Source organism: Mesocricetus auratus, unplaced genomic scaffold (assembly GCF_017639785.1).
Source record: "Mesocricetus auratus isolate SY011 unplaced genomic scaffold, BCM_Maur_2.0 Super-Scaffold_15014, whole genome shotgun sequence".
Classification (NCBI taxonomy): Eukaryota; Metazoa; Chordata; class Mammalia; order Rodentia; family Cricetidae; genus Mesocricetus; species Mesocricetus auratus.
In genome coordinates, this window is record NW_024429186.1 from 765,729 (window position 1) to 887,194 (window position 121,466).

General features: G+C 41.7%; 1 protein-coding gene and 1 long non-coding RNA gene across 2 annotated transcripts; one reads left to right on the plus strand and one right to left on the minus strand.

Annotated features, from left to right (window-relative positions):
* Positions 1-8,739: 8,739 nt before the first annotated feature.
* On the minus strand, positions 8,740-20,941 carry LOC110343614. The gene is made up of 3 exons (XR_002385910.1): positions 20,773-20,941; positions 20,367-20,471; positions 8,740-9,095 (listed from the first exon to the last, which is right to left on the minus strand). It is a non-coding gene; the product is annotated as an uncharacterized LOC110343614 (long non-coding RNA).
* A 1,371-nt stretch (positions 20,942-22,312) lies between these two features.
* Abcb5 (ATP binding cassette subfamily B member 5) lies at positions 22,313-115,497 on the plus strand (the record flags this gene model as incomplete). Its single annotated transcript, XM_040743387.1, has 27 exons — positions 22,313-22,440; positions 23,077-23,134; positions 33,570-33,720; positions 43,298-43,352; positions 54,247-54,438; positions 54,515-54,686; positions 57,676-57,800; positions 57,878-58,055; positions 58,636-58,749; positions 59,057-59,167; positions 61,956-62,081; positions 64,793-64,996; positions 68,997-69,167; positions 70,294-70,455; positions 77,814-77,954; positions 81,120-81,263; positions 82,432-82,536; positions 82,676-82,753; positions 87,209-87,292; positions 92,624-92,824; positions 96,170-96,270; positions 96,823-96,963; positions 104,628-104,784; positions 106,841-107,038; positions 108,460-108,666; positions 113,562-113,708; positions 114,937-115,497. Coding segments are annotated over 27 exons (3,849 nt in total), but the record flags the coding sequence as incomplete, so codon positions are not given.
* Positions 115,498-121,466: the final 5,969 nt, after the last annotated feature.

Sequence of the window (121,466 nt, forward strand, 5' to 3'; positions counted from 1 at the left end):
CAGTAGATCTATATTCCAAAGTCTCCTGTCCACTAAGAACCTGGAGAAGTCTTCACCAACTCCCTACCCCAAATATGTAGTGCAGTTCTCAAGGTGGAACAATTCAGGTAGACAAGCCCCCTCTGATATCCTCCACCTTTCACTCATGATTAGTGTCCTGAGAAAGAAAATCAGTTCCTCTTTGTCCACATGTAGAACTGTAAACTAGATAGACCTAGATGATAAATGTTGCTATGGTTTGTTTCTCTAAATTTAAAATGTCATCAAAATACACAGCATACTAAGAACATAAAACTATTTGTTGGAATCCCTTTAACTCTTAGATGATAAAACATTAACACACCGCATCAGAAGAGACGTCGTGTTTAAGAAACCCTTACACACCCAGTACATATGCCATAGGTATGAATTCAAACATCTCTCCTGTTTTGTAGCAATGGCATAAAAAAAAAACCTCCCCTTGTACTAACCAATCATGTTTCCAGTGTCCTGTTTTCTGATGCCTGGAGATACCAAGAATTTACTAACTCTAAGAGAACTGCCTAGTTCTTAACAACAGACAAACAGCTAGACCACACCCCCCGAACACAGGCTCAAAGCCACCCTACCCTTGTCCTCATTCTTCACCAGGTTCTCACATTATCCCCTGACCTTGCCACCATAGGGCAAGGTACCTGGCAACTAGAGTTATCTCCTATGTTCCAGAGCACACTGGATTTTTCAGATTAATCAATCATGAGCAGGCTTGCCTAACCTTTCCTAAGGAGACAGCAATGAAGGTGATTGCCTGCTTTTCATATTTCCTCACCATCCTGACTAAGCGCAATGCTATACCACAAGCCCCTACTCGGCAGCCCTGCTAGGCTTCCTTCATGACAGTCATTTCTGGGTCTGTGTGTCTAACCATACTCAGGTCATTTGGAAGGGTCTGACACTGTACTGACTGAGTTATTTGGGCTGCTTCTGAGTTTATTTTAAAGCAACCCAGATATAACTATTTAGTTTAAAAGATTTTATTAGTAAACATACTACTATTCAAGATTTATTACTAATTTACAGTATACACAAGATTATATATTTTTCAAGACAGAATGATAACAATTCTTTGGAAATATTTTGAAATAAATTACCAAATTTCCTGAATGGCTAAATATTACAACTTATCTAAACAACAATCAATTTTCTCTCTTTAGATTAGAAATGATCTCAGAAAGCTTTATAAACTCAAATGGGAAAGCACTTCTTTTAAAGCTTAATTGTTCATTTATATCCAGTGTCTCAAGCCTAACATTTACTTGTAGAAGATGCTACTAACACTCGTGATCCTTCATGTAACTGGTTGTTGTTTCCTTGTCCCAAGCAATTAATTTTGTGCCTTTTCTTTTCCTTTTTTATTACATGTAGCTAAGGCTGGATTCTAAATCCTGACTTAGTAAAATTAGCATCATATGCACACGTGAATGTGTTTACTCATTCATAGGCCCATGTACATATATCTATATCTATCTATCTGAATTAAGGTTTCTTTCTTCAGACTCAGATATGATTAGGTCAGGCAATGACAAATGGAAAATTTAGAATCTTATCTCCTCATCTTTAAGATGAAGTGATAGTGACATTTTTATGGAATCTTGATGAGAAGCTAATAAGCAAATTGTCTACATCTACTTAGCTTAGCACCTAGCAAAGACTGAAGGAACAGAGAGGGGTCAGGGCACAGAGACTCAATGATCTGGGGCTGTTTTGGGAGTTTGGGTTTTTGTTTGTTGTTTGTTTTTTGTTGATGCTGTAGTTTTAATTGCTCTCTGGTTTCCAGAACTTTTTCACACATAACTTCATCATGCCTTCACAGATGCCTTTGAGGTCAGTCCACTTGACCTAAAGTTCAGCCTCAGCCTGCTGCCTTGAACAGAGTCATAGAATAGGGATTATCCAGACAGTCAACAGAATAAAACTGAGAGTAATTACTGACCTGGGAGAGTGTGGGGGGAATTTTTCTGCTTTGAGATGAGCAAGGCATGTTCCTACAAACTATGGCACTATTGGTGAGTGTTAGATGCATAGAAAGACAGTTGAACACAGTTCAGAATATAGATTTTGGAGTAGGCAATTTAGTTATTCCCCTTGAACAGCTGCATTATCTAGGCAATCACACACCTTCTAAACCTCAACAGACTCTTGAATAGACTCTTATAAAAACATGGCTAATAACTCAGTGGTTAATGATATTACTTGCATAATAATAATATCTAATATTCATTGAAATTCCATATATTATTGTCATATTGCATAGAATAAGTGCTTATCATGGAAGTTGTTTCTACCATTGCAGACTTAGAGAATAAAACAATGAATTTTTTCCCTAATATAAGCAGATGTAGGGTTAGCCAGCATTATACTCACTCACTTCACAAGGAAATAGAAAGCATGAAGAGGCTAGGCCCATTTATCAAAGAACTCAATGGAGATGTGGGATTTCTTCCCTAAGACCCAACCCTTCTCTGGAGAAATTTCTGTGGTTCTTTCATTTAACTTAAAAGGGAAAAAGAAAAATCTTCCATTTGAGGAATTCCCTTGTAGAATTTCATGGTTTTGTCCCACACTCTCTTGGGTCTAGAAAATGACTTTGTGTTCCTATGTTTAATATTCTAAGCCTCTGATAAAGATGGATTTTTGTTGAATTTAAGGCCCACACAGGTTCCAAATTAGAACCAACCCTAAATCTTTTGCGGCTTTCAGTTAGTCTTGGCAGAACACTTTCAGGGTGGGAGGATTCTTAATGAGTTTCTTTAAAGAGACTCTTTAAAGAGTTCATTTAGGCTCAAACCAAAGTAAACTAAGCATTCTATTCCCATGGATTTTAGAGACAAGGGTTAGAATTCAGGAGAAATGTGGTAAGCAGAGAACAGAGCTGATACTGGAGGCCATGAGACTGTAGCAAGTCTATGGAGTCGTTAAAGAGATTTTTTTTCACAAAAACTTCTTTAAAGCAACTTTTACTCCTTTCTGGTTCCCACATCTTACAGATGTCAGAATGCACCCATACATTAACCCGCCTGCATCTGTAAAATGCCAAAAGGTCACTGTGATCAAAATCAATCCTGGGAACATGAAATCCTAAGATGAACTTCTACTATGAAGGATCAGCTGTACATTTTTCTTAAAATGGCAGTGCAAATTAAAACTGTAACATAAACTAAAGAACTATACTTTCCAAACATTGTTTACTACTAGGCCCTCTGGGACTAGCTAGGATCATTACCTTATTAAACAAACATCTACCTGAGGTTTGGGGAAGACAACAATGTTTTTCTCTGATACTTTCTCCTCCTCTTCACAGTTTTGATGTTATTTATTGTGCTTGGAAAATGTAGACAGTTTGGCAGTTTTTCATCGCCTGAATTATAAGAAACTAATATTCTGCCCTTAATTCCTTCTCATAAATAGTTAAAAGAAATAATCCTAATGTGACTTTTTATTGAATGAACTCATGTTTCAAATATAGTTTAAAAGTTAAAAATAAAATGCTTACATTGATAAGATTTGTTGACATTATTAATATTACAAACAGTAATTCTATTAAAATTGAGCAAATTTTGTGTTTAACTTATCATTCTAATCAAACTGTAATTAATTTTAATGTTATTTTAATGTTTTCTTAAAGTAGCACTTTTATATTAAGACCAAGCCAAATTTATTTTAACTATTTTAAATTGTTTAACAGTCACTTTGTCTTCAGAATTACTGACTTTCACCATCAAATATTTTAGCTTTTCCTATTATAATGATAGACAGACAGACAGACAGATATATACAGAGAGATAGATCAACTGAAATTAAAATGAAATTAAAATGATAGCTACATCAGAAAACAGTTTGGTAGTCCTTCGAGGTTTTTATCTGAAAGAAATGAGATCACGCTGGGTGTTGGTGGCGCACGCCTTTAATCCCAGCACTTGGGAGGCAGACACAGGCGGATCTCTGTGAGTTCGAGACCAGCCTGGTCTACAGAGTGAGTTCCAGGACAGTCTCCAAAACAATGCAGAGAAACCCTGTCTCGAAAAACCAAAAAAAAAAAAAAAAAAAAAAGAAAAGAAATGAGATCGCACTTCCATATCTCCTGGAACATCGCTCACAAAAGTTGAGATATGGAATCAACTTAATTGTCTCTCAATGTCCAAATAGATAAAGATATGAATATATAAACAGGTGATAGACAGATAGATGATAGGTAGATAGATGATAGAGATGTGAATATATATATATGCCATAGAATGCTATCCTGCCATAAAAACAATAAAATATTATCGATTACAACATGGAAATATGTTAAGTGAACTTGAAAAATATATTATCTGAAGTAAGTCAAAGACAGAAAGGCAGACACTAACATGATCTCCTTCATATGTAGCAGATAAAATATCACATAGAATTTGAAAACAGAACAGCAGCTAACAGAGACAAGAGAAGTATGGATACGATTAACCAGTGGGCATAAGGGATATTTAATTGGAAGAATAAGTTCTGAGGTTTTATGGCACAGCAGAGTGAATATAATTAACAATAATTCATTCTGCTATCTCCAAATAGTTACTAGAGAAGATTTAAAGTATACTTATCATAAAGAAATAGTAAAGTCTGTTGGGCAATGGTAGCACATGCCTTTAATTCCAGTACTCGGGAGGCAGAGGCAGGAGGATATCTGTGAGTTCGAGCCCAGCCTGGTCTACAGAGTGAGTTCCAGGACAGCCAGAGATGTTACACAGAGAAACCCTGTCTCAAAAAATCAAACAAATAAAAAAATAAATGGTCAAAATTTTAGGAGACAGATATGCTAATTAACACATGTTAATTATAACAGAATATATATGTGAATCAAAATGTCACATTACACCAAAAAATACCTACAAACATTTATCAGCTAAGGGCCAAAAAAGAAAACAACATTTAGCTACTGAACAGCTAAACAAAAACATATGGAGCAACATTTTCTTAAAGATTTTTATTGGCATATCTTAATATATAATAATGGGTTTTATTGCAACATTTTCATATATGTATAGAATGCATTTTGATCATGTTCACCCCATTACTTTCTCTTAGTCTACATACACTCCCACTAAAAAACCCTTCCTCTTCTCAAATAGCCCCCTTCTACTTTCATGTCTTTCTTATTTGTTTGTTTGTTAGTTTATTATGGCCCACTGAGTTTCATGGGGGTTGTTCACAGGAATATGAGTGAAAGACTATTTTCAGGAGAATGGGCAACTTACCAGTGGCTACATCGATGAAGGAAATATCTCTCCCTGAATCAACAACCTATAGATATTCAGCGATGTGTAGGCTTCATAAGACCTGCCCCCAAAGCACCAAGTTCCTCATGATGAAATGTTGACAGGTCCAGTCTTACACAGGTCTACAGCTTATACAACCTACAGCTGCTAAGAGCTCAAACAGGCAATGGCTAGGCTATGCCCAGGAGAAAGAATTCCACAGAACTCCACCCCTTTCTCCAGATCTTACATTGTTTCAGCCTATCCTTCTTGATGTTCCCTGAGCCTTAATAGCATCACTGTTTCCTTTACAGCTGAGCAATCAACAATCACTGCTGTCAGAAGTTTGATCATCCATGAGCCTCTACAGTAACTGCCATTTACTACAAAAAGACTCTTCCATAACAAAAACTGTCAGCAGCCTTAACCTACAAGCATAAACATAAAGATTGAGCCGAGCGGTGGTGGCGCACACCTTTAATCCCAGCACTCTGGAGGCAGAGGCAGGTGGATCTCTGTGAGTTCCAGGCCAGGCTGGACCGACAGCCTCCAAAACAATACAGAGAAACCCTGTCTTGTAAATACCAAAAAATAAAAAAATAAAAACCATAAAGATTGAGAAAGCAAATTTGACAAGAACATTGTATCCATGTAGCAATATAATAGTTGCAGTAGCTTCTCCACTAGGATCTATATCCTAATCAACCACTAGCTTTTGACTAGGTTTACAATACCAGACATGAATTCTCTCCTATGGAGTGGATCTCAAATCCAAGCAATAAAGTAATTGGTTACCCCCAAATAGTGACACCACTATTGTACAAAAATAACTAGAGAAAAAAACATAAATCTCCTTCATTCATACAGGTGCAAAATATTAAGAAAAATAATTATAAATCAAACTCATCAGATACAAAAAGAACAACATAAAGAATAAAGGGATAAATTAGCCTTCAAATCAGTAGCTCAAGATTTTTCTTTCCATTAATATTCTGAAAGCAACATCCTTCCTTGTATTATGCCTCTAGCAACCACCTCTCAGAGAACATAATGAAAGACAATAGGAAGATAGCTAACTCTGGGAACTCACAAATCAAGAGTTACAAAAGGCTAATCTGACTCTAAAGACATGAGACAGGAGGCAGGTCATCATACCACCAACCCATTAAAGCTCAGACTATATTGAAAAACAGGGGTACTTATTGGACACATGGCTTCCCCACCAGAATAGATCTCCAGGGTGAAATGCAGAAACTGTGGGGCCTTTGATCACACTGAAAGCAGAAGGGGTTGTCCTGTCAAGTGGTGGCAGGGGTACACAGTTCTATATTTTCTGAGCCCAAAGAAGGAAACCCAGGACTCACAAAAGATCCAGAATCCTCACAGCTCAGGTAGTGAGACAGACAGATCAAAGATAAGGGCAAGAAAAACAGCAGACAGCTTTTCTAATATCAAAAGAAGGAATAGCAAAGCCATATGAATGTGGCTAAACTCTGACTATCTGGATCATCCAGACAAGCTCATTCACATAAACAGGAAGCAATTGTTATAGACTGTATTCAAACTAGTCTGCTATCCATCAGGAAATCTGGCAGCAGACCTGTGTCCCCTGCAGCACCTCATATTCAGATCCCTGAACCCACTACTCATCTCCATGGCCATATAAAGTTCAGGATATGACTGCCATGGGTGTCCTCAAGCCACTATGAGGAGGAACTATGACCAAATCCCTGCTGTTGAGAACCTGATGTGTCAACATCTAGATGGTCACTCTCATCAAGTTCTCAAAGCTGCCTCCAGAACACTTAGTGTGAAGTGTTCGACCCTCAATTATCAGCTCAGTATCCCAATGACAGCAAAACAGCCTGACTATGTCTTGCCCTTCCTACAGATGGAAAGTCCATAAACTCAGCTTCCAGGTATTAGGCAAGACACATTTCCAGGTTCCCCACGTGGTGCTGATGACAGAACTCGTCAAGGAAACAGAAATTGAGCTCACTTGAAGGCACTCTAGACTGTAAAGACTCCTTGCAGTACCAGTAGGCTTTGACCAAAAAGGTCATCCCAAATGACCAGGAAAATCCTTGCCCAGGCTCTGAGCATTGAGCAATAGCCACCATACAACATAGCTCATCTGAACACTGCCCAGCTGTGCATTGACTCCCTTCACATATCCAGTCATGTTCCAGGCCAGCCATTCACAATGGTCTTTACTAACTGGACAATGACTCCTAAAACTCCTGATTCCTGCCTGAACCATCTTCCTGAGAAACAAACACCTTCTTCTGGGAGCTCTTCATTTCCAAAGAAGTCTGAGGGGACCACACTCCCAGTTCACCACAAGTGACCTCTGTCAGGACCTTGAAGTCTCCTCCTTTTCAAAGAATAAGTGGGAGTGAGGAATCACATGGAAGGGTGACTCAGTCTCCAGGCTCCAGCAAGCAACTTTCAAGACAAGAGCAGAAGGAGGAGGTTGGGCATGTTGGTGGGAAGACTGTTTTGCTGAGGAGGGAAGAGCATGAGGAGGCTAGTATGTTGTTGATGAGGATCCTCCCCAGCTGTGGAGTATTTGCAATGGTGGATCACCATGGTGACAACAGACACTGATTATTTGAATCCTTGAATCTTAAATTTCACTTGAAAGGGAAACTATATGATGTCCACATGAGAGAATTTGCGTAAGTTATTCATTTGAACCAACAATTGTGTAAACCTGAATTGAATTTTGCATAAACAGCTACTGTAAAGCGTGAGTCTGTGTCTGTTATTCAAATGACTGCACTAATGGACATGCCTATTACCTACAGGACTCATAACCTCAAAGTCTGGCCATACAAGGGAGCCTCGGTGGCTGAAAAGTGCCAGTTGAAGCTACTTTACAGAAAACTCCCTCAAATTTATCCACTGTCACTAATCAATGACCTGTAAATGTATATTTAAAATGTTTCATTTTTCCTGAATTTCTATCAAATGAAAAAATCAAATTGTTTTACTATAAGATGTTGATAATAGGAGAGTGGAGAAAGGGAACAGTTGAGCAGCTGTTAGGAATATAAATTAGAATAGCAATAACAAAATAATGCAGATATTCTTCAAAATGCTGTAAGAATAAATTCCATATGACCCAAAATCTCACTTCTTGGAATATGTATCTTAAGGGTTACACATGAGTGTGTCAAAAATATCACAGTCCCATGTTCACTGAAGTATTACTTGTCAGTCTAACCCGAACCCTAACCTTTGGATCAACCAAAGTGTCTATTAATGGGTAAGTGAATTAAAATGATGTACAGGAGTCATAGTATATCTGTACATGACTCATCATTCCAAAAGAAAAGAACTCTATCATTTTCAGCAACATGACTGAACCTGAAGAACTTTGTGCTGAATAAAATAAGCAAGGCAAAGAAAGACAAAACTCAGCAATGCCATATATATATATATATATACATATATATATTCACAGAAACAGAAAGCAATTAATGTGATTAGCAAGACTGGGGGAGGTAAGTAATGGGCTCAAAGTTGTAGTTAGGTAAAGTTTTCTATGATAATCTGCTGTATATTTGTTAAACTGGATCAAAGGGATTTGAATGTTTTCATCAGAAAGAAATAATGTTTTAGAAGATAAATATGTTTACACTGGTCTGAACATTATACAACGGACACATGTATCAAAACATCTCATGGAGCCAGATATGATGGCACACACCCACAATTCCAGTCCTTAGGATACAGAAGCAGGAAGATTCCTGAAATCAAAGGAGTGTGGAAGTGAGAGGACCACTTTCAGAAGTTGTTTCTTTTCTTCCACTGTGGAATCTGGGGATCAAATTCACATTGTTAGATTTTTTTAACTGCAGAGCCATCTTGTTGGCACTTTACAGTTCTTATGCAGCAGTTAATAAAACAGATCTCCAATGTTCTCACCACACACACACAGACACACAAAAGTGACAGATGAGTTAGTTAACATGATTGCAGTCACTTCACAATGTATATGTTCATTCAATCATCATGTTAAGTACATGTAATTGCATTTGTCAATTATATCTCTAAAAAGGGATTGCAAAGAAATTCATTAAAGTGTTGAAAATTAGGAATTCACAGACAAAAACTGAACATTCTGGCTGAGGTGGAAATAGAAAAATTGGATGCCCTACAGGTAAAGTAGACTAATAGCCACTATATGCTGGAGAGCCCAGGCCTAGGTGAGGAACAAAGAGTCTGAGTGAAAGACAACAAATACAGAAAAGACTAAGTTCGAGTACTTCAGGCTCAAAGAAAGGCGGATATAGCTTATAACAATGTATTTTATGTCTCCAAACAACTACAAGTCAGAAGGTTCCCAACACAAAGAAATGTTAAGTGCCCTAATTTTATCATGTGCATCAATATGTCTATGCAATAAGCATATGTGAAATGATTACACTGCACCCTCTAAATCAGTGGTATTCAACCTTCCTAAAGTTGTGACCTTTTAATACAGGTTTCATTGTTATAAACTGAACATAATTTCAGCCATTGTGATTAATCACAAAAAACAATATGTGATTATATATTATGAACTATTTATTTCTAATTACAAATAAATGAAATTTTGTCTTGAAGCATGGTATAGCATGGGTAACAGCCATAATATAACAACAGTAAGCTACATTGGTACATTTTGTGACAGCAGGTGTAAAGAGCCAATGTCATTGGAAGGTTGAGATTGCTTCTTTCTCATCACATCAGAGATTCTTCGGGTAGTGCTTACAAGAGCGCAACGAAGATCCTCCTCCACATAGATTTGATAAACCAGCAATCTGGAAAACCCTATTTCACAAAGATATGCTGTTGGAAATGGGAGAAGAAGGCACAACACAGCCTCGGACAGAACAGGATAAGACTGCAAACACTTGATCCAGAATTTCGTAAATGACCTTGTAAAGAAATCAGTTCTTGCTGCATCCTTGTTAATGAGTTCAATGAACTCATCTTGTGCTGTCTCAGAGACATCTTCAATTTTGACTGTGAATGGGCTTATGGAAAGTGCAAATGGGGTGTCTGATAGATTTGGAAAATGCAATGGAATTTCATCTGCAAGCATATATAAGAGTTCTTTCACGGAAATTATCATCATAATCCTTTTGTCTGGTTCAAAAAAAAGCAGGTAAGATAGGCAACATGTGAATTCTATTATACAATCTGTTTTTGTTTTTTAAGTTGAAGTTTCATTTGGAATGATGGGATCTTTCAGACAAATCGAGGAATGTTTTATTTTGTCCTCACAGTGATAAATTTAATTCATTCAACATGGCAAAGATGTAATCCAAGTAAGCTGTTTTCTGCAAATCACTTTCATCAATGAAAAGTGCTCTGAACTGCAGTCTTGCTTTCTGATGAAACATTTTGAGTTCATCACGAACCTCAAAAACATGTCTTAAAACTTTTCCTCTCAACAACCATCTCTCTTCAATGTGAAATAGCAGAGCTTTGTTTGTGTGTTCAACTCATAGCACACTTGAGAAAACAGTCGACTGTTTAAAGCGCTAACCTTTATAAAATTGATAGAATTCATGCTTTTCATGACTTCTTGTAACTCTTGTGGCACTGTCCTCATTGCTAATATTTGCCGATGAATCATACAGTAAGTTCCAATGACTTTTGGTGACTCATTCAGTACCCAAAGTTGAAATCCACATCAACATCCTAGCATAGCCACAGCACCATCTGTGTAAACACCACAAACTTTTCCCAAGAGAGCTTATGCTCTTTTAGAAACGGACCAACTGTGTCAAATACATCATGTGCAGTAGTCAGTGTTTCAAGAAGTTTGCAAAAAAGAAACCCATCATTAAAGTTGCCATTATTAATATACCTCACATAAGCTAGTAGCTGTGAACAGCTTGCAATGTCTAGAAATTTCATCCGGCTGGATACTAAATATTGAAATGGAACAGATTTAATTTCCTGGATTTCCTGATCAAGAATATTCTTCTGCAAACAGTGTCGTTAGTTAAGGAAATTGCACTCAAGTGTCTAACAAATCTGTCCCTGATTGTAACTTGAACAATATCTTTGGCTGCTGGCAACAGAAAATCTTCAGCAATGGTGTGAGGTTTCAGAGCCCAGTGACTCTGAGTTTCCTCCAAACATGAGGCTTTAATACATGCTACATCTTGTTTATGTTATTATCTACCAGTGTCAAGTCTGGCTTTCTTGAGTCCTTCAGCTTTGCTTCTAAAACAGTTGGTATCTTTGCCAGCAAAGCTTGTATCTTTGCCAGCAAATCTCAGATGTTGTTATCAAAATGCTGTTTTAGTTTGTTTGGCTTCGCCGATTCGGCTGATAGAAAAAAAAATCCTCACTATACTTTCTTAACATTCTTCTCTACACGATCCACTGTCATGGGATGGTTTTCCAATTAAAATAGTTTATAACAATACTTTTAACAACACAAAAGATGATACATGAGCCAGGTATTGCTGGTGCACACCTTTAATTCCAGCACTTGGGAGACAGAGGCAGGAGGATCTCAGTGAGTTCGAGGTCAGCCTGGTCTACAAAGTGAGTTCCAGGACAGCCAGGACTATTACACAGAGAAACCCTGTCTCAAAAAACAAAACAAAAAGAAAGATAATACATGGAATAGTTCAGTCAATACAATCATTAAAATTCCTTATGATTTTTGTTGTTTTTTTGTTTTTGTTTTTTGATTTTTTTAATACATATTGGAGCCCACAGTATTGACTCTGTTCTGTCCTGACTTAAGGTCAGAGAGTTCAAACCTAGTCTTGCTCCTCAAGACTAAACAACAGGATGCTTGGTCAAAATGTGGCTACTGTATGTTTTGCTCCTAGAGAACTAATAATAGGATATTTGACTTAGGGCATGGTTACTAGATGTTTTGAATATTGAGGAAGTAATTAATCTGCTGGCTTGTTCCTTGTATCATGGTAAACAAGTCTTTTGCCCTCTCCTTTTGGTTGGGGTATATAAGGGCTATGAGAAATAAACTTAGGGTAGTTCCAGTATTCAGTGAAACCCCTCCCGAATCTATCTCTTGTCTTTTGTCTCTTTTCTCAATCCTCACTCCTCTTTTCAGGCACGTTGGAACAGGTTGGCTGATCCCAATACCTGTGTGTGTGTGTGTGTGTGTGTGTGTGTGTGTGTGTGTGTGTACGCATCGCATAATTTTACAATTACCCAATAATTATAATTCATGAAGTGTCATTTTTGTCTCCAATATTGCTACTTTCAACACAGTGGCTGCTCTCTACACATGTGTGACTGTCCACATAAGTACATTATGGTGCCAACTGTGTCACATACACCTGCGTTTGTTTGGGGTGTGTGTGATAGAGTTGGTGTAATGATGTCACCACACCAGGTACTCATTTGAGAGCACATCTGCATATGGGTAGACCCTCCTGGAGATGGATAGAGGAGCAGTGTCTCAGTTCCTAAGACTAAGGAAGTACGTGTTTTCCCATTGTCTTGGAAGACCCCTGTGAAACAGTCACAGGTCACAGATTGAGAATCACTGCTCTAAATACACTGCTCTAAATAAATGGATCATATAGAAACTAAACACTTGCTCCTCCACAGCACTCTTTGCACACGGTTAATAGGTTACACACACCCAGGAGCTATGTACTGGAGGAGGCATCAGAATAACATCAAAAGAATGACCCATGATGGACAATGCCTTGGGGAACCATGAGAGAGGGCCTTTTACCTCAGGTGCATTTTGTCCCCTGAACTGTTCTCTGTCATGATTTCATGCCTCCGGTGACAAACATTTACACTCAATTTATTAGACATTGAATGTTCACTCTTGCTGGATGTCAGAACATAGCTATGGAACCCAATCTTCAATGTACCCTGAATCTGGCTATGGCCTTCTGCCTTGATTTCATGCCTTCCCAGATATAATCTATAGTACAGGCCAGGTATTGTATTTAAATTGGTCTGTCCTGAGAAAGATCTGGGAAAGGATTGTTAATATTTAGTATGTACTTACTAACATTTATTTACACATTTTATCAATGGTTTTCTAAACTCAAATAGCCTTTCTTAGATCACTGCTCTCTGTTTCATTCCTGTATAAAAGTACACTAAAACTGAAGTCTGTCTGCAACACTAGGCTATAGTCTGCCACATTCTTTCAGGTCCTCAGACCCTGGTTCAGCAGAGAAGATCTGCACAGGTCTGGAAAAGTCTGCAAACTGCCTCCATGGTTGCAGAAAATCCCGTTGCACAGATAGATGACTCTAGGAGTGACACATTTAACCATATTATACCTCTACTCCTTAAGCTTATATAACAGAATCAGAATATAAAAGTAAATCCAATCATTCCTTCCACACACATGACTGCTGAGAGTGTATCTCTAGACTGGTACTTTTCAATGGCCACATCTCAATCTGTAAACCAAAGAGCTTCATGCTGACACACATGCTAAGCCAACTTGTACAGTTAACCTGAAAGTCACCTTCCATGATCACAAACCATCCTTCTCTCCAGACTCTCATTGATACCTTTATGCTACCTTCTGACAGTTTAATTATTGAATTTTTACTTTTTAATATTTTCCTTATCCTATGAATCTATAACCTTTTATTTGTCTTGCTCCAAAATATCTATCTTGCTACCACAAAATCAACCATACTGAGTCTGCCTGGCTCTGTCTTGCCCAAGTCCAGGTCTATCATAACATTAGGTTAATTCTATTACGTACAGAAGACTGGTTCCCTCTTGTTCTCAGAAAATTATAATACTTGCCATAAAGATTTGGTTCAATGGCTAGAACAATCTTATCTACCTAACGACTAAACTCATCTCTCAGTTGAAAGACAGTTCACCTTGCATTCCCAAAACTGCCTGTTCTTCCTCCAGGCATCTTCTCTTGGCAAAATCATAGCCAACCTCACAGAATTTACCTCAGATCATCCTAATCTGCAAGCAAAAGAAAGCATTTGAAGCCATGATGTTCTTTCTCAGAGTTCTCAGATGCTAGATTAGTTACTCTTTATACTATTTACATGTAACTTCCTCTCTTACCAGATACACTATTCAGGATTCTATAGACAAAGAGAAAAAGTGGGGATTGGGGGCTGGGGATTGGGGATGATATGTATGTAAAAGAAAGTCAGGTACTTGGTTGTCTTGGATAGGAGTTGAAACTGGGTCACACTCTGCAGTTCAAGCTGGCCTAGAACTTTGTAGAGTAGACTAGGGTAGGCTTGAATTGAACCAGGGGACTTCTGGTAAATCCCAATCATTTACAGAATAACAGCACTTTTCTTTAAACTCTTCCTAAAAGCTGTTACACTTCCTAATCTGTCATCTAACAGCAAAACTACTGATACCCTAAGAAAACAAAATGAGCCAACGCTCCTTATGAATATATCCCACAGCTTGTATCTGAAGTTCCCCCAGAGGTCATGTGTCAAAGACCTGCTGACCACCAAAGTGGGGATAAAGGGCCATCAGGTGTTGGTTGTTATTGGAAGTAAATAAGATCAAATAGTTTATACCCTTGAAGGGATCACTGGGACTCCAGCCTCTTGATCCTTCACCTTTTGATGCCCCTCCTCCCTCTCCTTTCTCCATTTCTTCTCTCAGCCCCCTTGATGACTCTTCTCTCCCCCATCCCCAAAACCAGGAGAAGCAACTTTGCTACGTCATACATCCCCGACATTCTGCCTTTCCACAGGTCTAAAATCAACAGAGCCAATTGATCATGAACTGATGTTTCTGAAATTTTAAGATATACATATCTTTTGACCTTATTTATGTCACATCTATTGGAAGCTAATGCAGTACTTATGCAAAAAATCCTCCAAAACAGTAGCAAAATGTAATAACATATGAAAATGGCTAAATTCCATGAGTGAAATTTAATGCCTACATTATAATCATACTTCAACACAGAAATCAATCAGTGTGATACACAGCATTAATGACCAAGAAACACATAATTATGTCAATTGACACAAAAATAGTGCTTAAAAAAGTTGAACACCATTTTGTAATTCTAAAAAGAGTCAACTATGTCGGAGTAAAAGCATTTCTCAAAAAAAAAAAGATATTCAATGGCCAATAAGTGTTTGACAGTTCCTCAGAACCACTATTTAGGAGGGAAATGAAAAACACAATGAGACCCCACTCACACCTTTTAAGATTACCTTTGCCAGTACCAAAGCATGCCAGATATTGATGAGGATATAAAGAAATGGGAACATCTGCATGTTGCTTCTGCAAACGTAAAATGGTTGGCAAGTCTTCAAAAACACAAACATAGAATATGATCCAACTATTTTACTTCCACATTCATGGAGCAAATGAAAGACCACTCAAATAGAAACTCAAATGAAAGTTTCCACATCAGTATTATTCATAAGAGCCCAGAGGTAGAATATTCACACAGCCGCAGAGGGAATTCAATTCTGATAAACAGCTGAATCGTGAAACATGCTAAGTGAAAAAGAATCAGGCATTGTCAGATCCCATTTCTTTGAGATGACTTAAAGAAGAAAATTCATACAAGTGGAATATATAGTAGAGCTTATCAAATATTGGACAGAGGAAGAGTTAGTACTTGATGGATACACAATTCACTTTGGGAGGATAAACCTGGTTTGCAGATGACTATGCTGGTTACACAACACCACATAGGAACCTGATGTCACTGACCTCGAACTCTGCACTTAAAATGTGAAGGTTATATTATGCGTATTTTGACACAACCAAAAGATTTTAAACTTCTGCATTTCCATTAATGTCTCACATAAAACCTAGCCAGATGATTCGGGGACACACTGAATTATAAGACTATGGTGTGGTTGGAGAAGATGATGTTGTAAGCTCCTGGGGAGAAAACACAGCTTTTGGACACTTGCAACTAATAACTGGTAATTTATAAAGGAATAAGTAAGGCATATAATATATCAAGGCAATACATTTGTAAAGCTAGATTAAATGTTATTGACCATAAGACAAATATGAATAAACAGCAAATACAGAATGACCTCCCAGGGAGCAGTATTGAGGTAATATAATCAGTACCTCACATGGACTGTTACTAAGTTCTATGCTGTTGATGTACTAAAGAAATTACTTTATTCTGCAATTTTAAAAGGTATCCTGGAACTAAGCAACAGAAGTTAGGTGTGCAGTTACTTAAGATTGTTTTCAAAGAGTACTTATTTTACTCAGTGAATTCTCTTTGCTCATGTTGATTCCAATTGCAACACCATGTGAAGAACACCATGTGCTTTGCATAGAAATTTATCACTGATTATATCAGATATTACAGCTGTCTGACCAGAACGCAAGATTGGCTAAGCACAATCATTAAAGTGAAGTTGTTTGTTGAAGAGAAAAACCACACATGAGTTTTGTGTAAATGGAAAACAGATCATGCTCTTACCAAGGTGAGATTTAATATAACTTCTTGTTATGAATGTATAATTTTATTATATAATAGTTTTATGGTGTGTAAATGATATTTACCAACTATTTTATGACTTTTATTTCATTGCTTTTCTTGGGTATATATTAAATTAGAAATGCTACAAAATCACTATGGCAAGTGTCAGTATCTATTATACTCACTTATTGTGAATGACTTTGCATATGTCCTATTTCTTGGTGCTGCATTTCTCTCTGACTCATTGGGAAACAATAATTCATTAAGATTCCTGCTATCTGAAAGCATATTAGCCCAATCATATGCTTTGGTATTGTTTGATTAATTAGTAATTCCACTCTACAGGTTACATCCATATTTCTAGCATCATGTCAATATAAGGTGAAATGCTATATGCACTAACAAATGAGGTTGACCATGAGCATTTTTCATCAATAGTGAAACAACAATTTATGCATACAATGGTGATCTTAGGACAAGCACCACCCAAAGGAAGAATTATGCTGTGCTTAATGCAGGTCTAATGATGAGTAGGTTTTCAAAATATTCTACTTTTCATTACTGTAAATCTACCTACTTGGTAGTTGGCGAAAGAGAAAACTACTCCCTTAGACTGCTAGATATCAAAAAATTTTACAGAGAACCCTGAATATCGGGTAGCTTCAAGTTTTCCCCAGCTAAAATCAAATCAATGGCAGAGTGAGAATGAAATCCAATATTTGGACAACAGTACACTTTTCCATTTTTACTTTATTTCATTCCAGTTCTAAAATTTCCATTAACTCCAACTCTCAGCTAAGAAGGAGGTGAAGGATTCACAAACTCAATGACAAAATGTAACAAGATCAACTGTCTAAGCAGTTCATACAGGAGGGAAGGTTGGGCAATATGAATTTTGGAAGCTTGCTTTAGCAGACTGTTAAAGATGTAAAATGCTGTTGTACGCCAATCAGGTGAAAAAGTTCACCTACTCATGCTGTTATTAAAATCATTACTATTTTATTTCAGAAGACAAAATTATAAATAATATGGCACATTCTGAAAGAGCCGAAAGGATGCAAGAAAGTAATCAGAGACGTGGGTAAGCTTCCACTAAATTCTACAATTTTTCCTGAAATTTCAAACATACATTATCTCTTTCACATTTCACACACACACACACACACACACACACACACACACACACACACACAAATGTTTTATTTTAAATTAACACTCTTGAATTCTGGTGTACTTTAATTTTTTAAATTTTTTTATTTTATATATATTTTTTGGGTTTTTTTTTGAGACAGGGTTTCTCTGTATTGCTTTGGAGGCTGTCCTGGAACTCACTCTGTAGACCAGGCTGGCCTCAAACTCACAGAGATCCACCTGCCTCTGGCTCCAAGTGCTGGGATTAAAGGTGTGCACCACCAACGCCCAGCTTGGTGTACTTTAATATGATTGTTGCACGACTGTTGTCGTGGTTATTACAACTGCTTCCACATTGGTTTCAAGACAGGAACTGTTGATTTAGGACTTCAGATAGCACCTCTTTTGAATTCTTTGTGGCAGAGTATGCAGCAAAGAAAAGATGGCTGTATAATTTCATCTCAGCATTGATGGACCCTTGATACCATGTGGTACATTCATTTTCACTAAACAGATATCTTTGTGCCTATATACAGCATACTGTTTTCTATACCCAGAATGCATTTGTGTAGAGATTCAAAATCGAAAGTTTAAGTCCTATATTCACTTTTGCCTTAACTACAGGCTATATTTGGATACACGCTCTGTATAACTGGAGAGCAACTCCCTAGGTCACACAGTTTGTTAACATAAAATATCCAGAGAAGGATCTCCCACCATTTTGGCAATTTCAAGCATTGAGCACTCCGTCACCACCTACCCTATCCAGCCTACTCAATCACAATGAGTGTAACTTTTATCTCACAAAAAAAAAAAAATGAGACCATGCAGTATTTGTCTTTCTGTGCTTTTTTACCTGGTATAGTGCCCTCTAGAGTCACACCAGTTTTCATATGATATAATTCTTTTCTTTTAAATACTGAGAGGGATGGGATTTGTCTGTACTCTTAATACTAGGAAGCCTGAGGTAGGAGGATCTGGAGGTCAGCCTGGGCTATAAAGTGAACCTCTATCTCAGAGAGCAAGAGTGTGTGTGTGTGTGTGTGTGTGTGAGAGAGAGAGAGAGAGAGAGAGAGAGAGAGAGAGAGAGAGAGAGAGAGAGATGATTTAGTGATTTAGTGTGTGCTACTCTTTCAGAGGACCCAAGTTGGGTTTCCAGCATCCATAACTGCCTGTACTCTGTAACACACTCACACACATTTAAAAACTAAAAATTTAATTAAAAAAAATAAAGAAATAAAGGATGGAATGCTGGTTTAGCAGTTAAGGACATTTCTGTTCTTGCAAAGGAGCCACATTTGGTTTTTAGTACCCACCTGATGATTCACAGCCATATGTAACTCCAGTACCAGAGATTCTGATGTTCTTTTCTGACCTGTGTGGACCCAGGCACCACACATGATACACACACAAATATGCAGACAAGACACGCATACACATTAAATGAGTCTTTAAAGTATGAATAAGTAAACATAGGAGAATAAAGGCTGGCTATTACTGTGCTGTGTATCTACGCCACACATTTGTTATCCATCCATGTACTGGTGGGCATTTCGGTTTTCACGACTATGAATACTCAAGCACTAAACATGGATGTGCAGCAGACAATTCTTCAACACACTGATAATAATTCCTTTCAAGGCATACTTGCAGTGGGATCACTGAGTCACTTGGTTATTCTATTTTTAGTGTGGGGGGCCTTATGTTTATTTTTATTATTTTCAGTTATGTGTATGAGTGTGTGTGTGTGTGTCTGTGTGTGGTGTGTGCAGGTGCCCTGTGGAGGCAAGGGAGATCAGATCCCTCGGAGCTGGAGCCATAACTGGCTCTAAGTCACCCAACGTGGGTACTGGAAACAGGACTCCGGTCCTCTGGAAGAATAGTGCATGCTCCCAACCACTGATCAATCCCTCCAGCCCAGCTATTTGTACTTTTATTATTGTTTTGTTTTGATTTTTGAGATAGGGTATCTCTATGTAGCCATGGGCTGTCCTGAAACTCACAATGTAGACCAGGTTGGCCTGAAACTCAGGGAGATCTGCCTGCCTCTGCCTCCTGAATGCTGGGATTAAAGACATGAGCCACCATGATGGGGCCTTATTTGCAGTTTTTTTAAGACATCCCCATATTATTTTTCACAATGGCTGAATTAATGACTATTATTTAAAATGTAAAACATAAGTATTGGGAACACTTTGGAAGCCAAGAAAAAGTTGCATCACACAGCCATATGCCTTTAATCTCTTGTTGTGGTTGTTATTTCCCTCATCTCGTTGAGCTGCTTTCTTATGCATTGAATGTTCCTTCTTTAATTTCCATGCCATCGATGATGGCAAAAGGGAGTGATGAGGAGACAATTTTGTTTTAGATTTCATTTGAGCACTGCAGCATCACCTGTGGACCAAATAAATGTGACCTTCTGGTCACATTCCATCAGCACCATGATTTTGTAGATGGAAAAATTCAAGTTTTGGATTCTCAACCAAGGTCAATCCCTAGCTGTGTCAACTATAGTCGTTTACTTTGTGGTTCAATTCACTTACCCCTAAAATGGTCACAGCAGTACCGACCTTGTGGGATGTTCATATACAGCCGTAGACCGCAGAAGCGAGAAGGTCAGTAGGGACGTAACAGCAAACATTCGCCACCTCAGAAAGAAAAATAGAGAGGGATGGCAATTTTGCTGGTTATCAGGTGTAACTGAAACTACACAGCTGACTTCACCTCAAGGAGACAAGACAAGGGGATGCAAGGATTTAGCCCGTGGCAAGGATTAAAGGATGGGTTGGATGGTTTTGAAAAGCTGGATTCCTGGAATAAGGGGGTGGGATCTGGCTGCAAAAAATCCGGGCAAGATTCTGACGAGGTAGGCATGGGTCAGTTGACGCTAGAAACAGAAATGTAGGTGCTTTGGGCCAAATAAAATTAACTGCTGAATCACTAACTTACCTCAGCTTGCAGCCAAGCAGAAACCACACGGGCCTGAGAGCAGACGACCTCGCTGCACAACCTGCACATTGGCAGCCCGGTTGTTGAGTTGGAGCCAGCCTGTGACTCCTCTCACTTCTGGTAGAGAGGAAACTGTCGTAAACTGGCGTAAACCCCAGTGAAGGTCAGGGAGTAGGAAATAGTCTCCCTCAAATGGAATTAATCAAGTGACAACAGCTGAGGTCAGTCGAGCAAAAGGGGCTTTCCAGATTCAAAGCACCGGGGTTTTGTGTTTGTTTGTTTGTTTGTTTGTTTGTTTGTTTCATCTATCCTCCTCCGAACACCAGCCAGCAAGTAAAGTAACCATTAACCTGAGGCAGGAGAAGGGACACACAAATTCATCAGTGACAAAAACTGCACAGCTTGTCATCCGTGAAGACTGACAGAGCAGGACATTTCAAAGCCGGAGGGAAGACGTGGGAGGGCGCCTTTGCGGAGACTCGCACTGATCGCGTCTTTAAATGTGTCTTGTGTTTCAGAGTTGTGCGTGTTTGATATGAAGTCAGTGTGCAAAAGTCACCCGTTGCACTCGCTCGGGTGTCCCACAAATGTGAGCTAAGATATTTTCAAAGGGATGACGGAATTCAGAGTGTCCCACGCAACGTACCTAACAGAATTCAGTTGTTGTGCATTGCATTAGAGAAGGCTGGATCTTTTTTTTATTTGTTTTTTGCCATTTCTTGCTTAGTAGGATGCTACTGTAGTGACAGAAACAAGGACAAGTATTAGTGAGGGTGGGAGAAGCAGCAGACTCCTCCTGTGCTGTGGGTGGGAAACCACACGGACTTCCTCAGAACTTAAAAAACAGGGCTAGCAAGACTGGTGCCCTCAGTTCAATCTCTGGATCCAACAGTGGAAGGAAAGAACTCCCAAAAGTTATACACATACACACACACACACACACACACACACACACACACACACACACACACACACTCTCTCTCTCTCTCTCTCTCTCTCTAAATAAATAAATAAATAAATAAAATATCTTTTAATTAAAAACATAAATAGGTGTATGATTTAACAACTCTTTCTGAGCAGGCAAAAATACTGAAATAATATTGAAATTTTCAGATATATTGAATTCATGGTCATAGAAGCATTGGCAGCAATGACCGAAGAATAGAAGAAACCCTAGTGTGTGCTGACTTTTGTTCATTTGCGGCAGCGGCATGCAATGAAACACGAATCACGAGTCAACAAACCCACGTGGAGTTTATTGAAGGGAAAGGGAAAGAGAGAAGGGAGGGTGTTGGCCAACTGGGAGCAGAGAGAAGGAGAGAAGCCGAGAAGAGGGACGGAGAAGGGAGAGCTGGAGAACAGAGAGAGAGAGAGGAGGGGGCAAAAGGAGAGAGAGGAGAGACAGGAGGAAGATGAAGGGAGAGCGCAAGAGGAGAGAGGGAGGGAGATGAAGGGAGAGCGAGAGAACACGTGGAGGTGCTCGCTTAAAAGGGGAAGCTTGCACCTGTGTTCTTACACAGCCCCTTAATGAGAGCCATGATGTGGCCACGCCACACAGGGCCCTTTGAGCTGCCTAAGTATCTGCCTGAATGCTTATGCATGCCCCACCCATTGTCAGCGGGCAAGGTCAGCACAATGCCCGGTTCCAACACCCACTGATTCGAAAAGGTAACAGGACATGGAACATAGCAAGGATGGCAATCTGCCTTAAGATGGGGATGGGAAGTTCTGACGGGCTGCAGCAGGGAGGAAACTCAAAGGTACCCTGCTTAAGTGGCTAATTCCAAAGTGAGCCTTGGAGACATTGTGCCAATCACAAAAAGGGAACGTCTTGTATGATTTCACTTGGATGAGACGTCTAGGGTTGTCAGGTTCACAGCGACACAAGGAGCAGAATGGTGGCTGAGGGAATAGATAAGGGAAGGAGTTCAAGAGGCGCAGGGAATCAGTAGAGCAGGATGAAAAAGAGTTCCGTCTGTAGTGTGAAGGATGAGTTTGGTGCCCTCATTGTCGTTTAAAACGGTTACAACAATGGCATCTGCTGTGTATATTTTAACACAGTTTAAACATTTTTCACTCCAGGCGCATGGATTCATTTCTATACAGAGAGCCACTGCCAACTTCCAATGACTTTCCCTTAAAAAATTTGTAACACCCCGTCATTAACTCGGCTTTTGAAATTTAATAAAGTTATGTAAATTTGCTGCCAAAGGCAATGTTTCACACTTTGGAAAAATGTTCTTTGGAGAATTTTAACAAATTATATTCATACTGTACCTTTTCTGTCTCACACTTGTTTTTCAGACCTCTGCAAGACCAACTGCCAAAAACAGGAAATGGAGCTGTTGGACCTATTGAGATAGTAAGCAAAACCAGGACGCAAGTGTGTGCATTAGAAATTGTGGGAATTGACAGTAGCATATTGGGATGCTTCTATTTGTTTGGTAGTTTACAGCCTCTGTGTGGAAAAAAAAATGGGGAACTAGAAAGAGATGCATCATAGTGACTGTCGTAGTCAGTATCCCGTTGCTGTGAAGAGACACCATAAGCAAGGCAACTCTTAAAAAATAAAGCATTTAATTGGGGGCTTGCTTGCAGTTTCAAACGGTTAGTTCATTTTCTTCATGGCAGGGAGTAAAGCAACAGGAAGCATATCGGCAGGCTGGAGAAGTGGCTGAGAGTTACATCCTGATCCACAAGCAGAGAGAGAGAGAGAGAGAGAGAGAGAGAGAGAGAGAGAGAGAGAGAGAGAGAGGGAGGGAGGGAGGGAGGGAGGGAGGGAGGGAGGGAGGGAGGGAGGGAGGGAGGGAGGGAGGGAGGGAGGGAGGGAGGGAGAGAGGGAGGGAGAGAGGGAGAGAGAGAGAGAGAGAGAGAGAGAGAGATGATCTTCCAAAATGACAACATTAAAACCACCTCAAACTCCGCAGTAAGAGATAAGAAAAACATGCAGTATCTGCACAGCTTTCCAGCAGGCATAAAGTTCTGGATGTGGTGAGTGTAGATGCTACCAGAGATTGCTCAACAGCAGGAACTCATGACATTTGCTATGCTTGCATTGGGGAAAGTTCCAATATATATGCACTAATGTATGATGCTAGTATACAAATCCTTTTTCAAATAACCCCTTTTTTATTTTTTATTTTCTGGGAATATCATATATGCATATAAGGAATTTTGTTGAAATCAACCTCCAATTCCTCTCCTTTAATTTTTCCCATATCCCATATCACCATTGCTCCCTCCCACCCCCATGTACCCTTTTATAACAATCCACTGGTTCCCCTTGGTGTTACCAGTATGTGTATGGATATAGGGCCATCTATTGGAGTGTTGATAACCTCTTAGGGGCATCATCCCTAAAGACAACTAACTCTCCCACTCCCAGAAGCCATCAATTGCCAATGGCCCCTGTTAGGAGTGGGCTTCATGGATCTCTCCTGAATCCATGCTGGGATTCTTGTCTGGCTTGATCCTGTGCAGGTTTTAAGCATGCTGACCCAAACACTGTGAGTTCATGGGTTCTGTAGCCTTTGTCATATCTGTAAAATACTGCCCTCTGGATGTTTCATACTATATCCTTTTAGAGTTTTTCTGATTCCTCTTCTACAATGATTGCTGAGCCTTGGAAGGAGGGAGTACAATAGAGGCATCCTACTTAGAACTAAGCACTCCACAGTCTCTTATTCCTCCATATTGACCAGTGGTAGGTTACTTTATTACCATACACTTTATTTTTTATTACTTTAATTTTAAATAGCTTGTTGTACATGTCAATCCCAGTTTCCTCTCCCTCCCCTCCTCCCACACCTCCCTACCATCCCCCCCCCAGTCTCCCACCCTATCCCCACTTCCTTCCACATAGGGGATATCTAGAGTCTGTCATTTCACTCAGGGAAGGGTCCAGGCACTCCCCTAAGAGTCCAGGATGAGAGAGCATCCCTCTTTGTTTTATGGACACACGGACACACAAAGTCCATTTGTATACCAGGGATAAACACTGATCTACTGCCCAGGGCCCCATAGGTTGCCCAGGCCTTCTCACTGACTCTCACACTCAAGGGGTCTGTATCAGTCCCATGCTGGCCTCCCAGCTGTCGGTCTGGGGTCCAAGAGCTCCCCCTTGTTCAGATCAACTGTCTCTGCTGATTTTGCCAGCCCATTCTTTGCCAATTTGCTCATCGCTCCTCTCTCTCTGTCACTGGGTTCTATGGGTTCAGTTCAGTGTTTAACTGTGGGTGTTTGCCTCTGTTTCCATCAGTCACTGGATGAAGGTTCTAGGATGGCTATAGACATCAAGTTCATTATCAGGAATGGGCATGTGAGGTGGTCTCTGCACTATTGTTTAGCTTGCCAGTTGGTGTCATCCCTTTAGATCACTTGAGGTCTCACTGTAGCCTGATCTGTCTTCTAACCTATGATTCCCTCTTCCCTCTATTCTACCCCCCACTCAACCTTCCTGTTCCCCCATGATCTACTCTCTCTCCCTCTTCTCCCCCTCTCTTCTTCCCAGCTCCCACTCCCCTCCCACTCCTCACCATGTTCCCAATCTGTTCAGAAGATCTTGCCTCATTCCTCTTCTTTGGGGTACCATGAATATCTCTCTTAGGTTCTTTCCTGTTTCCCAGACTCTCTGTCCATGGAAGTGCAGACTGGCACTATCCTGATCCATGTCTAAAATCCATATATGAGTGAGTACATACCATGTTTGTCTTTTTGTGACTGGATTACCTCACTCAGGATGGTTCCTTCTAGTGCCATCCATTTACCTGTGAATTTCAAAATTGCATTGCTTTTTTCTGCTGAGTAATACTCCATTGTGTAAATGTACCACAATTTCTCTATCCACTCTTCAGTTGAGGGACATCTAGGTTGTTCCCAAGTTCTGGCTATTATAAATAATGCTGGTATGAACATAGTGGAGCAGATGTCCTTGTTGTATGAATGTGCATCTTTTGGATATATGCCTAAGAGTGGAATTGCTGGATCTGCAGTAGATTGATTCCCATTTTCCTGAGGAATCTCCATATTGATTAACATAGTGGCTGTACAAGTTGGCACTCCCCCTCTCTCCACATCCTCTCCAGCATAAATTGTCTTCGGTGTTTTTGATTTTAGCCATTCTGACAGGAGTAAGATGGTATTTCAGAGTTGTTTTGATTTGCATTTCCCTGATGGCTAAGGATGTTGAGCGCTTAAGTGTCTCTTGGTCATTTTAGCCTCCTCTATTGAGAATTCTCTATTTAGATCTGTACCCCACATTTTAATTGGATCCTTTGGTGTTTTGGAGACTTGCTTCTTGAGTTCTTTGTAAATTTTGGAGATCAGCCCTCTGTCAGATGTGGGGTTAGTGAATATTTTTTCCCATTCTGTGGACTGCCTTTTTGTCTTGTTGACTGTGTCCTTTGCCTTACAGAAGCTTCTTAGTTTCAGGAGGTCCCATTTGTTAATTGTCGATCTCAGTGCCTGTGCCACTGGTGTTATGTTCAGGAAGCAGTCTACTGTACCAACTCGTTGAAGAGTATCTCCCACTTTCTCTTCTAAGAGTTTCAGTGTGGTTGGATTTATGTTGAGGTCTTTGATCCATTTGGACTTAAAGTTTTGTGCAAGGCAATAGACATGGATCTATCTGCAGTCTTCTGCATGCCAATACCCAGTTATACCAGCACCATTTGTTGAAGATGCTTTCTTTTTTCCATTGTATAGTTTTAGCTTCTTTGTCAAAAACCAAGTGTTCATAGGTGTGTGGGTTAAAAATCAGGGTTTTCAATTCGGTTCCATTGGTCTACCCATCTATTTGTGTGCCAATACCAAGCTGTTTTCAGGACTATAGCTATATAATAGAGCTTGAAGTCAGGTATGGTGATGCCTCCTGAAGTTTCTTTATTTTATAGGGTTGTTTTGGCTATCCTGGGCCTTTTGTTCTTCCATATAAAGTTGATTATTGTTCTTTCAAGGTCTATGAAGAATTGTGCCAGAATTTTGATAGGGATTGCATTGAACCTGTAGACTGCTTTTGGCAAGATTGCCATGTTTACTATGTTGATCCTACTAATCCAAAATCATGGGAGATCTTTCCATTTTCTAGTATCCTCTTTGATTTCTTTCCTTAGAGACTCAAAGTTCTTGATACACAGGTCTTTCACTTCTTTGGTTAACATTAACCCCAGATATTTGATGTTGTTTATGGTTATTGTAAAGGGTGATGTTTCTCTGATTTCTTTCTCAGCCACTTTATCATCTGTATATAATAGGGCCACTGACTTTATTGAGTTAACCTTGTATCCTGACACTTTGCTGAAGGTGTTTATCAGCTCTAGGAGTTCCCTTGCGGAGTTTTTCGGGTCACTTATGTAAACTATCATATCATCTGCAAATAGTGAAAGCTTGAGTTCTTCTTTCCCTATTTGTATCCCCTTGATCTCCTTTTGTTGTCTCATTGCTCTAGCTAGAACTTCAAGTAAAATATTGAAGAGATATGGAGAGAATCGACAGCCTTGTCTTGTTCCTGATTTTAGAGGAAATGCATTGAGTTTCTCTCCATTTAGTTTGATGTTAGCTGTTGTTTTACTGTATATTGCTTTTATTATGTTCAGGTATGTTCCTGTTATCCCTGATCTCTCTAGGACCTTTATCATGAAGGGGTGCTGGATTTTGTCAAAGGCTTTTTCAGCATCTAGTGAGATGATCATGTAGTTTTTCTTTCACAGTTTGTTTATATGGTGGATTACATTGATAGATTTTCTAAGTTGAACCATCCCTGCATTCCTGGAATGAAGCCTACTTGATCATGGTGGATGATTTTTCTGATGTGTTATTGAATCCGATTTGCTAGTATTTTATTGAGTATTTTTGCATTGATGTTCATGAGGGAAATTGGTCTATAGTTCTCTTTCTTAGTTGTGTCTTTGTGTGGTTTGGGTACCAAGGTAATTGTAGCCTCGTAAAAAGAGTTTGGCAGTGAGCCTCCCATTTCTATTGTGTGGAACACTTTGAGGAGTATTGGAATTAGCTCCTCTTTGAATTTCTGGTAGAATTCTGCACTGAAGCCATCTGGGCCTGGGCTTTTTTTTTGGTTGGGAGACTTTTGATGACTGCTTCTATTTCATTAAGGGTTATAGATCTGTTTAGATTGTTTATCTGTTCCTGATTTAGTTTTGGCAAGTGATATCTATTCAAGAAATTGTCCATTTCCTTTACATTTTCAAATTTTGTGAAGTACAGATTTCAAAGTATGCCCTGATGATTCTTTGGATTTCCTCAGTGTCTATTGTTATGTCCTCCTTTTCATTTCTGATTTTGTTAATTAGCATGCTCTCTCTCTGTCTTTTGGTTGTTTATTTTGTTGATTTTCTCAAAGAACCAGCTCTTTGTTTCATTGAGTCTTCTCAATGTTTTCCTGGTTTCTACTTGATTGATTTCAGCTCTCAGTTTGATTATTTCCTGGTGTCTGCTCCTCCTGGGTGAGTTTGCTTCTTTTTGTTCTAGAGCATTCAACTGTGCTATTAATTCTCTAGTGTGACTGTTCTCTATTTTCTTCATGTGGGCACTTAGTGCTATGAACTTTCCTCTCAGCACTGCTTTCAGAGTGTCCCATAAGTTTGGGTATGTTGTGTCTTCTTTCTCATTGAATTCCAGGAAGTCTTTAATTTCTTTTTTTATTTCTTCCTTTACCCAGGGATGGTGCAATTGTGCATTGTTCAATTTCCATGAGTTTGTAGGGTTTCTGCGATTTGTGTTATTGTTGAATTCAAATTTTAATGCATGATGATCTAATAAGATACAGGGGGTTATTCCAATTTTTGTATCTATGAAGGTTTGCTATTATGTGATCAATTTTAGAGAAGGTTCCATGTGGCGCCAAGAAGAAGGTATATCCGTTTGTGTTTGGGTGGAATGTTCTATAGATGTCTGTTAAACCCAGTTGGGTCATAACGTCTATTATTTCTTTTGTTTCTTTGTTAAGTTTCTGTCTGGAGGTCCTCTCTAGCAGTGAGAGCAGAGTGTTGAAGTCTCCTACTACTAGTGTGTGAGATTTTATGTGCAATTTGAGCTTTTGTAATGTTTTTTTCATGAATGCGGGTGCCTTTGTATTTGGGGCATAGATGTTCAAAATTGAGACTTCATCTTGATGGACTTTTCCTTTGATGAATATGAAATGTCCTTCTTCATCTCTTTTGATTGATTTTAATTTGAAGTCTAGTTTGTTAGATATTAGGATTGCTACACCCGCTTGTTTCTTGGGTCCGTTTGATTGGAAAATCTTTTCCCAACCCTTTACTCTGAGGTAATGTCTGTCTTTGACTTTGAGATATGTTTCTTGTATACAACAGAGGATGGGTTCTGTCTTCGTACCCATTCTGCTAGTCTGTGTCTTTTTATAGGCAAGTTGAGGCCATTGACATTGAGGGATATTAATGACCATTGAATGATGATTCTTGTTTGTGCTTGATTTATTGGTAGTGGAGTTATTGTGTGTAGGTTCTCCTCCCTTTTTCTTTTGGTGTTTGGTAAAGTGGGATTATCTATTGCCTGTGTCTTTGTGAGTGTACTTATCTTCTTTGGGTCTAGGTTTTCCTTCCAGCACTTTCTGTAGAGCTGGATTCATGGATACGTATTGTTTAAATCTGGCTTTGTCATGGAATATTTTGTTTTCTCCATCTATGGTAATTGAAAGCTTTGCTGGATATAGTAGTCTGTGCTGGCATCCTTGTTCCCTTATCATTTGTAGGACATCTGTCCAGGATCTTCTGGCTTTCATAGTTTCCATTGAGAAGTCAGGTGTAATTCAGATAGGTCTGCCTTTATATGTTATTTGGCCTTTTTCTTTAGCTGCTCTTAATATTTTCTCTTTATTCCTTGGTTTGATGTTTTGATTAGTATATGGTGAGGTGACTTCTTTTTCTGGTCCAGCCTATTTAGTGTTCTGTAAGATTCTTGTATTTTCATAGGCATATCCTTCTTTAGGTTAGGGAAGTTTTCTTCTATGATTTTGTTGAATATGTTTTCTGTACCTTTGAGCTGTATTTCTTCGCCTTCTTCTATACCTATTATTCTCAGGTTTGGCTTCTTCATGGTGTCCCATATTTCCTGGATATTTTGTGTTAGGGATTTGTTTGTTTTGAGGTTTTCTTTGGTTGACAACTGTATATCCTCTAACGAATCTTCAACACCTGAGATTCTCTCTTCTATCTCTTGTATTCTATTGGTGATACTTGCATCTGTAGTTCCTGATTGTTTACCCAGCTTTTCTATTTCCAGAATCCCCTCGTTCTGTGTTTTCTTTATTGTTTCTATTTCAGCTTTCAATCCTTCAATTGTTTGAGTTGTTTCCTTCATTTGTTTAGTTGTTTTTTCTTGGTACTCTTGAGATTCTTTAAGAGATTTGTTTATTTCTTTAATTTTTTGGCTCACCTTTTCCCCTATTTCATGGATTTTTGTTTGTTTGCTTTTTCTTCTGTTTAAGGGATTTCCTCTTTTCCTCTTTGAGGGTCTCTATCATCTTCATAAAATAATTTTTAAGGTTTCTCTCTTCTGCTTCGTCTATATAGTGCTTTTCAGGTCTTTCTGGCATTGGGTCTCTAGATTCTGGTGGAGTCATGTTGGTCTTTCTATTGCTGAGTGAGCTCTTATTCTGTCTTCTTCCCATCTCTTCTTCCAGTGGGTGCAGGTGGGATCTTTCTGTCTCCACTGGTTTCCTTCTTTCCTGAAGCTGAAGCTGGGGACTTTGAAGCTGAAGCTGGGGTTGCCAGAGGTTGGGTTCTGGAAGGACTGATGTCTTTCCTGTGTGGGCAGGTCCTCTAGATGCCAGGAGCTGAAGCTGGTGTCGCTGGAGGTTGAGATCTGGAAGGACTGATGTCTTTCCTGAAGCTGGAGTCACCCTTACCATACACTTTAAAAGAAGGTTCTCTGATGACAGTTGAGAAATTCACTAATCTGTGGTTATAAATATAGAGCTTGGGGACAATTTAATGCTATGTCCATTTATCAGAATTACACTATTAGGTTCTCCCCTGGAGTCTGAAACCTATCAAGCTATTGGATTTTGCTCAGTCGACAATGCCAGGCATGAGTTACACTCTGTGTAATAGGCCTTAGATCCAATAAGAAAGGGACTGGTTACACCCATGATGTTTGTACCATTAATGCACCATCAGACATATCATGCCAAGCCAGTTGTTTTTCTAGTTCACAGGGTTTACATTTGGGTAAGACTGTTGAACACCAGTAGCTAGAAAAGCACCTTCTAGCACTATGAAAGCTAGTCCAAAGTGATGCAGCTTTCACTGGAACAAAAAGCACTATATATATATATATATATATATATATATATATATATATGTATATATACATATATATGTATGTATGTATGTATATATATACATATATATATATATATATATAGATAGAGAGAGAGAGAGAGAGAGAGAGAGAGCTACCCTACAATAGACTAGTGCCTGGAATTTGGTACTCTTTTCATGCTGTTGGTCATTGACGTCCCATAAACCTCCCCCAAACATTACAGGATATTGGCATTGCTCTTGGTTTCCCTCCAGAAAGTGATACTAAAATCCTATTGCTAAATTCCACATACTTGTAAGTTATAGAGCACAGATTCATGGACTTGAATGCTTGGCCCATTAGGAGGTGTAGCCTTGTTGGAGTAGATGTGGCTTTGTTGGAGGAAGTGTGTCACTATGGGCGTGGGCTTTGCGGTCTCATATATGCTCAAGCCACAACCAGTATGACAATCTCCTACTGCTTTCGGATCAAGGTGTAGAACTCTCAGCTCCTTCTCCAACACCATGTCTCCCTGGATGCCACCCACGCTTCCTTCCATGATGATAATGGACTAAACCCCTGAAACTGTAAGCCTGCTCCACTTAAATGCTTTCCTTTATAACAATTGCCACAGTAATGGTGTCCCTTCACAGCAATACAACCCAAATTAAGACAGCTGCCATGTATAGCCTCTTAGAAATCTATACCCCAACATTAATCTCTTTGCTTAGTGGTCAGTGATAATATCGACTGTTGTAGCTTGGTTTCTGACCATGTGATAAACATCATGACCAGAAACAGCTTGGAAAGAAAAGGGTTTATTTCAATCTACATGTATAGTCTGCCATCAAGAGAACCCAGGGGAGAAGTTCAAGGAAGAAGCTTGAAATAGAAACCAGGAAGGAATGTTGCTTGCTGATTTGTTCTTGGACTCATATTCAGATAACTTATTTAATAGGCTAGGGCCATCTGCCTAGGGATGGTAACACCCACAGTTGACAGGGCCCACCTACATTAATTGGAAATCGAAAAAACACCCCCACAGGCATGCCTGCAGGACATTCTGATGGAGGCGACTCTTCAGTCGAGGTTTCCTCTTCACGGCTGTGTCAAGTTGACAACTAAAGTTATATGCCACAGAAACACACATGAAACAACTTCTGACTATTCAAAAGTTAAAAACCCAGGAAGTATCAACATGTGCATGGCTTTATTAAGAAGACAACACACCCCCCAAACACACGCACACATAGACATTAATGGGTTTAATAGCATGTGAGGGGGGGTGTTTATGCATATGAGTGTGCATGTGTGGGTGTCTGTGTATATGTGTGATGATAATAATTATAGAAGAGATTATGAATTCAAGAGGAACTTGGGGTGACATGGAACAACTTAGAGAGGGGAAGAGAGGGGGCTGGAGAGATGGCTCAGAGGTTAAGAGCACTGAACGCTCTTCCAGAGGTCCTGAGTTCAATTCCCAGCAGCCACATGGTGGCTCACAACCATCTACAATTCAATCTGGTGCCCTCTTCTGACAGAACACTGTATGTGTAATAAATAAATTTTAAAAAATTTTTAAAAAGAGGGGAAGAGAATTGTATAAATGAAATGTGTTCATATATGAAATTCTCAAAACTTTTAATCTAAAAAATAAGATGACACACTTTGCTGGTGAAAGACAGGGAAGCAAACACCTATTTATCATATGTAGTGCTGAAAAGAATGCTATGGTGGTATCTGGTGTCTTCATAATTACTGCTGAGCTATTGCAGTGATTGAACAAACAATACAGTTTGCATACACATGAGAGGCACTCAGCCTGCCTGGGGCTATCCAGATCTAATGCATTTCAGCATACTTTACATTCTAATCTTCCTCTCTCAGCATGAAAAAAACCCCAGGACACAAGTGTCATTTATGGTTTGGTTTTAGATTGGCATTGTGGGGACTTGTTTCAAGACAGAGCATTCAACTTTTGTCTTTTAGGCATTCCTTCTACTACAAACATCCCTGTATATCACCATTGATCCTTGTTTACAAGATAGACATTGTTTGGGGGCAAATTTAATATTTAAAAAACTTTTTAAAAAATCACAAATATAATTCATCACACTTTTACCAATGGGTGTTTAGTTAGTGATGACAATGCAACAATGCTGATGACTGAAATTTTGCTGATTGACTTTTCATCGAGTCCTTCATAATAATTCACTCCAGATAGAAGCTTCAGAACCATGCCCACATGGGATCTCGCATATGTTTTCATGCAGTTTGTATTGTTTGGGCTGATTTGTTTTTCAACCCCTTCTCAAAGCTTGCTGTGATTCTTTAAGAGCTAAGACTGGGTGACATCTTTGCTCTTTACTGTATAGATACAGACATGCCCTTGGTTTTATGGTTGATTTAATCTCATAATCAGTTGGTTAGGTAACATTTGCTTCGTGCAAAGAGCTATATGGTGGCAGTTTTGCTTGAGTTTTTACAACAGTAATATTTCCATGCTCTTGTTTTCTCAGTTCCGCTTTGCTGACAGTCTGGACATTGCCCTCATGATCCTGGGAATACTAGCATCTGTGGTAAATGGAGCCACTGTTCCTTTAATGTCTCTGGTTTTAGGAGAAATAACTGATCACTTTATTAATGAATGCCTACTCCAAACTAATACAAGTAAGTGCAAAACCTTTCCGTATTACTGGGGAATCAAATGCGTTAAATAAAGCTAATCAGACATGGATACTACAGATCATTATAAAACAGTATTCGTATAATGTGTGCTTACATCTGTGTTACTTGGCACTAATTAACCAGAGTGAGACGGACCTCTTTAGAAAAATCCCACAATAAGGTGTGTGTCTGCAAAGACAGATGAGGGTGGTAGGAAGAGAGAGGAGGTCCAGAGGAAATGGGGGCAGAAGAGGACAAAAGGGAAAGAAAGAGGGGGGACAAGAAGAGATGGAGGAGAAAAGGGGGAGAGGAGGAAGAAGGAACTGGTTTACAGGCCTATGGACACATTCACCTACAGACACATGTGTGAGCACACACACACACTCACACACATACACACACACTCACACACACACACACACACTCACACACCCAATGTGTATGCAAAAATGAGGGGGAGCCTGCAGGTGTTCAGGCAGTGACATGAACCTGCTAAGTGACCAGAATGAAAACTCAGTTCAGATTGATTTCATCAGCCTGGATCGGACTTTGGAGAGTCTAATTGCAGGCTGTTCACTGTCAGCATATTTAAAACACGGTACAATTTGGGGGGAAAGTTTCCAGGCAACAATAAGTCCCATTCCAGGTTTCCAGTCAACCGTCACTACAATTCCAGGTGTGCGATAAAGTTTAGGTGTGACCAATTAGAAACCCCTTTACAAAGCATATGTGCCCAGTGCCTGCAGATCGCCTGGGAACTGCACAGACATCCCAATCCCGACGGGAGCCAAGCACCCCAGACTCCAGATCTTCTCTCCCACCAACGAGACCAGGAAACGAGAGGAGGCTGGGAGTCCAGGGAAGCAGCTGTTCCTCCGGCAGCATCAGGTAAACAGGCCGGCTTCCCGGCCTGTGTTCCAGTGCCTGCAGATCGCCTGGGAACTGCACAGAGCTCCCAATCCCGGCGGGAGCCAAGCACCCCAGACTCCAGATCTTCTCTCCCACCAACGAGACCAGGAAACGAGAGGAGGCTGGGAGACCAGGAGAGTAGCTGTTCTGGATCAGGTACAACAGGACCCAGCATAGGGTCCAGGGGACCAGGGAGGAGGCTAAGCGCCCCAGATTCCTGTTCTTCTTCTCCACCCACGGGACCAGCATTTGGACAAGGAATAGAAGAACCACCCGATTATTGGACTTGCTAGCACCCACCAAAAGGGAACTCTGGTCCCCAGACCAGTAAGGGGCTCTTTCTGTACCCACTAGAAGAAGAGATGGGAAAGAGACAATACAAAAACACAGTCAGCAACAGAAAAACAAATATGACACCGCCAGATTCTAGAGACTCCACACCAGCAAGACCCCAACATTCCAATGCGAACGAAGCAGAAGAGAACGACCTTAAAAGCACTTTCATGAAAATGATAGAGGCCCTAAAAGAGGATATAGGAAAATCCCTCAAAGAAATGGAAGAAAAAACAAACCAAAAAATGCAAGAAATGGAAGAAAAAACAAACCAAAAAAGGCAGGAAATGGAAGAAGAAATGAAGCAAAAAATGCAAGAAATGGAAGAAAAAACAAAGCAAAAAATGCAAGAATTGGAAGAAGAAACATACCAAAAAAGGCAGGAAATGGAAGAAGAAACAAAGCAAAAGATGCAAGAAATGGTAGAAAAAATAAAGCGCAAAATGAAAAAAATGGAAGAAGAAAACCAAAAAAGGCAGGAAATGGAAGAAGAAACAAAGCACAAAATGCGAGAAATGGAACAAAAATCAAACCAAAAAATGCAAGAAATGGAAGAAAGAACAAACCAAAAAATTCATAAAAGGCAACAAATGGATGAAAAGATAAACAGAAAATTGCAAGAAGCAATGCAAACCCTGCGAGGGTTGAAAACTGAAATAGAGACATTAAAAAAACACAATCTGAAGAAAGGCAGAAAATAGAAAAGCTGGACAAACAGTCAGGCACTACCAATACAAGCATTACCAACAGAATAGAAGAGATGGAAGAGAGAATCTCAAGTGTTGAAGATACACTAGGAGAAATGGATTTATCAACCAAAGAAAACCTTAAATCCAACAAATCCTTAACACAAAACATCCAGGAAATATGGGAAACCATGAAAAGACCAAACCTAAGAATAATAGGTATAGAAGAAGGAGAAGAAATCCACCTCAAAGGGGCAGAAGGCATATTCAACAAAATCATAGAAGAAAACTTTCCCAACCTTAAGAAAGACATGCCAATGAAGGTACAAGAAGCCTACAGAACACCAAATAGGGTGGACCACAAAAAAAAAAAATCCCCTCGTCACATAATAATCAAGACCCCAAACATACAGAATAAAGAAAGAATATTAAGAGCAGCTAAGGAAAAAGGTCAAGTAACATATAAAGGCAGACCTATCAGAATTACACCTGATTTCTCCATGGAAACTCTGAAACCAGAAGGTCCTGGATAGATATTCTACCTACACTAAGAGACCATGGATGCCAGCCCAGACTACTATACCCGGCAAAGCTCTCAATCACTATAGACGGAGAAAACAAGATATTCCATGACAAAACTAGATTCAAGCAATATGTGTCCACTAACCCAGCCCTACAGAAAATTTTGGAAGGAAAACTCCAACCCAAGGAAGCTAACTACAACCAGAAAAACATAAGCATTAGAGAATCCCTCTCTACCAACAGCCAAAAGAACAAAGGGGTGAAATTCCACACATAATTCCACCAACAACAACCATCGCAAATCGAAGAAGGATGAGCAATCAATGGTCATTAATATCCCTCAATATTAATGGCCTTAACTCACCCATAAAAAGACACAGACTAGCAGAATGGATTCGAAGACAGAACCCTTCCTTCTGCTGCATACAAGAAACACACCTCACCCTCAAAGACAGACATTACCTGAGAGTTAAAGGTTGGGAAAAAATTTTTCAATCAAATGGACCCAAGAAACAAGCAGGGGTAGCAATCCTAATATCTAACAAACTAGACTTTAAAATAAAATCACTCAAAAGAGATGAAGGAGGTCATTACATACTCATCACAGGTGAAACCCACCAAGATGAAGTGTCTATCCTGAACATCTATGCCCCCAATACAAAGGCATCCACATTCGTTAAAGAAACATTATTAGAACTTAAATCTCATCTAAAGCCCCACACAGTTATAGTGGGAGATTTCAACACACCACTCTCACCACTAGACAGGAATACCAGACAGAAACTCAACAAAGAAGCAAAGGGTCTAATAGAAGTAATGACCCAACTGGGATTAACAGATATCTATAGAACATTTCATCCACATAAAAAAGAATATACCTTCTTCTCACCACCACATGGAACCTTCTCAAAAATCGACCACATACTTGGCAGCATATCAAACCTCAGCAGCTACAAAAAAATTGGAATAACTCCATGCATCTTATCAGACCACCATTAGAATTTAAAATTAGAATTCAACAACAACACAAATTGCAGAAAACCTACAAACTCATGGAAATTGAATAATGCTCAACTGCACCATCCCTGGGTCAAAGAGGAAATAAAAAAAAAGAAATTAAAGACTTCCTCGAATTCAATGAGAATGAAGACACAACATACCCAAACCTATGGGACACTTTGAAAGCAGTGCTACGGGGGAAGTACATAGCACTAAGTGCTCACATGAAGAAACAGGAGAACAGTTATACCAGAGAATTAACATCACAGCTGAAAGCTCTAGAACACAAAGAAGCAAACTCCCCCAGGAGGAGTAGATGCCAGGAAATAATCAAATTGAGGGCTGAAATCAATAAAGTAGAAACCAGGAAAACAATACAAAGAATCAATGCAACGAAGAGTTGGTTCTTTGAGAAAATCAACAAGATAGACAAACCTTTGTCCAAACTTACCAAACAGGAGAGAGTGAACACGCAAATTAACAAAATCAGAAATGAAAAGGGGGACATAACAACAGACTCTGATGAAATGCAGAGAATCATTAGGTCATACTTTGAAAACCTGTACTCCACAAAATTCGAAAATTTAAAGGAAATGGATGACTTCCTGGACAGCTATCATTTGCCAAAACTAAATCAAGAACAGATAAGCAATTTAAATAGACCTATAACCCCTATGGAAATAGAAGCTGTCATCAAAATTCTCCCAACCAAAAAAAGTCCAGGTCCAGATGGCCTCAGTGCAGAATTCTACCAGAAATTCAAAGAACAGCTTATACCAATTCTTCTCAAAGTGTTCCACACAATAGAAGCAGAAGGGTCTTTGCCAAACTCTTTCTATGAGGCTTCAATAACCTTGATCCCCAAGCCACACAAAGATACAACTAAGAAAGAGAACTTCAGACCAATATCCCTCATGAACATTGAATCAAAAATACTCAATAAAATACTGGCAAATCGGATCCAAGAACACATCAAAACAATCATTCACCACGATCAAGTAGGTTTCATCCCAGGGATGCAGGGATGGTTCAACATACGAAAATCCATCAACGTAATCCACCATATAAACAAGCTGAAAAACAAAAATCACATGATCATCTCACTAGATGCTGAAAAAGCCTTTGACAAAATCCAACACCCCTTCATGATAAAGGTCTTGGAGAGATCTGGGATAACAGGGACATACTTAAACATAATAAAAGCTATATACAGTAAACCAACAGCCAATATCAAACTAAATGGACAGAAACTCAATGCAATTCCTCTAAAATCAGGAACAAAACAAGGCTGTCCACTCTCTCCATACCTTTTCAACATGGTACTTGAAGTTCTAGCTATTGCCATACGACAACAAAGGGGGATCAAGGGGATACAAATTGGGAAGGAAGAGGTCAAACTTTCACTGTTTGCAGACGATATGATAGTTTACATCAATGACCCAAAGAACTCTACCAGGGAACTCTTACAGCTGATTAACACCTTCAGCAAAGTGGCAGGCTACAAGATCAACTCAAGAAAATCAGTAGCCCTACTATATACAGATGATAAAAGGGCTGAAAGAGAAATCAGAGAAACATCACCCTTTACAATTGCCACAAACAACATAAAATACCTTGGGGTAACGCTAACCAAACAAGTGAAAGACCTGTATCATAAGAACTTTGAATCTTTAAAGAAAGAAATTAAAGAAGCCCTCAGAAAATGGAAAGATCTCCCATGCTCTTGGATAGGTAGGATCAATGTAGTAAAAATGGCAATCCTGCCAAAAGCAATCTACAGACTCAATGCAATCCCCATCAAAATCCCAGCACTATTCTTCACAGACCTTGGAAGGAAAATTTTCAACTTTATATGGAAAAACAAAAGACCCAGGATAGCCAAAACAACCCTGTTCAACAAAGCAACGTCCGGAGGCATCACCATCCCTGACCTCAAGCTCTATTACAGAGCTATAGTCCTGAAAATAGCTTGGTATTGGCACAAAAATAGACAGGTAGACCAATGGAATCGAATTGAAAACCTGGGTATTAACCCACACACGTACGAACATCTGATCTTTGACAAAGAAGCTAAAAATATACAATGGAATAAAGAAAGCATCTTCAACAAATGGTGCTGGCATAATTGGAGACTGTCATGTAGAAGAATGTGGATCGATCCATGTTTATCGCCATGCACAAAACTTAAGTCCAAATGGATCAAAGACCTCAACATAAATCCAGCCACACTGAACCTCTTAGAAGAGAAAGTGGGTGGTACCCTTGAACGAATTGGTACAGGAGACAGCTTCCTGAACATAACACCAGTAGCACAGACAGTGAGATCAACAATTAATAAATGGGACCTACTGAAACTGAGAAGCTTCTGTAAGGCAAAGGACACAGTCAGCAAGACAAAAAGGCAGCCCCCAGAATGGGAAAAAATATTCACTAATCCCACATCTGACAGAGGGTTGATCTCCAAAATTTACAAAGAACTCAAGAAGCAAGTCTCCAAAACACCAAAGGACCCTATTAAAACGTGGGCTGCAGAACTAAATAGAGAGTTTTCAATAGAGGAGTCTAAAATGGCTGAGAGGCACTTGAGAAAGTGCTCAACATCCTTAGCCATCCGGGAAATGCAAATCAAAACAACTCTGAGATACCATCTCACTCCTGTCAGAATGGCTAAAATCAAAAACACCAATGACAATTTATGCTGGAGAGGATGTGGCGAAAGGGGGACACTCCTCCATTGCTGGTGGGAGTGCCAACTGGTTCAGCCACTTTGGAAATCAGTATGGAGATTCCTCAGAAAAATGGGAATAAACCTACCACAAGACCCAGCAACTCCACTCTTAGGCATATATCCAAAAGATGCCCATTCATACAACAAAGATGTCTGTTCCACTATGTTCATAGCAGCTCTATTTGTAATAGCCAGAACTTGGAAGCAACCTAGATGTCCCTCACCCGAAGAGTGGATAGAGAAAATGTGGTACATCTACACAATGGAGTACTATTCAGCAGAAAAAAATAATGGAATCATGAGATTCGCAGGCAAATGGATGACACTAGAAGAAACCATCCTGAGTGAGGTAACCCAGTCACAAAAAGAGAAACATGGCATGTACTCTCTCATATATGGATTTTAGACATAGATCTGGGGAGTGCCAGCCTACAGTCCTATAGCCAGAGAGTCTGGGAAACAGAAACTTCATTTAGTGGCTGATCGAAAAAGAGGCAGACTCCCTTGGTTAAGTACTGAGCTGAACTCAAGAAAGCCAGTAACAGAGAGGGAGGACTGATGATCAAAGGGATTAAGACTGGGCTGGTTTAACCCCCAGAAACAGCTGACCAGATGAAGGTTAACTCTTGAATCCCAGGCATCAGCCTGGGAATCCAGCATGGGACTGATCAAGACCCCCTGAATCTGGGTGTCAGTGAGGAGGCCTAGGGAATCTATTGAGCCTTGGGCAGCAGATCAGTACCCATCCCAAGTATACACACGGACTTTGGACTCCCATAGAACAATGTGAGGTGCACTCTCACCCTGAACTCTTGGGGAAGGGTCTAGGCCCTGCCCTATATGAAATGACAGACTATGGACACCCCCATGGAGGGCCTCACCCTCCCTGGGGGAATGAGGGGATAACAGGGGGGGGGGGGTTGGGGGGAGGGCACGGGAGGAGGGGAGGGAATGGGAGAGGGACCTGGAACTGACTTGTGAAGCAACCTCGTTTCTTATCTAAATTTAAACTGGAAAATAAAATATAAAAAAAAACAAAGTGTATGTGAATCAAGAATCTATAGGTAAAGAGAAGGAAGAGAGTCTGGGATAAACTTTCTGGGGGGTTTAAGTGAGGTCTGCCTCTATAGCACAAGGTAGATGGGGGTGGGGTGAGGTCTGCTGCCACAGGTAGCAGAAAGGTCACAAGGTCATTAACAATATCCACTCCGAGCAGGAAAGTGTTTTATCTCCTCCCTTGAGAAGAGGCCCCTGTGTGTTTAACAACCCTGGTTTCCCTAGTGATCTGTGGGCAAAAAGACCTTTGTGCCCCCAATACAAAGACAGTTGTATTTAAGTGATGGAAGCTAAATTGCTTTTGTTGTACATGTTGACTCATTGATTCACTGAGTAGATATTTACTGACGGTCAACTCTCAGTGACAAACCCAGCATCCTAAGGCAGTCTTGTTCGTGGTGTTCATTTCGTTTGAGGTGTCCTGTAATTGCCTTTCTTGCTGTGGAGGCTTGAATGAGAATGGCCCCCGTAGACTTATGCATTTGCATTCCTTGATTCCCTGTTGGTGGAACTGTCAGAGAAGGATCATCGGGAGGTATGGTCTTGTTGGAGGAGTGTGTCATTGCAGGCAGGCTTTGAGGTTTCAAGAGTCCCTGTCATTCCCAACTAGCTTTCTCTCTCTCTCTCTCTCTCTCTCTCTCTCTCTCTCTCTCTCTCTCTCTCTCTCTCTCTCTCTCTCTCTCTCTCTCTCAATCTCTCTCTTCCTCTCCCTCTCCCCCCTCTCCATTCCCTTTCCCCACTCCCTTCCCTTTCCCCCAATAAAACTTCCCACTTAAACTCTGTCTGCCTGGCATGCCTGTGCCTCACCCACCATGGGATCTGCCATGGTTCCACCCTGCACCATATTTATAACAGCGCTTGCTGCTGAATCTGATGGCCTAGGTTCGATCTCCAAGACCCACATAGTAGAAGGAAAGAATTAATTGCTGCAATCTGTATTCTGACCTAAATGCACACTAAATGAGCAAGCAAGCAAGCAAACAGTATAAACAGTTTATAAAAAGGAAGAAAATTTTGTTTTGACCATGGTTTGAAAGGTTTGGGCCATGGTGGTATGCTTTCTTGCTGTGAGCCTGTGGTAAAGGTGAACATCATAGGGAATGGGTGTGGTGGTGTGCACAGCAAAGCAAAAATGCTTACCTCATGGTGGGTAAGAGGCAGCGAGAGCAGAGAGCAAGCTTGTGGCCACCTCTTCCTTCTGCTTCTGTCACACCCTGGCCCCTGTTGGATAGTACTGCTGCCTGCATTCAGGGCTAGGCTACCCCTTCAGTTGTCCCATAACAATTGTCCTATAAAATGTCCTCACAGACTCACACAGTGTATTTTTCTAGTTTCCCCAGCATTTCTCAGTCTAATCAAGGCGACAGTTGTGACTAACCATCACCACGATGAGCGTAAGAGCAGTTTGGATTTAGATAAGTTCTTCGGATATGTATATGATTATATTACACATTACTAAAGGGATGTTTGGGGGCTGGAGATGTAGTTCAGTGGTTAAGAGCACTTGCTGCTTTTGCAGAGGACATGGGTTCAGTTCCCAGCACAACACAGTTTCAGGGCAATCTGATGCCTTCTTCCAACTTCCATGGGTACCTGACTTGCAAGCGCTACACATACATGTTGGTAATGCACTCATACACATGAAATAAAAATACACACAAAAAATTGCATTGATTGAAATGTTTGGGGTTTTTCTGGGGGTGGTTATTTGGTGTTTTTGTTTTGTTTTGATTTTGGTTTGGTTTTTGACTTTTTGAAGAGAGAGTTTCTCTGCATGGCCCTGGCTGTCCTAGAACTCACTCTATAGACCACAATGACCTCAAACTCACAGAGATCTGCCTGCCTCTGCCTCCTGAGTGCTGAGAGTAAAGGTGTGTTCCACCACCTCCAGACTGTTTCAAACAGTTTTATTATGTGGTTCTCTTAGATTTGTGTCCATTTTTTGCCAAGACAACTTTTAGAACTTCCACACATGAACTGGCATTTCTTGAACTTTCTAAATCTTTTTCTGGGACATGCTGAATTTAAATCTAAAAGGCATAGTCTTGGGATGCTGCTGCTGTAACTCTCCTGGCTGTCAGGTAGCTCTTAAAGGTGCCCTAGAGAACTCTTTTTTCGAACTACAAGGTCAGTGTTACTTCTTGTGTCTCACTTTGGGAAAATATTTCTTGAGAGAAGAAATAGTTCTCACAGCAAAGGATCATGAAACTATGATTCCATTTTCTATTAAAGCAAGCAAGCAAACAAAAAATTATGTATTTGGTTTGGAGGGACACTTACAGAACACTACGGCTAATTATTAATTAATTTCCTTTATAATTAAAAGAGGGCAACTATTTTTTTACAGCGAACTCTCAGAACTGTTCTCAGTCTCAAGAGAAGCTCAATGAAGATATCATTAGGTAAGTCCAAATGAAGAATTAAGTTCCTGACTCTTGTATAAGAAAAAAAACTGGAAACCTTAATTATTCATGTTATATTGAAAGACCCCAATAGGGATACTTTCACGGAAGGGAGACCCGTACCCAAGGAACAGCGAGACCACGAACTTGGATGCAACAGCAAGAGGCTTTATTGGTGACACACGGGTACCCGGGCGTCTCAGTCTCGGGGAACTGAGCGCGCCGAGCTGGGGACTCAGGGGTTCTTTTATAGCAAAAAGCGCAGTACAGAAGCGAGAAGCCTAGTAACAGGACCCTGATTGGGCAATTGAGGTTTTTCTTTGGAACTCAAGTCTTGGCCTTGGCCCTATCTGAGGAACAATTGGTCTCTGTGCTTGCTCAACCCTGCTGAGCTGGCCATCCGGCCACCTGCAGATACCCGGCAGCCTGTGTCCTTGGGACTGAGCTCCCTTCTGATAGGCAATGACTATGCAGCTGTGGGGGAACGGAATTCTCCATAAGCCTCAGCTGCCTGTTTAAACTGGGCCAGGGTCTTTCATTCCCCCATTGCTCTTGTAACTGAATGGAATCTTTCATTCAGGAGTTTCTGCCATCTCGAGATCCCTTTGTTTTAGCTGCTGGTACTGTTGGGTTAAGACCAGGGATTGTACAACCGATAACCTTTCTTTTATGAACTGGGTCAGTCTGTTTAAGATGCATGGCCCAAACATCAGAACCAAAAGTATAATGATCAGGGGTCCCAATCCTCCCCCACCAGATCACATAGATCAAAATACAGGGTGGGGAAGGTGTCTGTCAGAGCCCCAAGTTGGGAACTCAGGTTTGCAGTATGTCCCGTCCCCAGATTGGTTATCAGCCAAGTAATATTGAATACTCGGTGAGGACTTCCCTCAATAAGGGGAAAGGTAAGCATGAAGCATAAGAAGGCAATCAAACAACTCGGGAGAGTCTTATCTTTAGAGGATTTTGAGTGCGCTGAGCCTTCCATCCTGGGTCCGGATCCTCAGGGGAGGCAGCTTTTACATGCGAGGCGTGTATCCAAGCAGCAATCCCGTCCACCTTGAGAGCAGTAGGGGTGGTCAACAGGACCGTGTATGGTCCCTTCCAGCTGGGTTCAAGGTTCTTAGCCTGGTGGCGTCGGACCCAAACGCTGTCTCCCACGCGATAGGAGTGGGGGACGATAGGGTGTCTCCTCTGGTCTTGGTAGGCTTGGGCCAGGGGCTTCCAGACTTCCTGCTGGACCAGCTGGAGTGCCTGCAGGTGAGCTTGAAGAGAGGGGGAATTGGCATAGTCAGAAATATCTTGGTCAAAGAACTGAACAAAGGGAATGGTGGTTCCATATAAAATTTCAAAAGGGGTGAGGCCATGGGGGCCCGGTGTATTCCGGGCATGATAGAGGGCAAGGGGGAGCAAGAGACCCAGTCTTTAGTGCCAGTTGCAAGCGATAATTTAGTTAGAGTCTCCTTAATGGTTCTATTCATTCGCTCTACCTGTCCTGAGCTTTGGGGTCGGTAAGCACAATGTAACTTCCAATCAATCCCCAATAAGGTGGCCACAGACTGACTTACCTGAGAAACAAAGGCAGGCCCGTTGTCTGTCCCCAATACCTGTGGCATTCCGTAACGGGGGAAGGTTTCTTTAAGAAGTTTCTTGGTGACCACCTTTGCCGTCTCATGCTTGGTAGGGTAAGCTTCAGTCCATCCCGAAAAGGTGTCAACAAAAACCAGGAGGTACTTGTATCCATATTTTCCTGGTTTGATTTCTGTGAAATCTATTTCCCAATGCACCCCAGGCCGGTGCCCCCGAGCTCGAGTCCCCATGGGTAGCTTTAGCCTGGTCGCATTTACGCGGGTGCAGGCGTCACATCGCTCAGTCACTTGTTTTAGTAATTCTTCTATTCCCAACAGGTGGCGGGTATTTTCTTCCCGGGCTAATAGTTCTCGCATTTTCCTGGGGCTCAAATGAGTGAGTTAGTGTAGGCGGTTAATCAGATATCTAGTCATTAGGCGGGGAAGGACAGTTTTTCCTTGATAGGTCCAGAGACCATCATGTACTCGGGTCGCCCCCAGTCTTTTCATGGCCTTGATGTCTTCTATCTCATAGTCCCATGACGGAGAGGTCTTCTCGGAAGCCTCATTTGTTACAGGGACTACAGCTGCCTGAAGGAAGTGACTGCTGTTTTCCATGGCCAGGGCAGCCTCCCGGGCGGCCAGGTCTGCCCTCCGATTTCCCCGGGCGACTGGGCTGTCGCCTTTCTGGTGCCCTGGGCAATGTATGATACTGAGGGCGGTTGGCAGGTGCAGAGCTCCCAAGAGGGCCAGGATTTCCTTTTTGTTTTTAATGTCTCTGCCCTCGGAGGTTAGTAGCCCCCTTCGTCTATAGATTTTACCATGGATGTGGGCCGTGGCAAAGGCGTAGCGGCTGTCTGTGTAGACAGTGAGTCTCTTACCTTCTGCCAGCCTCAGGGCCTGGGTCAGAGCGATCAGCTCTGCTCGTTGGGCCGATGTTCCCGGCGGCAGGGCCTCGGCCCAGATGGTTTCCAGTTCAGTTGTTACCGCAGCGCCGGCTTTCCGCTCGGCTCCCGGCCTCGGGCCGCGCGGCGCCCGCTGCTCCTTCCGCCCTCCGCGCTCAGCATCGGCGCGCTTCCGCCCCGCCCGGGAGAAGCCACCCGCAACCCCGCTCCATCCCCCCACAGCACGCGCCCGCGCGACCGCCGCGCGGCTGTTCCCGCAGCCTTGCCTCCTTCCCTCCCCTTGATGTACAAAGCTGCTTCCGTCCGTGAACCAGACATGGTCGGGGTTGGGAAGGGGTTGATCCGTGAGGTCAGCTCTCGTCCCATGGACCTCGGCCAGGACCTGCAAGCAGTCATGAGTCTCTGCTTCCCCAAGAAAGGGAAGTAGCGAGGCGGGGTTTAGGGTCACCGGAGCCCCGAAGTGAATTCGGTCCTTGTCCAGCAACAGAGTCTGGTAATGGGTCATCCTGGCATTGGTGAGCCAGCGGCCCGGTGGCTGCCTGATGACCGCCTCCATAGCAGGGGGGGCATAGATAGTCAAAGGCTGCCCCAAAGTCAATTTGTGAGAGTCCTTTGTGAGGACTGCAGCGGAAAAAGGAGTGCGTCACCTTACCGGTCGCTAGGTGGAACTGGCGGTCTGTGGTCCATCGATACTGCTTCCCGCCGATGGCATCCAGGCGGTTCAGCGGCTGGGGGGGCTCCTGGCCCTGACCTCCCTAACCTTCGAGGCTCAGGAGGTCGGAGGTTTGAGAACGGGTTTTGGGTCTTTGAAATGTCCTTCTTTGTTTCTTGGGGCACTCCCTGGCCCAATGTCCTTTTTCCTTGCAGTATGCACATTGGTCTCTTTCTAGGCGAGGCCCCCTTGGTCCCTCTCTCTGCCTATCCTGTCTCTGCTCTGCGACTACTGTGGCCAACAGTTTAGTCATTTCTCTGTTACGCTTCTTGTCCCTCGCTATCTCCCTCTCTTCAATTTCCCGTCTCTGACGTTCTGCCCTTTCTTGATCCTCTTTTCTCCATCTCTCTTCCCTCTCTTCCTGGGTTTCTCTCTTGTTAAAGATGCGCTCCGCCTCTCTTAATACATCTGGTAGAGTACAACCCTGTAAATTCTCCAGCCGCTGTAATTTGTTTCTGATGTCTGCGGCCGACTGCCAGATGAAAGACATGGTCAGGCCAGTGGCTTGCCCGGGGTCCTCAGGGTCATATGGGGTATACATTCTGTAAGCTTCCTTAAGTCTTTCTAAAAATGTGGCTGGCGATTCCTCTGCCTTCCGAACTATCTGTCTTACCTGGGCCAAATTTGTAGGGCTCCTACCTGCCCCTCGGAGACCCGCTACAAGCAACTGGCGATAAAGACGTAGATGGGTCCTACCTGCCTCAGTGGTGAAGTCCCAGTCTGGGCGGTCAAGGGGGAAAGCAGCATCAATTTCATTTGGAAGCTGTGTAGGTTGTCCATTTGCCCCAGGAACATTCTTCCGGGCTTCAAGAAGGACCCGCTGTTTTTCCTCCGAAGTTAGGAGGACCTGCAAAAGCTGTTGGGTAGTGAGAACCGATTCTAATAGATCAGTCAGTCTCACGGGGTCTGCTGAAAAGGAAGGGTTATTATTTTTCCAGTTATAAAGATCTGAGGCAGAGAACGGCCAGTATTGTAATTGGCCATCGTGGCCCGTCCGGAGGGGCAGGGCGGTTGAATCCGGAGCGGGCTGAGGCTGCGGCGCCGCCCGGAAGGGCCGGAGCGGCCGCCGGGGAGCGGGGCGAGGGGCGCGGTGGCCGCTCTCTGTCCGTACCCGGTCCACCGCGCGGGCCGCAGGGAGGCAGACGAAGCTCCCCTCGCACCGCCGCCGGTCGCGCCGTCACACTCAGGGCGCCCTTCGCGCAGCGGCCGGGACGCTGAACGCGAACCGGGATGAGCCGCAGCCCGAGCGGTGCCTGCAGCTGCGGCGGTGGCGGGGCCGAGGGGCCCAGGATCCATGACTTTCTCTTTCACCTGGAAGATAATTTGAGGGTTAAAGGTGCCATCTCGTGGCCAGCCAACATCAAAGGTTGGCCATTCAGAAGAGCAAAAGGTGATCCATTTCTTCTTGCGCACATCAACAGACTGGTTGTGAGCGTACTCCTGAACCTGTTGCCAATGTGAAAGGGTCAGACTGAGCGGAGTGGTAACTGTCTGGCCCATTTCCTCGAGGGCGATGACAAACGACACTAAGACAGACGAACAGACAAGAAACACAAACAAACAGATTTTCGCTGCACGGCTTTGACGCAAAGTCGAAAGCAAAAAAATTCAGATGGGCTCGGGGACGGGGGCCTCGTGCTCCCGTCCTCGTCCCCTACAAGGATGGAAAATCCCTCGGCCAGCGGGACTTCCCCAAACAGACGGGGCAGATTCCTAGACATCTACCCCTAACCCAGATGAGTCCTTAAGGACTCCAGACGCTACCAGGACGTCTCCTGGAGCTGCGGTCGGGAGTACGAACTCGTCAGTTCCTCCTCGGTGCCGCCAGATACAGATGCATACAGCTGTATACTACAGACGCAGGCACGAGAAAATAACAGGCAAAGACAGACAGCAGACAACAGAAATTGAGTCCAGACAATTCTTACCTCCCAGAAGTGGGTCGGTGGTCCCTGGGCGGGGGTCTCAAACTTTCCCGGCCAATGCACCAAATGAAAGACCCCAATAGGGATACTTTCACGGAAGGGAGACCCGTACCCAAGGAACAGTGAGACCACGAACTTGGATGCAACAGCAAGAGGCTTTATTGGTGACATACGGGTACCCGGGCGTCTCAGTCTCGGGGAACTGAGCGCGCCGAGCTGGGGACTCAGGGGTTCTTTTATAGCAAAAAGCGCAGTACAGAAGCGAGAAGCCTAGTAACAGGACCCTGATTGGGCAATTGAGGTTTTTCTTTGGAACTCAAGTCTTGGCCTTGGCCCTATCTGAGGAACAATTGGTCTCTGTGCTTGCTCAACCCTGCTGAGCTGGCCATCCGGCCACCTGCAGATACCCGGCAGCCTGTGTCCTTGGGACTGAGCTCCATTCTGATAGGCAATGACTATGCAGCTGTGGGGGAACGGAATTCTCCATAAGCCTCAGCTGCCTGTTTAAACTGGGCCAGGGTCTTTCAATATATAATTGGTTAAAGTAAATGTGCTTTTCTTTCATTCTATATAATTCCCCCATCTACTTAAAGGACATGAGTCTGGGGAGATGGCTCCTTCAGTAAGGTGTTTGCCGTGCAAGTGTGAGGAACTGAGTTCAGATCCCCACCACCCTTGCTAAAGCAGGCACTGGGGAGCGGGAGACAGACAGATCCCTGGGACTCACTAGGAAGACACTTTAGTCAAATCAGCAATCTCCTAGTTCAGTGAAAGACCCTGTCTCAAAAAATAAGTTGGAGTGCAATGGATGAAAACAACTAATGTTGACCTTTGGCCTTGGTATGTGAAGGCACATGTGTATGTGAACATATATATATATATATATATATATATAAATTTACACATACAAAAGAACAGAAAAATGAAAAGTATGTAGTCATATTCTCTGAGTTTTATTTGGCAACATTGTCACCAACAGAAAAACTGTGAGGATCTGTGTTTTTTTTTATGCCAGTTTTGACCCTAGGAACCAAAGTACATCTCTCAGAGGGTAAAGGGTTTGTTTTCCTTCATCTAAAATTATTTTCTTCTCAACCATTATAGAAAAATTCAATTTAAATTTTCAAATTTAAAAGATGAGCTAACAAGAGAATTTACTGGAAGAACTTAGTACATGTAAGGCGTTGGGTTTGATGCTCAACATTCCCAAAAGAAAAAAACAAAGCAAGGAGTGAATAAGGAAGTGATGAAGAAGATGACTTGAATGAATACAGTGAAGCAAGTAATTCTTAAAATGAAATTTTAACAAAAATAAAGTTTGAGACTGAGTTGTATTCAGATTAACAATCACAAAGCTTGAATAATAAAAAAATCATAAAGGCGTTGTTTTGTAAATTATGAGATAAATAGTAGGCTTGACTTTATTAACCACTACATGCTGAGTTAAAATGTTTCTTCTTTAATGGGCTTTTTCACTAGATTTCGATACTTTCACACTGAAATTTTCAAAGTCTTCCAAGAGACCAGAGTGACACCTAGTATTTTCTTCTGGGCCTTGACTGTTCATTTACTTGTTGTTTAAAACAGTCTGTACGACTGGGGCTTAGAACTCTCCACATAGGGCAGCTTTGAACTCACCATCTTCCTACTGTAACCTCCATCCAAGGGAAAAGTTCCAAGAACGTGCCACCATGCACTGTTGATATGTTAGGCACAGCCACATGTGTCTACATAGACACAAACTAATTGAAGTTAAATAAAATTCCAAATTCATGTCCTCAGTGCACCCCTTGACAGATGTTCTGTGACATACATGTTTTTTTTAAACTGTGACACTCTCATATGGTTGAGCTGAAAGAGCTCTTTATAAATTCTGGGTGCATGTTCTTTCTCAGATTTGATAGACAACATTTTCTCTCACCGTGTTTTCATTTTCTCAAAGGCTTCTTTTGAAACACAGAAGGTTTATTACATTTTGAGGAATTTCAATTTATTGAGTTGTTTTGTTTTGTTTTTTACGGATTGTGCTTTTGGATTTAAGAACCCTTTGAGCACCCCAGAGTTACTGATGGTTTCTTTTTTTTATTCCTAGAAGTTTTCATGGTTTAGACCTTACTTGTATGCCTGTGGTCCATTTTGAGTTTACTAGTGACTAAGGAAGAGTCTAAGCTCATCTTTCTCACATGTTGTCCCAGAATTTTTTTAAAGACAAGGCTGTACTTTGTCAACCACACAGCTTGCTACTTTTGCTCAAAGCCAACTATCTGTCACTGTAAGGATTAATTTCTAGCCCCTGAAATTTTGTTATTATCGATACATCTGTCTTCACATGAGCACCATACTGTTTTCTTCTCTACTATGGTATTTTTTTTTTTAGTTAACAAATAAACAAAATCAGAAATTAAGTTCTAGAACAACTTCCTTTTCTAAACTATCCTGGCTATTTTGAGCCCTATATACTCCTACATACATTTTAGGATGTCTTTGTCAATTTTTTTAAAGGAAGCTATTAGTATTTGTTTGTTTGTTTTTTGACACAGGGTCTGACTATGTATCCCTGACCAACACGGAAATTTCTGCGTACACTAGGTTAGCCTGAACTCACAGCAGTCCTCCTGCCCTATGCCTTCTGATGGAATTAAAGGCATGTACCACCATGCCACTGGATACCACTTCAGCTTGATGCTTGGGACTGGTCATAAACAGCAAAGACATAAACAGAAACACAAAAAATAAGACCATCAGGATGACGAGGTTTTGTGCAGAGAGCTGAACTAAGATGGCAGAGCAGGCTTTCTAAATCTCAGCACCAGACAACAATTATCTCACTTTGGAGATAAAAACAAAGTTTAGTGCTAGACAAATCTGCATTTAAATCTTCAATGAGTACCAGTCTTATTTTATCCCTTAGTTTTACCAAATGCTTAATTCCCTTGACTTCTAACCACTTCCCTACTTTCTTTACAGGCTTTCTCTCCAGGCCAAATACCACCTGCCTGTAGAATTCCTGAGTTCAGTCCTTGTCATTTTCTGGACCTACATTTTAGTATTTTGTCTCTCAGAATGGTTTCACTCAGCCTGCTTGTTGGAATTCTGCCTGGAAGCTCTTTGGCTTTCCAAATTTCATCTCCATCCTAATGCCTTCTCTAGCCCTTTAGTCTTCAGACACCCGTTTTAGTACATTTAATATCTCCAAACCAGAACTCTTGATAATGTCTGAAAATCTATAATATTCCTAGTCCCCCATGTCCGAGAATGGCACGCAGCTGACCACACCACTCAACTAAAAGCCAGGAAATCATCTTTGGTGTCTCCCCTCTTTCATTTCTTGTACCCGGTCCTATTGTCCACTCTGTTTGGAAGGGTATATTTTAAAAAAAAGAACTGCTTTATTATTATAAGCACAAAATACAAAGCACTGAGAAGTCAAAGCACCTGTGTCATAGTAAAGGGGTCGCCAGGGTCGATCTGTTGCTTCTAGGAGAGGAGGGCTGCAGATGAGACTCCCATGTAAAGAGGGCATTGCCATAGATACAGAAGGCCCCAGGTAAAGCTCTTCAGATTCCCCCTCCCTGTTAGGAATTTTGAGGGTCACTGAGCTCAAGGATGGGTGCGCAGGCTGACAATCAAGAAGCAGGACATATTTCCCAAGGAATATGGAATTTAAAGGGGTTAGAAATAGTACGGGGCAGGGGGGGTGCTGCTTTTCTTTACAGTCTTCCGGTTGTCTTCATGTGTGGCAAAGAAGGTTGTCTGTCTGTCTGAAGGTCCCATTAGTCTGAAAATTTTGTTTCCAAAATATACCTAGGCGATACAGATTGTGTGTGTGTGTGTGTGTGTGTGTGTGTGTGTGTACATGTCACTATGAGCATGTGTAAGTCAAAGGATGTCTTGTGAGAATCAGTTCTCTCCTTCTATAATGTGATTTCTAGGGATCAAACTCAGGTCATCAGGCTTAGTAGCAAACACCTTTAGCATTTTTTCTACATTTTTTTAATACCTTGGGTGCCACGGTTCTCGTCTAAGCCCTGGCTCATTGCAGAACCTCCCTGATTTCATTATTATCAACTTCTACACATTCTCTGCAAAGAGGCCAGAGTGGTCTTTTACAAAGGCCAGAAATTTAGGGCAACCCTGTGCCTGGCTGTCCTGATGGTTTTTCACTTCCCTTGGAACAAAGTGGAAAGAGTACACGATCTCTAAAAGTGTTGTGCCCTGTTCTCCTTCCTAGTCATCTATCTAAACATGTTCTTAGATCATGTCAAACAATTGTCCATTTTGTCCATCCCAGGAAAAATCTCTTCTCTCTCCCTAGAATACTTACACACACACACACACACACACACACACACACACACACACACACACACACAGCAGGAAGTGAAGAGAGATAACTCACTTGTCATGCTATGTGTGTGGAGGTCACAGGTCAGTTCCTGGGAATCTGTTCTCCCCTTTTTACCACATTGGCTGCAGGGATCAAACTCTGGTTGTCAGCTGAGTGACAAGCACCTTTACCCACTGGGTTATCTGGCCGGCTCCTCTTAATGGTTTTTAATGATCAGCTCTGCTTCACATTTTAGATCCCAGCTCTAATATTAATTCCTCAAATAAACTTTTCTTAAGCACTTTATTATCTATGTTAGCTCTTCCAACCCATGCTTGTATGCCAGTTATTCTGTGGCCTAGCCCCTGTTTACTTGCTTCAAGTACACCTGAAATTATTTCTTCTCTTTGTGTCCTGCCTGTCTTCCCATCAGAATGGCAGTGCCTGTATTGCACATGACTATAGCCTAGACTCTCACATAGTACATTCCCTATATGTGGTTTATTAAATGGCCCTATTTCTTACCTATCGTCCTACTTAGGTGTTGGCTTAGTTAGGGTTTCTATTGCTGTGAAGAGACACCATGACCATGGCAACTCTAATAAAGGAAAAACATTGAATTGGGACTGGCTTACGTTTTCAGAGGTTCGGTCCATTATCATAATGGTGGTACCTGGTGGCATGCAGTCAAACCTAGTGCTGGAGAAGGATCTGAGAGCCCTACCTCTTAACCCATAGTCAACAGGAAGTGGGCTGAGACACTGGGCCTGGCTTAAGCATACATGAGACCTCAAAGCCTGCCTCCACAGTGACACATTTCCTCCAACTAAGCCATACTTGCTCCAACAAAACCACACCTCCTAATAGTGCCACTCCCTCTGAGTTTATGGGGGTCAATTACATTCATTCCTTTCAACTCTTCTATATCATTATGATCACTAAAATGACCACCAGCAAAGTTTAACCTTTGTATATATTACCTTAATGTAAGCTCCTTACAGAGAATTTTAGAATGAGTGATATATATGTATACACACATGTACACACACACATACACACACACACACCCTCTGTCAGTTGTTTGTGAATAGTAACATTTTCTCTCCACTCCTATTCCCCTTATACCTACCTTACTTACCTCAGTGTATCTTCTCCACCTGAAAGCATTATCAATACTGAAAGGAGACAGGACAGACATGCTTTAAAGTACTGATTTCTACTAAGAATGTCAAACATATGCTCTAGATGTTGTAAAGAGAAACTTAGAATACTATTCAGTATTTGTTCACTCTGTTATTATTGGTGTTTTTAGTTACTTTCTAGGTTCCAGAATAAATTTTGCCATGTATTAGATTTCTTTTCCTATTTTTGGTAGTTGCTGATGGTTTTTGTCTTGTTTGTCTTATCACAGGGGAAGTCTGTGCTTCCGCCTAATATTGCAATCATTCTGCCCTCAGGTTAACTCTGTATTATGTTGGGATAGGAGCCTCTGCCCTCATTTTTGGCTATATACAGATTTCCTTCTGGGTCATAACCGCAGCCCGGCAAACCACGAGAATTCGAAAACAGTTTTTTCATTCAATTTTGGCACAAGACATCAGTTGGTTTGATGGCAGTGACATCTGTGAACTTAACACTCGCATGGCTGGGTAAGGAAAGTAGTAGGTAGTATGTGGACTTGGTGTGTGTGTGTGTAACTGAATCACTGGAACGTCTTTGTTTCAGTGACATCAACAAAATCTGTGATGGTATTGGAGATAAGATCGCTCTGCTGTTTCAGAACATGTCTGGGTTTTCCATTGGCCTGGTGATGAGCTTGATAAAGAGCTGGAAACTCTCCCTGGTGATTCTGTCCACATCTCCTCTCATAATAGCCTCATCAGCAATGTGCTCCAAGGTAAGCAAGCTAGACTGGGTCCTGGCAGCAGCAGAATGAGCACAATGTCTAACCAATCTTCAGTAGAGAGATGGGTGTTTCTGTTTATTCTGCATGTGTCCCAAAGCACAAGAGAGATTATCAACCTCCGACCTTTTAACCAGTAATCACCTCTACATCTTCAAATCAAATGGCTAAGATGTGATTTTCATCAATATCTTACTAACAGGAAAAATAGCCTAGTGCTGCTTCAAAGGGTAGGTAGCATAGATAGAGAATGATGACAGCACATTGGACATTTGGTTGTTGCTGACAGAGTTCTGTGTATTCGAAAACCCTCCAGTGGATGCATAGTAGTTGAAAGCACTGGGTAGAACTTTTAAATGGAGCTGTGGGCAAAATAAACCCTTTCCTCCCCAAGTTGCTTTTGGTCCTGGTTTTTCATCAAGCAATAGTAACCCCAATTAAGACATCAGTATTCAATTTATGCCTTCCATGACTTTACCAGCCACTCAAGCTTACCAAATCCACTCCAGCTGCAATACTTTGGTGTTTTGGAAACAGGTACCTTGCTACATGAGTAGACAATATCAATGTCCAGCTTGAAGTGGCATTGCTGCTGGTTCCTCTCACTGAACTGTTTTGCTAATTAGAACTACAAAAGGAATGGCAAATGGTTCATAATAGAGGAAGGGCTGCTTGTTATTTCATATTTTTGAGAAAGCAGATAATCCCACCATCTCCTTTTTCACTGTCAATCTCACCTCCTAGTGTTGAGACATAAAGCATTTACTGAGCATCCTTCAGCATGTATGAACAGTAACAGTTATAAGACCATTTCCCATACATGTGAGAGACCAAGCTCCTCTTCCTGCCATAGTCGTGTGACCTATAGCCCCTGGAATTTTTTCTTTGTGCATAGGGGAAAAAATCAATTCAAATCAGGCTCATTGATTCCCAGTGACCATAAAGCAAATGTTTCTAATGTCCTTTTCCAAGTCAGATACCCCTCGTCATACCAGTAGAACTTTCCACAGCTAAAAGAAGCCTTTTTAAAATACACAGAGAAAACAGTGGAGCATCACTGGTAGAAGAAAAAGTCAGATAAGGATTTAGATAGTGGGTAATGAAAAGCCACTCAGGATTCAAATTGTATGTGGGTTAAGTGCCCTATAAATTGTCATTGCCTCTATTCTCTATTGACTAATGCCCTGCTTCCTTTCCTGTTACTGTGAAAAGCTACTCTGACAAAGGCAGCTTTGGAGAAGAGGGTTTGTTTTAGCTCACAGTTCCAGACTGCTGTCCAACACAGCAGGGACGTCAAAGCTGCAGTCGAGGGGAGAGAGAGAAAAATGTGTGCATGCTTGTGGTCGGCCTTCTCCTTTTCTGCCCCGGCCCACAGGGTCAGTCAATGGGGACCCTAGGAGAGGGAGTGAGAATGGAGGGACAAGAGACACGAGAGACGGAAACAAGACAGTATTCTGATCATGTCTCATTTATTTAAAGTACCAACAGGGCTTAAGTAAGGCAGGTAGCAGAAGGACAGGGGAGCAGAAGTTCTCCTTGGCAGGGTGTGTTCCAAGGACACAAGTCTGCAGCTGTGGGAGTCTGGACTGTGGGCCAGGAGGCAGAAGGGCGTGAGAGCCTGGACTGCAGGCCTTGAAAATATGCTGTACAGGAAGATAAGCAGGAACAGAGAAACAGAAACTTAACTAAGTGTTAGTCTCTAAGAATACAGTAGGAATATTAAGATGGCTTTTATTATGCTATCCTTATTTAGGGCCCTCCACACTTTTCCACACAACCTGTGACCACCTGCCAAGGGAATAGAGCCACCTGTAATGGGCAGGCTTACCCACCTCCAGTAATATAATCAGGATACACTCAATAAACATGCTCATAGACCAGGCTGATATAATTCTAGATATGTCAAACTGACAATTAAAACTAACCATTGGAGTCAGTTTTGTATTGCTGTGATGTAAACAGACTTTTCTCTCTAGCCCACCAGTTCCCAAATAAGCATTCAGAGGCTATGGGTTATAAATGCTTGGCCAATAGTTCAGGCTTATTACTAACTAGCTCTTACAACTTAACCCAGTTCTATTGATCTGTGTACTGACTGCTGCAAGCTCTTGGCCTTTACTTCTATCCCATTTTGTATGTCCAAATTCACTGTCTGTCTGTCTGTCTGTCTGGTGACTCCTCTCTCTCTGCCCTTCTTCATTCCATCATGCTCAGTTTGGCTTTACCCCCCTAACTTTATCCTGCTCAGCTGTTAAGAGAAGCTATTTCCTTGAGAGACGCTTTCCCGCCCGCCTGGTTCTAGAGCCGCATCAGTCCCAAATAAACACACAGGAGGCTATATTAGTTATGAAGCGGTTGGCCTTGCTTGTCTCTTACTGGCTAGCTCTGCTTTAAGTAATTACCCCATAATTGTTAATCTAAGTATGTATCTTACTGGAGAATAGTTCCGGGCTCCTACCCCATGGCGTTACATGTTGACCCCTTGTGTTTATCCTTCCCAGAGTTCTCCTGGACTCCTAGTCCCTCCTATCTAGATTCCCTATAGGCCAGACAGTGCTTTATTGACAAATGCACAGGACTTCCCCAACACTCAGCTACTGGCCAGTTAGCATGTTTATTAAACCAGTCACAACAACAAATCTTCACAGTGTACAAAAGGGTTTCCCACAGCACTGTGGCATATAAAAAAAAAACCAAGAGAGACTGAGTTTTATTTCTAACTCAGAGTTTGTTTTAGTTCACCATGGCAGGAAAGGTAGAGGCTGGGCCTCCTATCTCCAAGGACCAGGAAGTAGAGAAAGAGATAAAGCCAAAAGTGGGCTATACCCACCTGTGACAGCCAATGTTATCAGCTAGACCCTACTTCTAAAGGTCCCATAGACTCCCCAAAAATAACACCATCAGCTGAGCCTCTGGGGGAACATTTAGCATTCAAACCATAGCAGAGTCGTTCTTCACCTAACGGTGGTTGTGTTTACTGCAGATGGTCATGTCCTTGACTAGTAAGGAGCTGGACGCCTATTCCAAAGCTGGGGCTGTAGCTGAAGAAGTCTTGTCATCCATCCGAACAGTCACGGCCTTTGGAGCCCAAGAGAAAGAAATCCAAAGGTCTGTCCCTTTAATTATGACGAAAAGTGCTTGGTTTTGTTTTCTCCAAAGGCTACTTTGTGTTTTGTCTTTGTAAGGTACACACAGAATCTAAAAGATGCAAAGGATGCTGGCATAAAGAAGGCTATAGCTTCAAAACTGTCTCTTGGAGTTGTCTACTTCTTTATAAATGGAGCCTATGGGCTGGCTTTTTGGTATGGCACTTCCTTGATATTCAGTGGAGAGCCTGGCTACACCATCGGGACTATTCTTGCTGTAAGTCTTGTCTGAAAACAAATGCAGCAGCAGGCTTAGATCATCTTTCCTTATGTAGGCTTTAGTAAGAAAATCACACTTTGAGTGAGGATGACTCTTCAAATATGTTTCAGATAAACATTTTTACCTTCTTATGGTTTGGATGTACTTTTAAATGCGTGCGCGGGCGTGTGTGTGTGTATGTGGTGTAATTTATTCATCCAACATACTTTGTGCCCTCATTGTGCCAAGCATCATGTTTTCAGAAGAATCACAGTCATAATTGAATTCCCCACGAATATACACAGTTTTCTTAATCCAGCAATAAAAAATGGCTAGTCTATAGTGAGACCTTTCCTTTCAGGCTTCCTGGGATTAAATCACAGTCCACAGAGATGTTGCTAACTGAAAGTCCTACAGGAATTTGGATCCTTCTGTTGCTCCTCTATCATTTCCAGCATTTAGCCTCATTTAAAACAAGCTACATGAGGATGGGGGGGTAGCTCAGTGGTTAAGAGCAGTTGCTGCTTTTGAAGGAGACCTAGGCCACACTGTCTTTCTAACTGCAAAAGGGTGAGTATTGTTTACTCTGTCTCTGTAGGTTTTCTTCAGTGTGATCCACAGTAGTTATTGCATTGGATCTGCAACCCCTCATTTGGAAACCTTCGCCATAGCCCGGGGAGCTGCCTTTAATATTTTCCATGTTATTGATAAGGTAGGAGTTCTCATTGCTTTGAAATATAGCTGTCCTCATTGCAAGAAGGAGCCCCAAAGACAGGCATGTTCATTTCACTAAAATGACCACAGTGGCCATTTGGTTATGGGATGAAAGACTGCATTTATCTCTTTTGTGGAGAAATTTTTTTATTGAAAACTTCATGTCTAACTTCATGCACTTCTAAAGCAGGAAGGAAATTTTAAAAGAAACTTAATACCCATCTCTGAACTATTGTGGGATAGAGGCAGTATTAGCTTAGCCCTTTAAAGATGTATAACAGTCTCTTTGGTTTTTTTTCCCCAAGAAACCCAATATAGATAACTTTTCAACAACTGGATATAAACCTGAATGTATAGAAGGAAACATAGAATTTAAAAATGTTTCTTTCAGCTATCCATCAAGACCATCTGTCAAGGTAGGTTAAATTCAACTGCTTTCTGACATTATCTTCTGGCCAGAATCTTCTATTGGGGGATTTTTTAAAGATTCTTTTGCTTGTGTATGTTTGGTATGTATATATATGCATGTTCACGTGTGGGAGTGTGCTTGTACATGTGTACATACGTCTGTGGAGGCCAGAGATCAACATTTGGTATCCTAGTTTATCATTCTATACTTAGATGTTAAGGAATGGTCTCTCACTTCAACCCAGAGCTCACCGATTTATCCAGCCTAGCTAGCCAGCTTGCTACAGGAATCTTCTGTTGCTGCTTCCCAAACCCCAGTATTACAGGTGGGCTGTTCTCCACCCCTCCCAGAAGTAGCATGAGTGCCAGGGAACTGAACTACAGTCCTCACACTTGCATGCCAAGTGCTTGCCCAGAGAGACATCTCTTTAGTCCCTCTCTGGGATAATTTTGATCCAGATTTTGACTACTGGCTTAGAGATTCAACTAGACTGATAGCTAGGCTGACTGGTGAGCAATGGGCAAATATCTCTCAGAACAGTGGTTTATATTTTCCAACCTCTCTCTTCTATAGTTGACTGATAGGCATTTTTAACTCCCTGTGTTTCCTCCACTCTCCATTTCTGAGTACACCAAAATGCCGTGGATTAATGAATGCTGCCACCTCCTGGTGGCACCTGGATATTATCCAGCTGCTCTTGACTTATTGTCAAGAAATACTGGCCTAGCAGGTATTTCCCACCTGCTAGGCCTTCCCTTCTCCCATCTTTGAAGCTTCTACTTCATCAGCAACTGTGTCTTCGACAATCTTCCTCCTACTTTCCAGACACATGCACCCGCGCACACGCGCACGCACACACACACACACACACACACACACACACACACACACACACACGAGTCTGCCCCACGCTTTTCACTCAGCCTTTAACAGTTTAAAGGGGACTACAGTCTAGCTAATGCTCAGCCTCCTGCCCTCTTGGAGTGCACTCAATAAACTCATCTTTTAAAAAAAAACAAATACTCTTGAGAAAACACATCTGTCTCTCCTGTTAACTTTTTTCTTACATTTAGTGAATGCACTGACTCTCCTTGTTGCCCACCCCCAACGCAGTATTGTTAAAGATCACAAAAGGAAGCTACTAATCAAATTCATAATTAGGAGAAAAGGGGGGCACAATTTTAAGTGAGACAGATGAGATCACTTATCCTCTAATGTGCCTTACAGAATTTGCCTTAAAGTGATATGTCCACTCCCACTTTCTTGTGGTTTGCTTTCCTCTGACTAATCTTTTTACTGGAAGTCTCTCATCAAAGTCTTTTGTTTTAAGATTTGTTTGTCACTTACCATTGCTGCCCCAGTTTTGTTTTTGTTTTGTGTTTTGTTTCTCTCTCTCTCTCTCTCTCTCTCTCTCTCTCTCTCTCTCTCTCTCTCTATCTATCTATCTATCTATCTCTTGACAGCATTTTAGACTTCATTTTGCATACACATTTAGCTTGGCTTCTGGTCCCTGACAACCAGCTGTGCCATTATAATGCTCTGAGCCATGGTCTCTGGGTTCTAAACAAGTCTTTTGTTTCTTTATTTTGAAGCTGGGTTTTCACTATGCAGCCCAGGTTGGCCTCTGACTCTGAACAGGTGTGTGCCGCCGCATTTGGGTAAACAATTGTTTTAAAATTAATTGTGTGTGTGTGTGTGTGTGTGTGTGCATGGGAGTGGGAAGGGGCTCCTGCCACTTTGCACAGGTGGAAGTCAGAGGACAGCTTAGTTTTTAGGACTTGGTTCTCCCCTCCCAACTTGTCGAGATAAGTTACTCCCTTGTTTCTGCTGACTTGATGAACACCCAAGGCTAGCTGACCTGTGATCTTCCTAGGTGAAATCTATTACATTGAATTTTTTTACAAGGGTTCCAGGAATTGAGCTCAGGTCATCTGGCTTATGTGGCTAACATTTTTTTTACCTGCTGAGCCATCTCCCCAGACTTTAAATTAACTTCTGAACATAACCATTTTCTGTGAGACTGAACAGTTAATTTTTAAACCTATCAGCTTTAAGTAAAGGACACACATTTCTTCCATGGAATGAAGAGAAACCAACTTGAGGGTGAGAGTTCATGTGGGAGAAATACCACTTAACATTAATCCAGGATGCTCATCTCCTTGAAAGAAAAAAAAAGCTTTTCTGGTTGGCCCATTGGAGGGTTCACACTGTGCTTATTTAAATATATATACACGAACACACACCACACACGCATGTGCACCCACCTGCACACATGTAAACATACATATACACGAGCACACGCCACACGTGCATGTGCACCTGCACACATGCAAACATACATATACACGAACACACACCACACATGCATGTTTAGAAAAAAATGTGAAGTTCATTTGGCAAGAGGAAGGAAACCAAGAAGACGGAGGGAAGAGGGAAACAGAAAGCAGTGGAGGAATGAACATGATCAATATATATTATATGTATGTAAGAAAATGCCATAATGAAACCATTTATTTTATAAAATTAAAATATGCTAATGAAAAAGCAAAAAATGTGAATGGTTTGCTGTGACTCTTAAATGAGATCTCTTTGTATAGAGAAAAATTTAAATATTGTACTCTACACTCTATATTATTAGAGATATAAATGAAATATTGTACAAATAAATATGAGACCTGATTTGTTTTCATGTGCCACATAAGAATTTTTCTGTTTAGAGTTACAGATTAACTTTCTGGCTGTGTTACACTATTGTCTAGCATATCTAATAGTTTCATTTTCTGTGTACATAACAGATTCTGAAAGGTCTCAATCTCAAGATTAAATCTGGAGAGACAGTAGCTTTGGTTGGTCCCAGCGGTAGTGGCAAGAGCACAGCAGTCCAGCTTCTGCAGAGGCTGTATGACCCGGAAGAAGGCTGTGTAAGTACAGGAAAACCAGGTGGGAGGTACTAGGGAGATGGCTCAGTGTTTCAGGGTTTGCTATGTGGTCCCAGCACCCACTTACAGGCCAGGCATAGTTTGCATATCTGCAACCCCCGGTACTAGGCAAGTAAAGATGGAGGAGGGGGTTCCTCTGAGGCTTGCTAGCCAGATGTACGGCTGCAATCCCAGTGCTGGGGAGGTGGGGACAGGAGGATCTCTGAGGCTTGCTGGCCAGGCATTGTGGAGAAACTGGTGAGCTCCGGGTTCCCTGACAGACCCCCCAAATCAAAAACTAAGAAATAAAGTAATCCAGGAAGACACCCAAACATTGGTCTCTATGCATACATGTGCATATGCACAAACACTGGCCTCTACACACACACACACACACACACACACACACACACACACACACACGCACGCACACACACACACACGAGAACATGTACACACATACACGGAAAGAAAAGCCACGCATACAAAATGGAATTTTCATGAGATTCGCAAGGTTTAGGCAGTAGATCAGCTGACATTTAGAAGGCTGACCCACTAGAGATTTACACATCTGGTGGAGGTTAAATCCATGCAGGCACAGCCTGTGAAAAATACACTGTGAAAAAGTCTTATTAATAGCTGGCTGCCTCTAACTGGGGATTCTCTTCCATGACAACATGCTCCCCTTCCTTTTTGTTTTTTGTTTTTTGGTGTTTACGAGACAGGGTTTCTCTGTATTATTTTGGAGGCTATCGGTCCAGCCTAGCCTCGAACTCACTGAGATCCACCTGCCTCTGCCTCCCGAGTGCTGAGATTAAAGGCATGCACCACCACCACCCGGCGCCACATGCTCCCCTTCTAACTCAGCTTTGGGACGCTTCAGCAGTATATTCCTCATATGTCGGACACAATCTTTCTGTGTTCTGTTAGTAGGATAACTTATTCCCAAAACTGTGTGTTCTGGCATATAAAATAAGGTGTTCAAACCTCTTGTCCCACACTGCAATTAAAAAAAAAAAAAAACGCAGAAACCTGTTCTCTACAATTAACGCCCTGACAGTATGATTTGGCCAGACAGAAGGACAGATTACTCCCTGTGGAGTAATCACTGGAGGAACTTTCACAGAGCAGAATTGCAAGTGTCTGCCCTTGTTATATTATATAGTCCTTCAAGCAATCAACAGCACATATGCTACCCTAAGCGTCCTCCACCAGCCCCTCCCTGCTCTGACTTAAAATGGCAATTAACAGTTGGTACCAGCTTTTAATGCAGTAGGTCCTGAGATTCAGGTGATAAGAAAGGCTGTTTATTGACTAATCATGTCCAGATATTATTAATCACACTTAAGAAATGTAAAATAATACACTTGGTTGTTGCCTTTCCCTTAGATCTCTCAATGGCTTAGTTTTCTCCTGTTGAAACTGTTGCAGCCCCTTTAAGAGATGGCCAGCACCTCCTCACAGCTGCAGCTGTGGTTAGCTACAAACTAGCTGATAAGTTTTGCTACATATCTTCAGAGAATGCCTGTGTCCCTGAGAATTTTCCTTGTAGTTTTTTTTATTACTAATAAGTTGCTAAAAAATGGATATGTATATATGCTTGGGAATTTGTAATGGCAGAAGAAATAGATTGAGAAGAAATAAGATGGAGAAAAATAAGATTGAAAGAGTAAAAAATGTAGAAGGATGAAGAACATAGGAAAATGAAGAAGGAGGACGAGGAGGAGGAGGAGGAGGAGAAGAAGAAGAAGAGGAAGAGGAAGAGGAAGAGGAAGAGGAAGAAGAAAGAGTAATTAGAACAACAAGAATGAATTGAAACAGAGATTTGTAACAGAATTGGAATTACAATAAGAGACATTACTGGTACTGCAAGCATGTGAGTCTTTACCTTTTTCAAGTGGACAGGCTTGTACAGCAAGTGCCTTTGCGTGGGAAGCCATCTTTCTGACATTTTCTCATTGTCTGTAATCTATAATGTTGAAATTAACTCTCACATGAGGCTGATATTCCCAGGAACATAATTCTTAATGCTTCTACTTAGCATTTACTATTGTGTTTAATAGAAAATCATGTAGAAGCTGGTCTCTTTTCAATTGCACGTGTCAGTCTATGTTTAAAATATCATAGACATCGAGTGCATGCCAATATTTACTAAATAAATCACTGGATGAGTGCAAAAGCAATGTCCATTCTCACATAAATGCCAGGGCTGTGAGGATTTGAGCCTCTGCCAGCCACATCTAGCCCTGTCCCTGGAATGTGCTGCGGTAACAATTCTACCTAGGAAGACAGTTTATTTACTATTAATTAAAACAATGAGTAGAAGGAACTTTTGTCTTTTATGATTGAACAGGCATTGAGAAATAAAAGCTAGCACTTTACAGGTGCCATCAGTCTTAAAACAACAAAGTTGATGACTTCTGTCTCCATAACAACATTTGTGGTACCTACAGTATTTGTGTCTGTGTATCTTATTGACAACCTTATTTGTAGATTCGTGGAATTCTAAGTTGATTGTTTCGTAAAGATTTGTTGATCCCAATCTTCCAGGGGGAAAAAATCTACTAGTGTTATTCATGCCTTAAGAACTTTATTAAAATATAGCCAGTCTTGGCTGAGATACTACTCCTTGGTTTATTCTTTGGATTAAGAAGATAGTCAAAAGCCGAGAGCTCGGACGCCATCATAGCCTGCTTGTTTCTTTGGTCTGGTAGATCACAGTGGATGAAAATGACATCCGAGCTCAAAATGTGAGACATTACCGGGAGCACATCGGAGTGGTCAGCCAAGAGCCTGTTTTATTTGGGACCACCATCGGTAACAATATTAAGTTCGGGCGCGAAGGTGTCAGTGAAGAGGAGATGGAGCAGGCGGCGAGGGAGGCGAACGCCTACGACTTCATAGTGACGTTTCCTAAGGTGAGCATGATGCTGCCGGGGCTCTGAGCACGTCCGGGTTCTGCACAGCCCAGGGGAGGGTAACTCACACTGCACAGTGCAAATGTGTTAATGTGGGGAGTATCTCAGACGCAACATCTGCAGAGAAGGGAACATGCTAAAATCCAAAACAGAAAGACGTCAGTGACAGGCCAATTACAAAAGTTTTTATTGCTGTACACTGAAGAGAGAAAAATGATAGCTATCTTAAAGCCGGGCAAAGAAATTTGAGAAAACCCTGAGCACAAGCTGAGAAATGGTTTCTGGAAAAAAAAAAAAAAAAAAAAAAAAAGTTAGTTTGAAGCGCCACCTGGTGGCTAATAGTGGGAGCGGAGCGCTCACATACACAGGACTCCTAGAAGCGGGGAAATGTAAAAAGATGTGATAAATTTAAAATTTCTTAGCAACAAGACATGTATTAGTGAGCATCGTGTGATAGTTATTAAACCATTTATCTGCATTTCCTGAAGTTCATTAGGACCACCTAAAAATTGTGGGTGCAACCAATAAAATATATAAAAGCTGATACTTGAAATTAAATTATATCTAAAATCCATCATTCTATAAGATCACAATAACAAAAACTTTATTTTTGAAGGACATACTAAAATAACTCTTTTTTTAATAATGTTTATTATACCATGATTTGACATAGTGATTAGCATATAGGCCAGCAATATCACTTGAGGCTCTTTTCCTGTCATTGAGAAATGGTATGTTTCCTTTTGTTGGCCTTTTACTACTTTTCATGAATTCCCTCAGGATGCACAGTGCTCTCTCTTGCCTCCCACTTAGAATTTGGGAGTGTTTCCATGTACTCTTCAACCCAACTCTTCAAGTTATTGCTTACTTTACTAGAAGAATTACAGACAAAGGTGCCCCTCGAAGCAAAGCCAACAGTAAATCACAATGCTGTAATCCAAAGAGGAGAAGAAGAAACTACAAGTTAGCATGATGAATACCAAAGTTCACAGGCTTATTAACTATACAGAGAGAGAGAGAGAGAGAGAGAGAGAATAGAGAGAGAATAGAGAAAGAGACAGAGAGACAGAGACAGAGAGACAGACAGAGACAGACAGAGAGAGAGAGAGAGAGAGAGAGAGAGAGAGAGAGAGAGAGCATGAGAAAGAGGGAGTTGGAGAAGGGAAAGAGGAGAGAATGAGAAGAAGGAGGAATGAAGGAACAGAAAGAGAATCATCAATGAAAGGCCAACCTTGACCACTGATCCCAGTCACTGAAAAGTTGTCCACAAGGGGATACTATGAACCCCGCTGTGCCTGTGGGTTTAACGACTTGGAAGGGGGTCAAACGCCTTCAAAAACACAAACGGCCAAAAAACTTCAGGAAAAAGCAAATAACTAATAAGCCCACACTTCCCTTAAAAGTTAACTGAATCTTTAAAAGGTAGCAAAAGTGATTTTAAAAAATTTTTGAAGCATTTGTGATGCCATCAAAATAAAAATTTCTTAGAAATACAGTTAATAAAATATTAAGCAAAATAGTGAAAGAAGTCTTAAATAAATTGTACCTTATTTGCTAATCTAAAGAGTCAATGTTTTTAAGGTTATACATTCTTCCCAAGTTGATCTATAAATCTGATTCTTCACCAATCAGAGAATTCCATGGATGAACTCCCGAATATTTTTGTATTTATAAAATCAAATGTGAATAGACAAAGTAGCTTTAAAAACAGAACAACAAAGCTAACACACACTCACAACATCTAGTTCAAGAAAACAACTAATACATTAGAACAGAGGAAACTCCAGAAATGGACCCACATATCAACTTTTAACAAACTAAAGGCTGAGGATTAACTCGGTGTGGAGTGTCTGTCTGACATGCGCAAGGCCCTGGATCATCCCCACAAGAGTAGGGAAGAAACAAAGAAAAGAAAGAAGTAAACTGGATTAAATTAAAACCCTCTTCCAGAAAACACCATTTAGAAAATAAAAAGGCTAAAAACACAGTGCAAGAACATGTTCATAATGTCTTTACCTGGCCAGGTGCAGGGCACAGGGGGCTTGAAGTTGGGAAACAATCCCAGAGGAAGTCCAGGAGGAGTTGGGAGTTGGATGGAGTGAGGTCCTAGAGGGTAGACATAATCTAAATATGTTGTATATATGTATGAAATTACCAAAGGAAAGAAATGTAAAAAAACAAAAACCACAATACTACCATACTAGTTTTCCTAGCATTCAAGAAGCCCTGGGCTCAATTCCTAACACCATATAAATCGAGACATTATGGCCCTTACTTGTCATCCCAACACTTGCAAGGTGGAGGTATGAGGAGAGACAGTACAAGGTCATCCTGAGCTACATAGCAACTTTGAGGCTATCCTGGGTTGTACTAGATATTCTCAAAAATAGATGATAGATAGATAGATAGATAGATAGATAGATAGATAGATAGATAGATGGATAGATGATAGACAGATATAGATAGATAAATGATAGGTAGATGATAGATGGATAGATGATAGATGGATGATAACTAGATAGATAGATAGATAGATAGATAGATAGATAGATAGATAGATAGATAGATAGATGATAGATTTGCAATGTCAAAATCAAATATAAATATTTTGAAGCAGGTCAAGCTTGGACCAAAAAGGATCCTGAAATTTTGTAGGTTACAGTAGGGCTCTGTGCATAACTGGGTGACAGTGACATTCTGTAGTAACTTGATTACCAAAAACAACAGGGTTGTGTCCATAAAATGCATCCATTTATTGTGCATAAATTATTCCACAATAAAAAAATTTCTTTTAGAAATATTTTATCATATTTAAGATTATTTTTATGTATATGAGTGTTGTATTTGCCTGCATTACATGTGTGTTCTGCCTGTGAAGGGCAGAAGAGGGCATGAGATCCTTGAGAACTGGAGGTACAGGTGACTGTGAGCACCATGTGGACTCTGGAAAGCAAACATATGTCCTCTACAAAGGCAGCAGGTACGCTTAACCACTGAGCCATCACTCCAGCCCCAAGACTGACTTTCATTTTCCTTTAGAAAAAAAAGTTTCTAGAAATTAAATATTTAGAAAGAATATTTAAGCTTCTATCCTTGGTGAAATGTGGGCCATAACCCAACAGAATATAACCAATACAGGTCACAGATGCTAAAAGTTGCCTCACTATAATAAAATAATATTCAATTTGTTAAAAATGCATTTATCAAAAATTTAATAAATAAGAAAGGGCCTTAAATTTTTCACAAGACTGAAATTTTTTAGGAAAAACAATAAGCCTTTTAAAAAAGAAGTTGTAGTAAGTTTTGGTTCAGTTTGTTTGGACTTTGTATGTTTGTTTTTTGAGACAGGGTCTCTCTACAGAGCCCTTCCTGTCCTGAAACCCACTCTGTGGACCAGACTGGCCTTGAACTCACAGAGATGCTCCTGCCTCTACCTCCTGAGTGCTGGTCTTTTGTTTGGTTTTTAAGGCAGGCTCTCCTGTAGTCTAGATTGGCTTGCATTTCAATGTGCACTTGAGGATGGTCTTGAACTCCTGTCATCCTCCTTGAGACTCCTCAGCACTAGGCTTACACATGGCCATCACCACACCCTGCCAAATGACATTTGTTTTCTTTGTCTTACTGCTTTTCATAGCCTCCAGGAGGAAAAGTACAGACAATCTACCAAATTGCCAGCAAGCATTTATATCACAGTGAACGCTTCATAGATTTTTTAAAAAAAAAGTATTCTGAGGTCATCTAAGAGAGATTCTTTTTCAAAGAATCCTTGTTTCTGTTTATCTGGTTTGGTCTTAACTTACCTTTACTTGTTGTCTTTGCCAGGACCTTTCCTAGGAGATGTTTGTGTTCACAGTGACCAAATCAAAGATTCTGAATGACCAGGCTAGAGCTGTCATTAAGCTGGTATCAAAACACAAATGTGCTTGTCATTTCCTCTTCTAATCATTTAATCACCCTTCTATAATTGTGCTTTCTCCTCTATCTCTCTCTGTCTCGTTAGAAATTTAACACACTAGTGGGGGAAAAGGGAGCTCAAATGAGCGGAGGCCAGAAACAAAGAATCGCCATTGCTCGAGCGCTAGTTCGAAACCCCAAAATTCTGATCTTGGACGAGGCTACATCTGCCCTTGACACAGAGAGTGAGTCAGTAGTTCAAACTGCGCTGGAGAAGGTAAGTGACTAGAATCTTTTCTGAATCCCATACTCCTAATTCACTATTGTTTCTAAGTACAAGAAAATACAGATTTGGGGTTCCTTGGATACCAGCTGGTAGTCCCCAGAGTTCCTCTGGTATGAATCCAGGGTGTGATTTGGAAAAGTAAATGCTATAGCTGACATTAAACACACACACACATGCGCACACACACACACACACACACAATGCAAGCCATCAGTCTGTACACCATTACAGTGGGCATCTTTGACTTCTTGCATTCACACTAGTGGGATTCTTCTCCTCACCATTAGTCACTTTTCTTCTTTAATGACTCCCCAGAGTATTCACGTTAACACAGTTTCACTTAAAGTAGAGAAGCATTGACTGCCAGTTACTTTTCCTCAAACAGTTCTGGAAACTGCTAGAGATTTTCATTCCTCATTACTAACCCATATTATTACATTAGTGCTTTCCCAGTTGGAGGGGCTGATATAAAATGTGCATGTACTTATTCACACACACACACACACATATATATATATATATATATACATACAATCATATACGTGTATACATTCTTAGCAAATGTGTGAATATGGTGCCAGTGAGATGGCTTAGTAAGAGTGTAGACTGCAGATGCCATTACATAAATGCAGTAGCAGTGACAGCAGAGGGCAAGTGATAGTCTCTAGATGCTGGCAATGACCTGCCCATGTGATCTGATGGATTCGTTTTGACACATATCTATCAGTGACCCTGTGTGTACCTTTCTATGTACTTGTGATTGTTTTAAAACATATTTTACCTTGAATCTGCATGTAACTTGTTCAAGAACATGCTCATTTGAGAGATGACAGTGAGTTTAAATCTTAGATCCTTTTTGCTCTTATGGTTAGACAGCTAAACTTTTCTTGTTAGGTTTCTTGTTAATGCTAAGATACTCTGGTTTATTTCTAAAAAGAAAAACACCATTTGAAATACCTTTTATATCCTAATTTCTACTGGCCTTTGTAATCTGTTAAATATTCTGATTTTTCTATATCCCAGGATAAGAATCATTGGTAAAAATCAGTTGTCCTGATTATTGCAGAGGTTATTTCTAACACTCTTCTGTTTCATTTCCACCTCTTCTGCTCGGTAGGCAAGCAAAGGTCGGACTACAATTGTGGTAGCACACCGCCTTGCCACTATTCGCGGGGCAGACCTGATTGTGACTATGAAGGATGGCATGGTGGCAGAGAAAGGGACCCATGCTGAACTAATGGCAAAGCAGGGGCTGTATTACTCACTCGCCATGGCACAGGTAGTGTTTACAGGGTGTAACATTTACACGTTTCTTTGTAACATAAGAAGGGGACTCCCCATGGCACAGGTAGTTGCATTAGGGTGTTTCTTTGTAACATAGGGGATCTGATAGGGACAGGGTTACATTCCCCAAGAAAGTGCTTAGAAGGCTACAAAGTTGGGGATAAAACTGAAGAAGGCTGGAGGGATGAGAGTGGTGCAGAGATAAAAAGACAAAAACAAACACTTCCTTGTGCAACTGAAAGGAAAAGGTCAGCCTTCCATGCAGGAAGATGAGTGCTGTGAGAATAAAAACTAGAGACAGCGAGAGAAAGATATTAGAAGTTCTTGGAAGCCAGGCAGAAGTTGCCAGGACTTTAGGATGCAGAATATACCTGGCACGGTGAGCAGCACGCAGTGGAACTCAGTATCTGTGGAATGAGCACACACACTTACAAACTCTGCTGCATACACACACATCCTCATAGGTGGGATACAGAGCTCATATTGGGCAGTCAAAGGGGCAGGATGAAGTGGCCACTTCTCATTCCTCGGGGTCCGCATTTCTGCACGTGGTGAGATCCACCGTGCAGAATTTTTTTCTTTTTTTTAATTTTAACTTTTTATGACAGTCCATTTAATTTTTTTGTTTTTTACACTTTTTATTATATATTTAAATTAGAAACAAGCTTGCTTCCCATGTCAGTCCCAGTGCCCTCTCCCTCCCCTCCACGCCCATTCCCTCCCCTCAGCTTCCCCCAGCCTCCCACCCATTCCCCACTCCATTCCCCAGGGAGGGTAAGGCCCTCCATCGGGGATCACTAGAGTGTGTCATTTTGTTCCGGGGAGGGCCCAGGCCCTCCCCAAAGTGTCCAGATTGAGAAAGCATCCCTCGTTGTGGGATGGGTCCCCAAAGTCCATTTGTGTGCCAGGGATAAATACTGATCTACTACCCAAAAACCCCATAGGTTACCTGAGTCTCCTCACTGACACCCACATTCAGGGGGTCTGGATCAGTCCCATGCTGGTCCTCTCAGCCATCAGTCTGGGGTCCAAGATCTCCCCCTTGTTCAGGTCGGCTGTTTCTCTGAAATTCACCAGCCCCGTCTTGACCCCTTTGCTCATCACTCCTCCCTCTCTGTCACAGGGTTCCAGGATTTTAGTTCAGTGTTTAGCTGTGGGTGTCTGCCTCTGCTTCTGTCTATCACTGGATGGAGGTTTAAGGATGGTATGTAAGATAGTCGTCAAAATCATTATTAGGGAGGGGCATTTAAAGTAGTCTCTCCACTGCTGCTTAGTTTGCCAGTTGGTGTCATCCTTGTACATATCTGGAGTTTTCACTAGTGCCAGATCTCCCCTCAAACCTAGAATGACTCCCTCTATTATGGTATCTCTCATCCTGCTCTCCTCTATTCTTCCCCCAACTAAACCTTCCTGCTCCCTCATGTCCTCCTCTCCCTTCCTCTTGTCTCCCTCTCTTTTTCCTGACTCCCTTTCCTCCCCATCCAGTACTCCCAATCTGCTCTGGAGATCTTGCCTTATTATACCTTCTCTGGGGTACTATGTATATCTCTCTTAGGATCCTTCCTGTTCCCCTGACTCTCTGGCAGTGGGATTGTAGAGACCATGCTGAATTTTACACAGCTCCTTCCTCAAGGTGTTTCAGTAGACATGATGGGGATTAAAGCCCTAAGCCCTCCCTTCCCTCCTCCCCGTTTCTACTCCTCTCTTCTCTGATTCTAGAAGACAGGTTTCTTCCTAAAGGCTCTTCGATGGGTTAATAACTTCAATCTCTTCATATTTATTTAACTTCTTCAAATTTTCCTGTTTTACTTCTTCAACTGTCTGGCTCTATCTTTGATGTCCAGATTATTATTTTGCAAACTAGGAAATAAAGAAAACTATGGGTCTCTATCGCCTCTTCAAGTTTGTAAAGAAAACTGTAAACTCTAACTTTGTCCACTATAGTAAGCAAGGTGTTATCTAACATAGCCTAAAAAGTAATGAAAACAAAACAAAAATACAATCTTAAACAGAGCACGGTGGCTCAGGCCTGTAATCCCAGTACTCGGGAAGTAGAAACTCATGGTTCCTTGTGAGATCAAGGCCAACCTGGGACACATACTGGTTATTTTTGTTGTTGTTTTGTTTTTAAAGTAGGGAGGGTTTTAGGAAGATGTCTCAGTCAATAACATGCCTGCTGTGTAAGCATGAGGACCTAAGTTCAGATCCCCAACACCATGTAAAAATCAGACACAGTGACTTCCCCTCTGAGGGGACAGGCAGATCTCTAGAGCTCATGGGCCAGACAATCTAGCCAAACTCATGAACCCAGGTTCAATGAAAGACCCCACCTCAACAGTAAGATGGGGGACGACAGAGGGAGCTACTTGGTTTTAATCTGATTTATACGCACAAGCATGCACTTACCTGTACATACCATAGGTGCATACACAGAGAGAGAGAGAGAGAGAGAGAGAGAGAGAGAGGTATTTACATATAACAAATGTATACACACTAAAAAAAAGAAAATACAATCAACTTGATTAACTACTTGATTTTGATTTTCATATTCATCCATATTCTGTGTTTCCTTTAAAAAGAAAAGTGAGGCCAGGCAGTGGTGGCAAAACACCCTTAATCCCAGCACTCGGTAGGCAGAGGAAGGTCGATCTCTGTGAGCTCAAGGCCAGCCTACTCTACAGAAAGAGTTCCAAGACAGTCAGAGCTATATCCAGGAACCCTGCCTCAAAAATTCAAAATTAAATAAATAAGTAAATAAATAGATAAAAGTGAGGTGTTGCTGGACGCTGAATTTGCATCATTTTTCATCCCTCAGAGCAGTGGTTCTCAAACTTCCTAAATCTTCAACCCTTTAACACACATCCTCATGCTGTGATGACCCCTAACCATACAATTATTTAATCGCTACTTTATAACTGTAATTTGGCTAGTTATGAATCATAATGTAAATATCTGATATGCAGGATATCTGATATGTGACCCCCAAGAAATTCACAACCCACCGCTATCACAGAGGCATCAGCTGGAAAAGTCACTAAGCTCAATATTTCCAAACCAATATAACTAATAAGAAAAGGACATAATTGAGGTCAAGTCCATCACTTTTTGAGGTCTTTTTTTTTTTTTTTTTTTGGTTTTACAAGACAGGGTTTCTCTGTATTGTTTTGGAGGCTGTCAGTCCAGCCTGGCCTCGAACTCACAGAGCTCTGCCTGCCTCTGCCTCCCGAGTGCTGGGATTAAAGGTGTGTGCCACCACTGCCTGGCCACTTTTTGAGATCTTTAAGAACCATTCACTCAGGCTTTCTTGCTTTCTTTTTTTTTTTTTTTTTTTTTTTTGATTCAATAAGGACTTGCCCCTCCCCCCACAAACAGTAACAGGTCTTTCAACACATCCTAAGTTTTTCACTATTATTAAACTGAAAGTCCATCACTAGGCCTTGAGTTTAATGTTTTCACAATGTGGGAAAATTATAGCTATGTAAAATATTTTAACACCTTCTTCGAAGCAGATTAATATTCTAAGATAGCCAAAACTGTGTCAATTCAGATAGAGTACAGTGGCTTCTTAATGCTCAATGAACCCACATGAGTAAGCGATTCTTCTTTTCAAATGCCAGGCGCATTTATTTGCCACTGTTGCTCATAGTGGCAAAGTTAGTCATTCTGAGAGTTCACAACCATCTCAATGACAAAGCTAAGAAAATGTGAGAAGAGGGGAGATTGCTTGTGGGAGGGGAGTATTGCCTTGCAAGTGTGAGGACCACATTCCAGATTCCCACCAGTGTGGTACCCCGCCCCCAACACACACGTAACTCCAGAACCCCTCCAGTGTGGCAGACCCCTGTAATTTCAGATCCCCTCCAGTGTCAGGAGAGGGGAGCTGTAATTCCAAATTCCCACCAGTGTTGCAAACCTCTGTAATTACAGGTTTCCACCAGTGGGTGGGGCTGTAAGGCCAGATTCCCCTGTGTGTGTGTGTGTGTGTGTGTGTGTGTGTGTGTGTGTGTGTGTGTGTGTGTGTTGTGTTGTGGTAGGTGGCTATAATTGCAGAAAAGACAGAGTCCCCAGTACACAACTGCCCAACTAGTCTAAACATATCAGCTCTCTGTGGGTTCAGCTGGGAGACCCTGCCTCCCTGCCTCCCTGATGAATAAGGTGGACAATGATGGAGGAAGTCTCCTACTCTTGGGCCTCCACATTCACAAGCACAAAGACACACTACACCATACACACACACACACACACACACACACACACACAGAGGGGGGGGAGGAAGGGAGAGAGGGAGGGGAGAGGGAGGGGGGAAGAAGAGGGAACGGGAGAGGGAGAGAGGGAGGGAGGGAGGGAGAGGGAGAGGGAGAGATCACACACACACACACACACACACACACACACACACACACACACACACGGGAAAAGGAAAGAAAAAATGCATGAGAAGCAAGACAGCACGGGGTAGCTGAGGAATGAGTTGCCATCACTGACAGCTGACTCTGTGAGGTCACGCTTTTGGGGCCTTGGATACAATGTCTCAAATTCACTCTGCTTCTGTTTTCTAATCCCTAACATGAGGGGAATGCAGCAATCAGTTAATTAATTAATGAGCTAATTTGCACAAGTTGTTTGGAATTATTCGTGCACTAGCGGATATGAAACAGAATCGAGCACAGAGGAACTAGAGAGATGGCCTCATCATGGGTAACAGTACCCATGGCTCCCACAAAGGACCCAGGCTCTGTTCCAAGCAGTCGCATGGTGGTTCATAACTACCCGAAACTCCAGTTCCATGGAATCTGATGCCCCCTCCTGGCCTCCGTGGCACCAGGAACACATACACACGCATTCAGGCAAAAAAAGAAAAAAGAAAAAAAAAAAAAAAGAAAAGAAAAGAAAAAGAAAATTCATAAATAAATAAATCCAAAAAATAAATTAATCCAATACAGATGCAATTTGTCTTTGTTTCCTTTTTGTTTTGTCTCTTGAGAGACAGACTTTCTCAGTATAGCTTTAGCTATCCTGGAACTCGCTCTGTAGGCCAGGCCGGTCTTGAACCCGCAGAGTAGTGGGATTAAAGGCATGTGCCCCTACCAGCCTGGCTCGGATGCACTTTTTAGAACATCTTTTATTAGTACTTTGACACCTTTGTACATGTATACAATGTATCTTGATTCCTGTCTACCCCAACCTCCCAGCACACTCCTCAACATCTGCCTCCCACCCTCTTGTCCTGGTCTTTCTTTTCCTTCTCTTTCTTTTTGTTTTTGTCTTCTGCAATATCTATTGACCTTGTTGGCTTGACTTCATTCCGGTAGTCACGGCTGTAGGGAGTGAGTGAATGCAGCAGAAGATGGCATCTCCCAGCACTCTTCTCCATCCTTTGCCTTTTCTTCTACCGCGTTCCTTGAGCCTTGAGGTGCCTAATTTAGGGCTAAGCACTCAACAGTCACTTATTCTCAGCATTTTAGCCATCCATCGATCACTGCTGCCCACTGCAGGTAGAAGGTAGGTTCTTCGGTCAAGACTGAGAACAGCACTAATAATCTATGAATATAGATTTAAAAGACAGTTTTGGCATGTTCATGTAACAGCACAACATATGATCACTTCTAAGTCTTATGGCCATCCAATCCATGGGCTTTTGAGCATGCTTACTGCTAGATGATAATTCTCTCCCGTGTCCATGTCTCATGCCCAATAAGAAAGCAGTTCGTTACCCCAGGTCAGTATTGCAGTACTCAGGGTCCAGTGCTGGGTAAGACAACTGATGCCTTTATTATACCCCTATTACTATACCACCACCCAGCTTCCTGTTTAAAGCCTTCCAGTACCAGGATAGCTAGTCAGCAGGAAGGACATTCTCAGGTCAGTCTCAGTTTGGTTTCTCTATGTCTTACAATCAAATATGTTTTATCTTCAACAATAGGGTCTCACCATCTAGCTCTGGTGAGCTACCAAGAGCAATGATGACTGCCTGTATTGTTTTGGAGACCCCTGGGGGCTCTTTGAGTTGTAAAGAGGTGTGGCACTAAGATTTTCATTTACCCACTCAGGGTAGCTGTGTTCAAACATCCTTTTTCTTAAGTCGTATTTCTTAGTTACCTTACAAAGTGATGGGTTTCCATAAGGACTTTTCATACATCCTCAGTTCTGGTTGGCCCTTAATCTTCCTTGCTCCTGTCTCTACCCGCCACCAGAATAACGAGTTATTCTCTCGTCTAGCAAGCTCCTTAGCAAAATGAATTGTCTTTGAGCCATAATAGATGTCCTTAGAAAACTTTACTATTTGAAAGTAGGTCTAATTCTATTTTAAATTTTCCACAGGTTAAATAGCTCCTGAAAGGAAAAAAATAGTCAAATACAAGACTTCTTTCACAGCAGAGAAAAAAATAACAGAAGATGATAGCGTAAAAGAGTTTGTGATTACAGACGTTAATGGCAAGACAGTCTGGTTAAAGTTCACTGTGCCATCATGTGATTCATTAACTGTTCTTCGATGCTGAGGAATCTGAGCATCCCTGGAATGTGGTCCCGTGCACACGTTCCCTGCCCACCTGATCCTGCCTCCATCTCCCTGCCCTGCTCTCAGCTGCTGTTCTAGTGCAGTGAGAAATCTACTCTCTTACCCCTAGATCAGTGGAGAACCGTCGCTTGGGCATTTTGCCAAAATTGCCCTCGTTTTTTCTGAAGTACAAGAAAAACTAGGTCCAGTGCAATCTAGCTTAGAATTTAACCCTAACCTGTATTTTAACTCATTATTCATGGTTAGTATGATTTCTCTGTATTTTTTTTATTCTCAGTGAGCCCCAATGCACATATACCCATTTTGCTTTGAGATCTCAGTCTGGATTGGGCTGTGGCTGCTGGCCAGGAAAGCATTATCGTCTCCTAAGACCTCAGGTCCTAGCCACACACACCCAAGCTTTATGGTGACACAACAAAATACCTTTGTATTTCTTTCCCATGTGTGTGTGGTGGGGTGGGGTGTGTGGGTGTGTGTACATGTGTATTTATGTTTGCTTGTTTTTAAAGAAGTCTCTAACTGGCCTAGACCTCACCAAGAAGGCTAGAGTAGCTAGCTAGCTAGCCCCAAGGATCAACTTATCTCTGTCTATCCCTCCACATCTTCACTCTCCAACTGCCTCCCTACCCCAACTACCAACCCATCCTTCAGCACCCTTTCCCCTCCCCACAACACCAGGATACTAAGTGCATTCCATCATGCCTGACTTTTTCAAACTTGAGTTCTGGAGACCAAACGTGCTTCACCAGCTGAGCTATATCTATCTCCCTAGCCCTGCCTGCCTCTGTGTTGTTAAGGCATCATTATGACAGCCAATACATTTTTCATTTAAGGATATTAAAAAAGCTGATGAAGAAATGGAGTCAAAGACATGCTCCTCTGAAGGAAATACCAGCTCCATTTCCCCGTGTGATGTGAGCAGCACCAAGTCCCCCTGTGCTGACCAGTCCGAGGAAGCCATCCACCATCAAAAGGTAATGCGGTCACCTATCGATGTGCTTGTATACACGTTCTCCGGTGCCCGATTAGCCCTTATAAAACTTACAAGTGACTGACAGTAAAGCAGTGCTGTGCCATTAAGCTCACGAAACATTTGCTCTCACTTCCCCATGGCATTGCTAAGGCGATCATCTAATGAACCACATTTATGTCAAAGCTCTTCATTGGGTAAGGGAAAAAAAAAAACAAATGTCATGAGAACATGCTGTTCCTTCCTAAGAGGCAAACCATGGGTTAAAACAGCAACTTGAAGTGTGGGGCACACCACCAGGGCCATCCCAGATTAAATGGGGTCAGGGTGTTGTAGATCTGAGTCTAGCTAGGGGCACCCAATGGGACTTCCAGGTCCTCGTGTCTCGGAACAAAGAACCGGACCGGCAACAAGTGAGTAGTCATAGAAACCCAAACCAACTGTTAAGGAAGGAAAAGGCACACCTGAAAATGGAAGTGAGCTTGAGAATTGCCGCCAGCCCAGTATCATGACCCATGGCTGGTCATTTACATACTACTTTCTCTATACATAACACATAACCCTGGTGGAGATGGTCTTTTTTGTTTTTTTGTTTTGTTTTGTTTTGTTTTGTTTTTTGTTTTGCAAGACAGGGTTTCCCTGAATTGTTTTGGAGGCTGTCCTGGAACTCACTCTGTAGACCAGGCTGGCCTTGAACTCACAGAGATCCGCCTGCCTCTGCCTCCTGAGTGCTGGGATTACAGGCATGCACCACTACTGCCCAGCAATTTTTTAATTTTTAAAGAGAAATAATTTTCAATTTTGAATCCTATTCTTTCTTTGAGGTCTTTCGGGGTTTTTTGTTTGTTTGGTTTTTTTAGTATATAGTCCAGAAGCTCTCTGAATAGAAATCAGAGGTCATTAATCTGAATGACAAAAAAAAATCAGAATTTTTCCCACTAGCCCTTGAAAAAGGTTTCCCATTACTTTGTGAATATAAGAAATAAACTGTTGTCAGATTGTCAATAACTGTGAATGCCATCGATGAATACCCAAGGAACTTTCATTTATTTCAAGTACCCAACAGAGTAAAATTTACAACATCTAGCATTTATTTTAAAAAATCAGTAGTGAAATAAAACAAAAATAACTGACAAGATGGTTTAGCGAGCAGGTAAAGTCTTTGAGTTCAATCCCCATAACCCACATGGTAGAAGAATGGAATGGAGTCCTCCTGCAAGTTGTCCTCTGACCTTCACACTAACCCTGTGACAAGTTCACATGTAGACACACACACACACACACACACACACACACACACCAAAATCATCATTGTAAAAACATTGAATTTATGTGAGAATACCCAGTAGAAAACCTTTATGACTACGGTTTCCTAGACATATTACCAACAACATACTTAAAAGAACAAATAATAATAAATGAGACATTATTAGAATGAAGAACATTTCCATTTATAAAACAGCAACAGGAAAGAGTATTTACAAACCACTTATCTGCTGTAGGACTTGAACTCAGGGTATATTAAAAAAACTCCCAAGCACTAAAAAAAAAAAAAATACCGGCACCCCCAACAAAGAACAAAGAGAAAAAAAACGTGAAGAGGCAGGAACATAATGTAAGTTGCAGGGGTGGGCACAAGATGATGGAGCTGGACTCGAAACCAAGAAGGCTAGAGAAGGAACCTTCCAGGGAAGCAGTTGTGTTAATTGCCTTAACTGAGTTAATAGTCCCATCAATAACTAGCTACTTCCAAACTCCCTAAATACACACATACATGCAGTTGGCTATAAGCAAATTACATCTGTATGTGCAACTGGCTACATGCAAATTATAACTCAATAAAGTTCCAAAATAGATCAGATGAAATTTTTAATTCTTTAGGAGATTTTTTTTTACTGTATCACACTGATTTGTGTCTCTACAGAAAACAGCTATTTCATATTTTTACATCAGGTTATTTTAAGATGCTCTATAGTCTGTAATATATGACATTACTTGTGATTTTACAGAGTTTTTTTTTCATTTTGATTTTGTCTTATTTCATGTTATTCTTTTCTGTATTGTTAACACTATTTAAGCAATACTATTTTTTATTTTTTTGGTTTTTCAAGACAGGTTTTCTCTGTGTGACAGTCCAGGCTGTCCTGGAACTCACTCTGTAGACCAGGCTGGCCTAGAACTCACAGAGATCCACCTGCCTCTGCCTCCCAAGTGCTGAGATTAAAGGCATGTGCCACCACCACCCAGCCTACTTCTTTTTTTAAACCTGCATTTTTTTTAATCCTAGAGGGAAAACTGACTCGTAACTGGATGTTTGGATACTGAACTGAATGCTGGTATCACAATTTTTTTAAATGACAACAGTAAAATGTTTCTGAATTCATGACAGCTAAATAGTAACTCAATATCAAACATGCAATGAACATAACAGTTTCCCTGGCTGTCTCACCTGTACTACACGGGACACCTTCACTTCAGCCTTAGCTCTGAGCACACACCTGTGTACCTTACAGTACGCATGCCCTCACACCATGCCATGCAACCAAACTGGAACAGTTTCAAGGCTGAAAATCCTAGTAAAGCATTGACCTCCTGCACTTCCTCTGCTGACTTCCCGCCTAACCCTTATCCTTGATTAGAGCATGATATTGAATCCAGTATAACAAGATTAAGGAAAATTGACTCTGTTATTTCTTGTGATTCTTAGCTACCTGACATGTAACCTAATACATGCTTTCTTTTTAATTGTTTTATGTGTATGTTTTTTCCTGCATGTGTACAGTGCCTGAGGAAGTCAGATCCTCTGGGGCTGGAGTTACAGGAAGTTATAAACTCTCATGGAGGGTCTGAGAATCACACCCTGGTTCTCAACCACTGAGCCATCTCTCCAGGCCCAATTTGTACTTGCTTAGTGATAGCTAGGAACTGGGTGGAATTCCAAAAGCTGACACTGTACAAGTCATCACTCTGATGTATGATTCCTTTATGTTTCAGGCTCGTCGTTAGTAATAGCAGCAGTAAATTTTTTCTAAGGTAAATACAATTGTACACCGCCATCCGTTTATGTTTGCTAGGTTCCGGTGTGCTTCTGTTTGCCCTGCCTTACCTCTCTGGGTTCCACAATGTCCTCACTGATGCTGTTCTCAACCAAAACTTGTTTTATTTCTAGGCAAGTCTTCCTGAAGTTTCTCTATTAAAAATATTTAAGTTATTCAAGTCTGAATGGCCCTTTGTGGTTCTGGGAACACTGGCTTCTCTCCTAAATGGATCTGTTCACCCAGTGTTTTCTATCGTCCTTGCAAAATTAGTCACTGTAAGTAAAACTCACTTGTTTATTGCGCTTTCAACAAGTTAAGCATTGTCAGAGAACACAGAGCTGTAGCGCACTGATCCACGAAGTGGAATCCAGAACTTTCAGAGTCCACGGTAGGAAAGGCAGCTCCCATACCTGGGAGATGAGCCATAGCTGTCTTGTAATGTTCAGCTGGGTCCTGCAGGCTGGATGAGCTGTAAAGAAATTGCTTTGTCTTCTAATTCTGACTCCAGTGTTGTAGCAGCATTCCTAAGCACTGAGGCAATAAAAGAGACAGCTACAGCTTCTCTCTTCCCAACCTGTCCAAACAATGACAAATTTTTATTACCAGCCAGCTCGGGGATAGGGAATACAAGTTTGGGATTGTGCCAAAACCCCAGAAGAGTAGACTGGTTCAGGAAATCACTAGACCCACACTGTCTTCAGAACATTCCATGCTGATGTGTGTGTGTGTGTGTGTCTAATACCTAACTTTGTGAGCAACTTCTAGGGGCACACACAAATATGTCACTTTAGATTAAAATTAAGAAATATGAATTACTAAATGTTATTATAAATAATAATTCAAACTGTTGATCTCATTGGGAAAAAATGCTACAGGGTCAGAAAACTGTCTTGGTGGATAAAAGCGCTTGCCACACAAATCTGGCAATCTAAGTTTGACCCCCAGAACCCTCATTAAAAGGCAAATGTAGTGCACATCTGTAATCCAGAACTCTATGGAAACTGATGGATGGCTAGCTTAGAAGGTGCAGTGTAGAAACAGCAGAGGTTCCCTGCCTCAACAGGGTGGATGGCAAGAACCTGCTACCAAAGTTGACCTCTGACCTATACACAAATGCCCAAATTCACACGCATATACCGAAAACAGGGAGGGAGAGAGGGAGGGAGGGAGATAAAGAAAGAAAATTAAAAGAAAAATATACTATGATAGTAGAAGACTCATTTGTCTGATACATTCAAAGTAAATTTAGTTTATCATGTATATTGAAAGTAAACAAATAATAATAGCAATCGTAATGTTTTGCCCAGAAGTGCATAATTTTTCCCTTGTATTGCAATTCCTGTAGGGAATGCTGATATATGTATAGACATTTTAAATGAGCTCATTTTCTTTTCTGTTTGCGCTTTCCTCCAAACTTCTGATGGAGACTCTGTTTCTTCTCAGATATTTGAAGACAAAAATAAAACTACAATAAAACATGATGTAGAGCTCTACTCCATGATGTTAGTCATCTTGGGCATTGTTGCTCTTGTCACATACCTGATGCAGGTAAACTTTTAATTGGCTAACCAGGACTGGGCAGGATTCCATGTTTATATTGTCTTCCCTGTTTCAGTTGAAAAATATAATAACTGAATGGTACAAAGAGAGTTAGGAATGAACGTAGAACTTTTTGTTCATTTCCTAGGGCTTGTTTTACGGCAGAGCAGAAGAAAATTTAGCCATGAGATTAAGACACTTGGCATTCAAAGCCATGCTGTATCAGGTCAGTGCGTTTGCTGGAATTGTTCTTCATTGTCCAACCTTCTAACCCTTAGTTCTTTCTCATTTCTTGGCATAGACTCTGTATCAGATCATTGAAAAGTGTAAATTATTGTTGTTGTTGTTCTAGGCGGCAAAAGAAATCTGCCGTCAGAATTCTTAGAAGTATGTACTTCTAATAAAAGCATATCCAGGGCTGGAGAAATGGCTCAGCAATTAAGAACACATACTGGTCTTGCAGTAGACCAGAGTTCAGTTCCAAGAATCCACATCAGGTAGCTTATAATTGCTCGTAATTCTGATCCCAGGGAATGTGTTCATCTCTGGTTTCTGGGGGAACTGTACTCATGGGCACATATCCATGCACACACACACACACACACACACACACACACACACATACACATGATTAAATTTTTTTTAAAAAATCCCCAAAGCAATGCACATCCAAATCACAAGGTCTGAAAATAAAACAAATTTATTTCATTCAGCTTCTCCTTAATGCACGGCATTGTGTTGGAGGATGAGAAGAAAGACCACAGATTAAAACTGAAAAAGGAACTTGGGGAACCTCAGAACAGTCTGGCAGGAGTCACTAATCCCCTTAGATATCATCCATGAGCTGGTGAGGGTTTTTCTCTCCACTCTCTAAAGTCCCGCAGTCACGCAGCTCTTGTGGAGAAAGTCCTTGACTCAACATCTATGCCTGGCAGGTCAGACTGCTGCCAATGACCAAGTCACTCTTGGAAATGGCTAAACCAGGTGGATCAAGTTCTAAAATCACCCACTGGAACAGAGTCTGTTGGCCGAGGTGGACAAGGTTCCTCTGAGAGCTGGTCGTCATTGAAGCCCTGCTTCACCTTCTCTCTGTCAGCAGAGCTGGTGGAAAAGCTCTCAGTTACTGTCATTCCAGGGGAGTTGTTAAAAGCAGACTTTACATCCACCATGCGGTGAAATTCCATGGTCCTCGTACAGTAGTAGCCCTCAGCCTCCAGCAGTGAGTGCCATCACAGTCTCTACACAGAAAGGTCCTGGCTCAGCACTTTCTCTGCCTTTGAAACAGCCTCTGATATAAAACAATTTTAAAAAGATAGATCTAACCCCTGCATGTAACTCTTAGTAAATTTATATCTCTTTACTTATTAACACCTTATATCTCCACCTGGAATCTTAATTAAGGTGGGACTGTAATTAACTAAAACTATATTTCACACCTACTGACTTAATGTTTTTATCTTCATGAATTCATGTTCTCCCCAGTTCAAGTGTATTTATGTTCATAGAATGTTTTTTAACTGTTTCCTGGATATCTTGATATTCCACACAGACAAACATAGATTTTTGTGTTTTCTCTGTGTTACTTTGGACTTTCCCTCTGTTCACAGAATATTTTTAAAGATGTATCTTTTTAACTATTAGTATGCATGTATGCATGCATGTCTGTGTAGGCATGTGCTCTTGGATGCAGGTGATGAAGGAGGCCAGAGAGACTTCAGGGCCCCTAGAGTCAGAGGCTGTTGAACTGCCTGACTTACTTGCTGGAAACCTAACTTGGATCCTCTGGAAGAGTAGCCAGTGTCCTTTACCACCATCTCTCTAGACCTTGTTCACAGAATGTTTCAACGGGAAGAACCTTGACTCCGAGCTGCTGTAACCTAAAGAACACTTGTCAAACACTTGTCCAGTAATTAAGGCAACACGGATCCTTCTCTAGCTTTAACTATGTGAAGACCACCAGCATGGTAGCACTCCTAAACTAGGGCTTGCTATTCTTCAGGCCATCAGTGCTGTCATTCTAAAACATGCAAAACTGAACAATGAAGCCAGGTGATTCTTAACCAACTTTATCCAGTTCCCCTATAATTTCAACTCCCCTTCACCATATTTTTTTGTTTTTCACAATTGTCCCTCAGCATTCTTCTTGTTTTTTTGTTTTTGATGGAGGGGCTGGTGTAAGTACAGAGTTTTTAGCCTTTTCTTTGTAAGTTCCTTCACGGCATTGCTTTGTCTGTGGCAAGGGAGACTGCTAATATGGGATTTTACATAACTTTTACTGCCTGAGTTTCTGTCCTAAGATAAAAACTTTGAAGCCTTAGAAAGCATGATGAGGCTTGCAGGTCTTTTTACGACCATTTTGGAATCTCACTGAAGTAGACATGTTTATAGAAGCGGGTGTGGTTTTCTGCAGGTATACAATCTATCTTTTATGTGATTACTTAAGAGCCTTTCAGTTGAAAAATTATTCTGATTGTTCCTAACTTCCTTGACAAAATATTGTTCATTGTAATTCTTAGTGGTCAATTTTGATCTACAGAACGGTGGGAGTTTGAAGTTTTTTGGTTTGGGGTTTTTGTTGTTGCTTTTTTTTCTGTTTTGTTTGTTTGTTTTGTCCATTTCCCCTGTAAATTGGGTTGATTAGGGATTCTAGGTAAAAAAAAATGAACCTTTCAACCATCAGATAATAGCATTGATAGCAGTCACTTAGATGTCTCAAAAATACCTGGAGCTTCTTCTAAAGGTTCGTGAGGTCACAAATCAAGAAGCAAGAAATAAAACTCTACCAGAATGCTTCAGCCAGATGAGAGGTAGAACAAAAACGAGTTCTTAATAGCTGTGGTCTCTTTGCTGGAGCTGAAATCCTGGCTTGGGCACTGGCCAGCTGTGACCTAGCCCCTCCATTCCTTAGTAGATCCTTCACCCTGATCTACAAAGTGAGGACTGCCATAGTGCCTCATGGGGCTGCTGAAATATCTATGGGGGGGGGAGACACATGCCACCCTCTCCTTGGAGTGTGATTGTATTTTTATTTCTAGTAAAATTATTGGTAGAGAAATTGTGTATCAAAATTCCCCCATAGCCTCTATTTATACCTATTTTACCCCTGGGAGGACAGAAAGAAAGCCAGTTTTCACTCAGTGCTAGCTAAATTCCAGAGCATCTGCTAAATATTTTGGCATAGATTGCATACACAGGAAGACAGTTACTGGCTGGTAGAAAAGCAGTCCCGGCATGCTGCTGATTGGACAGGTGGCTGAGACTCTTCATTGTGTGGTACAGTGAGTTACGGGAGACTCTGGAACATAACATTGCTTTTGTATATTTCTTTGTATCGTACCTAAAATTTCTTCATGTATCCCATGCCGTGCTGAAGCCCAGAAACAACTAGGAAGTAGATGGAATCTCTTATTTGAGGGCAAGTTATATAGACTAACAGTACTTGTCTTCCGGCTCTAACACTGTAACTGTACTTGTACGGCAGCTATCACCCATGAGTGTTCGCCTCTTCCTTGAGTGTTTCACTCACTGACCGTGACCGTAGCTTCAGGTCACCAAAGACACCTAAGACCCTTCTGGAAAGCTTCCCATGGCAGTGGCTCACAGAACATGGCTCTGTGAGCAGCCACACCCACCCCTACTCAGATTCCTCCACAGATCATTCTTCTAATGTGCTGCATGATTCATGCACAGCCCGCTTCTGTTTTATTGTGGTTTCCTTGACAGCACTGTGTAGCCTGGGCCTCCCAGCCCTGGCTGGGTTGTATCAAACCAACAGTTTTTGCTTTTTTTTTTTTAATATATAAGGAAGCATGTCTGTCAGTTTCTCCACTGGTTTTTAACTCATAAGTATCATCTGAGTGAGTGGGAGGGAACACTTCATAAAAGGAAATCATTTCTTCAGGCTGGGAAGTGCTCAGAAGGGCTGTCTCTATTAGCTGCTAAAATGAAATCGATTTTTACCTTGTGCTTTTGTTGCTCGTGGTTTTTACCTGTCTTCTTTAGACTCCGTGCCTCTAGGCAGCAGTTTTTCAGCCTTCCAACTCTTATCTCACAGTATCTAAGACTTACCAAACTTAAGGAGTAATAGAAAATGCTGAATAAAATCTTTCCTCCTTCCAAAAGGAAAAGGAAATAGTCTTTTGTGTGTGTGTATGAGTGTGTGTGTGTGTGTGTGTGTGTGTGTGTGTGTGTGTGTGTGTGTCTGATCAGTTTAGGTAAAAAGATTTGAAAATTTTTTCTAAGCTGTAGTGGACATCAATATGCAAATAGAATATTCTAGATACACAGCTCACTGCTAAAGGGTGTGTAAAATGCACTGGGCCCTAGATTCAATCCCAAAAACCAAAAACCTAAATAAATGAATACATAAATGGTCTGTTCCTCAAAAAGTACTTGTGGAACAAAACTGCAAATCTGTTTATTGTGGCAAATAGCCATTTTTGACAATAATCATTCCACAACTGTAACTCTACATTCTGCATATTGTAATATGGTAGTGAGTCCATGATTCAATCTTACATTCTCCAGTCTATACGAAACACAAGGCTTTATGAAGTAAGACACATTGATCAATGCTGCTTACTGGCAAGTGAGACAGCAGCTAAGTTCCTTCAGACTTAATAGAAAATAACATCTGAGAAGGATGTTTTCCTAACCATGTGTCAATTCCTCTTCTCTCTAGGACATAGCCTGGTATGATGATAAAGAAAATAGCACGGGAGCCTTGACCACAACATTAGCCATGGATGTAACACATATTCAAGGGGTATGTGATTTTTTTCAGGGGTTTTTTAAATTACAGTTATGTATTCTGTGGATGAGTGATCATGAGCCACAGCCCACACTTGGAGGGCAGAGGGCAGCTTTGTGAAGTTAGTTCTGTCTACCCACCATGTAGGTCCTGGGAATCCAACTCAGGTCATCTGGCTTGGCAGAAGGAGTCTTTTCCCAATGAGCCTTCTTGCCAGTTCTGTGGTTTTATTTATTAAACAGTATGTTGTGTGGTGTGCATGTGTACTTACACGTGTGTCTGTACCTGTGTGTTATGCTAAGGTGACCTAGCATGAAGGAGACCAAGGAGTATCATGACCAACAGGGAATTCTTAAGGAAAGACTGAAGAATATTTTTTAGATCAGGCTATTTGTAGACTAAAATGAAGATGCTTTGGCCCATGTTACTAGGATAAATCTAAAACTAAAGAAGATTTTAAGAATTAAAGACAAGGAGCTGGAGAAATGGCTCAGAGATTAGGAGCACTGATTGCTCTTCTAGAGTTCCTGAGTTCAATTCCCGTCAACCATATGGTTGCTCACTACCATCTGCAGCAAGATTTGATGCCCTCTTCTGACATGCAGGCAGAACACTGTATACATAATAAACAAATAAACAAATCTTTAAAAAATAAAAAAGAATTAGAGATAAGAGTTCATAAAGAAATAACAGAACAGGAAAATAGAAAGAGGAAGGAAAACATACCCAGGACACTATTCCATTGCTTTGCTTTAGAGGCAAGACACCATGAAGCAGCCCAGGCTGGCCTTGAACCCATGAGGCTCCATCTTGACTCAGCCTCCAAACGGCAGAACTGAAGGCATGCACTCCACCCAGCTTCAGCAATGTCAATGAAACAAAAAGTTTAATTTTCATATCCCCAGCATGTATTGCTTTTGTAGAGGACCTAGGTTCTGTTTCCAGCACCCACATGGCAGTTCACAGCCCAGTCCCAAAGGACCCAACACCCTCTTCTGACCTCCGAGGGCACCAGGCATGCCTGTGGTACCCAGACATTACATGAAAGCAAAACCCCCATATGCATAAAATAAAGATAAATAGATCCTTTTCAAATAGCAATAGAATAAATGGTCAGGTCCTAGCCACTATGAAATAGATGTATTTAAGGTAAAATGAGAAGACATGCCTAGGTGTGAGGCTGAGTCTGCCACTCTACTAATTGGCATGCACGTAACTTTGTTTGGCTAAATAACGGTGAGTTCACACCCAGTGTCTTCATATCACAAAAAGAATGACTCACCTGTCTTACTTGCCCACTAATTCCTTTCTCAGGAGGAGATACTAGAGAGATGAGCCTAAAAATAATTTGGTATAGTATTTCTGTCATATGAATATAGGTAAATTATATTCTAGTTCCTGTACTATTCCAATATCAGTTATAGTTTGCCACGTATATTAGGGTGAATGTTCATAAGGCAGATCCTCAATAATAACATGTCTCGGTTAGAAACTTTTAACTAGTGACCCAAAATATATAATGTCCTATAAATCATTTTATGTGTACATATAGTCACCGTTTTTTAATTTGTCCAACAAATTCTTTTTCTGCTGACAGATATTCTCACTGTCACTTTTAGAAGCCCTGGCACTTTGAGAACAATGATCAGAACACGTTGGTGAAATGCAGTCATATGCCATCTCTCCTAAAAGAGTTGACTAACACAGCCTCTCTAACTGCTATTGTTTTAGCCCAAGGTAATGGCTTATTGCCCACATTATCTGTCAACAGACTCCCATATAATAAGCAGTTTTAATAAAAAGTATAAATCCATTTTAGATTCTTTTGGAAGCTAGTTTCCACAAATTTACAAGGTATTGTTACTTCTATGCATTCTAGTAACTCTGTCATCAACTAGAGGTCTTACCTCATTTTTGCACACACACAAAAATGATATTGACACTATAGTGCACATTCTATGCCACCGTCAGATGCAGTGCTAATGCCAAGAGCTGGGCTCATCAGAGCTATAATTATGTTGCCTCAAGAAATCATGAACGTTTACTTCATTTGTTAATTCCAGAGCCAATGAGCTGATGATCAGTTTGTGCTAGCATATTAACTTGGGCAATGCTGACCTCATTTCTTGATTTCACTCTGACATGGGAAGTACATAAAACAACTCTATAGTCCTTTTAAGTCAAGGACATTAGTAGTTATTGAAATGACTTTATTTAGAACAGTTCTAAGCTGACATGTAATTACAATCCTGTACCGATGTTTTAGGCTAAGTTTATTATGACTGACTATCAAATGTATAGCAAAATCTGACATCCAAAGCTGTGGCAAATTCAATGACAAATTTAATGATTTTTCCACAAAAAAGCACCCTGTTGAGCTAATAACAATGAGTAAGTATAGTGTGTATTCTTAATTTGGACAAGCTTTTGTCTGTTTGTCCAACTAATCCTTATTTCTTCTCATAAATATTTTTACTACCGCCACTTATATTATATCTTAGCAGATTCCACTTTGGGTTATATGTTGACACAGTTTTCTCTCAGGTTTTTGAAAGCATTCTCATGTATAGTTGTTCCACACACATGAATTATTAACATTACCTAACTTTTCAGTTATGTTAAGCTCCACATGTCAAAAACAGAATCAAACTGAGTAGTAGTGACATTAACATATATAAAGCCATTGTGAGCCAGGAAACCCACTCCAGAAAAAAATCTTTAAATATAAATATCTCTATATATAATCTTCATATTTGTATACCTTTATGTTCATATAAAAATAATCACTATTGCACACTCCGAGAGAGGGGGGAAGGAGAGAGAAAGAAGAGAGAAAATCTTGCTGGCTTCTAACTATGCATTCAAGATCCTTCTGCCTCAGCTTCCTAAGATAGCAAGTACACCATCTGACTGGCTATCAAAATAACCTAGTTACCAAAAACTTACTATTGTTGCTGCTCTTTTTATATCATCAACTCTGAGCAACAGTTATTAACCAACAGTAATGTTACAATGAGGTTTGTATTCTGGACCCATCTCTTCCACTGCTGTAATCAAATGTAATTAACTATTATCTATGCACAACTTTCTTTGTCTGGCTGATAAATAAGCCACTTAGAAAATTAGTTTAAATCTCATTTTCATATTTTATGAAGAAATCCTGATATTCATTTCAAATTTCTTAATTTTTTTCTGAATGTTGTTTTCCTATAAAATGGGAGTGTTGTGATAAGGGTTCACTTTGGTAATACCTGAATATCTTTTTTTTAGTACATAGTGTCACAGCATACAAGCCAAAAGCTGTGTGATCTAATTAGAACACACAGTGATTCATGATATGTTATGTCCGTAAAGCATGGTGTTTAAGGGCCAGCTTCTGGTAGACACCACTTTATTCTCTTTCTGTGAGCTTGCAGTTTTCAGAGTCTATGTATAAGTGAGACAACACAACACCTAACCCTTTGTTAGTTCTGGAGTGATTTCAGTTGACTAACTCCTATCATTATTGTGAGTCTCATTTGCTACATTTTGGCACACCCGGTTGGTTTTTATTAAATGATACACATTAGGAATTTGGCAATGTCAGGTTTGATTTGACTTACCCTTCAACATCACAGTCCGTTGTTGAAGGAAGTCAGGACAGGAACTCAAACAAGGCAGGAACCTGGAGGCAGGAGCTGATGCAGAGGCCATGACTTGCTCCCTATGGCTTGCTCAGCCAAGCCTGCTTTCTTATAGAACCCAGGACCACCAGCTCAAGGGTGACACCATCCATAATGGACCAGGCCCTCCTCCATCAATCACTAATTGAGAAAATGCCCTACAGGCCTGCCTACAGCCCAATCTGATGGAGTCATTTCCCTCAACTGAGGCTCCCTCCTCTCTGATGCCTCTAGCCCCTGTCAAGTTGACATGAAAACCAGCCAGAACAGTGTCTTCTCTTTGATATGCATTTTTTGGCATCTTTGTCAAAATTCAGGCAGGGTATATTGTGGCACATGCCTTTAATCTCATCCCTTAAGAGACAGAATCAGGAGGATCTCTATGAGTTCAAAGCTGCTGGTTGGTCTATGCTGAGAGTTCCAGATCAGACAGGGCCACACAGTGAGAATCTGTTCTCATTATTTTCCTTCATAGCACTAAAGAAAGTTAATACTTTAGTGCATTGCCTAAGTATTAAGCTCCCACCAAAGGAAGATTCATAACACATGGATCCCTTTGTTTGAGCATTTTTTTTGGCATCAAAGAGTGGGGGAAACATTGAGACATCATCTCACTACATAATATTGACTGGACTTGAACTCACTATGTAGCTCAAATTCACTATGTAGACCAATCTGGCCTCGAACTTACAGAGACCCACCTACCTCTACTTCTGCCTCCAGAGTGCTAGACTTAAAGGCTTCTGCCACCATGCCCACCTTTAGCATATAGTGCTGATATAACAATTATAAAGACAGTTCTACTTACTTAAAGATTATTTGGGGAATATTTTCTTACCTTGTACTATGATGTTTCCACCTCCTTTTCTGTCTTGATATTGCCATTTACACCTTTACTTAATGAGACCAATCTGTTAGGTATTAAAAAAGAAAATGGTAAATATCATATTCAAAGCGTACACTTGAATGAAAGAGAAACTCTCTAATATTTCCATTCAACACTGTGGGCTATGATAGCTGAATGTTGGTCTTCTATCTCTGTGGGAGAAGGAGGAGGGTAGGTGTTAGAGCCTAGATATGATGAACCAGGCATGCAGGCATTGTGTCAGGGGAAAAAAAGTGCATTTGTACTCGAGAGAGCATATACACACACACACACACACACACACACACACACACACGCACACGCATGCAGGAACATCTTTAAGGGGACAAGAGAAACTCTGTTGCATTAACTTTCAGTACGCTTAGTTTGAATCAGAATGTGAAATCCCACACAACTAGGCTCTCTGAGTGACCTTTAAACAGGTTATATTTGTGGGATGTGGTGGCTCACGCCTTTAATCCCAGCACTCAGCAAGCACAGAGGCAGGTAAATCTCTGAGAGTTTGAGGCCAGCCTGGTCAGTGAGTTAAAGGGCAGTCAGGACTGTGTAGAGCGACACTGTCTCAAAAAAACAACAAATAAACAAAACAAACCACAAAGCAGGTCATACCTAATTTCAAATAATCCAAAGCTTCTACAGTCTACCTACAGTGTAAGAGTAGACATCATGCAAGGGGTTGTCTCAACACCGAACGTAAAGTGGAAAATGAAAGGATTCCTTAGCCAGGTTTTCACGATATGTGTGTCCTTGTTAACCTTTACGTTCAAGCGGAAGTTTAAAAAGCACCTACTTTCACAGGCAACTTCACGGCTTGGTATCATAGCACAAAATGTGACCAACATGGCGCTGTCTGTCCTCATCTCCTTCATACATGGATGGGAGATGACACTCCTGATTCTCAGCTTTGCGCCTGTACTTGCAGTGACAGGAATGATTGAAGCTGCAGCAGTGGCTGGATTTGCCAACAAGGATAAGCAAGAACTTAAGCGTGCTGGAAAGGTAAAGTACAGGCTCTGGTTTCCATCGTTAGTCACATCTTGGCTATGACTTCATCTCAGGGATCTGCAGAGTGCTGGGTACACACTGAAACGCATGCGGACCAGTGCAGGACCAGGCGTGGGGTATATTACATCAGCGTGGTCTGTGACTCAGAACAGAGTTGAGCCAGATTGTACACTTGTGACACAAGCGTGTTGAGTATACATTTGCCACCCACCCTCCGTGTGCTCCTCTGTAAAGCGAGGATGATGATAACATTATCCATTTACAGATCTGTGTATTAGACAGGACAGCATCGCTATACCAGACACTTAGAATGGCGACCAAAAGGTAGCAAGCACACATAGTATCATTCATTATTACTGTTACTGCCAAGGGGAGTTTATTAATGCCATGATTCCCTATCCTCTATTTACTGAACAATTAAAATTTCTCAAGCAATAATCCTGGGTGTTTTATTTTTCAAAATACACAGGAAATCTAACAGCTACTGAATGTGAGGCAATAAAATTGATAATACCTAAAGACTACCTCGCTTTTTTATAATCAAAATGAACAATTCATGCCGTTATATAGAAAATCCTTTGACACATTTAAACTTCTTAGGATCAACCACAGTCAAAAAAAAAAGTGAGTACATTTGAGGTTTAGGAAAACTCTGCCACAAGAATAGCCATCTGTGTTGAAAGAGGGTCATTCGGTCGAAGGACTGACCTCATGCAGGAAACCTCATTATAGTGATGTATTATCAATTATTCATGCATCTTCTACTCACCTGTTCCTCTGTGGGCTAGCAATGCATGACTGTCTGAGGCTTCCCACTCTTACATTGTGTTTTAATGCTTTGGTAGGGAGGTACTCTGGCTTTTGTTCTGTTTGAGTAGCTTTATGCACTACATTCCTTTTAGAAGCTGCGGCAGGTTCTGAGGCTTTTTCTCTCTTCATGTTGCCTCAGACCTCTTTGCCAGCTCATGGCCATCCTCTGAACATGAAAATAAAAACTTCAACGTTGTCATCTGCAGTCCACTTTATAGTAACTAGATCGGAGTTAGCATAGTATAAACAGCACCAATACTCTTAAGTGCAGATAGTTACTTAGTGATCTGGTTTGCCTGACCCATGGACCTTCCCACATTTCTTACTCTAGATAAGGAGCCTTGGAATGTCTTGTACTGGATAAAGTCAGCTACTCAGCAAATATTTGCCTCAGAGACAGTGAAGAGTTGTTTACCCTCCCTATATGCTTTGAAAATCATGATAATTTGAACATTTTCTAAATTATTGAGACATTAATGAGGTTTTTTATCTTTTTGTGTGTGTGTCATGAGCTTTTGTTATGAATGTGCCCTTTGAAATTTTATTTTTGTGTCATGAGATTAACCTGAGATCCTACAATTAGCAACTGCCTTTAAATTAGGCAATCTGAGTCTGTTCCCTATTGCTTTCAGCAAGTCAACTTACCAGAGACCAACTTAGAATATAGACCAGTTTAGCGAGGTAGTTCAGAAGATAAAAGCTCCTGATGCCAAGCCTGATGACCTGAGTTCGTTCCTAGAATTCTACATGGTAAAAGGGGAAAAAAAACAACAGACTATCACCCAAATTGTCTTCTGCCCTCCCATGGGTGCCCACCTCCATGCTGTCCCACACGCAAATACATACACACAAATCAACTAGTCAATGTAAATCTAAAAATGTACTAATAATTAGTCTAATGATAAAATAGGCTAGTCTTCCTTCTGGTTGCTTATGGATGTTGGAAGAAATCATCAAATGTTTGGTTGTTGTTGGTTTTTTTTTGATGAAAGTGGTTTTATTAGTTTTTCTTAAGATTGTAGTATTTCCTGAGGCTTCAGAGGTGGCTAGGTGATTAAGAGCTCTTGCTGCTCTTCCAGAGGACCTGAGTTCAGTTCCCAGCACCCACATGGTGACTAACAACCAACCAGTTTCAGAGGATCCATTATCTTCTTCTGATCTCTGTGGGCACTGGGCATGCATATGGTACCCAGAAGAAGACAAGTATACAAGTATTACAGGAAAGGCACATTTTAAAAAAGACTAGAGTATTTTCTAAATTTCTGTAGTCATGTTCTTCTCTACATTTGTGGAAAACAATCACAAAGAGTTTCTTATCATTGCTCATTTCTTTTTTGCTCTATAACAAGACTCCAGCAGTCTTAATCATTTTCCTTGTGAAAAGTGAGGGGTCCCTTGAGATTAATAAAGTTACAAAGTTAATGAGAATTTGAAACAACTTAACATGAAAACTGGGAGCAGAGTCCTAGTATTCTGATGCTGTTTAGTCAGCTCCTGCAATTCAAAATGTTCTTTAATAAATGTGAGGTGTCCACCTGGGTCCCCTGAGGCAGTCTGAAACAAAATGTGGTAACGCAAAATTTACCTTTAGAGACAACCCACTCTCAAGATTATTCTAATGTTATTCTAAGACAGAAGTCTTTCCATTATAGAACCCATGTAATTGCATTCTTTTTGAACACTATATAGACATAAAGAAACATTATCTGTATTTGAATTGTGTATCTTTTTTTTTTTTTTTTTTTTTGGTTTTTACCAGACAGGGTTTCTCTGTATTGTTTTGGAGGCTATTGGTCCAGCCTGGCCTCGAACTCACAGAGATCCGCCTGCCTCTGCCTCCCGAGTGCTGGGATTAAAGGCGTGCGCCACCACCACCCAGCTTGAATTGTGTATCTTTTTAAATACCTAGACTTCAAAATAGGAAATGGTTTTGTTTTATAAAAAGTTTACAGCCAGCTGGTTGGTGGTGGCCCATGCCTTTAATCCTAGCACTCTAGGAGCAAAGACAGGTGGATCTCTATGAGTTTGGGACCAGGCTGGTCTACAGAGCAAGTTCTGGGACAGCCAGGGATGTTACAGAGAAATTCTATCTTGGAAAAAAAAAGAATTTTACAGTCACTTTGTATGATGTTGGGATATTCCTGACTCCTGTTTGGCTATGATTTGCAATTCTGTGGCAGAGTAATTATTTATTTGATTTGTCTGCTATCTTTTATAAGCATTGTTTCATAATTTATAAGAAACCCATTTGCATGTGAACATGCTCAACAATGTTTGGTTTTTTTTCTTCTGGGGAAACAAATGAAATTAAATTCAGTAAAGACTTAAGGGCCTTAAACTGCATGTATTAAATCTTTTCAAAAGAAATTTCCATCAAGTAATTTTCACCTGATTGGGGTGGGGGATCATAGTGATTGAAAGGGAAAAATTTATTGAGTTAAAATGCTGCACCCCCAGGCTGGAATTCACTATCAGGGAGTTTAATATCACTAATACTATTTCTATATTTTATTGTCCTAACCTTATAAGATAGCAACAGAAGCTGTGGAGAACATACGCACCATAGTATCGCTAACAAGAGAGAAAGCCTTCGAGCAAATGTATGAGAAGACGCTTCAGACCCAACACAGGTGACTGTACCTCAAGCCCACTCTATCCCACTTTCATCCAGGAAATGCAGTGCTCAGGGTGATGGCCCCTGTGACTTGCTTGCTAAGCTATTCCCTTGTTACTCTTTCCTAAGGATGGTGCATTCTAATGTCTCCTGTGACTTCACCAAGAGAAAATGAAGAGCATCTAGGGCAGGCCCAACCAAGAGGCATAGGTTCCCCATGTGGCCATTGACCAACCCATTAATTGTCACTGTGTATCCTGCTAAGACCATGGTGGAAATTAGAGAATACTTCTAAGTCCTCTGGAGCCCCCTCTCCTTAACTCTTACATTAGTTTTTCCTGCATGACACCTGTCCACTCATTTGAAAGTAAAGCTAATTCTGTTACAGTAAACCATCTACAGCTATAGAGAAAATTGCTTGTCTTCTCTGCGATAACCTTATAATCCTTAGAAAAATGTATATCCACAGAATGATAGCTCTTCAAAGTCCTCTACATTCATCACTCTGAGTTTACGATACTGATGGTCTGTCACCCGTGTTCCGTAATTTGGCATTTGTGTGTTTCAGAAATGCCTTGAAGAGAGCACACATCACTGGCAGCTGTTACGCGGTCAGCCACGCTTTCGTGTATTTCGCCCATGCAGCCGGGTTTCGATTTGGAGCCTATTTGATTCAAGCTGGACGGATGACACCAGAAGGCATGTTCATGTAAGTTGTGCAAATAAATAAACGCTGTGTGTTATCCACACATGTCTAGCTTATGGAGGATTCCCATCTAGTTCTCCTGTGAAAGAGACTTTCTTAAACCCTTTAAATGTATGTATAATGTGTGTGTGTTTTTGTTTTTAATTGACAAGTAATGTTTGTGTTTATTTACAGGGCAAACCGTGATGTTTTGACAGGTGTTTCCATTGTGTAATGATTAAATCAAGGGTGTGTGTGTGTGTGTGTGTGTGTGTGTGTGTGTGTGCGCGCGCGTGTGTGCTCCATAGCTATAACATGCATAGCATAATTAAACGTGGTGCAGTAACTCTGGACTGCACAATGTGTATACACTGACACAATGTGTATACACTGAATGCAAAGGAACTATGGTACATTCCCAAGTAAATTGCTCACAGCTTTAGTTCACTCCAGTGTGGGTTACAGGAGCAAATCTAGTTTCTTGGTGTCCTCTTCCTGGAGTTAGATGGCTTTCATCTGTATGAGCTACAAGTCCATGCTTGCACGATCAGGAAATGACCATTGCAATGCAGCAGCTTCCTCCCGAACTGTCTTGCTGTAGCTTGCGCTCTCTCAGACCCTGTTTTACCATGAGGACCTTCTTCACTTGATAGAAACATCTAACTACCACAATTGGAAAAACTTTAAGTGTGGATTTTTTTTAGCCGCCAAGCCTAAAATGCCAGAAGTGTTGCTATTTATATCATAGTTCTCATTATTAGACAGTGACAGCTACAGAAAAATCCATACTTTTTTTTTTTTACATTAAATCTAGGCTCAGTCCCTGATGATAATGGCTTTGTTCTAAGCCTGGGGCTAGTCAGGAAGCACTAGGTCTTGGCTTCCCACAGCTCTTGATATTCCCTGGAATTCCTTCATTGCTGGGACATATTTGTACTTTGAGGATATGCTCAACTAAAAGAAATGATCAAAAGAAAAATAAAAACAAAAGAAATTTTCGAAAAAAATGATCAAAACTCATTTGAAGCCATGCAATTTCAGATTATTTTTATTTGTAAATGTCCTAGGGCATTTCTTTGCTAAGCACTGGTGAGAAGTAATCTACAAGTCGCCAAATCAGCTTTCCTAAATCTTGCCAGCTGACAGTAAACACAGCTTCACAAGGAACAGCGCTTCACAGTTGTCCTAAAGGCAGGGCTCCTTTCAAACAAATATCTGTTTTGAAAATAGCTCCAGAATGGGGTAGGGGCACTGGTGGAGGGTGGTGTACCACTTATGGTAGCGTACCTACTCAGGAGGCAGAGGCAGTAGGATATCCGTGAGTTTGAGACCAGCCTTGTCTACAAAGTGAGTTCCTGTCTGAAACAGGGTCCCTGTTCTCTGTTTTCCTCCCTCTAACGTGCTGTGCGGTGCTGTCTATGTGGATACGTAAAATCACGATTAAGGTGTGCTGCCTTGGCCTTCCCTCTGATCACACGATCTTGAAGACCAAGAATCACATGGGTTAATCTATGTAGTTCACAGGCCCCGTTCAGCTAGCCCTTTGCTTTGGTTCTGAAGTCATGTGGGTCACTCCCAGGGTTAAAAGTTTGTTGTTTCCCAAAAGCTTGACTGTCAAGCAAATACTTGGAAACCTAACACATGCTGTCTGTTCCCTTGGCACTCCAGACATCCAGCCCTGTAAATGGCCAGGGCACTGTGCTGTCGGGGTATCCGTTCTTAGTTATGAGGAGAAAGTAAGCCTATTAGACACAATAACGGAGGATGTCCAGTGATTTTTTTTCCACTCTCACAGCAGACATTTCATCGTCTCTTAATTTTTTGTCACTATGCTTTCTTTTTGTTTGTTTTGTTTTGTGTTTCTATTTCTTTCATTTTTTTAATTAAAATCTAATTACATCATTTCTACCACCCTTTACAACCCTCTCACATACTACTCCTTGCTCTCCTTCAGATTCTTGACCTCTTTTTGTAGCCTTGGCTGGCTGAAACTTCCCATCTGGACCAGAGTGGTTTTGAATTCAGAGACATCTGCCTGCCTCTGCCTCTGGAGTGTTAGGGTCAAAGGTATACATTTGGCATGCCTGGCTTTCTTTGCTTGGTAATCACCTAAGGGAAAGGCAGAGAATCATCCCCTCAACAGCAAGTCCCCTTCTACCTATGCCAGTGTCTCTGATCTCTGCAAACCATCCCTGGACCGAGACTTGCTTCTCTCCACACCACTAAAAAGACTAATTACCAAGGTCATTGCTGCCCTCCATGTCAGCCGTCAGCCCTCAAGTCTCCCTCCCTCCTTCTTGACCTTTCAATAATAGTATTGCCACCTCCTTCCAGAAATGTGCTTCTCCGGTTCCTCTAGGTTTTTCTTGGTCATTGTTCCTAGTTTCCTTTGTGGCTCCTGGGTTTCTATAGGCAGAAGGGCTATATGTGCCTGGTTTTCTGTGGTTCTGGCCCAGGACTTTGTGCATGCTAAGCAAACGCTCTACCAGCTGAACTTCATACACTCCCTGCCCCATCAATCGCTAGTCTTGCCCTAGATCCTGGCTGTGTTTTCTGAACTAAAACTAAGGAAGCTGAGCTTACTGTCACATACCTTCAGTACCAGCACACAGAAGTTAGAAGCAGAAGGGTGAGAAGCCCAAGACCATTCTTGGCTATGAGTTTGAGGCCGTCTTGAGCTCCCCCACCCCCACTGCACGGCAACCCTAGGTATATGGTGAGTTCTAGGCCCGCATGAACTGCATAACAAGACTCTATCCAAAAATGAAAATGAAAGGTGTGCCTGCGCAACATAAACCAAAAACTGCTGGTGAGCAGCAGAGACTTCCGGACCTTCCCACCACATCCACTTCACGCTTTTCCCCGGTTTGTGAGTCACCTCCATCTTTGCAGTACACCGAAGGGCTACACCTAGGCGAGAGGGAAAGAAATCAGCACACTGCATCACAGTAATAATAAAGGCTTGAAAACTTTTTAAGGTAGGCAGTCAACGTGTGTGTGTGTGTGTGTGTATGTGTGTGTGTGTGTGTGTGTGTGTGTGTGTCTGTTTCTTGTTCTTCAAAATCTAAATATAGTTCTCAGTAGAAAGTTTCACTAGACTTTTGGAATTAAATGTAACGATCAGAACTATAGCAGCATAGCTTCATTTTCGATGATATTAACGGTTAACTGATGCTTTGGAACCCCAGGGGCTAAAAAGAAGCTCATTAGGCGTTTATCTTTGCTTAGAAGGACTGATCCTTGTAATTGGGACAGCCACCTTAGTTAGCAAACAGGAAAGATTTCTTTGTTTGAGCCCTGCATGCATGATAGCGGCCCACGTCTGCTGGCTCTTCCCCAGGAGTGGAAGAAAGGTGCGTAAGTCATTTAGATAAACAGAGAAGGGATCTACAGAGAGAAGTCAACATAGAGTGGATGTCTAAGGCCTGTGCAGACCCCAGGACAGGGACGAAGGCTGATGAACCCCAGCATGAGGCAGATACCATGCTTACCACCAGAAAGCAGGATATGTGAAGGAAACAGCGGGAGGCTTGCTCACTCCAAGTCTGTGTGATCCTGGGCCAACTGCACCATTTTCACAGGCTGGAGTTTCCTAATTTGTGAACTGGGAAGTTCCTGGACTAATTATCTCCTAGGTGGTCAGATGGTATCATGTGTTTGAAAACATTCACAAGCTCCAGAATACCATTTAAATCTCAGTGGTTTGCATCCATCATGGAAAGGATGGAGAGTGGGAGGAGAGGACCTCTGGGTTGCATCTGGATGGCAAAGAGGATGAGCCAGGGAAAATTGCTGACAGAGCACTTCCAGGATGACAGCTGCTCCACTTTCCACGCACCCAAAGAGGACCTTACACTCTAGGGTATCTGACCACTCTGATGCTGTGTACTGTACTTCTCTAAAAGTATGAAAGCTCATTTTTCAGCAGTGTCCCAGCAACTCTTCATTCCATCAAAGGAACAAAACACAAATTCATTCGTTAACAATTCCTGTGTTCTAGGTGCCATATATCATTTATGCATTTATTCCGATAACCACCAAGTAACATATATTCTCAGCCCCTGTTTGCAATTAGGAGTCATACTAAAAAAAAAAAAAGAAATCCAATCACATATGCTGGGCAAATAAGCATGAGTTTAGATGTGATCTTGGTAACCCAGCTCCAGGAATGCTAAACTTCCTCCCAGATAGGTCAGTCACTCAATGTTTCTACAAGCTGAAGCTGGGCCCAGGGGAGACACAATGATTGGTCCTGGTTAATATGCTGGTTACTCTTACTTGGATGCTTTGTGTTAAAACTGGAACCACTCATGTCTGTATTTTAGGAGATCTTTCTATTCAAAGAAAAAATTTTTAATTCTGGTTTTATCTTAATAGTTACAATAGGTGTTGGTATTTCACAGAGTTCATGAGTGCTTGGAAGGACCAATGTAGTGAAAAGGCAGCAACGTTGTCCATGTTAGAAAACCCACACAACTAATGTGGGAAGAGACAGACCTTCAGAGTGCCAGGCTGTTCCTTCCTAACTCCCTGCTCATCCTCCTCCCTTACCCTGGACAACCCAAAGGGTTTCATGATGGGTTGAGTGTCATATGGTGTACTAAGATTTTTTTCCCAACAAACAAAAACAAAAAAATAAATAAATACAAAACAAAAAAGATTTCTTCCCAAGGACAAGACATGAAAGCTACAGAGTCAAAAAAAAAAAAACACATGAACATGCCATGATGAACCCCAATACTTTGTATGCCAATCAAAACTAGTTTTAAAAGAGAAAGCTGGCTGGAAAGGAAGCCCCATGAGTAGAGTCCTTGCCTAGCTATATAGTGAATTCAGTTCAAGTCCAGCCTGGGCTACATACAATGAAACTTTGTTTGAGGCTTATTTACTTCCTCCTTTATATATTTGTGTGTCAAGAGTCAGTTCAATGGAAAGTCATTTACGACCTGTAGAATGTTTCTTGTTTAATGAAATTAATGTATCTAGTAACTTTAAATATCTGTTAGTATATATGACTCTCCTCATGGCTTACCCCTGGGTGAGCTTCCCTATGCCCAGTTTGGCCTGGAGGTTGATTGTGTACTTCTCTGGGTAGACACTCCAACCAGATACCCTAGGAGTTTGAGCAGGATTTGAAGAACCTGGTTGACTGTATTGGCTCTATTGTAGAGTTCAGCCCTGGATGCTGTACATTAAATGCCTGTTGAGTTGTAGAGGCTTGCTCGATAACAAACCAGATGTCTAGGCATGTTGGCCTAGCTTTATACAGAACACAAATGGAGGAAATCAAGAAGATAAACGTTCGTGAATCAGCCCCTAGGTAGCCCATCACCACAGAACCCGTATTCCCCATCTAGGTGCCTCAATATAATGCCTACCAGTCCTAGTCCCCCTTATACACCGAAGACGAGTATGGTATTGGGGCTTCCTTTCTCGAGACTTCTTGCTCTATTCTCCATTCTTCAGGTCATTGCCCCACCAGAGGAACAAGGCTTTAAGGAAACCCTTCTGAGTAACACTTGCATTTTAAAGAGGGACCTGGCAAAAATGTAAACTGTGCCTAATGCTTAAAGTGACCCTAGGAGTGGAAGATTTTGGGATGGATGGATATTCAGGCACATATCAAGCCACATTATAGTGGTTCTAATAAGAATGCCCCCTCAAATGCTCATCTATTTGAAAGCATAGTCACCAGGGAGTGGAACTTTTCGAAAGCTCAGGATAAAGAGGTGTCGCTTGGGGTGGGCCTGAGGATCAGGATGCAGAACTCTCAGCTACTTCTGTAGTATCCTGTCTGCCTGTGTGCCACCGTGCTCCCCACCTTGATGATAATGGACTAAGCCTCTGAAACTGTAAGCAAGCCCCCAATGAAATGCTTTCTTTTTATAAGAGTTGCCTTGAAGTTGGACTTGGTGGTGGTGCACACCTTTAATACCAGGCAGAAGCAAGCAGATCTCTGTGATTTCTGAGGCCAGTCTGATCTACAAAACAAGTTCCAGGACAACCAGAGATGTTTACAGAGAAGCCCTGTCAAAACAAAACAAGCAAAAGAGAAAAGAAAAGAAAAGAAAAAAAAGAGTTGCCCTGGTCTTGGTGTTTCTTCACAACAATAGTCCAGTGACTAAGACACACAGTAGGCTGTTTCTCAGCTGCTGGCTTCAGGGAAGCCCCACCCCACCCCTGTACATTTAGGACCCAGGTCACCACACTCCTTGGTTCAGCAGTCTTCCCACCCTACTTGCTAAATCCTGATCTTTAGTCAGACAAGGCTTCAGTTTGACCCAGCCTTACTTTCCCATGCATTTAAAACAAGTACAGCTAGGCATAAAATGCACACCTGTGACACCGGTTCTCAGGAAACCCAGGCAGGATGATCCAGAGTTCAAGACTGTATCCTGACCTGGATAGTAATTTCAAGAATAACCTAAGTGACACGGAGGGACTGTGTATCAGATAACAACAAACATGCATAGTTAGCATGTTACCTAAATCCGACAATACTTTGTTACGACTTTATATCTAGTTTCTGAGTGGCATTTTGAGCCATAAAAAATTTCTTTAAAGGGTAATAAATATTTGTCAGTGTCACAGGACTATTGACAACAGTAGTTTTAGCAAGAGATACCCTGTGAACTGGTTGTTTTTATATTTTCCACTATGTTCCCTTGTAAAACCAGCAGGACTTGGGATCTAAGGTCAAGGTCACTGAAGAGACTACAGCCCCCACCTCTTTGGGAAGTCACAACTTGGGAAAGTATGAAATTCATGAGGAATTCAGGCACACTTGGATTTTTGGGTTGGTTTTTGAGATAAGGTCTCTCTACATAGCCCTTGCTGGCCAAGAACATGTTCTATAGACCATGCTGGCCCAGAATTCACAAAGATCTGCCTGCCTCTGCCTCCCAAGTGCTGGGGACACTACCCAACCAGACCACCCCCCCCCCAACGTGTCTGTGATGGATCAAAACAAGCAAACAGCTGGGTTCCAGGATGCCCTTTTACACAGTATTAAATGTTGCTGGTGGAGTGTGTCCAGCTGTAGCTGGATTGTTCTTTATTTTTACATCTAAAAAGAAACAGAAAAACTGGAAGAAAACATTTAACCGTGAATGCCCTGTGTGCTTTCAAATACCTCTGGCCGGCTTGCCAGGTTATAACGTGTCCAAACTGTGATCAGAATCTACAGCAAACTACAGGATCACAGCTTCTCCTCTTTAGTCACTGCAGGAAGCGTAAGAAAGTTCAGGTCCCTGCTTTGCTCTCTAAACAGTTTATCGCTTAAGGCAGAGGATTAATCTAACCCAGCTTCGGTCACCTGCTGTAACGACATTACATGTGAACAAAGAATGGCCCTGCATCAGATCTCACCACTAAGGACACATTGTCCCTATTGTCAGTGCATTCTTGGCCAAATCTCCGAACAAGCACACCTTGTATCAAAGTGGCTAAAAGCTTTCGTGCTCACCGCTTGGGATCTTTGATAACTAATCAAAAGAGGAATTTTTGAGATAACTCAAAACTCAAAGGCTGTTTCGCCATACGGAGCGCCTAGCAGAAAGCTAGAAACAGAAGTCACTGCCGAGCCTCCGGCATCAGTAACGCAGTCTGTCCTCTGTTTACCCTCCCTTTTCTCCTCAAGTTCGGGTGTTATGATAGGCCTAAGATGCTGATGTCTTATCTCTCAACAGAATTTTTACCGCCATTGCGTATGGTGCTATAGCCATTGGAGAAACACTTATTTGGGCTCCTGAATGTTCCAAAGCCAAAGTCGGAGCTGCACATCTGTTTGCTTTGCTGAAAAAGAAACCAACTATAGACAGCTGCAGCCACAGTGGGAAAAAACCAGTAAGCTTAACTAGAGTTCACATGTTCACTTTCTCAGTCGAGTACTGCTTACATAGAATGTTCTAACATCTAGCACCAGAAGTTTGTATAGAAGAGTTTTAGCACTGCAAAGAAAGAAGAATGACTCATTTTGGTCAGATTCTCACCTCTGCTCCTAAAATATACTTTATGTTAAAAAGGTATTCTTTTAGCTTGTATGCCCTATGCCATGAGAATTTCAGTGAAAGATTGATTACTAAGTCAAAATATATTTAGACAGCAATGGTTTTGGTCTTGCTTGAATGTTGGCTAAATTTCGATTCTTTTTTCCTAATCACGTCTGCAAGGTAGTATTGCCTGTTATGTCAAATACACCTTTGCATAATACATTTGCGTAAGAGGAAAAGGGCAACTGAATACTTATTAAATTGTGCACACAGGTTTAACTGCAAACATTAAGACTGTGAGTATTGAAAAAGAAACATGAGAGCTAAATAATTTGAAGATATACTTCTTGATGGCAGTCTTATACATTAACTATGTGTCCAATGTCAAAACCTTTCTGGTATCTTGTATCTAAAAATTAGAATCATCATTAGGTATATACTTAAAGTTTTCATTTAAAGCACACCATTTTTCTCTAGAATTTTAATAGTAGATTGACTTATATGACATCTTAAGGTAACATAGTGTCAGTGGTACTGTATAATTAATAAGGTGCTTGTGTGTATGGTTGGTAACAAAAATAAAAATGCCTTAAAATTCTCAAAATGGAATGCTCAAAGATACATCACAGAAAAACCAAATATATTTTCTTTTGGAAGGTAAAGAGGGTGAAATTATTTAAAATCTTGAAGTTTACATGAGTGTAATGCTGCTTTTATTTTTCTCTAAAAGTTCAAAGAGAAATTGAGCTGTCTCACAACTATGTGCCCTTCAGAACCCTGAGGAAATAAAAGCTGAGGGAGGAAGGAAGGGGAGACAGGGTAGACTAAATGCATGACACAGAAGACAAATATTTCATATACGAACTACAGACTTACTCAGGATTTTATTATAAAATATTCCAGATTATCACTTCTGCTTTTAAAATCCGAACTGTGGGCAAACAAACCCCATGTACTGATATATACTAAAGGGAGCTGACAGGCACATAGAAGTCTATTACTTTTTCCTCCATATCTATATAGGACTGAAATTTTCCATATTGCAATTAAAAAGACTAAGAATAAGTTTTAAAATGTGTTAAGATTTAGGGGTAGTTGAGCATGTGCTTAGCATGTATGAAGCTCTGGCCTTGACATCCAGAAAAACACAGAGAGAGAGAGAGAGACAGACAGACAGACAGACAGACAGACAGACACAGACACAGACACAGAGAGACAGAGATGGGGGAGAGGGGACCTCCTTGAGAGGAAGGCTTAGCATGAAGTTAAAAACAACCTCGAAACTTGAGCCAAAAATAAATAAATGAAAATAAAACCATCCAGTTACAGTTCTGGGAAGGTTTTAAAGAGCATCATTAGCATAGACAAGTATTAGCTTACACAAAAAATCACTAATGACAAAACAGATTGAAAAACACAGAGAAAACTAAACTTTTACCTAAGTGTTACTGACAAATAACAATCAAGTAAAAGCATAGATATATCAGAGTCCAAAACACAGTGCATATTAGTCCAGTTTTCAAAATAAAACTTATGCACAGAGTTTATAAGAAGCCAGGAATTTCTGAATTAAGTAGTAAAGAGTTTTTAAAGCTCACATTAATTTTTTTTTAAAGTTTATTTAGAGAATCTAGCCAACTAGTCAGCAGAACAGACTGTGTCTTAAACTGATGGACTCAAGTGCTTTGTGGGAACATAGTCCAGCACTGAAGGCAGCAAGAACTACACACATCAAAACACAAATTCTGATGAGGTCCAAAAGGCAGCCAGCAGCCCTCCAGAGACAATGAATTTGAAACTGAAATGGTGTAGACACATGCATGATTTATAGAGAGCGCTTACCCAGGGCATGGCCTTGGGGGTTCAACCTCCCTAAATCCCCTCTAAATACTTCCCTCTTCCTTTCACAGGACACTTGTGAAGGGAATTTAGAATTTCGAGAAGTCTCTTTCTTCTATCCATGTCGCCCGGAAGTTCCCGTCCTTTGTGACCTGTCCCTCAGCATTGAGAAAGGGAAGACCGTAGCATTTGTTGGAAGCAGTGGCTGTGGGAAAAGCACATGTGTTCAACTGCTACAAAGATTTTATGACCCCATGAAAGGACAAGTGGTAAGGTGGACTTAAAACACCTAAGCTGGGGGTTAGTGACAAACCTTTAAATGTGCAGGTAAACCTAGGTTACCCAGTAGAGCAAACACAAAACCTTAAAAAAAAAAAAAAAAGCAAAACAAGAAGATTCTGCCCTAAGATTTCTTGCCTAAGAAAACAGCAGGCCCAAATAGCAAAACTGCTGGGAAGGACTTGGAAATTAAGTGCAATAGCCCAAGGGGTCTTGAGCTTTCCCAACAGCCGTGATTTTTACCCTAGAACCTGTGGAATCCCTTTTGCGTGAGGGCAAGTCAGTTTTTCTTCTCACAGTATCACTATTCCCTACCCCTTCTGGCTTAAGACAGACGATGGTCTCCACTGCTTGGCTGATCTAACTGGCTTTCCATACCCTCAGCTGTCAAGACCTTTTGCAAGGCTAAGCCTTTTTTTTTTTCCCAAATCCATCTCCATTAAGCTGAGAGTCCTGATCTCAAAAAGAAGCAATCTCTTCCTCCTCTGAACCCAAGGGTTACATTTGCTACCTTGCTCATATCTGGTATAGTTTATATGCCTCAGGTTCCGTGTTCCTACCGCCCTCCCCCACCACTGAGTCTCTCCTCTCCCCCCACCCCTCCCCTTCTCAGGAAGCTTGAGTGTTTCCCATGCCCTCATGGAACGATAGATCCCTAAAAGCTAAAGGCTGCCACGTTAACCCTATTCTCCTGTAATTTACAGTCTTTCTCCATGATAGACTCCCAACAGGTATCTGGAAAGCAGAGCTGTTCATAAAGCTCCCCTGAACTAGGTATCACCTATCTATTTTCGGGTGGCATGTGCAATGCACTCTCCCTGCTTGGAACCGATGGAGGGTGACTCCCCCCCCCACTAGGCAAATGCAAGGTTTAATACCATCAGAGCCCATCACTGTCTGGCTCCTTCCTCCGTCTCCACACTCCCTCTCCTTACCCCTCCCTCTCACTGTGTGCTGAGCATCCATCTCCCCAGCTTCTGTACTGGCATGCCCATCAAACAGCCGTGTGAATGAGTCAGTATGGCTCAGAGCAAAGTGCCCATCTCTACAGGTAGACATCTTTATCAGTATGTGCCCAGCCTCCTGCTGGGTATCAGTAATGGAGTGTTGTTACACTTGAGGGGGAGGTTGGTCATCCGACTAGGTGACTTCAAGACAGAGTACTTAGGTACACTCCAACCCTGCGGTCATTTCTAGAAGTGTATGCTTGGAATCAACCCTTCAGTAAGCTGTAAGCTGGGGGCTCCTGTCTGGCAGGTGACTTATGAACCTTCCTTTGGCAACATATACTTAAAAAAAAAACAAAAACAAACAAAAAAAAACAGCTTGAACTCCTAGGCTTCCTGTTATGATTTGTTCATGTGCACGGCTGTCGGATCTTAACAAACCAGCCTCCACGGTGCTCTTGCAGCTGCTTGACGGCGTCGACGTGAAAGACCTCAACGTGCAGTGGCTGAGGTCACAGACCGCCATCGTCTCCCAAGAGCCAGTGCTCTTCAACTGCAGCATTGCTGAGAACATCGCCTATGGTGACAGCGGCCGCATGGTGCCCTTAGAGGAGATCAAAGAGGTCGCGGAAGCCGCCGACGTCCGTGCTTTCATCGAAGGGCTCCCCGGGGTAAGAAAGCAGTTGAAATCTTGAGCTACAAAGCTGCTGAGTACTGGATTTGATATCGTCTCACACGAGGTTAGATGTGAAAAGCAAACCTGACACTTCTATGTATTTCTTTTCCAAGCCTGATAGCTATTCGTATATAAGGCACTGGACTTTCAGGTGTTACATCTTTAGGTGGCCTGCACTCTGCCTTGGGTGAGGGTATGAACTTAAAAGACATGATGTCGGCTGGGCGGTGGTGGCGCAAGCCTTTAATCCCAGCACTCGGGAGGTAGAGGCAGGTGGATCTCTGTGAGTTCGAGGCCAGGCTGGACCGACAGCCTCCAAAACAATACAGAGAAACCCTGTCTCATAAAAAAAAAAAAAAAGACATGATGTCACACTGAACTAAGAATTGCAGGGGAAATAAAAGCGAACCTTGAGATTTACTGAATTTTCTTCAGATAGACTGTGTGTGTGTGTGTGTGTGTGTGTGTGTGTTTCAAGACAGGGTTTCTCTGTGTAGCCCTGACTGTCCTGGAACTTGCTCTGTAGACCAGGCTGGCCTTGAACTCACAGAGATGTGCCTGCCTCTGCCTCCCAAGTGCTGGGATTAAAGGCCTGTGCCACCACCAATAGCTTTCTCTCTCTCTCTCTCTCTTCCCCTTTCTTCCCTCCTTCCTTCCTTCCTCTTTTTCTTTCTTTTTTCCTTTATTTTTTTAAAGTCAGGATCTCACTACTAACTGACCTGGTACTAACCATGTAGACCAGACTGGCCTCTAAACCACACAGATCCACCTGCCTTTGCCTCAAAAGTGCAGGGATTAAAGGAATGTGCCACCACACCTGGCCAAGATTAGATTTTCTAAAGCAAACAGATGAATCTCAACATCTTTCCAACTATAAGACCACAGTAAAACTGAAAGACAAGGCTAGTTTTTCCCAAAATCCTCACTATGACCAAACTCCACATACAGTAGGCTCAGAAGACTCTTCCCAGACATCTACATTTTACCAATCTCATTTCTCTAGGAGATAGTTAGCAAACTTAATGCTTGCCACCCTGTAAGTCTCTGAGGACTTAATTTTAGCTTTATTTCAAATTTATGGATTCACCTATCTGTTGTATCCTGATGGCTCAAAATCTGCACTTCCTTTCCTCATCACCACACAAACAGTTATGAATTTATTTTATTTACTCCACACACATCTTTATGGAAGATAACTCAGAAAAAAACCAAATGCAGTTCTATTAATATAGAAATCACTGAAACACACAAAGAATGTGCTCAGCTCCCTTTCTCTCCTCACACAACCCAGGACCCGCTTCCTAGGGAATGCTGCCACCCACAGTGGGTTTGTCTTCCCAACTCAATTAAAATAGTCAAATAGTTTCCCCATAGACATTCCCAGAAGTCACCTTAATCTAAACAATCCCTTATTGGGATTCTTTATCCATGTGATGTCTAGAGTAATGGATAATTAAGACCAAGCATCACAGCAAGCAAAGGCATTTTAACCTTAACAGTTGCTAAAGATTTACTGAAGGTTTGGGGACAGGAGTGATGTTCAGAATTGAATATTTACTCATCTAGTGACAATGTAAGTGATGGCATGGAGTGATGAAGAGATAGGGAGTTAGGAGATCCATTAGGAGAGTTTGGGGAATGAGTTCTTAAAAGTCTACATTTACAAGCATAATGCGAGAAAGATAAGAAAATGGATTTGAAAGATATATGAAAATGAAAGTACTGTGGGTATGGTGGGGCATGTCTATAATCTCAGCACTCAGAAGGACCCTGTCTCAAAAACAAGACAAAACAAAACAAACAAACAAAGCAGAATTACTAGGAATTGACCCAAGATTGTACAAGCAAGAAGAGACTAAGCCTCTTGCTGAGGCAAAACACGAAGCCATGGTCAGAGTCCCAATCGAAGAAGGGCAAAAAAACTACACAGAGGATCTTCCAGGGAACTGGGATTTGAAGACTGCATAGGAGTTCTCCAGACAGGAAAGGGTAAAAGCATTCTGAGTAGACAGAATAAACACACAAAACAATATAGATACCTAAGAGGAGCTCTGCATACAGGGGAGATAGTATGACCCTGATGCAGGTATCAAACAATAAAGAATTAAAGTGAGGCCAAAACAGAGCAGAACTAGGTGTGAAAAACCCAGGATAAAGCATTGAAACTTCGTCTTAATAGATAGGCATGCTTCTAGATGTTTTTAGGCAGGCAAGTGACATGATCAAAATAAAAATTAGTGTTTCAGGATAGAGAGATAGCTTAGCAGGTAGAGGCCCTTGCCATCAGCACTAAGGACCCAAGTTCTGTCCCTAGAACATACATGGTGAAAAAGGAAAACTGCATTCCTACATTTGTCCTCTGACCTCAATATGCACACAGTGGTACATGGTACACACACACACACACACACAAAGACACACACACACAACACACACATACACCACACACACATACAGACACACACACACATACAGACACCACACACACACACACACACCACACACTATATACCAACACAGACACCACACAGACACCACACACACACACACCACACATAGACACACAGACACAGACACAACACATAGACACACACACACCACACACACACCACACACACACACCACAAAGACACAGACACAGACACACACACACCCCACATAAACACACAGACACACACACCACACAGATACACACAGACACAGACACACACATAGATACACACACACACCACACACACACCACAAAGACACACACACACACCACAAAGACACACACACAGACACACACACACACCACACAGGGACACACACACAGACACACACACATACCACATACACACCACATACACACAGACACAGACACACACATAGACACACACACACCACAAAGACACACACACAGACACACACACACACCACACAGGGACACACACACATACACACCATGCACAGACACACAGACATACCACACAGGGACACACACCACACATACAGACACACCACACAGGGACAAACACACACAGACACATACACACACCACACACAGACACACCCATAGACACACACACACACACATACACATACACATAGACACACCACATACATACACCACACACACACAGACACACATGCACACAGACACACCACATACACCACACACACACCACAAAGACACACACACACCACACAGGGACACACACACACACACACAGACACACACACCATACACAGACACACAGGGACACCACACAGGGACACACACCACACATACAGACACACCACACAGGAACAAACACACACACACACACATACATACATATACCACACACACACAGACACACACACCATACACACAGACACACCACATACACCACACCCAGACACACACACCATACACACAGACACACAGACACAGATACCACACACACACACCACACATAGACACACAGACACAGACACACACATAGACACACACACCACACAAACACACATACCACACACAGACACACCCATAGACACATACACACAGACACACACACACCCCACACACAGACACACACACACCACACACAGACACACAGACACAGACACACACATAGACACACACACCACACAAACACACATACCACAAAGACACAGACACACACATAAACACACCACACAGGGACACACACACACACACACAGACACACACACAGTCACAGACACATACACATACACCACACATACACACACACAGACACAGGGACACACACATACACCACACATACAGACACACCACACAGGGACACACACACACACAGACACATCACACAGGAACACACACACACACCACATACAGACACACAGACACAGACACACACAGACACACACACACAACACATACATACACCACACACACATACATACATACACCACACACACAGAGACACATGCACACAGACACACATACAATACACACAGACACACCACATACACCACACACACACACACACACACACACACACAGATACACACACACACTAATTTCTTTTTTACTGCTGCTGTTGTTTCTTTTTTTCTTTTCTTTTTTGAGAGAGAGAAAGCCTTGAAATGTCGACCATATGCCAAGCTCACCTCCTGATTTTTCTACCTCCACACATCTCCAGTTCTGAGGATATAGCCTATGGCACTGTCCCTAAGGTTGACATTTTAAAAGAACAGAGACAACTGTTAAAAGTAACCCTTTTAGCCGGGCGTTGGTGGTGCGCGCCTTTAACCCCAGCACTCGGGAGGCAGAGGCAGGCAGATCTCTGAGAGTTTGAGGCCAGCCTGGTCTACAGAGCGAGTTTCAGGACAGCCTCCAAAACAATACAGAGAAACCCTGTCTCGAAAAATCAAAAAAAAAAAAAAGTAACCCTTTTTTGGAGGGCTGCAAGTCTCAAGCCAGCCTGGGATGCACAGCTGGAATCTATATTAAAAAGAAAAGCAGGCTAGAGAAATGGCTCAGCAGTTAAGAGCTTAGCTGTTCTCCCAGAGGGTCTGGGTTCAGTTCACAACTGCCTGTAACTCCAGTTCCCGGGAATCTAACAAACTATTCTTACCCCCAAAGACATAGCACACACACGTGGTTCGCAGACATTGAAGCAGAACAGAAGGGAAGGGAGGGAGAGACTAGAAAGGAAGTCAGGAGAAATCCCTTCAGAGAAGCATAAGGTCTGCTCCTTGGAATCAGGTCAGGGGTGCGAAATGAGACGGAGTATATCACATTTATTTACAAAAAGAACCAAGAATAGACTCCAGCGCTTGTTGGGACTCACCTTTGCAAGAGCAGGGAAACCTGAGCTGTTTAGATGTCTGTCTCCCACAGTTGCTAAAGTGCTTTTTTTTTTTTTTTACTAATGGAAGCAGAAATACAACACCCAAGTGGGGCTGAGAGGAGTGCAGCTATCTGGAGGCCAGAAACAAAGACTGGCTATTGCGAGGGCTCTTCTCCGGAAGCCGAAAATTTTACTGCTGGATGAAGCCACTTCAGCCCTTGACAACGAGAGTGAGAAGGTAACACCTTCTTCATTATTTCATGTCTAATAGGGGTGGGCAGTATCATGAAGACCGAGGCCAGATTGGGGAATTGAGAAGTCCCAGAGGTGGTGGGGAGAGGGTTGAAGCCACGGACCCAGGTTCTGGAACCATTTTTCTCCTTTGAACTCATCTCATATCAAAATGATTCCAAATCTGGACGTGCCTATCTGGGCAAGAAAAGCCCAGGGAGATGTCCTTCTCTAGGTTGTTCTTCTTCATTGGTGTTGAGCCAACTAGCCAAGTAATCTATGTCTAAAGTAAGGAGCAGCTTCTTCTATTTCCCCAGACTTTTGTGTGAAAATACTGGTTCTTGGCTTCCAGCTTGGGACCATCTCCTTACATATATAACCATTCCAATTACGCCCATGATGTCATTGTGAATGCTGTGAATATATGTTTCTCTTATTGGTTGATGAATAAAGCTGTTTCAGCCAATGGAGAGGCAGGATGTAGCCAGGCAGGAAATATAGACAGGGCAATCAGACTAGGAGAATTCTGGGAAGAGGAATGCAGAGAGTGAGTTGCTCTCAAGGAAGCAAGAGATCTGGGCATCACCAGTAGGCCAAGATCACATGGAGATACACAGATTAATAGAAATGGGTTAATAGTTAAGACAGAGCTAGCCAATAAGAAGCCTGAGCTATCAGCCCAACGGTTTATAATTAATATAAGCCTCTGTGTGTTTATTTGGGACTAAATGGCTGCAGGCCCAGTGGGGCAGAAACTTTCATCTGCACACCCATCTTCATAAATTCTCTTCCAATCCAGTCCTATTCTGAGTACTTGTTCTCCATTTAATTGGGCAGCTTTGAGTTCACAGGTTCAGTCCATTGATATCATGGTGGGACATGGCAACTCCCAGGCAGACATGGTGCTGAAGAAAGAGCTGAGAGTTTTACATCTTGGTATGCAGGCAACAGGAAGTGGTCTATCTTACTGGGTATGGCTTGAGCACATATGAGACCTCAAAGCCCACCCACCTCCACAGCGAAGAGCACACTTACTCCAGCAAGGCCATACTTCCTAATAATGCCACTCCTACTGTTGGGAGCTATTGTCTCTCAAACCACCACGCTTGGGCAGTTTCTATGAGAATAAGCAAGCACAGCAAAGACCATTGTTTGATTACCTTAATGACTAAGCTTTGTCAAACTCATGAACATCTGCCCCAAACTGGCAGTCACTTGGTCCTTTTCTTTTCCAGGTGGTTCAGCATGCCCTTGAAAAAGCCCGGAGAGGGAGGACCTGCCTAGTGGTGGCTCACAGACTCTCCACAGTACAGAACGCGGATCTGATTGTAGTTCTGCAAAACGGGAAAATCACGGAGCAGGGAACTCATCAGGAGCTCCTGAGAAACAGAGGCGCATACAGTAAATTAGTAGCCGCACAGTGTGTGCATTGATGCTGCGGGCCTTGCACGCGCTTTGATCTCTGGGTAACGAAAAGAGTACTTAGTCATTGCTTGGCCTGCTCTGGTCTCTCCCCGCAAATGGTGATACCTAGACTACCGACTTTCAAGTACGGGCATGCTCTGTTGAAGCCTCTTCCCTTCCGATTTTTAAAAGCAAATCAGGGAGGCTGGAGAGATGGTTCGGTGGTTTAGAGCACCCGCTGCTCTTCGGGAGGACCAGGGTTGATTCCCAGAATCCACATGATGGCTCACAACCACCTGTAGCTTCGGTTCCAGGGGGGTCCATTCAACTCTTCTGGCCTCTGTGGGCACCAGGCATGCACGTGTAACATATCCACACGTGCAGGCAAAACAGTGACATACTTTTTTTTTAAGATTTATTTATTTATTATGTATACAGTATTCTGTCTGCATGATTGTCCACAGGCCAGAAGAGGGCACCAGATCTCATTACAGATGGTTGTGAGCCACCATGTGGTTGCTGGGAATTGAACTCAGGACCTCTGGAAGAGCAGTCAGTGCTCTTAACCTCTGAGCTATCTCTCCAGCCCCCGACATACATTTTTTTTAAATTAGGGGGGACGAAAAAACTAAAAGTTTACAAAATTTATCTGGAAAAGAAAGTGCCCGTATCTCTCATAAAATATCCTAACACGTTTTCTTGTAAATAGCTTTATGTGAGATATAGGCATTCCTGTGTCAAGGTTCTGTGATGAAATTGGGGGAGAACATCATCCTGTTGAAAGGTTTTAGCTGAAAGAGTAAGATGCAGCCAGTTAGGGCCGTGGGACTGTGAAAACCTGCATGTCAACGTACTGTCTGTGCCTCCCTTTTCTCTAGACTGTACGAATTTCTCTAAGTGCCCTCTCAAAAAGTTCTAAAGTTCTGTTGTAGCCCCTCATTGGGCAGGAGTGTGGGGAGTTTGAGAAGAGTTCAGGGTAAAGTGTCCAGTAAGGGGAGATGGCTCCTGCTTTCCCAGGTAGAACAGAGCTCCACACAGTCCTCTCTAAAGAGTCCGTCCCAAGCTTTGGGTGTTGGTATGAAGCAGAAGTGTGTATGTATACATAAAGTGCGAACACTTACTTAAAAGATACTTCTGTGGGTGAAAAATTAAGATGCTTTTCTGTATTGCTGTCAAACAATTCATTTAAATTCATGTGCACTTGGGGTATGCAGTATATGATTTACAAGCTCTATATAAATAGCAATTACCAGTTAACTGAGTCATGTTTTCCACTTACTTGAATACAGAGAGCGTCCTTAGTCCCTCTCTTTTTAAAGGTTTCTCTGCTATATTAGCTTTATTTGGTAATGGGCTTCATTATGACATTTTCACACACGAATTACTTTGAGCACATCCACTACCTGTTGCCCACTTTTGTCCATCCTACCTGCCGATCTCCGTCCTCTCCCTAACTCTAACCCCTTTTCACTTTCGTGTCCTTTTTTGTGTTTCAACCAATGAGTGTTATAAGGGTTGTTTTCAGGGACACAGAGGAGAGATTACTTACACCAGCATGGGCAACTTACCACTGAAAAACTCTCTCTCTCTCTCTCTCTCTCTCTCTCTCTCTCTCTCTCTCTCTCTCTCTCTCTCTCTCTCTCTCTCTTTTTCTCTCTTCTCTCTCTGCCTGTCTGCCTGTCTGTCTGTCTGTCTGTCTGTCTGTCTCTCTCTCTCTCTCTCTCTTCTCTCTTTTTCTCTCTTCTCTCTCTGCCTGTCTGCCTGTCTGCCTGTCTGTCTGTCTCTCTCTCTCTCTCTCTCTCTCTCACACACACACACACTCAGCAACCACTAACTGCCTATAAACCCTCAGACAGGACAGAGAGGAGGAGTGACTTGTGAGCCCCTCTCTCTCCTGTGATGGGAAGTAGATAGCACAGTTTTGTGCAGATCTTATGCACCGTTCAACAGTTCAAATGTGCCAAGGCCACAAGAAGGAATGGAGGAAAAAAAATCTAAAACTGAGCTGAGGAATTGTGGTCATTTGAGTGTAACTGTCCCATAATCCCACAGGGAGTGGCACTTTCAGGAGGTGTGGCTTGGCTGGGGTGGGTATGGTCTTGTTGGAGGAAGAGTGTCATTGTGGGAGGCGGGGCTTTGAAGTTTCCAGTGCTCAGGACACCACCCAGTGTCTCCATCGACTTCCTGCTGCCTGCAAGATATAAGATTCTCAGCTGCTACTCCACCACCACCTCCGCACACAGGCCCCCATGCTCCCTGTTGTGATGATAACGGACCGATCCTCTGAAAACATAAGTGAGCCACCCCAATTAAATCTTTTCTTTATAAGAGTTGCTGTGGTCATGGTGTCTCTTCACAGCAATAGAAACCCTAACTGAGACAGGAATTGAACAGAGGTCTCAAAAGAAGAAATGCAAATGGCTAATACGTATTTGTAAGTTTTCAAAATTACTAGCTACCAAGGAAACACAGATTAAAACTACTTCGGGAGTAGTGGAGGGGGCGGTGCATGCCTTCAATCCCTGCACTAGGGAGGCAGATGCAGGCCAACCTCTGCGAGTTCGAGGCCAGCCTCGTCTACAAAGCTAGTTCCAGGACAGCTAGTTACACAGAGAGACACTGTCTGGGAAAACAAAACGAAACAAACAAGCAAACCAAAAACCAAAAGAAGTACTTAGAGAGTCAGAATGAAGACTCTCATCAAGAAAAACAAATGGTGACAAATGCTGGAGGGAATATGAGCTGAAGCAGCCACTATGGGAATCAGTAAGGAGCCCCTCCCACTCCCTCCCTCTTTCTCTCACCTCCTCTCCTCTGCTTCTTCCTCCTCTCCTACCCCTACCCCTCCTTCTTTAAGGCAAGGTTTCACCATATAGCCCAGGCTGGCCACAAACTTTTGATCCCTTTGCTTCACCACTCCAGTGTTGGAATAACAGTTGTGCGTTTTTGTTCTTAATTGCATTTTCTTCCTCTTACAATGGCCTCTACAACCAACCTCTCTAAATGCTCTCAGTCAATAATCTGAAAACTCTTACAGAAAGGAATTTGAACAATTTACATAACTATTCCACCTTTAAAACAAACACAAAGTGAAAATGGGGTGGGGATTGAGAACCAGGAACCTTGTTTAGAGGCATTGGTGCTGCCTGCTTTGTGGCTGTTCAGCCCTGTCTGGGAGGGCAGCTTTTGGTGGCCTCTCTTTCTAGAACAAGTTAGACAGACCAGAAAAGAAATGTGATTTGAATACATTGGATGCCAGAGCAGGAGCAGCCCAGGCTCTGGATCTGCAATCCCCACTGGGTGGGCAAATGCTTGCACCTACTTACCCCTGAGCCTGTTGACATCCACCCCCGTACCTATAAATAATAGAAAGTCACTTTCCTTTCTCATTGGGGTCCTGCTCATATTCATACCTGTCTTATCTCCAATGATCATGAAGGATGCACAGGCAGCAGTCTCTCAAGTAAAGCCACTACCCTCATTGGACCAGGCAGCAATAGCCCAAACTGGGGTTCTTTGCAAAGATCTGTGAGGTTGCTAGCTGATGAAGACAGAAAGAAAGTAGAGAGCAGATGCTTTGTAGGGGCAACCATAGTTTAGGTGTCTCTAATGGTTGCACACTCTCTCTCTGTGTGCGTATATAAGCATGCATGTACATGTGTAGGGGTGAGGGGCATGCATGCAGAGTCCAGATGTCAACACTTGGTATCCTCCCAATGGCTATTTACTTTTTTTTTGTTTGTTTACTTGTTTTTGGGTTTTTTCTTTGTTTGTTGTTGTTGTTTTGGTTTTTTGGTGTTTTGTTTGTTTGTTTTTGAGATAGGGTTTCTCTGTGTAGACCTTGTTGTCCTAAAATTCCCTTTATAGATCAGGCTAACTTGAACTCACAGAGATCCACCTGCCTCTGCCTCCCAAGTGCTGGGATCAAAGAGATATACCACAACACCAGGCTTCCACATTTTTTTTCTTTTTGGCTTTTTCAAGACAGGGTTTCTCTGCGTAGCTCTGACTGTCTTGGCGTTCCCTTGGTAGAACAGGCTGGCTTCAAACTCACAGAGATCTACCTGCCTCTGCCTCCCAAGTGCTGGGATTAAAGGTGTGCGCCGCCACCAGGCCACATTATTTTTTGAGACAGGCTCTCTCATTGAAGATGGAGCTCACTGATTCAGGTAGATCAGATGGCCAGCTCAGGTTCTTATGCTTGCACCATACACACTTTTATAGGCTGAGATATCTTTCTATATGCTTCTTAGAATAGTTCTTAAAATACATCACTTTCTTTAAAATGACGCAATCAAAACACGTTGTCAGTTATTCTAATCAGCTATGAGTTACAAGAGTTCCCAAAGATGGTACACAAACTGTCCAGAGAGAAAAGCAATCAGCAGTCCTACCCAGCTATAACAACTATGGACCAATACCAACGACCAGCCCAACAAGATACACCCAGTGGTGCAACAGTGTCACTTATATCTTAGGGATAACTGACACACCCGTTTAATTGGATTTAAGGCTACTGTAATAGGAGGGAATGGATGTTTGGAACTATAAACCTAACCAAATACCAATGGATGATGAGATCATGGTCTCTAAAGGAGAACCTACTTCCCAAACCAGCATAATTCCCAACTGCATCCTAAATATTTATTCTTATATCCTCATCCAGTAGGGTGAGAACTACACTTATCCCAGCACTCGGGAGGCAGAGGCAGGTGGATCTCTGTGTGTTCAAGGTGGCCTGGTCTATAGAGATAGTTCCAGGACAGCCAAGGTTACACAGAGAAACCCTGTCTTCAAAAACAACCAAAAGAGAAAGTCAAAGAATTCATGAAACAGATGCATGTGAATTTTGCTGAAACTCAGGCTCTGGGACTCAGAGTTTGCGTTCTTCTCTTACTTGGGGTTTTCTGAGAATTTAATGATGAAATATGTTTTCTTTCTAGTCCTAATCTGATTATTACAGAAATCCACCACTGGTCAAAATGCAGAGAACAGCAGACCTTGAGGTTCCTAACCATGGCTGTTGCATCTACAGTGCAAACCTTACACTTAAGGCTCAGGGAAAGTGGAACAAAAAGACTGTAAGATCCAGAAGACCAGACAACAGCTGTGAAATAGTGTCTTCTATATGAGATAGGGAGGCTGTGCCCATAAATATCTCAAAACTATGGTCACCTAAACAAGACCCAAACAATGACAACACCAGTTGACATGCCAATGCAGATGGAGGAAATCTCACAGGGCCCACCCCTAGATGAAGAACTATAGGCAATTATTAATAGTTTCTGAGAGAGGCGAGACACGATCTTCTCTGGGGATGAACCCTGTGGAAGATTACCCAATGCCAAACAGCCTTAACTGCACATACAGATAATAAACCCTAAATGTACTCAGCAGGTTGTATTTCTGTACACATGTAGGAAGTAAAGGCCTACCAGGCCAAGAGATGAGCCACCCTGCCCAGCACTATTCAGCATCTTAGAGCTGTGTGCCCTAAGAAAACAGAGACCAATGAACAGCAAATTAGTCCAAAAGAAAAGCCTGGCCCTGCAGGACAGACAGAATTCACGGAGCAGGGAGCATTGAAACTCAGCGAGGTGAATGTGATTCTCAACATGGGAAAGGACAAATCTTCAGAGGAACAGAGAAAAAGTAAAGGCCTGATTGATAATTCTGAAAAATCCATGCCTGTGACACTTAGAATTGCAGAAAGAGTTGTAAAAGTGTTTCTGGCACTTAGTAGGAACATAAGATTAATAGCACAGACTCAGCTAGGACCATTAAGAGTATGTTCATAGTCCTGAAGCTCTCACTCATCTGTCCAGCTGAGTAGATGGTTGACCCTGCATGCTTTGGCTTATTACTCAAACCTTATGCTGAGAGTTTTATGTCCACGTGACACAAGCTAGAGTCATTTTGGAATCCCACCAGCTAACCCAACATCTCTCCTGGATACAACTCTGATGGAGAGTTATTTTTGTGGTGTGCCTTCTCCTTGTAAAAGTACAAATAACAGAGGTCTATGTTTTTCATCTTTGGTTAACATCTTGGTGCGGGGCTGTGTTTTTTTTTTCCAGCCCTTCCACATTCTGATAAACTTTTCTTACACATCCTTAGTACAACACAGAGGAGTTAGGGATACAGTGCCTCCAACAATGATAACCAGCAAGGCTTTAGTCACAAGCCCTCAGTGCAGGGGAAGATTAGATCTGATGGCTATACAGATTGCCTCAGACTATTGAATCATCTCTGCTATCTTCACTTTCAGGGTCTTATCCTAACTTCTTTGTTCTTTCTGCAGTCCAATTGCATCATTCCCCTCTTTGGTTTAAATAAGAAAGATCTCCATAATTATCTTGTA